The 132,366-nt window shown below is 36.4% G+C and overlaps 5 protein-coding genes across 13 annotated transcripts in view; 2 read left to right on the plus strand and 3 right to left on the minus strand.

Moving 5' to 3' along the window:
- Nucleotides 1-3,942, minus strand: part of MS3_00006816 (uncharacterized protein) — a gene marked incomplete at its 3' end in the record, with an annotated part of 10,909 nt that extends 6,967 nt beyond the window's left edge. Inside the window, exons 1-7 of one of the 3 annotated variants that reach the window (XM_035732092.2) lie at nt 3,873-3,942; nt 3,671-3,828; nt 3,597-3,637; nt 3,333-3,560; nt 3,257-3,300; nt 3,091-3,222; nt 812-957 (exon numbers count right to left, since the gene is read on the minus strand). In XM_035732092.2, the coding sequence (XP_035588559.2) occupies nt 812-957; nt 3,091-3,222; nt 3,257-3,300; nt 3,333-3,560; nt 3,597-3,637; nt 3,671-3,726 (647 nt within the window). In that variant the 5' untranslated portion in view covers nt 3,727-3,828; nt 3,873-3,942. Of the gene's footprint in view, nt 1-811; nt 958-3,090; nt 3,561-3,596; nt 3,638-3,670; nt 3,829-3,872 lie in introns of all 3 variants that reach the window. The other 2 variants (XM_051215055.1, XM_051215056.1) reach the window with 2 other exon arrangements.
- A 15,112-nt stretch (nt 3,943-19,054) lies between these two features.
- Nucleotides 19,055-51,422, plus strand: ANKEF1_1 (Ankyrin repeat and EF-hand domain-containing protein 1; the record flags this gene model as incomplete). Of its 2 annotated transcripts, none has more annotated exons than XM_051215057.1 (13): nt 19,055-19,133; nt 22,766-23,024; nt 23,058-23,208; nt 23,243-23,439; nt 25,458-25,649; nt 28,827-28,905; nt 29,588-30,250; nt 34,108-34,230; nt 37,163-37,282; nt 38,831-38,957; nt 43,280-43,506; nt 44,865-44,992; nt 50,892-51,422. In XM_051215057.1, 12 exons carry the CDS (start codon nt 22,830-22,832, stop codon nt 51,252-51,254), a joined length of 2,565 nt encoding a protein of 854 aa, XP_051068237.1. The 2 variants fall into 2 exon arrangements, with proteins under 2 accessions (XP_051068237.1, XP_012798316.2); XM_012942862.3 differs by lacking the exon at nt 19,055-19,133 and having other exon boundaries at nt 22,830-23,024; nt 50,892-51,250; nt 51,362-51,422.
- A 2,336-nt stretch (nt 51,423-53,758) lies between these two features.
- On the minus strand, nt 53,759-78,645 carry EXT2_1 (Exostosin-2; the record flags this gene model as incomplete). 4 transcript variants are annotated; one of them, XM_012942863.3, is made up of 16 exons in its annotated part: nt 78,576-78,645; nt 76,623-77,000; nt 76,413-76,586; nt 76,164-76,380; nt 76,009-76,130; nt 75,787-75,971; nt 74,408-74,483; nt 73,536-73,694; nt 70,592-71,264; nt 69,821-70,003; nt 67,032-67,406; nt 63,660-63,888; nt 60,619-60,808; nt 59,352-59,518; nt 57,102-57,215; nt 53,759-54,079 (listed from the first exon to the last, which is right to left on the minus strand). In XM_012942863.3, the coding sequence occupies exons 9-16, from the start codon at nt 71,080-71,082 to the stop codon at nt 53,759-53,761; spliced, it is 2,070 nt and encodes a 689-aa protein (XP_012798317.2). In that variant the 5' UTR covers nt 71,083-71,264; nt 73,536-73,694; nt 74,408-74,483; nt 75,787-75,971; nt 76,009-76,130; nt 76,164-76,380; nt 76,413-76,586; nt 76,623-77,000; nt 78,576-78,645. The 4 variants fall into 4 exon arrangements, with proteins under 4 accessions (XP_012798317.2, XP_051068239.1, XP_051068240.1 ...); XM_051215059.1 differs by lacking the exons at nt 53,759-54,079; nt 57,102-57,215; nt 59,352-59,518; ... (3 more) ...; nt 69,821-70,003; nt 70,592-71,264 and having other exon boundaries at nt 73,494-73,694; nt 76,164-76,375; XM_051215060.1 differs by lacking the exons at nt 53,759-54,079; nt 57,102-57,215; nt 59,352-59,518; ... (3 more) ...; nt 69,821-70,003; nt 70,592-71,264 and having other exon boundaries at nt 73,494-73,694; nt 76,009-76,380.
- Nucleotides 78,646-108,967: 30,322 nt separating this feature from the next.
- XBP1 (X-box binding protein 1) lies at nt 108,968-109,805 on the plus strand (the record flags this gene model as incomplete). Its single annotated transcript, XM_035732093.2, has 3 exons — nt 108,968-109,131; nt 109,167-109,387; nt 109,432-109,805. The coding sequence occupies 3 exons, from the start codon at nt 108,968-108,970 to the stop codon at nt 109,803-109,805; spliced, it is 759 nt and encodes a 252-aa protein (XP_035588560.1).
- Nucleotides 109,806-112,375: 2,570 nt separating this feature from the next.
- On the minus strand, nt 112,376-116,257 carry TREX1_1 (Three-prime repair exonuclease 1). 3 transcript variants are annotated; one of them, XM_051215063.1, is made up of 5 exons: nt 116,199-116,257; nt 115,923-116,157; nt 113,965-114,023; nt 113,707-113,926; nt 112,376-113,668 (listed from the first exon to the last, which is right to left on the minus strand). In XM_051215063.1, exons 3-5 carry the CDS (start codon nt 113,983-113,985, stop codon nt 113,004-113,006), a joined length of 906 nt encoding a protein of 301 aa, XP_051068243.1. In that variant the 5' UTR covers nt 113,986-114,023; nt 115,923-116,157; nt 116,199-116,257; the 3' UTR covers nt 112,376-113,003. The 3 variants fall into 3 exon arrangements, with proteins under 3 accessions (XP_051068243.1, XP_051068242.1, XP_051068241.1); XM_051215062.1 differs by having other exon boundaries at nt 113,707-113,929; XM_051215061.1 differs by having other exon boundaries at nt 113,707-116,157.
- Nucleotides 116,258-132,366: the final 16,109 nt, after the last annotated feature.

Consider the following 132,366-nt stretch of genomic DNA (forward strand, 5'->3'; position numbering starts at 1 on the left):
TTTTTATCAGAATAACATTAAGAAATTAAAACAAGATTCTTCATTGGAGTTCTATCAATTTAATTGTTTCGACATGAATATAGAAATGTCATTAAATGATGAAGTTCACTGAAATTGAAGCGTAAAGTATGATACATCTTCGACAACTATACTGTTTGCCAACTACTTCACAACTAACAACACATGGATGTTTTATGATTGCTAGCAATAACCAGATTTACTAAATTTTGACAAGGCAGCTGTTACCAAACAATTACGGTAAAGTCTGTATGATCATTACTAAAAGTGGTATTTATGGCTTAGTAGTTCAAAGATATGATCACAAATCTCTGAGTTACAGTTTTATATTCTGCTTCGCGTACCTTATTCTGGAATAAGTCAAATTGTATCACTAATCTTCCTACAATGAACACAGCTTGAAGACTGTATAACACATATACCGCACTGTTTCTGCTTACCTGGTTTCGGAATTCTGTTTAATCTCGAGAATATTTATCAAATCACCCTAAAAAGCTTTTTCAAATTGGAGATGCCCGCTCTATTAATTTTGATTACATAATATTATTATTACCTCATTACCTTATAGTCCATTGAGTGAGGTTAGGGAAATGTTTACAAAAAACTTATCTAAATTCTTGTTACTGGTCTACTCCAAAATTTCGGTCCTTTACTAACATTAGAAATAAAATTTAAAAACAAAAGATAGGAAAATAACATAATAGGTTGACTATAAAATGTATTTTTTACTTCGAGGTAAACTTATGAAAAAATTATCAACGAAAATAGGATTATTTATATGTTCACAACTAACCAAGCTATTGGTCGAGCGATTGGTTTTCGTTTTGCTGGAGTGTGCAAACTAGATTCAGTTGCCATCGTGCTGGCTTTAGCTTCATTCACAGCTCTTTTAAGCAGCAAACTTGATGGTTGAGGATACTCTTGTTTTGTTCTCACATGCTATGATGAAAAGAAACAACTCATTGCAACAAATTTTCTCTCTTCAAATAATATATATTCTTGAAAAATAAGAAAATAATCGTAATACCAATGACTAATCAATAAGAACATTTAAGTTTTGCAGCATAAACGTTCCATGCAGTATTAGGAATATTTGTACGCTACGATCCTTACACGTACGAAATGATGGTACAAGACAGAGACATTTGTTTTTCCGTTCAATTTCGAATGAAATAACTTGGCTCAACGAACCGATTGAATAATGTAGGGGAAACGACCCTCTTAACCGCATCAGTACAAAATCTGGGTAGCAGTCATAAGAAGTAAATGGCTTATCACAGTCAATACTCAAATTATATGCCCAATTGTTTTACAGAATGAAAGTCATAGGAAAGTTGGAAGTTTTTTACCAAATGTGTCCTCGAAGCAGTACTCACATATTAAGGGATTGCTGAATGAGTAATGGTAAGGATAGGCGCAGAGTAAAAGGGGAAAATGGCAAGCCAGTTAATGAGGTTGTGAATCTTCATCAACTAGAATGCTTGGGAAATGTAGTACGTATCCTCGATCAACGCCTGCCTCGACTCGCGATGTTGGTCTGAGTAATGATAAATTTAAACCCAGAAACAGCAGAGATCCCATTCCATCGTCGTCGGCAGGCAACAACAGTTGTATTTCTTTGTATTATGGTTCGTTTTAATTCGTCAGAGAGGGATGTACTTCTATACTATCGGTAGAAGGATAGTGTGCGTTTAGTAACATTCTAACGGTACACAAACACTTCACGTAGAGTGAAAACATACAAATACCTCCCTTCATTATTTATGTTCCTGATTAATTTTGCATGAGCATGTGTGATGGCGTGACAGATGAAACCGATCTATGTATAGTGAAAGCCGGAGTGGTTTATACCAGTCTCGGACATCTTTAGCATCCTCGTGATATCTGTAAAGTTTCGAATTCACAACACGGCGGCGAGAGCAGTCCTGTCCTACGTTAGTGAAATCTAGAGTCTCACATTTGAGGGTATTTATTTGAACACATAAATATTAGTACTAAGGGGTACCGAATACGTATGCGCCACATAAGTCACTAGATTTGTGTGCGGACTATGACACTACCCGGGTGCCCAGACCCCAACATGTGGTTTTCTTAGGGAGCCACACCCGGAACCTTCGACCTAGAGGTTTGATCCACAAGGCAGTAGGGCAACATCAGGAGACGCAGTCCCATGGTAGCTGGTGACCAACAATAGGTTCATACGCCATTTGCTCCTTCAGGATACTGGAGCCCATATGCATCAATGGGTTAGAATCAGGGTTTTACAAATCCCTTAGGTAGACTCTCCATATCCAGGGACTCTGTTCGACCATCATTATCTCTGAAGGATTGTTGATACTTCAGTGGCAACACTATGTTAGCAATAGTGAGGTTCGGTAGTGTATGTTCGGGTACGGTCGCGAAAACTCACTTGATATAACTATAGTGAAAGAGGTTTCGGAAGCTAGGTGATACAAATATCTCGGCTACTCCCGTATCATACTTAATTTCCTGACGCTAGAATTAAGTGGAAGTGGAGAGATAATCAAATTATGATATAGTAAGAAGGTATAAAAGTTATATATGACTGCCATGTCGGACTACACCAACTCCCTGATTAAGGTCTTAGAGTCTTCTACCGGCAGTGATGCTGTTACTACTCCTTCAACTCTGGTATCTACTTTGATGATTTGATCTTAATATACTGATGTGTAGAAGAAGTCTGAACCGGTGTACACATATACCACATCCTACGTTGAAGATTACTGACTTTTATAGTCCCTGAACAAAATGATATCATGCTTTTATAGACAGACGGATCGGTGTAGATTACGAAAATATGTATTTTCAACTACGTCCACTGCAGAATCGAATACGCATATAAGTATTTAAAGCTCTTAGCGAATACTACTAGATGTGATCACTATCGTTTTTCAAGGGTTTTCGAATAGACGAAATGTTTCGATAACTGTGATCGAATGCCCATTAACAAACAAGAAACCCCGTGCGCCTTGAGGAAAGCTGGCATCATAAATGGTATAGGCGTTTTCAACAATATCAGTTATAGCAATACTGCACAGAAACAATGATTACCTTAACACTATCTGAGTTTTTCACCTCAACAACTGATTGCAGGCTGCTAACTTTATCCGATAGTTCTGAATTATTCTCACTTTCTTGAACTAACTTTCGGGATAAGGAAGAAGTGGACATGATTTTGCGCTCCTAAACAATAAACACATACTGTTGAAATACTTACTTCTTTAATATGATAAGACCCATTATCCTCGGAAATATATACATCTACAACGTGTTTACACATTAATTCATCTCACCTGCTGCTGCCTTTACACTGCCATCTACTTCCGCGTGCGGTTCGCGGGAACTATTAGCATATCTACCATGTTTAACTGGTTCTAAAGGCGACCTCGATCTAGAACGGTTCGAGAACTTGGGAGAATCACTGCGAGATTCAGACGAACGTGATTTACGACCCTTCCGTCGCCCAGACTTTGATCGTGAAGACCGCACACTTTCATTATCTCTACGTCCACCACTAGAGTCTTAAGACATGAGATTAAAGTGACGTAAGAACCTACCACGACCTATAACTTTTAAGTTTTCAAGCGTTTGGTGGAGCCTAGAGAATAAATAAAGTCAAAATTCCCCTCACCATTCAGTAAACTTATTGGTATGTTCACCCAGGAACAACTGTAAGTCTTTAGCCATAGCGCTTTCACTTTTTTTGTTCGCAACCATAACCATAATATAATCCGGAAGTTCATCATCAATGAATGCACCAAGAGTCTTAAGTTTTTCTGTTACGCGATCCTGTAGAATGTCAAATTAATTCCTTAGACAGAAAGAAGACAAACCTTCACAGTCAGCAGGAACGACGAATCATAAACCATTGATAAGATGAAACGTAAGGATACTAAAAAGGCGCTCACTAGTTCAATTGATCAAATAACTTTGAAAAGAATTAGTCTTCAGTAATAAGGATAGTAGGTTAGTGAACCTGTATTAATCCTGACACATTGCTTTCCAGTGAAGGTCCAGCTTCTCCTTACAGCTTCCACTTAACGAGGTTTCGTGTCTAAGAGCAATGGATCTTAAGTACTTTCAAATAATGATCACGTTATGCAGAAAAATCGGAATCAAGCACCTGGACGAATTAAAGTTAATAAGTTGATAAACACAATACATGAAGTTTGCTTTCTGAATACTTCCTAATTCTTACGTTCTATTTGTTTACGGCAACAATCGGAAGACTTAAGTATTTTAAGTTGTGGTGTTTACCACAAGATTTAGAGAATGAAAACGCCGTTTGGAGTGTTTGTTGGCGTTAGTTTGAAAAGGAGTCTGCTATTGATTCTTAAGTCAGGATTCCACGAAACACATGAAGAGTCAGGATACAAAAAGCGATCAACACATCAATCTAACTAGAAACTTATGTAAACAATGCAAATTTAGAATTTTAAAAATTCGAGAAACTAATCTTTATGTCAGAACCATAAAAAAATCGACCGAGAGTAGTCATGTACCAAAGTAACGAGTTATCTAGTCTGATAAATGAATAATCTCAAGATCTGTGTATACAGGTTGTAATTCATGTGGGTTTTATTCACAATTACGCGTATATATGAAGTAGATGCCATTATTTATAGGTGCAAGCCGACGAATTAGGACTATTCATCATATCTACAGTTATTTCACAACCCTGACATTACTAGAGAGCTACTGAGTTACGTTGTGGTGTTTGTATGGATTAGAGATTCCTTTGTACTTATTGACTACCTGGTTCCGAATTCTACATACAATGCGTTTATTTGTGTTCACCTAGTTCTATTTACTGTAAATTGCACTGTTTTAGGAATTTCCGCTTCGTACAACAATCCAAATGCTGCTAATTTTCACACACATCCGTTCGAACTACGACAGGAATATGTGTCTAAAAAAGTTGAATTCCCAATACATATTATTAATACTATGCATTCATGTTTCTTTGTTTGTCAGTGAAATGAAAGTTGGTCGTGTGGAGTTACCACCTCTGAACTAACATTTATACCAGGCTTCTTCTATCATAGCTAAACCTATTTGGTTGATCGTTTTATTTTCGAAACTCCGCCTGTAGCTCTTATAGGGTTACTGCCGGTCCCAAGCCCGGATAAAGGAGGAGGGTTGGGCATGGGGTTAGCGTCCCCATCCCGTAGAAAACTAACTCGCTAAAAAAACGCTTACCAGAAACAATAATCCAAACCATTTTAACTCTGCCCTGGGAGTTAGAAGGTCTTCATTTAGAAGAATTATGACGCTTCATGGTGAAAGCCAAGTTCCTTCGGAAGCCACGAGGCCGATGCCCCTTCTAACAACCAGAGCAAAAGTTTTTATAGGTACATGGAACGTTCGAACAATGTGGGAAACCAGGAAGACCAGTCAGATGGCAACGGAAATGAGGAGATACAACTTAGCAGTACTGGGAATCAGCGAAACTCGTTGGATCCAAGCTGGACAGAAAAGGCTAGCTACGGGAGAGATGCTGCTATACTCCGGTCACGAAGAGGACAATGCTCTACACACTCAGGGAGTCGCTCTTATGCTGTCCATAGCAGCACGAAATGCACTTGTAGGATGGGAATCTGATGGATCCAGAATCATCAAAGCATCATTCAAAACAAAGAAGGAGGGGACCACAATTGACGATGTTATTATTATTATTATTCACAAACATCTTATGGGTACATAAGTGTTGTGAAGAAACCATTTCGGGTTTCTTCAAAAAATGCAATAATACACAGTTTTCAATAATGTCAGCATTATACTTGCCATTTAAAAAAAATTTAGAGCAATAATAGTAGAATATTAATAATAATAAATCGGGTCTGTGCAATTGAGAAGAATATTGAATTGAGTTTAAAGAAGGAAATGGAGAAAATAAGGGAATAGAAATAAAAGAGACGTGAAATACGCAAACAGTCTAATAGGCGTGTTTACGAACACAGAACAAGAATAAACGACCATGTGTGTATCGTTAAATTAGTAACAAAAAATAATTAAGAAAAAATAACTTATAATTGCAGTAAGATATGACGCTAGAATAAATGTTTGTGCAGTTATAGTTTAGAGTGATGCTATGAAAGTTACAATTAAATGAAAAGGACAATAAAATATCAATATGTATAAGGAAAAAATTCTGACGTAAGTTTGTGTGGGTTCTTGGAATCGCTAGAATATTCTCCTTATTGCGTAGATTGTGGGATGATATCATAAGGTATGAAGGGGTGGATACGGAGGAGTAGGAAATACCGTTAATAAGCCGGTAGATAAAGGCAAGATTTAATTTGATACGTCTGATCCAAAGAGGTTCTAAGTTGAGTTGTTGACATCTTTGGTAATAGTCTTTGTTATCAGAATACCCCAGAACAGCTTTGGTGAACTTTCTCTGAACACCTTCAATTCTAATCAGGTCATTATGTCTACAATTACTGTAAACTAAAATACCATATTCAAGAATGGGTAAGATACATTTTCTGTATAGTAACAATCTCGATTCGATATTATTGAAGTTTATCATTATCAATCCGATCAGCTTTCTAGCTTTGGATACTTGAGATATAATGTGTTCAGAAAAGTTCAGACTATTGCTATATCTTAAACCCAGGTCACGAACAGTGTTGAGAGGTTTGAGTGTATGTGTCTGTACAGTCAGATTTAAGTTAAGACAGCGACCAATGTGAATAAATCCACTTTTGTCAACATTAAGCGGCATATTCCACGAAATAGTCCATTCGTACAACTTGTTTATTTCCTCTTGGATTGCCGCTGGAATATAGCTTTCTTTCGTGGGAGAAGAGAATGAATAAACTACTTTCAGGTCATCAGCAAAAAGGAAAGGCTTACCATACTGAAAGAGGGAACACACATCATTGATAAAAAGGAGAAAGAGTAATGGACCAACCACACTTCCTTGTATAACCCCACTGGTTACATTCACAGGTTTAGAGTAGCAAGATCCAAAGCGAACGATTTGGCTACGTTCTTCTAAAAAAGATTTGAGCCAAGATAAAGGGGGATTCTGTATGCCAAATGAAGAGAGCTTTAAAAGAAGAAGTTTGTGTGAGGCACTGTCGAAAGCCTTACTAAAGTCGAAGTAAAGAATTATCACTGACTGACCAACATCTCTTTTCTGGGTAATTTGATAAAAAAACTCCAGGTGCGATGTGAAACATGAGCGTTTAGTCATAAACCCGTGTTGGGATGGGCTGATCAGACTAGCCGAAAGTAAAAATGATAGTAGCTGTTTGTGGCTGATTTTTTCCATGGTTCTTGAGAGCATGGATGTCAAATTAATTGGCCTATAGTTAACAATATCACTACGTGATCCTGTTTTGAATCAAGGGGTGATAAGGGATGTTTTCCATACAGATGGATAGGTCCCATATTCCATAGATAGATTGAAAAGTTTCAAACAAAATAGTGGAAATTCTCTACTTCCATATTTCACAAATGATGAAGGTATCCCGTCAGGTCCACCATCATAAGACTTTTTCAGGGCAGCTATGGCCTGCTTGATGTTGGAGGGTGTAAAATCAATTTTCGACAGATGTCTAGATGTCAGCATTGGAAATGTAGTGATGGGGTTTTCAGTTCCAGTTTTGTAGCACTGCGAGAAGTGCTTGCTGAATTGTTCGCATATAGTATTCGGGTCGTTAAAAATGCTTCCGTTAACTATGAAGAATTTAGTCGTACCAAGGGAATTTGATTTTACACGTGATTTAAAAAGCCTAAGTATTGATAATTCTGGGCTTTTACTACGTAAAGCTTTTTTTCTATATTCATGAAATACTTAAGTTTAGATGAAGCATTTCTGTCTATTAATTTAAGTATACTCTGAAGTGCATACACATCATTCTGCTCATAGTAGCGGTATTTTAATTTCCTCAGCTTTCTTTTAAAAGTATTTTGGCCCCTATTAGCATTATAAGCCACACGGCCAATAACTGGAGCAGTGCAGTCAAGACAATATATCAGGTTGTGGTATAGATTGGAAAGCGCAATGTCAACATTATTTGTGGTAAAATAAGTTTCCCATGGTAAACATTGAATGAAAGTTCCAGTCCGTTTCCATGTTTGTTGATCAAAATGTCTGCTTTGGTACATCAATGAAGCTTTAGAGTTCAATTGTATGGCGTTTAAAGAGTGAATAATACTCAATACAACTCTATGATCACTCATAAAAAACTCATGACTGGTATGTACTGAGACAGAGTCTATGTTGATTGTGAACAACAAATCAAGTGTATTATTCCCCCTGGTTGGTTTTCGGACCTGTTGAACCCATCCACAAATTTCTAATGTTTCAACTAGCTTGTGATATCGACCTGGTACCGGAGTCAAGCACCATGTAATTTTTGGCAGATTAAAATCACCTCCGATGATTTTAAAAGTATGCGGTTGGTGCGAAGCAACGGAAAATATGTTTGTTAGTAATTTGTCAAACTTAGTGTCCGCATGAGGTGGTCTATATATGCATCCCACCAGTAAATAATTTTGGGATCCACAGTTTACAGTAACCCAAGTGGAGTCGTCTATAGCGACAAGGGATTTATCCTCAAATTTGCACGCTTGGATGTCTGAACGGACATAGATAATTGTACCGCCTCCTATTCCATGACATCTATCGGTTCTAAAGAAAACGTAGTTATCTACATTCAAGGAATGATCGGATATAGATGAATTACACCACGTTTCCGTAATAAGTACAATGGTTGGATTTACAAGGAATAAAAGAGTTTTAAGATGAATAATTTTATTGAGCAGAGAGCGGGCATTGAACGAAAGAATAAGAAACTCAGTTATCATGGTGAAGCAGGTTAGAGTATAAATCGTAATTGGTAGTTCCATGAATACTCGTAGGATTAGCTAAGGTAAGAGTCGTGTTGCGAGGGGAAATAGATTCAACCACTTTGTCATCATGTGAAATATGTTTACCGTTGCCGGCAGGAAAGCCGGCGGAATTACAAAAAAAGTCTTCTCATTGCTATTGGATATAACATCTGATAAGGGCATACTGTACATATTGGGAGCCGGACCAAGAAGGCTATCAGGTCTATGGTTGTGACCAAGTGGCCAATTACAATTCCGATAACTATTTATACCTGACGTATGGCTAACGTGTTTAGGACGTTGATTTCCAAGGTTTCTGGTTGATTTTGGCTTCTTCATAAGTTGGAGAGGATTGTGTGCTGTTAAACATACTTGCGATGGTTTGCGAGGTTCGAATATATCAACGTTAAGTGCGTGGTCAGTTATATGAATGTTATGATTAGTTTTCCTGTTATCCGTTGCACAGTTACTGTAACTGGGTGTTGCACTAACAGGGGTTTGGATTGTGTTATCCCATTCTTCATCAGCACAACTACTTCGGGTTGAATCTAAGTCAACATTCTTAAGAGGATGGACACCACCTACATCGGGATTACTTTCTTCTGGGTTTTGAACTTTGTGAGATTCAGAAGAGTTTTTCGGTGGCAGCAAAGTTGTTAAGCTAGACGTCCTCTTAGAATCGAACTTAACTTTACAACCATTAGGATTATGATGCGTTTGAGAGTTTGACGCTGATGGTCTGTATTTATTTCTTCCTGCTTTTCGCTGGCATGGTGTTTTATCCGGAAGAGTCTAAATATCCTTGAAAATCTGTTTTTGTATCAATGAATTGGAGGAATTTAAAAATTCACTGGCGTCTACAGATGAGTTGAATTTGAACAAGATCGGTGAGTGCATACCAGGATGACTTCTTTTTAATCTTGTGCATACACATGGTACGTGTGTCATATTGCTGGCTCTAAGCAGACTAGATTTGATATTTTTAAGGGCATGTGTATCCGGTATATTAAACACAATTGCATTGCTAGATCGTCTCATTCTTTCAAATACCTCTGATGCAACACGATCTAGGAAAATATTTATGTCATTCATTTGATCTGGAGTCTCTGTGAGGTTGGGGTTGATGAGATATTTAAGCGGATTGAGAATGTTCATGTCTACTTGCAACTTTTTTATAGCATCCATATGGTTGCAGTTGCGATTATCATCACTGTTTACCATCAGAGTTTTCAACATGTCTGGAATGGAGACAACTGGTAAAAGCTTGTCTGCTTCCGGATGAACGGAGTGGCTCGTCTCGTTGAAACTGTTGGAAATCGTGTCAGTAGTGGTGTTAAATTGTGTGGTTTTCCTACGTTTGGCTGAACGCCTAGGAGCAGGGGTCTTCATTTTCTTTTGTGGCATGATAAGAAAGTGACGTATAGCAAGTGGTTTGAACAGAATGTTGGAAATAGGGGTGAAAAAATCAATTCCGGGGGCTCAAGTTAGTCTAAAAATCAAAATCTCTCTTTTAACTAAGAGTGAATGTATCGCGAGGAATGAATATTATCCAATGTTATGCACCCACCAATGATAGCAACGACGAAATTAAAGATCAGTTCTACGAGCGGCTGCAGTCAATCATTGAGAAATGCCCAAGAAAGGACCTAACTATTCTGATGGGAGATCTAAATGCCAAAGTCGGGATAGACAACACTGGATATGAAGATATCATGGGACGACATGGACTGGGAGAAAGAAACGAAAATGGAGAAAGATTTGCAAATCTATGTGCATTCAACAAATTGGTCATAGGAGGCACAATATTTCCACACAAGCGTATACACAAGGCTACATGGATCTCACCGGACCACACTACAGAAAACCAAATAGATCGTATTTGCATCAACAAAAAATTCCGAAGGACAATGGAAGATGTGAGAACCAGGAGAGGTGCTGACGTAGCTTCAGATCACCATCTAGTTGTAGCCAATTTAAAACTGAAGCTAAAAAGAACTGGACAAGTGGACAAACAGCACTACAAAGGTTCAATACAGCCTTCCTTCGAGATACTGACAAACTCAATGAATTCAAGATAGATCTCAACAACAGGTTCCAAGCCTTACAAGATCCACTGAAAGAAGAAGAAACTACTATGGAGGACAACTGGAAAGGCATCAAGGAAGCATTAACTTCAACGTGTCAAGAGGTTCTCGGTCTAAAGAAATACCATCATAAGGAATGGATCTCTACAGAAACACTGGACAAGATCAAAGAAAGGAAGAACAAGAAGGCAGTGATAAACAACAGCTGAACACGAGCAGAGAAAGTCCAAGCACAAGCTGAATACATAGAAACAAACAAACAAGTGAAGAGGAGCATTAGAGCCGACAAGAAGAAATACGTGGAAGAACTAGCAACGACGGCAGAAAAAGCTGCTAGAGAAGGAAATATGAAACAGCTCTACGATACAACGAAGAAACTAGCAGGGAAATACAGTAAACCAGAGAGGCCGGTCAAAGACAAAGAAGGCAAGCCAATCACCGAAATTCAACAACAGCGTAACCGATGGGTAGAATACTTCGAGGAACTCCTGAATAGGCCGGCTCCAATGAATCCACCGGACATCGAAGCAGCACACATAGATCTTCCTATAGATGTCAATCCACCAACTACGGAGGAAATTAGAATGGCCGTCAGACAAATCAAGAACGGGAAAGCAGCAGGACCCGACAACATACCAGCTGAAGCACTGAAATCAGACATCGAAGCAACCACAAGCATGCTTTATCTTCTATTCAAAAAGATTTGGGAGGAGGAACAAGTGCCGATGGACTGGAAAGAAGGACACCTCGTCAAGATTCCAAAGAAAGGAGATCTGAGCAAATGTGAAAACTACAGAGGCATTACACTACTGTCAATACCAGGGAAAGTTTTCAACAGAGTGTTGCTGAACCGGATGAAGGATGCAGTAGATGCCCAACTTCGAGATCAACAAGCTGGATTCCGTAAGGATCGGTCGTGCACAGACCAAATTGCAACACTACGGATCATCGTCGAACAATCAGTTGAGTGGAACTCATCACTATACATCAACTTCATTGATTATGAAAAGGCATTCGACAGTGTAGATAGGAGGACATTATGGAAACTTCTTCGACACTACGGAGTTCCTGAGAAGATTGTCAATATTATCCGGAACTCATACGACGGACTACAGTGCAAAGTAGTGCATGGAGGACAGCTGACAGATGCACTCCAAGTAAGGACTGGAGTCAGACAAGGCCGTTTACTCTCTCCCTTCCTCTTTCTTCTGGTGGTCGACTGGATTATGAAGACCTCGACATCTGAAGGAAAACACGGGATACAATGGACAGCTCAGAACCAATTAGACGATTTGGACTTCGCAGATGACCTAGCCCTCCTATCACGTACAGACGAACAGATGCAGATAAAGACAGCCAGTGTAGCAGCAGTCTCTGCATCAGTAGGCCTCAGCATACACAAAGGGAAAACTAAGGTCCTCAAATTCAAAGCGGAGAACAGCAATCCAATCACACTTGATGGCGAAACTCTGGAAGATGTAGAGTCCTTCACATACCTGGGAAGCATCATCGATGAACAAGGAGGATCCGATGCAGACGTAAAGGCGAGGATCGGCAAAGCAAGGGTCGCATTCCTACAATTAAAGAACATATGGAACTCAAAACAACTTTCAACCAATATCAAAGTGAGAATCTTCAATACGAACGTCAAGACAGTTCTACTGTATGGAGCTGAAACTTGGAGAACTACAACAACCACAATCAAGAAAGTACAAGTATTTATAAATAGCTGTCTACGCAAGATACTCAACATCCATTGGCCGGATACCATCAGCAATAGCCTTCTGTGGGAGAGAACAAACCAACTTCCAGCTGAAGAAGAAATTAGGAAAAGACTATGGAAATGGATAGGACATACATTACGCAAATCGTCGAACTGCATCACGAGGCAAGCCCCAACTTGGAATCCTGAAGGGAAGCGAAAAAGAGGAAGGCCAAAGAACACATTGCGTCGGATAATAGAAGCAGATATGAAAGCGATGAATTACAACTGGACGGAGCTAGAAAGGATTGCCCAGGACAGGGTTGGATGGAGAATGCTGGTGAGCGGCCTATGCTCCTTCACGAGGAGTAACAGGCGTAAGTAAGTAAGTAAGTATTTTATTTTCGAACACATTAGGGTATGTAGTAAAAGTAACTGGTATTTGACATTGGGTAATTTCTATCAGCCTGATGTTAGTTAGAAATATATGTCCAATCTGACACGACAGTGTAGTGGTAAGTAAACCCACAAAATAAATAGCTCTGTAAGTCTTCGACATTGGATGCTGACCACATTAGTTTTAATGGACTCACCTATCTGAAGGCGCTCGGTCATGCATCTACACCAGATCATGAGTGGGAACGCCGTGCTCAACAACCCCTGTAATCGCTAGCCAGATTAGATCAGACGATCCTATCAAATATGTCTTCGAGCCTCCTCACATCTGTCTTTTGATTTCACTTGGTGGTTACGCCTCATATTAGGTGTTAGTGGGTAAAGTGTCATCAAACTCCGAATGCTTGTGGCATCTTCAACAGTACATGCCACAGTAAACCCCCTGTGACATTTGTGACATAACAAACTTTAATGTATCATGTATCTAAATCAATACGTTTTGATTTAAATCGAGGAATGTCTTCGTTGAATATGGTATTATGTATAACTGAGAATATTGGAATTCTCGCTACTATCCCATGTTGGGTTTACTGTGGTCATGAATGCAGAATTCAGGATCTTTTATTCATTGTTCATCAAATCATCATATCTAGAACGTTATATCATCTTTCCGCTCATTTAATTGCTGAGTGTTGAATGTAAGACTATTACTTCCACTTGACACTTCATTTCAGTAGCCTGAAACTAACTGCATACGACCTCAGTCAACTTGCCTCTAAAGCACACCCTAGCTTGCTGAACAGAAAAGTGAATAGAGTAAAAGTCAGAGCTCTGAACAAAATTCTTAATACCAACTACGCTCTTACATACAACACTCATCTGATAAGTGAAAGCGAATGTGCCCAGAAAAGTCTCACACTGTTCACATTGGCCACCGAATAACAGCAAGAATAGAAATAATGGAAAAGCACTTCACTTCTGGTTATAATGTTTTGACATTCTGAATCACAGACTAAGGCAAAAGACCAGGAAACAATCACTCCAAAATATGTGAGGAGTGAGCATTTTAGCTATCAAGGAGTGTGCTACAGCAACGGAAGGGTTGATTAATAGTAGAACGTCAAGTGAAGGAGTACAGACAACGGATCTCATTGATTCTTGCGGTGAATGACGGGAATATGTGATGTAATTCCAGTCGTAAATAGTTCACACACAAGCACTAGCAGATTCAGTCAGGTCTTCTATGTAGCATACTAGCAGCATATGCGGAATTCATTATGGAGTTCTCCTGTCAGCACGTCATCTTGACGAATATTCAGATTATTGTTCATCGATTCTACTAACGACTTGCAAAAGTTATCAGTCTAGAAATGTCTCAGTGTTGACAGATTCTGAGGTATAAATTGATGTACGTAAAGGGACTTTCTTCGAGATTTTTATCGATAACTCTGTTCTCCCGAATTGAGGCGAAATAGTACTTCAAAGTATTTTGTTAATGCATATTCGTTTCTCGTGGAATAATGGGCCACAGATGTGTACATAAATTATTAATAGAGCTACAAATGTTTGGATCCAATACTTATGCAGTGAGGGACGGGAAGTGTGGAATGTATTGATTAGGATCTACGCGGCACCTCAAAGACTTAGTCTGATCAGTGGAGTTTTATATATTCAGATTTCAGATTCAGATTTGTGTAGTAAGGAGAGAAGGCTTACGGCCTATGTTATTCCTTTTCTAGTATGCTTCTGTGAGTGTCCAGTCTTCTCTTGAAAGTGTCAATTGAAGGTGCGGATACCACTGCTTCAGGCAGCAGGTTCCAAGTATTGATGACTCGGGGTGAAAACCTGTATGCCACGGGTATTTTGTTCGTTCTTGGCTTTTCTACTCGCCTGCTATGTCCTCTGAGATGTCCCGATCTAGTGGGAAGAAAGAGAGAGAATAAGTTAGGTCCGAAATCATTTCTCAGTATTCTGTACATCAAAATTAGATCTCCCCTTAGTCTGCGATAGGACAGAGTAAAGAGGCCCAGTTTTTCAAGCCTCTCTTTGTATGAAAAACCCCGGAGTTCCGGAATTGCACGGGTAGCTGCTCTCTGTACCTTTTCTTGTGTGTCCGAGTCACCTTTTAAACAGGGGCTTGCAGCCTGAACGCAGTTCTCTAGCTTAGTTCTCACTAAGGATGTGTATACTGTGGTAAACATGGTAGTATCTAACTTAGTGAATGTCCTTTTTAAAGTCCAGGGGGTTCGAAACCCCTTGGCTGCAACCTCGTGGCAATGGGCCGTCGTCTTAAGATCATTAATCACTGTCACCCCTAGATCCTTATGTGACCGGACTACTGGTAATGACACACCCCTATGTTGTACGTATTAACCTTTGAATCCCCCAAGTACATGTAGACACACTTTTCCGAGTTGATAGGCATCAGCCACTCCTTAGACCAGTTTATCATATTATTTAAGTCTGCCTGAAGATTAAATGCGTCTTTGTCTCCAGTTACTACTTGCCAAATTTTTACATCATCAGCGTATAATAACATTGGAGACTGTACTATACTTGTAAGGTCATTAACGTACATTATAAAAAGTAAAGGACTTAGGACGGAACATTGGGGTACTCCACTAAGTACTGGTCTCCAGATGGAGCACTTGATATTTATTCTTACTTTTTGTTTATGATCTACTAGAAAATTCTTAATCCATTTTAAAAGAGGTCCGGCAATACCAAGGTTTGCCAACTTCAATAGCAGTCTATTAGTTGGCACCTTGTCAAAAGCCTTACTGAAGTCTATGAAGACAACATCCACTGAGTTTCCGTTGTCTAGCGCATTAATCCAGAACTCCCTAGCTATAAGGAGGTTCGTTGTACAGGATAGACCCTTTCTAAAACCATGTTGTACCATGTTCAGCAAGTTATTGGTTTCCATAAATACCGTTATGGTCCGTTTGATTATTCTTTCCAGTATTTTAATTACAACACTGGTAAGACTTACGGGTCTGTAATTTGATGGAACTTGTCGTGGACCTGTTTTATGTATGGGAGTGACGATCGCGTCCTTCCAGTCCATAGGTAACACACCTTGGTCAAGTGACATTTTGAATATCACAGTCAGTGAGGCCGCGATATATTAGGCAATATGTCTCAAGATTTTGGGGTGTAGTTCATCTGGTCCTGTTGACTTCTCCATGTTTAGGGTGCTAAGAGCCTTAAGCACATCGTTTTGGTCGAAGTCCACGGTGAGCAGCTGGTTTGTTGACTCTGTATTTGGGTCTGGTTCTTTCTCTTGAGGAGGTTCCTGAGTGAAAACTGCCCCAAAATAGTCAGCCATAGCCTCTGCTTTTTCCTGATCTTCCTCTATCATTTCGGATTCACTTTCTACTTTAATTAAGTTGGGAATCCAATGATGCATCCTTGTTCTGTAGTTTATGTACCAGAATATTCTCTTGGGCTGCTTGAGTGCACATTGTGCCAGCTGCATTTCATATTTTCTTTGAGCTTCCCGAATTTTTGATATACGCTCGTTTCTTATCGATCTGTAGCGTTCCATCGTACCTGCTGTGCCGAGGCGGATGGCAACATCCCAGCATTTCTTCTTTTGTCTTAGTAAGCGTCGAATATCCCGCCCTATCCAGGGATGTCCTTGCTTCTTTTTCTTTGGGACGGTCCAGGGTATGTATGGTTGAGTCACCCGATTGTATAACTGCCTGAATAGAGTCCATGCCTCTTGTACTGATGCCTTTGAGTCAATTTCCCAGTTTTCAGCCGATGCTGCGGAATTAATTGCCTGCATATCTGCCTACCGTATGTTAGGACGGGCCGGCGCAACTGTTTGACAGGCAATCTCAGCCATGAATTTGAATAAGATGACTGCATGGTCACTTCTCCCAAGTGGTGGGAGAAAAGCCATTTGACCAACGTCATCACCGTGTGTGAAGACTAAATCTAAAAGAGAAGAGTTTCTTAAGTCGTATCTTGTGGGATCTCTAATGTGTTGGAATAATGCTAGTTCAATCGAGGTTTCTAACAGTTTGCAGTCGAACGACGATATCGATGACCTTACTTCTAAGTTAACCCAGTTTATATATGGTGCATTAAAGTCGCCTACTACAAGACTTTTACCGTTGTTACACCAGGACTTAAGTTTACTTAGGAGAAAATCATCTGCTACACATTCTGGACTGCGATAAACTACAACTACTTCAATATCTTGTCGTCGGCATTTCAACTTACATCTCACCAGTTCACATGTCCCTGAAACATATGCTACTGTCTCAGCTAATCTTATGATCAGGGTACTTTTCGTGTACAGGATAACCCCGCCTCCCCTTCGGTTTAATCTATCAGCCCTATTGGTTATGAAACCAGTCAAATGGATTTCACTATCTAATACTTCTGACGTTAACCAAGTTTCCGAGACAGCAATAACGTCCGGTTTTTCTTTATCCACCATTGACTTGAGCTCCGCCATTTTATTTAGAAGGCTGCGAGCATTTGTGTAGCATACCTTTAAGTCTGTGGAGAGCTTTCCCTTACCACCCAGAGTGGTTTGGGATCGTTTGGCTCCGAACTTTCACGATTTGAAAACCCTTAAGAACGGGGTTTCTTTCACCGTTTTGGCGACGCTCATTTATTTCCGCTTCTGCAGCTCGTCTCTTAATACGATCAGCTAGGCTGAGATCCTCGCGGACATATATTCCGGATCCAATCAGTTTACGTGAATTACTTAGAGTCAGGTTCCTTTCTTCCACCATGTTGAATGTAACCTTTAGGATGCGGTTTTTCTGAGGACTTTCGGAATCCACCTTTTTTCCTATTCTATAAAGCTTACAGATACTAACTCCTGAAACTGTATCTGGAAGTAGTTTACTTAATGAAGTCTTAATACGATTGAGATCGTGTTCAAATCTCGCATTTGGTTCTTAATCTGAAGATTCTCTTATCTTATGAAAAATGACTGATCTCTCAGAGAGATCTGTCTTGTCACGCGGTGAGGATTTTTCTTCTGATAACATCCCTTCCAACGCTTTGCTGACGAGCTGCGTTTTGCCCAGAGCCTTTTTCTTTCCAATTCTTTTTCTCCTTACTGAAGTCCATTTGTCACCACTCAGGACAGCCACACTTGGACTATGTGGAACGGTGACAGTTTTATCCGGATCTTCTATTTCGACTAGAGGTGTATGACTGCTGATGTCAATATCAAGCGACACTTCATTCCTCGTTATTGTCAACGGAGACTTCACGTTCCCGTCAACCTCAGCCAGGTGTTTAACGGATCCAGTAGCAGCACTCACTACACTGACACATTCTTCACCGTCAGCGCTCTTGTTATCAGTGCTTCCACCATCGTTTTTCTTGCAGGCCAAAGCCAATAGGCCCATAGCCTCCTGAATTAGTACCTTTTTATCCGTACAGCAGAACATACAAAGCCAATGCGAGTTAGGCTTCGAGCATCTTTTCTAAGCCGTAGGACTTAGTCGTGTACACATTTTGTGGTGCCACTTTTTACAATCGTCACACTGCATTCCCTCCTCAACGGGGAACAAACAATTTGGTTGCACACATTTTTGAGTCTTACCAAACATTGTAATTTGATTTAAAAGGTTTAAAAACACAAAATTATCACAATGTGAACACAAGTATTAGTCAAGGAGTAAAAAAAGGTACTCAGGACAAGATTTAGCAAAAAATTTCAAACTTTAACCAAGTACTTTTAGATAAAGTAGACCAAGGATGCTTTTTAGTGCAATAAATACCCAAGGCAAGTATAATCACAACAAGTACAAAAATCACTGCCCTTTTTGAAACGAGCGCGTATATATTCACAGCATAAAAATTATTTGGTGGAGTCCATATTTACTATAGACGTTTGTAGAAGATATATGACATTTACATCCCAATAATTATCTTAAGAATGACTTTTTGTCCACTATTTGTGAAAGTAACTAAGGTTTAAATTTTTTTAATGTTTGTTTTAATCTATCACATGGCATATGTTTTCATGATAATTAGTGGTACGATTTTAATTTTGATACTTTTTGACCTGAACCTTACTTTCCATATTCGTCTTGGTATTTAATGCGCTTTAATCATCTTTATTATTTTCGTCTATATCGTCGTACGTATGAAATCTACATCTGTACAATGATGATTGCTTAATAATAAGATAAACATTATTAGATTATATTCCTTTGGAATATAAATATTCAGTTTGAAATATATCAAAAAGCTTCTAATATTAGTTATCTACTGACTACAAATAATTTTCAATTTAATATAAGAGATGGTTTGCGTGTGAATTCTCAATCGTAATGTTATTTTAAATTTGTAGCTATTTGTTGACTGCAATGGAAAATACTTAACTATCTGATTTTATTTACAGAACTTCGACTGACTTTTTTATGCTCTTTTGATATAATTCGTCTTGTTCTAAATTTGCTGCAATGATATGTATTTCAAGCAATTTTATACTAAAAGATAACCATGAAAACAAGCGGAGAAGGATTGAAGCATATTTCTCATTATAATTGACTTGAATTATATATAACAAGTAAATAGGGAACCAATATTTGGGCATAGGTAGGTATTAAAATACAGATATGGGGGAATACATGCTCTAGGATGCGTCGGATAGTGTTAACAATTTAATGTGTGAGTGTGACCACAATGTGGTCGAAGATATTAACGAGAACCAATTTTTGGTGGTTGGAAACGTAACTATTAATAATCTATGGTTTTATTGTTTTGAAATAGATGAGCAAACAATTTCATATTTTGCAAGCTCACACTTAATCTAATATATTAGTTTTGGAGCTCATTTTTGAGCGGAATGTTCAACAACACCGCCAGGGTTGATCCTGTGGCTTGTTTTATCGTCAGCGCAAAAAAACGTAATGACTTCTAAGGCAGTAGTGTGCTAAAGTTTACTGATATGTATCATACACCTTAATACTGCTTTTTTGAATAATAAGTATAGATCTATTTTCATCAATCTAGAATAGACGGCATCTAATGAATTAGAATTCATGCTAAAAATATTTCTTCTTGTTTATTTAAAACCAACGTTTATGCAAAATTTAAGACATTATAATCAATCGAATGCATTTTATATTGGTTGCTTGGGTCCTTTTATTGATGGCTAAGGACTGCAATTTATCAGTATATACGTCTGGCGAGCCCCAAGTAGGACGAAACGCGTGTTCTGGATTTCACTGTTGGCCAAAATCCATCTCTGCCTATAGGAAGTTGTTAAGCTAAATTATTTAAAAAGTTAAAATATTGATGACTGCACTTACTATGGTTGAACAGTACAACATTGGTTTTTTAACTGCTCCAATAATTCAAAAAAATTTTCTAAATTTAAGACAAACAGTGAATAACAGAACTTAACGTTATAGTAAGTTTAAAGCATTGCACAACAGAGTTTATAAAATATGCCATAACTTTAAATAATATAAATATTATAGATCGTCAATGTACGTAATATGTGTGGATAGTCTTAATCTACTTAGAATAGACGTGAAAGGTGTGACCTACTAGGTTGCACCAAGGTTATACCTCGCAATCAATACCTTACATGGATTCCCCTTTTGTAGTATCTATGTACTGTGTCTACTTTTATGACTGCATAAAATAAACATGACGAATGCAGAACTGTATTAATAAGAGGAGACCAGAGACAGAGAGTGAAAACACTTTCACTAGGGTCAACTGATGATGTGCAAAAGATTAATTTGCGTTAGTTACCCTTGTTGTTGACGATATTTGATAAACTGTCCTACGTTCAGTTATCCATTATGTAGCCTAGAAATATTCAGTTTGTTGAGTGATTTGGTCACGGGTTGGCGACCTTTCCCTCACCCTACAACGGTTTTTACTCACTAAAACGCGTGTTTCATGGAGTAACGAAATGTCTTAAGGATTAAAAACATGTGCTTTTAATTCTGTTACGTATACTTAGAAATTAACACACATGGTAGACACTTTTGATAAACTTGAAGTATATCCGGTCAGAAAGTAAATTTGAGTTGGTAAGTTGGTTTTACGAATCTGATTAGTACTTAGTTTATACTTGACACGTGTCTGCAAAAACTTTGCAGTCTACTGGCTTGATGGATTCTCAAGAAATCCCTTGAAATATTAGTCAACAGAAAGGTTTAAAAGCTATTATATAATAATACGGTCTAGCGGTCTATGTATTTAAGTGGTGCTATCTATTTCTCAGTGGACTACAAATGGTGTGTTATTTACGATACTAATGAATTTAAAAACGGTGATTGTACGTATCTGCTATGCTTTTTATACTATTTAATAAGAGTTGTAATAATTTCATACTTTCATTTCAAAGATATGTCATGCACAGTAATTGTGTCTACGCTGGGGCTGAAAATTCATTCCTTAGACAAGTTAATAGAATTTTTAATAAGGACGCCGGATAGCAATGCATGACAATCTGGTATTAAAAGTTTACTTAAGTATCGTAACACAGATTCATATCGTAAGAACATAATATAAGTAATTATTAAATGTTTTATGCGTGGTCAAAACTCTCGGATGCGCCAAAAGCATAATTAAGTAGCCACAAATGAACCAGACCTTCAGAACAGGATTAGGCTATATATGCACATGAGGGTATTTTTAGATTTAAAATTAAGAGCGTGATAACGTGTTAACAAATTATCATTTTATTCAGACACCACAGATTCTTAACAACCTTGAATTATTTCACCTTTGACGAAATCTGATAACTAGTAAATGTTTATGCACATGACTAAAAGAGTCAAGTACAATTTAAAGTTGTTATTCTATTAGAAGTTCAGTCGGCGATGAGTAACATGTTTCTCACATCATTTTACACACCATCTTTAGCTTCGACGAAAATATATGATATGTTTTTGAAATGAAATACAGAGGCAAATTTAATGGCTGTTTGAAACTGTTTTGTCAGTTACGAGGTGTTCTTCATATTAAAAATAAGGAACATTTACGTGAAATATTTCAGAACACATGCAATCCTATAACTTTGAATATTTTGACTGCATTTATGTTAGGATACAGAACTCTTAGTATCTTGAAAAATAAAAATCAGTAATTCTAAATGCCAATGTACAAAAATCCTGTTTTTTTCGTACAAGTAGTAATTAATCTATATTTTTATAAAGCAAACGTTTGCTAAACTGATTCTCACTTTGCTTTATGAGAGTAAGTATATTGTGACATCTAAAAATCTTAGTCCAGTTAATAAAATTATTCCACAAACTTCCTATTACGTATTTTATACAAATATAGAACTTTACGCCTGTAAAATTTGTAGTTGCATTTAAGGCAACTAAAGCTCAAGTATGTGCAATCTGGAATATTGGTAAACGTAACTTTAATAATTATTTAAATATAACTCTTGGATGATAAATAAACTGTCAAATGACAAACTGACTCTGGAATAGTCATGAAAACACAGGAACTGATAAACACATCAAACAAGAAGTAAAACAAACCTTTGCATCTCTGACTACTCTCAAATTAACTTGTACGTACGGAAGGCTTAAATAACAGATAACCTTTATCTGTCTATCTTACATATTTCTCTAAGTCAGGTCATGCTCATTTGTGTACTTCAAGTTTATCATAATTGTTCCTTGTAAAATAACAGTTTATTTTTCTCATTTTGGTTTTTGACTTTTTTGATGTTTTGAATTTTTACTAGTAAATATTTTTAAATAACATTTTTGGGAGCTTCATTACAAATAATTAACTGAGCGTTACGTCATATGCCAATAGCCAATTCTCGATTAGAACGTTTACAGATAAGGAAGCTTCTTCAGTGTGTAAATAATAAAGACGTCGACCAAATAAAGAAGTTGACTGAACATGGGGTGCCGAATCTTATCAATTATAATGATCCAGATAATGGTGCAACGGCTGTAATTTCAGCCGTCAAGTCGGATGACATTTACACAATTGAAGTAATAAAGTAAACCTTGTAAATGACGTTTTAGTTTCTTCTTTTGAATGGCGCATGCATAGACATAGTAGATTTTGATGGTAAAACTGCCCTAATGACGGCAGCTGAACTTGGAAACGTGAATATCTTACAGAAATTGCTTGACAAAGGTGCCAACAGGAATGCAATTGATTTCAATGAAAGAAGTAATTTCAACTTGTTTATGGTTATTGCTTTTAGCCGCATTATTCTATTGTATTTCACCAACCGATGAGCATTTGAAATGCTTAGGCCTATTACTAGACAAAAGTATGCTCATTAATAAACAGGACCTTGATGGACAAACAGCATTGCACATTGCATGTAAAAGATCTATTGAAAATGAGAAGTTCATTCTTGAATTACTGAACCATGGCGCTAATCCAAACATTTATTCGGTATGTTATTCGTGTAACTCGCCACTTATTTATTTCCGTACAATGGACATGTTATACTGAATTGTCTCGAGTTAGTTTTTTTTATACTATTCAAGATGAAGCCCGATATTCCGGAAATGAATCCCTCTCCTCAGATTTAAATAACTATAATGGTTTCATTTCTTTGTTTTCTGCGCACGGTCACATCCAAAGGCAAAAGCTTCTGTCTAAATATTCGACTTGATCCACTTCAAAATTCTCAGTAAAACTATATGCTTATAAAATGATTAAAAAATCGTAAGCTTCATTTGATGAATTATTGTTTCAATAGACCAGAATATTCTAAGCATCAGAAGAAATCCAACACAGAGAAAATTCTGTGAAGTGATCAGAACGTCTTGAGAAAGTAGCACTGAGAAGTGCCAGAACTCACTAAAAAACGTTTTATAGAAAAAATTAAGAACGGGCTCACTGCGATAATCCTTGTGCTGCTCTTATATCTAATGCTTAAAACGGCTGAATTTTTAAATTTCTGTGTTCTTAGAGGATAACTAATGACTTAATTGATTGAAGGAAAAATCAGCAAAACATTTTATAGATTGATGAAATGCCTGTATCAATCAGAGTTTGGGTTTGTTGTGACCTATTTCCAGCTTTATTATTGAGATACGTCAAGGTAAACTGTACTTCATGTCATTATGTGATAGAATTACTCAATAGTTCATGGTTTGTACTTTCTAAGAGATCTCACATATACATAGTTCAGATCATCATAAGCTGAATTTATTGGGTGTTACTAGGCTGATTATGTAAAATTACTATCACTTTCACCAAATGGGAGCTTATTATGTGGATTAGCCAGGTTTTAGCGATAAAATATTAGTGTACATAACTGTCGCCATTGGAAAACAATTGACATTTTGAATTTTCTATTAGCTGTAATCCTTTAAAATTGGGACTTGTTTTTATACTGGTGAGGTGTTTAGCTTAAGCTAATTTTCACTACAAAAATGTGTTAAAATACAGGATTGTTAGTCTTTAGGTGTACCAGTATAGCTTTTATCCTGAATTTTAGCTTATTAATTAAACAGTTAGTCGTTTTGGTATAAGTATAAAGGTCCTGGGTTCAATTCTTGGATGCAGAGTCGTGAATACACACTGTTGTTTAGTCTGTCCTAGGATGAAACGGTCATCTAGTGCTTCCGGGTTTTCAGCGGTTATCTAACTTAGGTTGCTTTGTGATTTCAATGATATTATTATCATTACTATACCCTATAACAACTTTTCATAATTATTATTCAATTGCTGTTATGACCTTTAGGTTTTTTGTTTTCTCTCCATATCTGTTAAGTGGACAATTATCTCTCATCTTTCTTAACCGTAAATTGATTTCATCTTCACAATTTTTTTCTATATATTTAACACCTCGAATAACCTTATTATATATTCTCTTTCTATTCTTCTACAGACTCATATATTTATCAAACAGCCATAAATACGAATGTACAACTTGAGCAAATAATTTCATAGAAAGCAAAGCAAATTCTCATACCCAAATTCTCTTTATTTTTATTCAAGTTAGCTTACCTTAGTTCGTATATGCTTTATATTTCGGAATATAGCAGTAGTTTAACATAATCTTTTGCTTAACTGATGAAATGTATGTTACAAGTGATCAAATTTTCGAACTGAATCTCATGCAGAGTCATAAGTAAATAATTCTGAGAAATAAAAGATACATCCTGTGCTTCGCAGTTTTTTTTCTAAGACATTTCCTAGCCCTTGTCGATCTACGATGTAATGTTTCTTCAAGTGAAAAGAATCTTGACAAACAGTCTAATAAATCTTGTTTATATTTTTTCCTAATTTTCCAACCGAACGCATAATAACCTATTTATGTTTACTATGTAATCTCTACCATAAACTTTGTAGGAGGAAATCTTTTTAGCTTAATTGGAAGTCTATTACTTTATACTAAAAAGGGGAATCTCAATAATTCACGCCATATTATTTCTGTATTTATTTACATTATACTTTAGAAAAATGGCAAAACTTCATTTTTAGAAGCATGTGGAACAGGTAGTAGCACCTCAGTTACAGCAGCATTACGTGCGGGAGCAGATCTAAATTCTTGTGACAAAGAAAAACAAAGTAGCGCTCATGAAGCTGCTAAAAATGGTCATTTAAAGGTGTTATTTGTACTTTCTGCATTTGGATTCGACTTCAATGTTGTAAGTGAAATTCAATTACGAACTGCTGTAAAGCGAACAATTCATTAGTTTTTTTTTGAAAGTCCATAAGTCAAACAAATATCTGGTGAGTCGGACAGTGTACTATTAGTGTTATTCCCAGGATGACTTACATCTTTGAAATCGATTGATTCTCAGTTAATATCGTAAAAGAGCGATCAGTATAACGGACAAGCATGGCACGTTGAACAAGGATGTCTTAAAGAGTACACTCAATCAATTTTTTCTTCATTTAGCGGGCTTATGCTGCATAATAGAAAGTAATTTTCATGCAAGGATTTCAATTCAATATCTAACCTTCACCGTATTTGCGTTTTTTAAAATTCTGGATATCAGACTTTGTAGTGTACATGTCCATAGTAGGCAGCTGCACATACATTCATCCGACTGTTAACATCAACAGATAGTGTTGTAATGAGGCATATCGTCAGCCTTTAAATATAACTTCATTCATTTTAATTCAATCGTTTTCTCAAAAATCACATACATCAGAAAATCAAGTCACAAGTGTGAATAAGCTATTTATTTGATGACTTAATTTGTTCTGTATCTTTACTATAAAATCTGCAAGGTTAGACTGGTTAAAACTAATTATGAAGGAACATTTTCACTAAAGGTTAATCTCTTTTGAAAATTTCTTTGTTAGCCTCTATTAATTCAAAGTAACAGCCCTTCGTACTATAAATTTCATAGTTACTAATATAACTCATATCTGCTGATAACTGAACAAAGACAGACTTTTAAACATACATTTTACTAAATTGTCAAAGAAACAAATGTTTAACTGTTTTCTGTTGGTTACGGAAAACAGTTCAATTTTATGACTTCTTATATGATGAACCAGAAATGATTGAAGAGCTTTTAAAAAATCTCGTATAATTTTAAGCATATTAGAAATCAAATTCAGAATATTATGGTTTTACAATGAGTATGTTACGTTTAGACAACCATGTTTAAATCCAATGATCTATAATTCTACATAGAATTATTCAAAATCATTGATAATATTTATCTTTGAAAAGATTAAAAATCATCTGACAAACCATAGGAACATAATGATAATGGATCAATTGTTTCATCATATTGTACAGTTCATCAAGACTGTTTATCAGATCTGATTAGATCAACATAAAATATAAACAAATAAAACTGATCTCTAGTATTTACCATAATTATGCTTTATTTATTTTGTTAACATTGGTTTCTTTCGGTTGGTTTTTTTTCTTTTAAAAGACTTAAAATTTCTTACTTATGCCTATCTGTGTACTTTCCGTTTACTAATTAAGTAATCTTACTGATAAAATAATCATTCACCACATGAAATGAGATCATTTAAAGAAAAAAACATTATTCGTTTGCAGTAGTTTTACTGGTAGTTGTACCGTATATCAATCTGCCGGGGAAGTCGTACTCATTGCCTTCTCATGCCGGGGGTGTTGTTTACGAAATTCAGAGGATAAAAATCGAATGTCCGGCGCTTTAACCGGGTTGGTGGACATGGAGAGTCCATCTAGGGGAGTTGGGAAACCCTGATTCCAAACCAATGGTGCACATGGGCTCCAGTATCCTGAAGGAAAAAATGGCGTATGAACCGATCGTTGGTCACCGGCTACCATGAGACTGCATCTCCTTACGTTGCTCCACTGCCTTGCGGATCAGACTTTCAAGTCGAAGGATCCGGGTGTGGCCGCCTAAGAAAACCACCTGCTTCGGTTTGGGCACCCGGGCAGTATCACAGCCCTCATACATGTCGAATGAGATTTGTGTGGCGCATATGTATTTGGTGCTTCCTTGTACCAATATCCAAGTGTTAAAATAAATAAATAAATAAACTATGTATATAGTCAGATTAGGTAACTATATGCTGCTAAATGATGATCTCTATATTAGTTAACTGTTTAAGTTCACTACTAATCACAAATTCATTTATTCCATAGAAAATTTATACTAAAAATGTTCATATATTGTGAATTAGAACAATTTATATAAGCGAATAATATTGTTTTTAATTTTATTCTCATCATTGATTTATAAACTGCCTTGATTAGTTGTTGTATATTAGAAGATTTGATTCAAAACAATATGATTCACTTATATTTCATTGTTCTATTTCTAAGTAACTGAATTGTAACATGATCAAAAATAGTTTATCTACGAGTGATTGAGAGTTATTTTAAAAACAGCTTATACAGTAGTAGTTAATTTTACAATATTTAAACTAAAGTTATGCGTATAAACGAATAACCTAAATTATGCTCAGCATCAATCATTAAGCAAGTAAATTGGCAATCTTAGTGGACATTTTTGATGTTTGCATCAATATAGGTTGTCAGTAATGTTCGAAGCCTAATGTAGTCTACGCGGTACTCATGGTTCTCACTGAACTTCTTGGTCTATAAAGAAGAGCATATTTTATTCGATTCGTTTTCATAATAAAGAGCTTTTAATATCTCTTGAGTTTTCTTAAACTTTCTCTCAACTTCCATTAGGAATTTGATAGTTAGTTACAGTTTCATCGGTTTATCAATCTCTATCATCGACAATAGCTGAAATGACGTCATCTGTTTCTAAAACCTAATCATTATGTGGTTCGGAAATTAATTCTAATCTGCTATTGACTAGTACCTGAATAAACATAAACTACCATAATCGGACTGATTCAAAACACTGAACATCTAATTATGATAGGATTAGTCGTTTGTTTATTTGCGCACAACTGAAAACCCTGATAACTTAGTATGTTAATTGAATAGATTATGTGCATGTTAAATGAATAATATCAAGATAGATATATACCTTCTGTGTCCCAGTTTTCATGATCTTATATTTTACTAAATTTCACAGATATGGTACCATATTTATATCAAGTTATTTGTATTTTAGAAGTTGAGAATTCTCATTGTATAATAACATTAGTTTCAACAAAACATTCATTTTGAATGTTATTACATATTAAGTATGATTAATTAGCATTTTCAGTAGTACTGGTACTCCTCCTCCTCCGCCTCCTCCTTCTCCTCCTCCTCCTCCTCCTACTACTACTACTAATAATAATAATAATAATAGTAATGATAATAATAATAATAATATCAGTTTAATCATTTTTGTACAATGAGCACTGATTCAATAGTCATTTCACTTTAATATAATTTTAAATAGCTTGATAACGATGGAAATAATCCATTACATATGGCTGCTAAAGTCAATGAAATGTGTTGTAAATTTCTTGGACAAAGAGGTGAATTGACAATATTTCTGATTTTTATTTTATTTTAGTTTAATGTAATAAGTATATGATAATATTATTGCTTTAAATACCTTAAGAAAACAGCGTAGAAAACTATAGGGTCGTTTAACCAATTTACAGTTTAACGATACTATAGATTTAAAATAAAACTTAAGGACGGAACGGCCATCCAGTGCTTCCAGGTTTTTCATGGTGATCTAGCTTCAATGAACTCACGATCTCAACTATTGAAATTCCTCTAATATCCACAAAAACCCCTTCTGATATTAATAATTAATAATTAAGTTTATAGTAAAATGTTGGATTCAACGATCCACCAGTTAATCATATTTAAACTGAAACAATAATGAACATAAATGATTTTCTGAACTTAGACTACAAATAGTCTATCAAATAAATGAATAGTAATCGATGTGAAATAGAGGTGACTGAATTAACTGTTGTTCATAGCCATCTGAGTTGAAAATCTCATTAAAATGATCTAAATATTAATATAAAGAAGATAAATTCCATAAGAGAACTGGGAACTAGTAGATACATAATTTTGACTAATTAAGTGAACGAGATAATAATCAAAACGGTCTGACTTTATGGAAGAGTTGCATAATGCTTGAATACTACACATTCACTGTTTTCAGTTATTACATGACTGTTTTCAATTAATTTTTCAAAGGTTGTGATGCAAAAGTAAAAAATACAAATGGAAAATTACCTCGAAACATTGCTATTGATGAAGGTAAAAAATTGTGTGCCAAAGAACTACGTAAACTAGAACGTGTAACCAGTAAAACATTAAAAAATGCAGAATTCTGGGCCATTAGACTATACGATTGGTCAATTGTATTTGCAAATGATTTAAGAGAACGTTTCATTGAAATTAGTCAGCGATTATCAAGTGCTTTAGAAGAACAAAAAGAAGAAAATTCAAGTGTTTCAAGAGAGTTAGACAGTAGAAATGATTTTCAAGTTAGTGAACAAAGTTTAATCACAGCAGTGCATGCTTCTGATCAACAAGAATCAGATAAATTAAGCACGAAAACCAGTTCCGGTAAAAAGAGAAAACGATCGAAAAAACGTAGTACAAGCCGTTCCAGATCTAGAAAAGCATCAAACACAAGAATTCCTATGGAAGATTTCACATCAGTAATTAGTTCGTTAGATGGACCAATTAATGAGATAATTAGTAAAAAATTACTTACTTTACATGAGAAAAATGCAGATGGTTGTATTGATTGGGAAGAGTTTCTGACTGGAAAAAAATATTTGAATAAAAATTACTTAGTATCGGCCTTTGAGAAGAAGAAAGGTAAAAAGAAAAAAAGAAAAGGTGGTAAAGGTAATTTGGAATCAAAGTCGGTTTTTTTTCCTTCCTTAATATAATTCCTTTTTTTTTTCAAGTATAGCAAGCCATCAGCATCTCATTAATTGGATGCTTTTTTACTGTATCGATGTTAGATTGTAACGCCATCTTGGTTTACTATACAATAGATCGGGACTGAACCCTACTTTCCTACTTTGGTTTACGTAACAAAATAATATCACAAGTTCTCACAAAAAGATTGTTACTCAAAGTGAGATACATCTATACGTACCTGGTAAATATGTAATAAATTTTGTTTCCTGCTATTCTTTTAATGCATCCGGTTTATGTCATTTCATTCATTCTTTTCTTTATTTAAGTCATATTTCACGTATTTGCCTCGGGTTTATTTCTCAGACGTATTTTCTTTACCTCATGTCGTTTATTGTGTTGGATCACTATAATTTAAGCTGTAACGAGTTGAACCATTACAAAATGGTACCGCATTATACATTTTTTTGTAATTTATTGATGCTTGAAGTCAACCATACATGTAAACTCTGAAGACAGACTAAGATCAACCTTGTTTTCATGCATTACGTAATTTAAAACCTGAAATTCTATTATCTGCAAGAATACAATCTGGCATCAACTTTATAAGTTAATATGTTTTTCCATTATTTACAATGAAGACTGTATTGATCAGGCTCTTTTCAGGGTATGAAGTTCTTTAACGGATAACTTGAAATTATTCCATTTAATTGTTTGTCAATTCAAAATGCAGTATTAACAACATGGAAATACAAACTTATACAATTAATAATACATGAGGTTTGCTGTGATTCAGAAGCCTTTAGAACTTTGGCTTATGAATACCGAGTTCGAGTATTGTTGTAAACATTGGAATGGATCAAAAAGTTTTCGATCAAATCTATGATTAGTGGGGTCCACTTATGTTGAGAGTATGACAATTACCTACTGATGATATTAGATATATCTTACACTTAATTACGAATTATTACTCGTTATATTTAATCTCAATTAAATTAATCAATACTCTGGTTCTTTCATAAATTTCAATTGACATATAGATAATCCTCATCATTTTCTTCATTCATGTTAGGAAAGAATAAATGAGGTTTATTTCGAAAGTATAATTCTTTGTAAATAAATCTGTTTGACGGATTCTTTGATCATTACTTCCATGTCAGCTAGTTAGATTTAATGGTTTGTTTAAGTTTACTTGTGATGAGATAGATTTTAGACAAGTAAGGCCATTGTTGGTAATTAATAGTAATCTCCATAACGCCACACTAATATTTAGATTTGTTGATAAAACCAACTGATATGACTTTCGCTTAACTTTCAAATGTCTGAAGAAAAAATTTATTTGTCATATGTGATATACTTACAGTAGTCAAAATAATCCAAATGCTGAGAATATGAGACAGGTGACCTATCTCTGGAAACTAAGCATGTTACTTACTTTTAACCTGTATCATAAACACTTGACATATCATCCGAATTGATACTTATATGTTTAGTAGGCCCAATGTATTATTTATTTACGTATCTAAGTGATATTAAAAAGATTATTTCAATCATAATGTAGCGAACAAGAACACCCGTAGGGTCAATCAAAAGCGTTTTAGTAAAACATTATAGAATTTCTTGGTAAAATCTGAGATCCATACAGTAAATACTTCATTTACAAAACATCCATCAATTGTTTCAGGTTTCATTATCCCTTCGTTTCTATACCATTCTCTTTCTTTTCTTGTTCTCTTCTCTTTGATTTTCTCAACTTTCTACCACTAGGCATTCCACTTTCAAATGGTGATGCATACTACTTATATCTGTCGACATCAATAGCACGCACTACAATAAAACTTTAACAGCTTTCTCTTAAAACTTTACTAACTTCATTGTCAAATACAATTCAATATTGCCATGAAGATTGTAGGTTTGATAAATAATTTAGACATTTTTAAGTCCACTCATGCACTATTCATTTTTAGTTTGCACTGAATTTGAATTTTCTATTGTACAAACTTCATAATTTTGCACTATTTCATTCCCAGAGTCTATTGGTCATTTTTAGAGCACTAATTACCTTAGATATTCAAAATATACAATTCAAGTATATATATTATTGGAAGTAATTGATAAATGGCAAACACTTAGCACTTAAACGTAACTATAATACGTTAACGCATTCTCAGTAATGATCAATATTGTTCACTGAATAAAAGCAAACATCAGTATAGGGATTTGTGGAGATCGTTGTATTTTAACATTTGAATGCACACTGTTAAAGAGTCCCATACTAGAACGAGACAACCATCCAGTTTTTCCAGGTTTTCAATGATTGTCTAGCTTAGATCGACTCATGAATTTAACTGTTAAAAAGTCAAATACATTTAGTGCGATAATACTGAGTTAGGTATTTAATATCAATTCAAACAATCATTTGAAATAGACTACAAAATAAGATGTGAAAAATCATAGTACCTGTTATAATTTTGTCGAATATTATCGCTTTCCGGTAAATTCAAAACTTATAATTTCTCCAAGAGCTAATTAAAGAAGGAATTTTGAGTTGAAATTCAGTAATCAGTACTCTTAAGCGTTATATATTTGTTTTCATTTTAGATGAATAGTATAAAGTATGTGTATTGGGTTATGTTCCCGAACCATATCAACACAGTCAGATAAAATTATCAAGATGGTTAGCAAATTAGTTGTAGTAATAGTAGCCGTGTGTTATGAGCTACTTATGGCAAGAGATATAAAAAGAACGATGAAGTTCGTAAGAGACAATTCAAACAAGATTTCGAAAGGGTTTATCCAGTGTTTATTTGTTTTTCATATTTTAAAATCCAGTGTTTATTACAATAAATTGGTTTAACCTACCTAATTTTCCGTTCGGTACGGTAGTAGTAGTCGTTGTAGCTTCAGTAGTATTAAGAAGAATTACTCTCAAAGTAGATGATTCAAGAAGAATAAATGAATTATCCCAACGAAGGGTTCAAAATAATTTTAAAACCAATGATTTAGGAAAATGCAAATAATGAGTACACCCCTGGTATTGTGATTAATTCTACTTTAACTAATATCATACTACATTTTGAACTACTTAATTCATTCACTTCATGAAGATGTAATAAGTCACTGCAAAGAAGGAACATCAGATTTTATTTTCTGTCTAAAATCTTATTGTTTTACTGTTTTCAGTTAATTTATTTTGATTTCTCTGTCTTCGGTGTTATGACTCTAATTACTTATAGTTAAAATAAATATAATTTAGTACGGTCAAGTAGGAACCAGTTTAGAAAATTTATCCACATTGTGTTCTTTGAAGAAAAGCCATTGTGTAGACCTGAATTATGGACTTTTTTTCCTAAACAGATTGATTAAGTAATAAGACTTCTTAGCGATGCTTCAGAAGTAATTCTTGTTGAAACCATGATCTGATCAATAAAATTCAACAATCTCTACAATCCTAAATTGAGAAGTAATTTAGTTTTCTTTTCGTTCAACTTATGGTCAATGACAGAGAGAGTTATTAGAAAATATAAGTATTACTTGTGGTTTAAATATTATATATCAATAGTTGAGATCATGAGTCAATTGAAGCTAGACCACCATTAGACCATTAGACTGATAGGCCCTGGGTTCGAATCCCGCAAGGCGGGGTCGTGGATGCGCGCTGCTTAGGAGTCCTACAATAGGACGAAACGGCCGTCCAGTGCTTCCAGGTTTTCCATGGTGGTCTGGCTTCAATTGACTCATGATCTCAACTATTGAAATTATACATCAGTTAAAATTTCTGATGTAAGTTAATAATTTTGCCAAATATATTGTTTTGCTTTTTAATTAACGGTTTCTCTTAGGTAGTAAACGCAGAAAAATACCTATGAATATTTGTACACTACCATCAGAGGCTATTTATCGTCGTGCAGATGGAGGTCCCTCTATAATGTACATTCCTAAGGAGATTCATCCCATTGATTTAAGTAAGATTTTAATACCATAAATTTTATTTTTATACACTGTACATTAATTCAGCTGCAATAGTGACTACTCAAATGTTTTACAGCCAAGTTTGTATTTTATTTAATTGCATAAAACATAATCTCTTTCAATTACACTTAGATAAAGAACAGGTGACTTGATAATAAGATTGTTATAACTTGTGACCGCCAATTAGGGAGCAGTGAATTGTCGATTGGACCAAGGACGCGTAAAACACGTGCGAACAGCCTAGAGTCCTTATTGATCTCGCTTCCTGTATAACCCAGCCAGTTAAATCCAGAACATCAATCTCAGCCTCTGCAATATGAATCATTTATTTCAAACATACTGAGTTTGTATACCAGCCAGACAGACCACAACGTACCATAAAATAGGAAACAACATTTGTGCAAGAATTAGCCAAATGTGGCTGTGAATGAGGGAGGTAATAATTAATATACTGGGTATAATTCAAGAATGGTAAATCGTGGAATAATAGTTCATAGGACAAAATGAAGCTCATAATAAGAGGGACATGAATATGTACAGTTTAGTTAATTAACAATTATACGATAAAAATATATGTATAGTATTGGTCCACAAATGGATCTCAAGAGTTACCAATCATTATCGTTGTCGAGTCTAACAAAAATATCTATTTTTTCAATCGTGTTCAATGTCTGAAAATTTTCGAAGCCTTCATCAACCAAACTGTTAAATATTTCAGTTATTCACGTTGAAGTAACGCTTTTTAGACTCATAGTAACAAAATTACAATGTCGATAGGTTTCGCTAATATCTTCATTCATTAAATCTTATTTTACAATAACAATAGCAAAATTTATTGTTTGGAAAAGACATTTTCAGATGGTTAGATAGCTGCTCTTCATGGATGATCATATGACAATGTAATAAATAGACTATTTTTTTAAAAGCAACTTAACTTATTTCGATCCAAGGTAAATGTGTCAGAAAATGCTTCAGCTTGAAATTTCCAAGACTATATAATGCATTATTTTTGTGAAAGGTTCATTTTCCAAATTCTTCATTTCATCAAATTTTCGGGACAACTTACTTACTTACGCCTGCTACTCCTAATGAAGCATAGGCCGCCGACCAGCATTCTCCAACCCACTCTGTCCTGGGCCTTCTTTTCTAATTCCATCCAATTCTTGTTCATTTTTCTCATGTCTATCTCCATTTCCCGACGTAATGTGTTCTTTGGTCTTCCACTCCTCTTTTGACATTCAGGGTTCCATGTGAGGGCTTGTCTTGTGACGCAGTTGGGTGCTTTCCTCAATGTGTGTCCTATCCACTTCGAGCGCTTCTTCCTAATTACTTCCTCCACTGGGATCTGGTTTGTTCTTTCCCACGGTTGGTTGCTGCTAATAGTGTCCGGCCAACGGATCTGGAGTATTTTGTGTAGACAACTGTTAATAAACACCTGTATCTTCTGGATGATGGCTTTCGTAGTTCTCCAGGTTTCCGCTCCATACAGTAGAACTGTCTTGACATTTGTATTGAAAATTCTGACCTTGGTGTTGGTTGACAGTTGTTTTGAGTTCCAGATGTTCTTCAGTTGTAAATATGCTGCTCTTGCCTTACCGATCCGCGCTTTCACATCCGCATCAGATCCACCGTGTTCATCAATGATGCTGCCCAAATATGTAAAGGTTTTTACATCTTCCAAATCTTCTCCGTCAATTGTGATTGGATTGGTGCATACTGTGTTGTATCGGAGGATCATGCTTTTCCCTTTGTGTATATTGAGACCTACTGCTGCTGAGGCTGCTGCTACACTGGTCGTTTTCTCCTGCATTTGTTGTTGCGATTGCGATGGGAGGGCCAGGTCATCTGCGAAGTCTAGATCGTCCAGCTGCATCCTAGATGTCCATTGTATCCCACGTTTCCCTTCAGATGTTGACGTCTTCATGATCCAGTCGATCACCAGGAGAAAGAGAGAAGGGGTGAGAGTAAGCAACCTTGCCTGACACCGGTCTTTACCTCGAACGAGTCTGTCAATTGTCCTCCATGCACAATTTTCGGGACAAAATCACTGTTTAATGCTGATAAAAACGATGAAACTCAATCATGTTTAAAACGTTCTCCTTTGTTAGTTAATATGACAAAATTTAATAATAGCTGAAGCCAGTTTCCATCATGAACTGACGTCGTATTAGAAAAAAGTTTTAAAAAAACAGGCAATAATGAGCAGCTGTTTCACCCTATATGAGGACTCTGCAATGAAGGGTTCGAATGATTTAGTACGGAATCAAAAGTAGGATGCTCAGTTCTTATCGTGAAAACAATATGTGGTAGATCACTGAGATGGGTTACAACATTCATAAGATCGAACTTCATATTCACTAAATTTATATTCCTTTACTGCGCAATATTTAATTTAATTTAATCTAATATTAAAAATGGTTAACATATTAAAATAAGATTCTACAACGCTTATCCCATTATCCAGAATTATTTAATGTTTTTTTACAAGATAAAATATTGCTATATGAACAAAGTAGCTTCTAGTAGTTATATTTATATGTTAAGTACTCAGTCAGTCAGCTACAACGTAGGACCAGGCACATATATGCATCGGTCCAAGTTGCCATACCTCATTAGTGCAGCAAGATGAACACCGGATTCATAAAAGTAGTTAATTCAGTGATGGTAATATATAAAAGAAAGATTGCACATAAAGACATAGTACAGGAAGAAAGAATTAGTTCGTAGAAAAAAAGATATGGAGCGATTTTAATCTCATAGTTTAAGGGAAGACACCTACACCATTGTGATCGATTCTGAGCCATGTCACTCAGAGTACTGATTTTTATTCGTACCTAATAACCCATTTATATATATCGGAACAAATGATGCTTTTTTTCATGTGTTACATTTCCCGAGAAGTAATTTGTCCCTGTTACTATTTAGATCGTTTCGATGCAGACCATCCACCTATGCATCCTTTGCAAGATGATTCTGTTTGGTATATAGATACTCCAAGACGTCAGTATATAAGTTTTCATTCTGCAGCTTTACATAATGACATGGGTAAGGTGTTTGTTTAATTCTCTATTATTTCTATTCTTTATATGGATTAGTTATTTTTCTTTTCTGATGACCACTTTTTTATTTTCAAAACCTAATTTGTTACTTGTGTAATAACTTAACAGATTATGACATTCGTCGCTTTATGCTCTTATCTAAGATGAAAAATCAGCTGAATAGTAGATAGATGGGGAATGAGATCAATGTGTATGACTAATTTCTTACATCAACATTTTATGCGTTGAGATTTGAACAAACTTTAAATACTTACCATTATTAAGATTAACTCTTCAAAACTTCACAAAATTGTTAATTAAAACACGTTTTAAACTCACTAACTTACTAAACATAGTCAATTCATCACCAAAATACGATAAAATACCAAATCGTGTACACATTTATTTATGGCAAAATAGATATATTGTCTGGAATTTCGAGAATCCCTGCTACTTACACTTGAAAAGTAGTTTAGAATGATTAGAAACATCTATAGATTAAAGCATCTAACTTCGGTTATGTTATAACTTGTGAACGCAATGATACCGCCAATCAGAGAGCCGCTAATTATCGATCGAACCAGTGACGCATAAAACACGTGCGAGCAGCCTAGAGTCCTTATGATCCCGCTTCCTGTCTAGCCCAGCCAGTTAAGTCCAGAACATTAATCTCAGCCACTGCAATATGAATCATTTATTTCAAGCATACTGGGTTGATATATCAACCAGACAGACCACAACGTACCATAAAATAGGAAACAACATTTGTGCAAGAATTAGCCAAATGTGGCTGTGAATGAGGGAGATAGTATTGAATAGACACTCCATAACTCAAGAATGGTAAATCGTATTATAATAGTTCATAGGTCAAAATAAAGCTCATAATAAGAGGGACATGAATGTAAGCAGATTAGTTACATAACAATCACACAATAAAAATATGCGTATCGTTTTGGTCCATAAATGAATCCCAAACAACTACCATTCATTATTCTTATCGGGATATAACAGGTTATCGTATAAATTAAAAATAATTTCAAATATATTATTGTGAACGACGAGACTATAGTTTATGGACGAACCAACCAGGTAAAAGATGACAGGTCTGAGATTTTGGCACGAAATTCATCCATCCATTTGGCACAATACCGTTTTGGCATTATAGCTGATGCCAGTTCGTGACGAAAATCCTAAATCTAATTAATTCCTAACCTTAACCATAAACTGTATATCATAATTCTAATTCCTCACACAGGTTTATAATCTTCATTTAGTCCTAGTTAGTAGGTGGACACTCGCAATATCACTTTGGCTTCGCTCAAAGGTCGTCCATAAATTATAGTCTCACCAATTCGATTACCATTCAAGTTTCACTATTTTTAAATGACCAATTACATATTTAAACCTTAAGGTTGATTATACCGAAGAGGTGAAATTTTATTTAATAAGTAGTTTTATTTTCCAACTTTATGGCAGAATAATATAATCACCGCCATCATTGTAATTTTCATTATTATAAAATGATTATTTGTTTTCATTGTTATTTTCATTATAGATTCAATTCGTTTAGCTTTATCTGAAGGATATAACATTGATACAAGAGATAAATTTTATAAAACGCCTTTAATGATAGCAGCACATCATGGTAATTTAGACACAGCTATTGAACTTATCAAATTAGGGTAAGTTAATTATTTTCATAAGTTAATTGTTACCTATGAATTCTTAATATTGATGTAATCTAAAAGTGATATAATTCTGAAATCAATTAACAGTTGCTAGCCACTATCCATCTTTGCTTATAATGCTTGTGAATTAAGGCAATATCGAGGCAATACGCATAGTATGCACATATGACAATATGAGACTGATCAATTGCAGTCCTAATCATCAATGGAAAGATTCAAGTAAACAATACCAAGTGAAGTTCATTACATTGTTATGTTTATTCAATTACCAAATAAATGACATCAATAAGCTAATACTAATAAGTCAAACAAATGATTTGATTTACTTCACTAAGGTTATCATAATTGATATTCAAAAAAGCACTAGCAACAATTGACAATTGGAAGTTTCATACTTAGAATCTTTCAATGAATTACCTTTAATCATAGTTACTAAATAATATATAGTGTACAATATAATAAATATAATATGTTTATCAAGAAAAACACTATCTGTCAGCACAATTAGACATTATTAAGATTTAATATACAAAGAAATTATAGAATATAAAAATCAGTAAATATATCAATATGCTCGGAGGCACTGGATGGCCTAGTATAGGACTGTACAACAGTGGACATACACAAATTTGCATCCGTGAATCGAACCTAGGACTTCCTATCTCTAGCGTAAATTACAAATCTCCAAATCACTGCGCAACTCCGCCTGTAGCTCTTATAGGGTTACTGCCGGTCCCGAGCCCGGGTAAAGGAGGAGGGTTGGGCATGGGGTTAGCGTCCCCATCCCGTAGAAAACTAACTCGCTAAAAAAACGCTTACCAGAAAAAATAATCCAAACCATTTTAACTCTGCCCTGGGAGTTAGAAGGTCTTCATTTAGAAGAATTATGACGCTTCATGGTGAAAGCCGAGTTCCTTCGGAAGCCACGAGGCCGATGCCCTTTCTAACAACCAGAGCAAAAATTTTTATAGGTACATGGAACGTTCGAACAATGTGGGAAACCGGGAAGACCAGTCAGATGGCAACGGAAATGAGGAGATACAACTTAGCAGTACTGGGAATCAGCGAAACTCGTTGGATCCAAGCTGGACAGAAAAGGCTAGCTACGGGAGAGATGCTGCTATACTCCGGTCACGAAGAGGACAATGCTCTACACACTCAGGGAGTCGCTCTTATGCTGTCCAAAGTAGCACGAAATGCACTTGTAGGATGGGAATCTGACGGATCCAGAATCATCAAAGCATCATTCAAAACAAAGAAGGAGGGGATCTTAATGAATATTATCCAATGTTATGCACCCACCAATGATATCAACGACGAAATTAAAGATCAGTTCTACGAGCGGCTGCAGTCAATCATTGAGAAATGCCCAAGAAAGGACCTAACTATTCTGATGGGAGATCTAAATGCCAAAGTCGGGATAGACAACACTGGATATGAAGATATCATGGGACGACATGGACTGGGAGAAAGAAACGAAAATGGAGAAAGATTTGCAAATCTATGTGCATTCAACAAATTGGTCATAGGAGGCACAATATTTCCACACAAGCGTATACACAAGGCTACATGGATCTCACCGGACCACACTACAGAAAACCAAATAGATCGTATTTGCATCAACAAAAAATTCCGAAGGACAATGGAAGATGTGAGAACCAGGAGAGGTGCTGACGTAGCTTCAGATCACCATCTAGTTGTAGCCAATTTAAAACTGAAGCTAAAAAGAACTGGACAAGTGGACAAACAGCACTACAAAGGTTCAATACAGCCTTCCTTCGAGATACTGACAAACTCAATGAATTCAAGATAGCTCTCAACAACAGGTTCCAAGCCTTACAAGATCTACTGAAAGAAGAAGAAACTACTATGGAGGACAACTGGAAAGGCATCAAGGAAGCATTAACTTCAACGTGTCAAGAGGTTCTCGGTCTAAAGAAATACCATCATAAGGAATGGATCTCTACAGAAACACTGGACAAGATCAAAGAAAGGAAGAACAAGAAGGAAGCAATAAACAACAGCTGAACACGAGCAGAGAAAGTCCAAGCACAAGCTGAATACATAGAAACAAACAAACAAGTGAAGAGGAGCATTAGAGCCGACAAGAAGAAATACGTGGAAGAACTAGCAACGACGGCTGAAAAAGCTGCTAGAGAAGGAAATATGAAACAGCTTCACAATACAACGAAGAAACTAGCAGGGAAATACAGTAAACCAGAGAGGCCGGTCAAAGACAAAGAAGGCAAGCCAATCACCGAAATTCAACAACAGCGTAACCGATGGGTAGAATACTTCGAGGAACTCCTGAATAGGCCGGCTCCAATGAATCCACCGGACATCGAAGCAGCACACATAGATCTTCCTATAGATGTCAATCCACCAACTACGGAGGAAATTAGAATGGCCGTCAGACAAATCAAGAACGGGAAAGCAGCAGGACCCGACAACATACCAGCTGAAGCACTGAAATCAGACATCGAAGCAACCACAAGCATGCTTTATCTTCTATTCAAAAAGATTTGGGAGGAGGAACAAGTGCCGATGGACTGGAAAGAAGGACACCTCGTCAAGATTCCAAAGAAAGGAGATCTGAGCAAATGTGAAAACTACAGAGGCATTACACTACTGTCAATACCAGGGAAAGTTTTCAACAGAGTGTTGCTGAACCGGATGAAGGATGCAGTAGATGCCCAACTTCGAGATCAACAAGCTGGATTCCGTAAGGATCGGTCGTGCACAGACCAAATTGCAACACTACGGATCATCGTCGAACAATCAGTTGAGTGGAACTCATCACTATACATCAACTTCATTGATTATGAAAAGGCATTCGACAGTGTAGATAGGAGGACATTATGGAAACTTCTTCGACACTACGGAGTTCCTGAGAAGATTGTCAATATTATCCGGAACTCATACGACGGACTACAGTGCAAAGTAGTGCATGGAGGACAGCTGACAGATGCACTCCAAGTAAGGACTGGAGTCAGACAAGGCCGTTTACTCTCTCCCTTCCTCTTTCTTCTGGTGGTCGACTGGATTATGAAGACCTCGACATCTGAAGGAAAACACGGGATACAATGGACAGCTCAGAACCAATTAGACGATTTGGACTTCGCAGATGACCTAGCCCTCCTATCACGTACAGACGAACAGATGCAGATAAAGACAGCCAGTGTAGCAGCAGTCTCTGCATCAGTAGGCCTCAGCATACACAAAGGGAAAACTAAGGTCCTCAAATTCAAAGCGGAGAACAGCAATCCAATCACACTTGATGGCGAAACTCTGGAAGATGTAGAGTCCTTCACATACCTGGGAAGCATCATCGATGAACAAGGAGGATCCGATGCAGACGTAAAGGCGAGGATCGGCAAAGCAAGGGTCGCATTCCTACAATTAAAGAACATATGGAACTCAAAACAACTTTCAACCAATATCAAAGTGAGAATCTTCAATACGAACGTCAAGACAGTTCTACTGTATGGAGCTGAAACTTGGAGAACTACAACAACCACAATCAAGAAAGTACAAGTATTTATAAATAGCTGTCTACGCAAGATACTCAACATCCATTGGCCGGATACCATCAGCAATAGCCTTCTGTGGGAGAGAACAAACCAACTTCCAGCTGAAGAAGAAATTAGGAAAAGACTATGGAAATGGATAGGACATACATTACGCAAATCGTCGAACTGCATCACGAGGCAAGCCCCAACTTGGAATCCTGAAGGGAAGCGAAAAAGAGGAAGGCCAAAGAACACATTGCGTCGGATAGTAGAAGCAGATATGAAAGCGATGAATTACAACTGGACGGAGCTAGAAAGGATTGCCCAGGACAGGGTTGGATGGAGAATGCTGGTGAGCGGCCTATGCTCCTTCACGAGGAGTAACAGGCGTAAGTAAGTAAGTAAGTAAATCACTGCGCCAGTATTTGATGGCGAACATACTCAACTCCGATCACACCAGACATGCTTGAACTCTACTGGTCACGGCTTCCCTCTAGGACTTCAGGAGTCGCATCCTGAAGCTGTTCACAAGGAGTACATAATTATTATAACTACAAAAAGTTTTGTGAAAATTCCAGGTTTTCAATGGTGGTATAGTTAAAATTAGTTTATGATTTAGCTATCATTTATTGGCTTATCACTGGTACTTCATTTAACTGAAATAATAATAGTACTGGTTATTCTAGACTACTTTGAAACTGACAAAAATCTAGTTGTAAGTATAAACAAAATTAAACGTTGCCCTTAATGTTGAAACCAGTATCTTCGTTTTTCCGTAAATACTATAATTTCATGAATCTGTTGTAGAGCAAATGTTAATGCACGTGATAATTTCCGTTGGACACCATTACATCATGCAGCTCACTCAGGAATGATTGATATGGTTGAATTATTATTAAATAATGGTGCATTAATTGAAGCAAAAGCATTAAATGGTGCAACACCATTATTTCGTGCTATTGAATGTTCAAGACTTAATGTAGTCGATTACTTCTTATCAAAAGGATCCAAATTATTTGTAGAAACACGTAAAGGTGAGACAAACTGTTAACGGGATTTATTTTTATTTTAATTAGTAAATTGTTTTATTAACTGATGAGAAACAACTTTAATTGTAAGCTTTAGACTGGATTCAGATTAGGATAGTTAACATGCAGATTGTAAGTGTATTTTTCGATCTTAATTTCGTTAAACACTTCTGAAGCGATCATAAGATTTGCGGAGAGCCTTAATACAATAATTGCAATGTATATAACTAATGAGCCAGCGATTAAATGAAGTGTAAAACACCAAACCTAAGATAAGGTTTTACAGTAGGAGAACTTTCAAATACTTTTGGATGTATGTAGAATATACAAAAGGTAGCAAACGGGATACATTCGTGCGCATACTAATGATTAATTAAGATTTGGTACTTATTTGCCATGTCATCTAGTGACATGCTAGGATCTTAATACAAACGACTCAATAGCCGTGTCCTATTATCTGTAATTTTTTATCACTGTAAGCTAAAAGTGAAAATTAAAGCTTTGAAATGGTCTGCTGTCAGCGACATTAATCGGAATCGTTCACATTCATGGTTGACAATATGAACATGAACTAGGAAATCATCAGTTTCGTACATTACTGGTTTCAAAAATCTGTATCGATGATTTAATAATGAGTTGTCAATAAACTTTTGGCTTAATGACTGTATGGTATAATTGAAAGAGCGGTCGTATGAATTTCGAGATAGTGTTAAGTTACAGTACTTGTTCAACTCAACTGGACCCAATTTTCGAAGTGTGTGTCGAACTTTCCATGCATCATTATGCTCGGCAAAATCACATTTGAAGAGATCCTCATACCAACTGAATTATGTGTCAAATGTAACATTTGACTCCGAGTCATAGCTGAATTAAGCAATGCTGTTTGCAACACCTTTGACAGAAGGTGCATTACTGAGAGCAGATGTAATAGATGATTTTGTTGCTATGCGGTTCACGTTTATCACCAATAAATCAAAAAGCATTTATTTTATCGATAGTATATCAATAGGAAATTATTATAATATTTGGAGATAAGTATTTGTCATTAACAGATAAAATAATGTAATATATCTGGATGTCATAAAAACAGTATTTTATGTATTATATCTTATAGATATTTCTGAAATGAGTTTAATAATAAATTGTGCGTTACTGTTGCGACAGTAAACACGATTACGTTTTCAAATTTTATTAAATTGATTTTGTGCTTCACAAGTATATAGATACATGTATCATACTATTATGGAAGTTAGATTGTATCTGATTTAAGTGGATGACTTCATAATCGAGGACATGATCTCTCCAAGTAGGTAAGAAATATATGGGAAGAAAATGACTGTATGATAATTTGTATTTTATTACAGGAGAAAACCCATATGTAGTGGCATTGAATTGGTCTGATCCAAGAGTAATAGAACATGTACATGATAAGTGGGAATTAGCACAAGAGGCAGCTGATAAACAGAAGAAACAAGGCAGTGCAAAACGCAAAGTAAGTTTATTTGAATATTATTAATAATGGTAATATAATACTTCGTGAACACCTAATTGAGTCACTGTAAAAAAAATCCATGGAGTTGTTGTTACGTACCAATCTAATCTATCACTAAAATTTGAAACAGAAGACCCTGACCCACAAATTTCTGTCATATTTCTCTTATACACGATTGTCGTACTGTTATTGTCTTTGCAGGATTACTTTAATTCTATGATAACATTTTATAAGCAGAAAATTTGATCGTTTTTAAAAGCTGCTTTTGATGACCCGGATTGATTTCAATTAATGTAGTAAGAACCCTAAAAAATAAAAAAGTGTATCTGTTGGAGATGTTAGTGTTTATCATGATTCAATAGCACAATGAACTAGACTTCAGTGTTTAAGGCAGTGAGTTCAACCCTCAATGTAGCATCAACACCGAAATAAAGTAAATCTACTTGATAATTCCCAGAATGAATTTAACGTGATTCCTGGATTCCTTTTCCATATATTGTCCAGAAGTATAATGTTGCATATACTACTTTCTTGGATAGTTTATCAGTATTTTAATCATTATATATGATACTCTTCTCTACCTCTTCGCAACAATGGTGTTTCAGTTTTAATTGGTGTATTCTACATTCATGAGTTTTGACAAGTCAATAAAATAAGTCCCAAGATTACAATTAAGACTTGATAACGTCATACAGTCCTGTGGTTTTTCAACCAATAAAAGGAATAAGTAACTAGACGATATGTTAAAGTTGAATGAAATAGTTGTTGTCAATGTCTAAAGTTTAATTTGTGGGTCTGTTGAAAAGTCAACGATAAGCATAAACCGTAATTGTTAATCTTGATGCTCATTGACGTACAAGCTACGGAATTGAAAGAAAAAAACGATAGCTATATATATCATTAAACCACAAATTTATTTATTACCTTGTTTTAAAAATTTACCAATTTTCTATTAAATACTCTTGGTATCGTAAAACAAATATGTTAAGTAGGAAAAACCAGACATTCATTTTTACTCAAATTACTTTCTGTTATATGGATACGTTCATCTGTTAACTTGCTGTAAAAAGTAAATATTCTACTATTTAATAATTGAATTTATGAGTCAATTGAAGCTAGACCACCATGGAAGACCTGAAAGCACTGGACGGCCGTTTCATCCTAGGATAGAACTCCTCAGTAGTGCTCATCCACGATCCCACCCCCCATGAGATTCGAACCCAGGACCTATCAGTCTTGCGCGCGAAGGCTTAACCTTTAGACCATTGAGTTGGCATCCAATGATGTTAATGTCTGACTTCAACCAATCCATGGATTCTACTATTTCAATACAAACTACCTTACGTATAATTGTATTTCTAATAAAATACTCTATGAATACTAATTAGTGGATATACTAAACAATAATACAATTTGTTTGAGTAATGTCTAGTTTCAAGACTAAATTTTTTGATTGAAACAGTTGAATGTGAATCGATACCAAATGCAAAGGATAGTGTTAAGTAGAATAGGTTTAATTCATTTAATGAATTAAAATTCTTATATAAAGAATATTTTATAACTTGTTGCCATGTATCCTATTAACACAGAAATAACATGATTGCATGTTATAAACAATTGAATTATATCAACTTTGTAGGTTTATTCATTCAGAAACCAATTTTTAAGACAACTTACCATATATAGTCTAATGATTGTTTATTATAACAGATTAGTGTATTTCTGCTTCCTTCCAATTCTTAGTATTTGTTTGAGTACATTATTTTTTTTAAAAAAATAATCCAATCCAATAATATTTGTAATAGGCTTTCTTTTTAATAGTAATAATAATAATAATAACGGTCGTCCAGTGCTTCTAGGTTTTCCATGGTGATCAAGCTTCAATTGATTAATGTATTCAATTATTAAAATGACCAAAATCTTCACAAAATCCCCTTCTGATAGTAATAATATTAACTTATCATTCATTTTTCAAGGAGACATTGATTTTATTGTTATTTTAAGTATATTTGAAATACTTTTATTTCCCTATCTCTTGTTTACAATATAAAAACAGAGATAATAAATAAAATGGTAAGAATTTGAGTTTCCTTGTGTTGTTTTTCTTACATTTCATAATCACTATGGTTAGTAAAAGTGTTTGAATTAATTTGATTTTTTTTGTAGCCCATGATTTATTAATTGGTGATTTTCAACATTCGGTTAATTTAAAATGTTTTCTTTCCTTTTTTTTCTCTTTAACAAGAAACAATAACTACTCAAATCCAATTGGTGTTGTTTTACCTGCGTCTTCTCATTGTTATTTAGGACTGTAATTGATCAGTCTCTTGTTAGCATATGTGTATCCTGTGTGGATTGCTTTGATATAGCCTTAAGTCACAAGCTTTTTAAGCAAAGATGGATAGTGGCTAGCAGTAGAGTCCAGGACGCACGTATCGTCTTATTTAGGACTCGTCAGCTGGATGTACCTACATCTTAGATTTGATGTTCACTCTGGGATGCAGGTACATCCAGATGAAGAGTCCTAATTAGGACGAAACGCTCGTCTTGGATCCCATTGCTAGCCACTATCTATCTTTACTTAAAATAACTGTTCAAGTTTCGATAGAGCGATGAGAAGCCGGAGTTGATTTTAAATATATGATATACTTTCTTTATACATATAAAGGTCAATTAAATAAAAGTTCAAGTAGACAAGGAGAAAAATGTTTCTAACATCGTGTAGAAAGAATATGATATTGTCGCATTACCCTAGGCCAGGGTAAATTCAAGGTTATGACTAATTGTTTTTGTGCACATAAGGCGAGTTTCAATTTACGAATAGCCAAGACTTCCATAAACCTGAGAATTCGTACTTAACTATTTCCATACAACGCTTTGAAAGCCGTATTGGTGTCAGTCCTATGCCCCGTTTCAATTATGTGTTTTGCTATCGATGAACATGTTTTTCTACTTCCCACATTGATCGGATCATTTGACATTAACTGGTTTTGAGGTCATCTAGGCACATGTTTCATGGCCCTTGGTTGCATTGCTTGATTACTCCTCCCTATGTATGTGGGTCCGCACAAACATGTAAATTGGTAAATGCAATCGGATATGATGTAATCACTTGTAAATTGTCTACGTCTATTTGTAATCATGGGCTTACACTTTTCAATCGCAACCAGCTTAATAGGTTTTCTCGATATCTGCTTTCGATCTTTGTATTAAAACCATACTGTTAGATTCATCACTATATAGCAGATAGATATAAACTTTTTTCTACGGGACCGAATCAACAAGAAGTCTTAATGTTAACTGACTTTCGCGCCTATTTATAACCTTTAGTGAATGACCATCTTGTGTTAGTGTGTCAGTTAGCCCTGGCAACTATATGTGACCAGATTGTTCGAAATGTATAGCGCAAATACATCTTATATATTTCAGATCAACTCCGTCTTCTCATTGCCCTATCGAAATTTATAAAAGGGACTAATCGCTTTAAACTGTTAAGTATTAGAACTTAGTCGATAGGTTGAAATCAAGTTTCGGATAATTCATTCACACATAAACAAATCTGTTAGCAGTTAAAGATAAATTCATAAATCACATTAAACTATGATTTATCTATTATAGACTAATTTATTTTTGATAAACATAGTTGGTGGTACTGTGTACTTTATAAGTACTTCTGATTATCAGTTCAAACTTTCTTTTAGGTAATAACTTTCAAACAATTCGTATAGCAAAGGCTACAACAAACTTAAGTATTCATACTAAACCCATTGTAGATTGAATTAAAAAGTTGATTATGTACTTATATGGTGATACAAAACAAAAACAGATTCGAATGACTAAATAGAACAGATAACAAACATCTATTTCCCCCTACTTCTAAAAGTACAGTCGAAATGGCTAGTACGACTGATCTCAATTCACACTTTGCATTATTGTATAGAGGTCTACAGTGAAAATATAAACTTGCTGAAAATGTAGTCGGACGAATATAATATTCACTTTACGAAAATACTTGTTCAAATGAAAATTCCGTACAAATATGTCACACATTATTGTTCCAGTTTAGATTGGATAGTAAAATCCCATTCTGTGAATCAAATTTTCTATGATAATTTAAATGCTTATCGTCATTGAGTGAGTTGGAAAAAGCATATACAGTGTACCTGGAACGTCTATTGGTTCACATAGTACGCGAGAATTCTGTTGTACTCACGATTCTTTACGCATCAGTTCATAAGCTAAAGTTATCAAATATCCCCTAGTTAACGAAATTGTCGTCCAGTGCTTCCAGTTGTCAGTGGTGGTTTAGCTTAGATTGACTCATGAATTCAACTTTGAAAATACTACAATCTCCACAAACCCCCATTTTGATAATAATCATGTGGTTACTAGTGACTAGCTTCAAGATGAATTTCATGGAGTTCTAGTGAGAACTCGTGACCAGTGGAGTCCGATCCGTGTCGGGTGTGAGACAGTTATCCAAATCAGACAATGGATGAAGGGGTCGCGCAGGATCATGGATCTATTGGAGTTAGACATTAGCACAGTTGCATGCCGGCTCAGTGGTCTAGAGATTAGGCGTTCGCGCACGAAATCGAAGGTTCTGAGTTCGAGTCCTGCGTACAGGATCGTGGATGCGCGCTTCTGATTAGTCTTGTACTGGGACCAAACGACTGTTTAGTGCTTTCAGATTTTCAATGGTGATCTAGCCTAGATTGACTCATGAATTCAACTTTGTAAAAAACTGTCTAAATTAAGTGTTTCAACCTAAATCGTACATATTGTTCAGAATGAGAATTCCGTGTTTCAAATAGCTATTAATCAAACAATGTATCAGTATTTATTAAATTTATAAAACTATAATTTCACGTCATAACGCTTAGTTTTCGTATGAGCAGTTGCACAGTCGAATTTCTTAAATATATCTAGTTCGTTTTAAAGCATTTCTGTCCGCATAAAATTTACTTACGGTCAGTTTAATAATACAAATATAGTTTCTATGTACATTGAATTATATAACGTGAATGCGTTTACAATAAGTGTGACAGTATTTAAATTAAAAATTGTTTATTTGTTTAAATTCACTGAAGAATTGAAGTCGTAAGGACTGAAATTAGTGATTTTTATCTGTGTATCGTGTAGAACTACTATTGTTCATGTACCCATTTATATTGCCGGCAGTAGACAGTTGATTACTATTCATTCGAATTATCGTTTCTTTTTCGACATACGAAACAACTTTATCAATCTGATAAAGAAATTGACCTTCTATGTAGCACCACATAAGTGAACCTGCTATATTTTGTCTCTTTCGACAATGAAGGTCACGATTCATTCATAACGATTAATCAGTATTTCGAGACCTTATAAGAATACTTTTTCACATGTTATTTACATACAGTTCTAGCAGTAACTGATTAAATTCCATCAAGAAAATTTTATCAGCTATCATACTAGTGAATTGCAACAGTGATCAACAAAAACTTATCCACAGTTAAATCATTAATATAGATGATTGAAGCTGAACTGCGTCAAATTACCTATCATTCAAAATTAACTACATAACTCTTGAGTCTCTGACATAAGTTTATCAAACTTTGTAAATGTATCTTACAGATAGGTGTCAACGAGAATGGAAAATTAGCTGCCAGTCTCCTAGAAACAATACAGAATAAATATTATATGTAATTTAGCTAAATAACTTGACCACATACGATTGATGCTAACAAATTTCAATTGTATCTAAAGACTAGAATGTAGAAAACTGACTATCTTCTTCTAGAAATATATTTCTTTTTACTGAATGATACTTACATAGTCTATTATCATCTACCAATTGTTGTAAACATATTACTCATCTCTGATATATTTTAACTTTTATCCCATAATCTTTTTCAAGAGACCAACTACAGCTGGATCGACTAGTTCAAGTAAACGTTCAGTTTCTCCTACTAGAAAATTCACTCCACCAAATAATTTACCTGGTTTATATCCAAATTTAATGCAGAAACATTTTGATTTATCTTATTTAATTAAACATACATATTCTTTAGAGAAAACTATAAATAGACAAGATATTCGTATATGCCCTCGTTATCCATGGCTACCTAAACTAAATCGTGAGGAAAGATTAGCTAAGTTAGCTGAAGCACGTGAACGATATGGATGGGATTATGGTTTGCCTAATGTACCATCGCACTTATTTGATAAACATTTAATGAATCGGTTTCAAGAGATTGAAGTGAACAGTGGAGAACAGTAGGAAACATGATGCCATTTTTTGCCAATGATTATTATCATGAAAAGCATACAATAATAATAAAATAAATTAATCAAATTTGATAATGAAATAAATTAGTATTTTTCTAGTAGACTTATTTTACTGAATTTATACTATTTGAATGAAGTAGAAGGTAATCGAATTATTTAGATGCTTTCGTAGTTAAATATGAAGAGAAATATTTAGACATTAGAGAAAATCAACTGGGTTTACGGCTAAGTTGGTTAATAATAAATATACTTTAGTTGTAACAATTAAAAAAAATAGAACTTTTTAAGCTACAACCTTCTTGTTACTCATTAGATCGAAGTGAAACACTTTCAGTCATCGATATCAATTATTACTAGAGAGATTTAAACAACTGAATGACAGAGAATGATATCTGAAATAAGTAAATAAACACATCTTATTACGGAAATCATAGTTTCTTGACTAGTAAGTAATCGGACAAGTGGAATCGATAGTGAAAATGATCGGATGTTCGTTGTACGTCACATTAATATAAACTAGTAGAATAACTGACACAACGGGGTGCACTTAATAAGATACACATTCACAGGTTTGTTCAGAATGAACCCTGGTAGTTGCCAATGGATTATTTAAGTAAACAGAAATAACCAAACATACACATGAATTGATTGTATTGAATATGAATAAAATGGATAAACATGTATGGAGAATTTATCAACAAGCACATCACATCACAGACAGGTACAAAAAATACCTAGAAAAGTGAATCATAACAACTAGATCAATGAATATAGATTTAGGTAACAAATGATAAGAGCCTGTCTACATCCTGTTTCAAATAGTGGCTATCCTTAACTTGTCGAATAAATGAACACAGTAAAGATTAAGAGATAGATTACTCATGATTTGGTAAAATCTATTGAAAACATCATTCATTCTAGTCTGCTATTACTTACTAAAAATATAAACGATCAATAAATGGTCTTTTTGAAGTTGCACATACGATAGATACACCGATCTCCTAATCTTAAACACTTTTGTTAAGAGCAATTTATTGTTCTACATATCCATATTGCTGAGATTTCATGTTCACTACAATTATATTAATATCAGGTGGCTGGTGAGAATGATGCGCAGTTACCATTTTACAATAAAACTCACAGAAGTAATGTAACTATTAACAAAGTTAAGATTCTGCTAGTGATACTACAGTGGAGACGATAGTTTCTTCTTTCTAGTTAATAAGTATAACGTTTCAACAAATTTTATTTGATGCATTCTGCTTCAAAAAATCATTCCTAATTGTCAATCCAATGGATTTTTCGAGGCAATGAGGTTGAAATGAATTCAATATCCATATGATTGAGACTTCTAAACTGGCGACATTTTTCTAGTCAGTTTTAAATGACCAATACTTTTATTAGCATTCAAAATACTTATGTAAGAATTAGAAGACAGTTGAATTTATCCCCATCCCTCACCTCATCACTTCCCATCACACTGAACTATAAAGAATGATTATTAATTTAGTGAAAGCATAATTCTTTCCATAAATTTCGAACGAATCTAAAATTGTGATACACAAATGATTAGATGAGAATTTACTTGCTTGATTGTATAAAAGCGAAACAAATTGATGAATACAATATTGTTGATCCATTACATCAGTTACTATAAATCAAAATTTAGAGTAGGTATAAATTTCCACTTCATTTAACGATATCATGTAAGATTTAAAACTACTTTAGTGAATTCTACATTTTAAATTACATCAGAAACAGTAGTGTTAAAACACTAATTACTACCAATGATTGTATCTTAACAATTGAACAATCCATGGCTCTATCATTTTTGATCAAGGTAGCTTGGTAGTATTGTAGTAAACAAGAACACGAGTAAGGACAATCGAATGTCTACGACACGAAATTACAGAACATTTCACTAAAATCTGAGAACCACATATAGTAACTAGTTAATTTGCAAAATATCAATCCATCATCGCAAACTTAACTGTTCCTTTTGCAAATATCAGTCAATTGTTTCAGATTACATTGTTCATGCCTTTTCATACCAATTGCGTTCCGTTCCCGTTCTTTCCTTATCGATCTTCTATTGAAATACATTCTATGCCTGACACCGTTATATACTACTTATATGGATATAAGTAACCCACACCAAAATATCATTTAATTCACATAATACCGAGAAGACTAGAAACAAAGCTTAGCATATTATCCAGTTGTACCCAACTATTAGGTTACACAATATTGAACAGATTTAAATGTTATACACCTCATCATGATAATAAAATGTTTCATATAATAGGGTCAATTTTTTTTCACTTTTCGTTTAAATAACAAAGAAATCCACAATAATCTGAAGACTTTTATTTTGAATTTGAGAAAAACAGAAGCGGATGACATATAAGTAAATGTTCATATACATAACATATGAGCTGTAATACTACTGTTACTATTATTATTAGTAGTAGCAGTATTAATAACATTTAATACATTTTATAAGGCACCAGCTGTTATATGAGAAATTTTCATTGGATAATAACTTGTTCTGTCAAATTGTTGTACAAAAGATTTCAATCGACTTACATGAAATGAACAATGTTTCGGTGTAATATTACATTCATTTGATAAATTATACAGATTAGATGAATAATTGTTTGTAGATGAACGGTTACTGCCACTGGTGCTCAACACCGACTGACCATTAGATGTTTGTATAATGAACCAATAAAAGAAGATATCTTCACATGTATCTAAATCATCTATAAATGCTTTGACAGAACTTGCTAAAAGATCTGTATACAGATGTAAATAATGCTGCGTGTCCGGATAAGATGAAAAGGGAAAACAAGCATATTGTTAGTTTATCGATAATCACTAAAATTATTAGTTTACACAGCTATAAATTACACATAAAATGACAAATACCAAAAGCTTATAACTAAAAAATAGACAATATTGTAGTTCAATGCATTATATTTATTTATTTAAACACATAAACACTGGTAAAAGGAGGTACCAAATATGTATGCGCCACACAAATCATTCGAACTGTATAAGGGTTGAAATACTGCCTGGGCACCTAAACCGAAGCAGATGGTTTTCTTAGAGGGCCACTCCCCAAGCATTTGACCTAGAGGTTTAATCCACAGGGCAGTGGAGCAACTTCAAGAGTTACAGTTCAATGATAACCGGTAACCAACAATTGGTTCATACGTCATTTGTTTTCTCGGGATCCTGGAGCCCATGTGCACCATTGGTTTGAAATCAGTTTAAGTGCCGGACATTCGCTTTCCCTCACCTACGTAAACAACAATCCGCCGCGAGAAGGCAGTGAGTAGGACTTCTCTGGAAGTGGCTGTATACGCGCGGCCATGTGAGAGCATTTCGAGGGGGAAAGCTGACTCTCCCCACCCTTGACCGTACCAGGGAATTAACGTCAAACGCTTTACTGAAAAGGGAGGTAAACAGTAGTAGCATGCTGAGAAACAAATTAATTCCGGTGTCACGATGCTTGAACGCGAATCTAAACTAGCGAACTCGTGATCGCTAGAGCGGACTGTTATTAAAAAGGTGGTCACTGCACAAGTTATTGGCTTTTATATGCATTTCAAAACAATAATAATCGATCATATCTTTTTTTAAAATGATCAATATTATTGGGTGACAGATATGAAAAGTGAAAAGTGAAATGGTGCGTAAAATTCTTCAATGTCGCGGCAGATGGGAATAATAAGCTTAAACCACAGACGTTTTAATGTTACTCATAACTATGAATTAGACTTAATAGGAGATTTATACATAATATTTAGTGTTGTGAAGGGGTACTGAAAGTGGAATTATAACGCTGGCTGTGAGACAATATGACCTAGGGATACTAAATTATACAATCATTGGATAATTAGACTGCTTGATTAGGTCACGAACAAAATATAGAGCATAGTACAGGGCAGGTTAAATTTTATTTAACCCAATTACAAGTAGCCTACAAACTGTGAAGACCACAAAAGAAATCGATTATGGCAACTAATTCACTTATTAAATACTTAGTAAGCTGAGCGCATCAAGTAACAAAGACAGAAGTTAATGGATGTTGAATACCTACATTAGAAATGTGTGTAAAAATAAGAGATCTAAAGTAAATTACAATGTTACTACATTTGAATGATATAAGGTTAAAATTGAATCATGAAAGTAATGACTGAAAATAATGGAACAATATTAACAGCACATGCAATAAACTCATCATGAAAAAATGTTTTGGTCTAGTATGTTATCGCTAATCTTACTGAGTTTCTTCTGAATCGTCTTTACGACTTCAGATTAGTCAACAAATTAACAGGCTACTGATTACATTTACATTTGGAAGTCCGTAAAAATATTGAAATCATGTTCATGTGTCCTTGCTGACATATATTTATTATATTTCTGTATAGCAGCTTGTAGTGGAATTCAAAACATATGTTTTGTTCATCCTAGAACTCATTACCTCTGTGGTTGTCCCCCAGTGTTTACAGTGAGTCTCGAATTCCACGCGAAAATCAACGCTGCAAACACTAAGTCACAGTATGCACCCTTTGTTAAATTTGTATGACAATTATTATTATTTATAATGATTAATGTTCTCTCGTGGATAAGGTATTGACTTTTGAAACGATAGGTACTCGATCCGAGTTTCAAAGTTAACATTGGGAGACATACATAAATCTATCTAACGCCAAATGAAGCGCACCGTATTTCTTCAATTTATCTTCTACAAACTTTTCAAAAAGTAACAAGCTTACAACTGCAGACGATATAGATCGATTCAGTCAAGGAGCCTATATATCAACAGAGACATCGAATTTAGTTCTGAATATCAAAAACAGGAAAACAAAAAATCATCACGAACAACATTAATAAGAAATTAATACATGTACATCATCAGTATGATGATGTACATGACATGAATTTTTAAAACTGTTTCTACATTCTGATCCGATTTCGCAAACGTAGTATCAATAATACGAACATTTATCAGAGCATAAGTATTATGACACATGAAAATTGATGTAGTGTTTTATTATGAATAGACTAATATTTAGACGATAAATGTCTTGAAGAGTGATACCTGGTACAGTGAGGTCAGTGAGATAGTAATGCTGTTATAAATTCAATAGCCTATGGTTGCGTCGGATACGAAAAATGATGTCGTTGTAAACTAAAGTGTATTATAGTAAATACAATGACATATATTTATAAGAACTTTCGTTTGAATTTGAACGAACAGTTCCACAGTATTCGAGAGCTAAGTTAATGTAAGACATTAGGGAGAAAGAATATATTTGTAAAACCTCAGAGATCAAATTTGAAGTAAATCCAACGTTTCACTCGGCAATCTAGTCTAAGCTTTTCCAAGGAAATATAACCAAACATCAACACTACCTAATATAAACAGTTAACCGTATACTAAAAGGGTCATACGATTATGTTAACAATTTTTAAAGTGTTCGCTTTAGTGTGTATCAGACATGTGGTGTGGAACGAAAAGTGTGTTAAGATAACAGATTGTATGTATACGTAAGTGGATCTGAGATGTGAGAAGAAATTTCATTGATTATTTATCTCCTCTGATCGGTGAATCTTTAAAAGAAAACATACAATTTTTATGTATGATATAAATTAAATACGTCACATCATGAATAAAATGAAGCAGTCAATAAATGTTTGTGTTATTTTTTGCTGTTCCAGTTAATTGTTCAACATACTTCAAATTCAATCGCTAAGATTTTACAAATATATTCTTCCTACTTAATTACATATATTATTAACATTACTGTAATTCTTTAAAATCACTTACTTTATGGAAAAACACTGATGAAAAACTAGCAGAAAAGGATTGATTATTATCAAATAAATTCCAGATGGATTGATCGGATAAGCTTATTAATCGTTCAGGATTTTGGCACCATAACTACAAAGTAATAATAATTATCACAATAATACTTATATGATCAGTATTGAACATTTTTATTAAAGAGTAAAGTTTCTTTCTTTAAAAAAAGTATCTAGATGAGATTAACCAGTCAGTCAGTCAGTTACAACTTAGGACCAGGCACATACATGAATCGGTTCAAGTGGCCACACCTCATAGCACAGCAAGATGAACACCGGATGCATAAAAGTAGTTAATTCAGAGGTGGTAATATATAAAAGAAAGATTGCATATAAGGATATAGTACAGGAAGAAAGAATTAGTTCGTAGAAAGAAAGATATAAATCGATTTTAATCTCTTAGTTTAAGGGAAGACAGATAGTGTATACACCGACGCCATTGTGATCGGTTCTGAGCCACGTCACCAAGAGTCTCCAACCATTGGTTACGATAGTCACGCGGACCCCAACCAAGTAGTCTGCATCTACCAACATGGCTCAGAGTAAAAGTTAGTGACTTCAAGCACTGATGCCACGTTTTAGTTTGGCCGCCCCTAATTCTCTTCCAACCATCTCCAACATCGGTTAGCATTGCACGTCGTGGTAATCGGTGTTCAGGCATACGTAACACGTGGCCCAACCATCTCAGTCGATGAGGATTAACAACCTCATCAACTGATTTACCATCATTCCCTAATACCCTGAGTCTAACCTCACTATTACTTACCCGATGATCCCAGCAGACGCCAGCAATATTTCTAAGGCATCTGTGGTCAAATATTAGTAGCTTACGAGTATCTTCTACTCTTAATGGCCATGTTTCGCTGCCGTAAATTAAAACAGAACGGACTGCCGCGCAGTATAGTCGTCCTTTTATTGATAGACGGATATCTCGCCTTCGCCATAGGTGACGTAAGTTGGCAAAAGCCAAGCGAGCTTTTCGAATCCGTGCTGAGATTTCGTCAGAGACCAACCCATAAGGGCTGATCAGACTTCCAGGATAAGTGAAGTTGTCAACGCGTTCGACTACTTCACTCCGTATCCTTAGTTCAGGTGTTGACACAGGCCAGTCCTGAAGCAACAATTTGCATTTAGAGGGAGAGAAGCGCATTCCAAACATTTTGGCATTGTTGCTTAGTGCTACCATAAGACTGCATTTTATCAGCGTCTTCACCAAACAGGACTATATCATCTGCGTATGAGAATAACCTTAAATGGATGGTTAAAACTTTGATTTATAAAAATCTCAGTTGTAAAAATCAGTCTTTCGTAATAAGAGAAGAGCCTAGGAGCGAATGTTCTTTGACTTAATATGACAAGATGACAATAACAAGATGAATATAATTGGGATGATTTAAAGATTCAATTTTAAAACAAATGTTGATTTTTAGATCCATGTTACGAATTTCTTAGTGAGAAATTAGCATATAAGTAGAGTTATTAAAATCAGAAATCGGATTGAATTGCATTGAATGATAGACTAGCTATTATGAACTGAATAAATTTTGACACAATAACTGAATGATAAACTTGTTAATAGAAAGATTTGAATGTTTTAAGCTCGGTTTAAATCGAGTTCATGGCTGTTGGTTAATGAGTTCGAAAGTACAGTATAAAGGCTGTTTAATGATCCCTAATTTTTGATAGTTTCTACACAATGTCAGTATATTATGAACACTATACTGAAAGATTCCTTTTTATTATATTACCAAAGTATTCGTACCTACAGAAGTTCATGGTATATTACCTTTGAAACATGCTTTTATCGTTCTTTTTTGTCAAAAATTCCATTTAGTTGTATTCGAGTTTTCAGTATTCCATGAATTGCTTTATAAATGTCTTGATAAAAGACTTCTTATTAACATCGATTTAGGATTAAATAATTTTTAATTTTTTTTACCTGTGTTTTCTAATCACTGTTACAATTGTCATAATCAAAGTTGAGTTTGACACAAATGCTCCAATGGTAAGTTTCCGTAACGCATTAACGCAGTTAGATGAAATTAACAAGGGGAATACAAAAGGAGTCAAAATAATAGAAGTAGAAAGTTTAAGAATTAAAGAATATGGTTCAAAAAGAAGGAAGAAAAAAGATTATATAGAAAAATATTGAAACATTGCTCCAAATAATCTATTTCAAGATTGATGAGTGAATTTTTTTAAATAAGCCAATTACCTCAAATGCACGTTCGATTAACTCAACCGACGGTAAGCATGTATCTTCTTCAATAGAAAAAACAGCTTCAGTTATTATTTGTCGATAAGGAAAAAATCGACCATTCACTGAACCATAAGCTGAACGAACTACATTTAAAGGAACTATTAAAGATGGCCATAATGTAGCTGAAATTGCAACAAGAAAAAAATCCCCAATAAGTTTGGAACATAAGCAACACAATCCAAAGAAATTCAATTTTATCCGGATTCAGATATATATTTTACAGGTTGTCTGTACGGAAATAACTTCCCATTTTTAATCAAGATTACTAGATGCCACAAACTACTTTTCCTTTTTATAGTCTCAGTTAATCCACATAACAAATATCGCTGCAACTCATTGAAAGAGATCAACGAAAACTTATTACAACAAACAATACTGGTCTATCCCAACTAAAGGAGCACGAATTATTAGGAGTTCGATCACGTTACACACTATACTTCATGGAAATTCTGATGTCTAGAATGGATATATATACGTCGGTAGATTACAAAAACTGTTCTTTCTGTGACATCCAATTTTCTTATGCGATCCTCGATCAAATTATTAGATAGAGTGGAATAATACAAAGACGCTTCATTTTTATTAGATCACTGACCTTCAAATGTACCCGATGACATGTTTCAAACAATTAAAAATAGCCCTGAGTAGTGACCGCAATTGTTCATATTCCTATTGGTCCGGAACGCAGCTTCGCTATATCCGCCAGAATTCGAAACACAATAAACAAACAGTACCCCTACTATTGTACATTGAACACTTAGATGACTATGTACATTTATTACCTGACCACAACACACAATAAATAAGAAGTCTTAGTTTATACACAACTAAGTCATGAGTGAAAAAGAATGGAGTAAGAGAGGGATATTTAATTAGCGATAATTTAGGAATAGTTAAACGTATATAGATCATATACTGAACGGAAGCTTATAAACAGGACAACTTAAAAAGACTATAAATGAATTAATTACTAATTGTATAGTAAAAATGGAGATAATAACTCATCATACAATAATTTTAAAAGTTCCAACATCCCCCCACCTTAATGTCCACTTAGTTCTAACAGTTCTGAATCCAGTAAGGGGACATCCTGATGATCAATGTGTCACACTTATTTACAAATGTTGTTCCGTTAAATATTTCAGAATGAGCATAAAATATATATAGTACTACAGTTGTCAAAACACTAAACGGAGAATATATGTAATTAATCAAAACTTACAATCAGGAACTGGATATATTTTATTTGTCCATACAACAACAATCCGTCTCAAGGATTTTACAGACTGAATCGATTTTAACAAAATACAAAGTATTGTGAAATGATTATGAGCTCGAATGAGAGCAGTAAATCCAGTACGTGTAAAAGCTTTAGCAGGGTAAAATAATACTGGAGATATAGGTAGTCCAACCTGAAATGGGAAGATTGGGAAAAACATTTGATATACAGGAATAAATAACATCCACAATTAAAATAACCTACAAACTATACAGTCTCTATAGAATCCCTTAAACAAATAATTGTGTACCTACAAGAAACCGAATTCGACACGGATTTCCTGAGATTTTCATAAGAGGTTGTGAACCATCGACTCAACGAAGACAAAAGTTAGATAGCAGCTCAAAGACGATATAGAATGACAATAACTCTAAATCTTAAGTCGATTGACGTTGGAAAATGCTGAACACTCGATTTTAGTGGCGGAAACGAGTTATGATTATGGTAACACCTGAAAGTTACGGATTCAATCCCGTGTAAGGTGGTGGATGCTAACAGTTAAGCAAAGTGGAAAGAGACAGTTTAACGCCTTCTGGTTTGTAATGTTCTATCTACCGTTAGCTTGCGATTAAAGATTAAAATTGAATAAGTCAGTAATTAAGTACACGTTCATGTATTCAGCAACTTTGAATTGCACTATTTCGAGTAAACACAAATGGCATTACCTAATTAGTCAAACTTAACCAGATGGAGCGGTATTCGAGCTCAGTAATTGAGAACCAAGTGTCATTTAACTATCAATGTACTGCTTGGGAACCAGTATTAAATTTGCCGAGGACATAGTATATTTACTAGTAATGGAGGTTAGTTAGAGATAATTTTTCCCTTCAAAATAAAAACGAATGAAAACTCACTAACATTTGTTCATTATAAGCATATGTAAAGCGCTATCGAACTAGAACGAAGCATGTTACAATATGGTGCTAGCTGAAAATAATAACAAATCTTAGAACACAGAAATGGTAAGTCTACTGTTGAATACTGTCTAATTACATACCAATTTTGAAAGGAGGAGTTATACTTATAATTGGTCTTTGTGACTTACTGAAGAACGAACGTAGTAATAAAAATTATTAAACATATAATCACACAATTTGGTCACTAGGATAAACTACCAAGTCACCTATAAAGATATGTTTACCATTTTTTTTTAAAAATGGGATTATTTTGTGCGAAAATAAAATCTTAACAACAAAGAATATCCAGTTCAGAGAATTTTGCACTAACAAGATCCTCCAATCCAAAAACTTGCTTGCTCGTTGATAATGTTTAATTATAAACTACAACATTCTGTAACTAGCCAATAAAACACAGTGTCAAAATAAACTGAGGCTGCACGAATACTACACATATCTGAACAACATCGTTGATATTGGCCAACAAATTTTTTCAACATATAAATTACCTTTAGTCCTCAAATTTTTAATATTAATTTCTATTTACTGAATTAATACACCAAGTGGGACAGAATGTCATAAAGAAACTATTGATAAATGTTAATGAAAAGATGTCTAACATTACTTTAACAAGATCTGATGTGAAATATTTATGCAACAAATTGAAAGCAAATAAGAAAAAAAAATATTTAATGACATAGTTGAATGGTAATTACGATAACTGAGAATACTTATAGCTCTGATGGATGTAAGTAATGGCGGTGTGGATCTGTTGCCCGGAGAAAGACTTCTCGACCTTGAGTATGCGGATGATACTGTTTTACTGTGCGATAACGGCCAAGCCATGCAATCCGCACTTGATCAGTTGGCAATTAGTGTCCGTAGGTACGGTATGTGCTGCGCATCTTCTAAGTGCAAAGTACTTTTACAAGGCTGGTAGGACCCTGATCCTGTACTCACCCTGGATGGTGAACAGATAGAAGTAGTCGATAAGTTCGTGTATCTAGGTAGCTGCATAAGTGCTGGTGATGGCGTGAGTGATGAGATCAATGCAAGTATGGTGAAAGCCAGAGCGGCTTATGCCAATCTGGGTCATCTTTGGCGCCTTCGTGATGTCAGTCTGACTGTAAAAGGTCGGGTCTACAACGCGTCGGTGAGAGCAGTTCTGCTCTATGCTCGTAAAACATGGCCTCATCGAGTTGAGGATGTTAGACGACTCTCTGTGTCTGGTCATCGTTGTCTCCGAAGGATTGCTGACATCCAGTGACAACACTATGTTAGTAATGCAGAGGTTCGGCATCGTGTGTTCGGCCACACAGATGATAATCCAATTGGTGTCACCATCTTGAAACACCGACTTCGGTGGCTTGGACATGTTCTACGAATGTCGTCCCAGAGAATTCCACGTCGTGCATTATTTACCGATGCTGGGACTGGTTGGAAAATGCGGAGAGGTAGTCAGTGTATGACATGGTGTCGTGGTATGAAAAAAAGCTGCAAAGGGCTGGCCCGTGTTGGTCCTTCACGACTCCCTGGTTGGGGTCCTAGAGATGGTGCAACACAGTGGCTAGAGACGTTATCAGATATGGCTCAGAATGGAAGCCAGTGGCGATCCTGCTATAACCTTCTTTTACTTTCTTCATAAAAAAACGGTTGTATCTTCCTTAACTGAAAGATTTCTTCTGATTGTACCTTTCCGTTTCCCCCATTATTACTATTATTATTGCACTACCTTACACTAGTCTGTTCTTCATTGTTCTCTTTTTTTTCTCTTCGAATTCTCATTGTTTTGTGTGGCGCATATATATTTGGTGCCCTCTTGTACCAATATTTATGTGTTCAAATAAATAAATAAATAAATAAATTATAGCTTAGAATATGAGTAATGACAATTGTCTGATACTTTTAGTGTATTGTACTACTCTGATAAATGATATCGTTGAAAGGAAACTTTTTTTTTTGTTGCTGAACTGACTTTATTTTACCTAATCATATAAAATGTTCCTTTTGTTGCTTTAAAATTAGCAAAGAAAACTAGTAAATTAGGGAAAAAAATTAATGTTAATATTAAAATAAATGAATAATCACCTTAGAATAATTAGGATAATTCCATTCAGCATAAGACCGTGAATATTGAGGAAATACACGATCATTTAATATGTCCAAAGTGGTCAATATAATTTTCTCTATTGATGAAAAATAACGTTGATAAATAAACATTATCTGTTTTCGAAGGAGAGATTTTTCTTTTGATGAATATGTTGATAAGATGGATGGAATCTTTTGAAATTTAACTTGTGGAATATGAATAGCAATTCTAATTTATTTATGGTAGAGAAATAAAGATTTTAAAAGACTATTTCAAGTATAACAATTATGCATTTTTTAAAAAAAAACTGGATTTATCCTAAAACATTTAGAATGATAGTTTCGACCAATTAAAATGATCACAAATGAAATGTTCTGCCCAGGTTTATATTCCAATAATAATGGGGAAGGTTTGTGGTTGAAGATTTTAGTTAAGTTCCATTCCAACTAATTAGTGTTCATGTAAATGAAGAGAAGTAGGATGGTTACTTTGACTGATGTAGTGATTTTACAGCTAAAACAGTTTATCAAGTAGATGATGTTTGACATATTATATATTATCAATGGGTTATTCAGCTTACACAACATTCATTCAAGTGCTTTTGTTGGTTTGTACGTCACATTCACTTGCAATCGTCTAAATAACTTGATGGGATTCTCTATTAAGTCATTTATACGTGATAAAATAGTCGATTTTTCGGCTTCCTTAATAGCTTTCTTGCTTAGTGGTAAAATTAATAAGCACTTTTTAAAAATGAATTTGCGTGGGTAAAGGTTTTTCTGAATAAAGGAATAGAACTATTTTATTAGTAGTGAAATCTCTTCACCCCTCCATATAGCACCAATGTCAACTATCGTCCAATGACATTAAAAACGAAGTTACTGTTAATTAGTGCTTGAACAGAAATAAAAATGACAATAATTTGTGGGAATATTTACCAGTTTACTTTATTTCGAGCAACATTAATCTAATCACTATGAGTTAATTTGTTTCGAACATGGTTACCTACACTGAAAATGTGTTTCAAATTGTCTTGTTACTAGTAGCGTTTTCATCGCCTGAGACTTTGAAAAATCACTGTCAGAAGATTTCAAAGAGCACCTGCCTGGCAATTAGAGGTTTTTAATCCTTACTCCCATAGGAATTTGAACTTCTATATAACATTTATGTTGGCAAAATGGTTGTAGAGTTGCAACGAGTAACCGAAATCCTATTTAAAAGAAGAGGTAAGGCAATAGCTGCTTCAATAACAGAAGTTTATACGAATTTGCATCACTTTAATCTTCATGTAGAGCGAATCTAATTAGTAGCATCATTAAGAGGGTATATTACTGAATGGATTGTCTTCAATTTGAAATTAAATAGTTGAGAATGAGACTAGAGACTATATTGGTTTTGTTTTGTTTGATATTTGAGAAAAAGGTGGACAGATAAAGAGAAATTTTTAACCTAAACTAATATACCTAACAGATTTTGAAATTTTTTATCAAAGATTGAATGCCTCATTTCACAGATACGTATGAGATCAGTTAATATTGAAGTAATAAAAATGACCAAATGAATTACGGTTATCTGTCTAACTTCTCGAAAACACACTAATACAAATTTCGTAAAATCGATGCTTAACAAATTGTCAAGTACCCAAATTCTTTGCATAGAGACAATGAAACTTATAATATTTCATAGAATAATGTATTCAATCAAAAAGACTAATTCTATTTTACAAATTAATGTATCATATTTTGGTTTAACTTTTTACAAGTATCGGAATTAAACTTAGATAACACATTTAAGATAATAATCGTTGAACTTTTCTCTAAATTATTCACTCTTATTTAAGTCTATATGCATTGTGATATTTTATAGCAACTCAAATTAACTTGTTGACCCCAACAAATTAGAAAACCTAAATAAAAAAGACTAAATATCAAAGAAACATTATTTTTCTTAATTTCATTCATTCTGTTATGTTCCGATAAGCATAATAAATCGTAACTTTTGGGATCCATTTATGGACCAATACTATACGTATATTCTTATCGTGTAATTGTTATGTAACTAATCTGCTTATATTCATGTCCCTCTTATTATGAGCTTTATTTTGTCCTATGAACTATGATTCTACGATTTACCATTCTTGAATTATTCCCTGTCTATTCATTACTACCTACAAAACTCGCAGCCACTTTTGGCTATGTCTTGTAAAAATGTTGCTTTATATTTTATGGTACGATGTGGTCTGTCAGGTTGGTATATAGACTCAGTATGCTTGAAATAAATGATTCATATTGCAGAGGCTGAGATTGGAGTTCTGGACTTAACTGGCTGGGCTAGGCAGGAAGCAGGACCAATAAGGACCCTAGACTGCTCGTACGGGTTTTACGCGTCCGATAGATAATTCACTGCCTTCTAATTGACGGTATCTTTGCATTATACATTAACAGGGCACACAGGCCAACAGTTATAACACATCCACTCATAAAGCGTTACAAAAAATATGGTAATTTGAAATCTAATATTAAGAAAACTAACTAATGAAGAATTCAAAAATTTCAGTGTTACATTGATGAGATAAATTATGTCGATTGAAAAATCTTATAGACCTAGTTAGATAAAACCATGCAAATAATAGATAATGACATTCATAACTTAATTTAGATGAACATAGTCTGTTTCAATATCAGAGCATAAAAACTTAAATAGATATGGAATAGTAGTTCCAGCTAGAGTATTCAGAGATACCTAATAAGATAATAAATTACTGTTAAGTTGTCTCTCGGGTTACATATACAAAGCATGGTACTCCAGAGGGAGGTGAGTAAATAGGACTTCTACTTATTTGATAGCCCCATAATATATTATTAGTTTGTGTCAAAGTTTAGTTTGATAGAGACAAAAAGTGGTGAATCTCGCAATAAGAAATCATACAAATTTTTTTGAATTCACAATAAGCGTAATATCAGAAGGGGTTATGTGGAGATTTTAGAAATTTCACTGATTGAAATCATGAGCCAATTGAAGCTAGACCACCACGGAAAACCTAGAAGCACTGGACGGACATTTCGTCCTAGTATGGGACTCCTCAGTAGTGCGCATCCACGATCCCGCACCCCGCGAGATAAGCGTAATAACCAGGCATTTATTGACGAGAAGTTAGAGGTTAGAACATAGTTACAAGAGTAACCTGATAATCTACTAATAAGGTATTCAACTTGAGCATAAGGAACATTCATTATCGATAAATAACACCATTTAACTCCCAACTAATAATTAACAATACAATATTTAAAACATTAAAAATTTGAGGTGCCCTTTGGCACATGATTCAGGTTTCAAGTTAGGAATTAAGTTTTAAAAATTAATCAACTTACTTATACCAATCAAGAACTTCTGAGAAAGGTAAAACAATATCATCATTGACAATCACCGGGATACAACCACAAGCTAGACTATCATACAAATTAAAACGGTTTAAATTGTCCGCATCAATGATCAAACAAAATTCACTAGAACACAATGATTCCGAATAGTCTATCCATTTTTCCACACCTTGACGATATGGTGATTCAGATACTAGCACAAAACGTTGATTATAGGTTGTATTAGATTGGTTTGATGAAGAGTCTAGAACAAGTATGGGGCGCACTAAATTTGAATTTGACGTGCGAGAATCTAATAGGAGGTATTGCACTTGGTAGATCAAATTTTGATCAGTTGATTGGAAAACAATTAAAAAAATAGTACGTCTGACCGGGGTTTTTAATAAGAAAAATAAGAGACAATGGAAAGCAATTATTACAGCTGATGTATTCAGAGATACTTAAAAATTAACGGACGACAATTTAATTTTAAACTTAGTGTTAAATAAACAATCCTCTAAATAAGTAATCCGTAATCTGTTGCCGTTATAAGGGATACGTAATTTTTCTTGAGATGACCAAAGTAATCAGTTGTGTAGTTTGCTATTGAAAAATGAAAACACTTCACATTTTATTTACCGACACAATTTAACTTTTAACAGCCAGATAACACTGACTGATACTTTAGAATCAGTGAAAAATAAACATCTCGATATTTTTCCAAGTTAAACGACGTGTGTTGTGTCAAGGGAGTAGATGAGGTAAACTAGTTCAACTACAAACTTTTGACTAACAAACTCAAGAGAATAAACTTTTCGTCCCAGTTCCTAACTGTAGCCGATCAGCTTCATAGAGCTTTGTTTAGCAAAAATAATTAATCACAAATGTTGACAGTTTATTATGGCTCGAATCTAGCTACACAAATCAAAATATCAACGTATTGGTGAGTACGAGAGTTGATACAATGAGTGAACTGAATTTAAATGAACTTAAGCTTGTACTAAGCTCCTACGACTCTTGATCTAGCCCCCTAACTACTCAAAACACAAAAAGAAACAGAAGATTTGTTCCCCTCTCCGACCGACGATGATAAGCAGAAAATTCATGAGTATTTATGTATTTTTTGGCGTATTATTGAGAAATAGTTATTCAGGATGTGAACTTTATGGCACTTAATTTAAAAGTACGCGCGTGGTCTAGCAAAGAACTCTTCCTTAGTTGATTTTGGTAGTTTTTGGAGACATAGCATTGTTCAACATAGTCAAACAAAACATCAAAGTTGTTACATGAAGAACAGTTACTCGTCAAATATGCGGTTTGCCTTAACTTATTAGAATTACCATCCGATAAAATTATAAGCTGAGTAAGATGATGCACAGGTAGGTGTTATCGGTTTTCAACCACACTTTCTGTGTAAAAGCTAACAATACTATCCAGTTGCCGAAGAAACATAATTCAAAACTGTAACCCAGTGACTGAAGGCCAAGTGTATTAACCGCTAAGTTACCGCTTATTAGTATATAAAATGAAACACAATATGGGATACATTCGCTGAAAACGATTTATTCTAAGTAGTAAGTTGACTAATGTATAAGTGTGAACACAATACATAAAAGGTAAATATTTCTAACAAATTCTTAGGTGAATTCACATAACTCAGAGAAGTTCATGAGAAATACTATGAAGAATAAAATAACAAATACATTGAAGAGCTTTAGGTAGTGTTGAGTTCTCAGAGCTAGATGGCTTAATTGCTGAGCTTTCATTGTCCTGCTGGACAACCTCTTCAGCGCCTACTTCGTGTACAACTTTAACAGCAAATTTAATAGTTAGTAAACAACGTAACTGTAAGCATAGAGAATTTCACTTAATAGAATAACTGGTTAGTAGTGATATACATTGGCAAAAAATATTAGAGAATCTATAGTGATTTTTCAGAGGAACACGATTTAGCTTGACGATTCTAACACGAAACAATGTAGCACTTAGAAATAAACAGAGAGTGCAGGTATTTTATTCTGTTTCGCAAGTCGTTAACTGCAAAACATCACTAATATCTAATGGGACTGAATTATATTAGCAAGATGTTAATGTAAGTGAATAGATGTGTGGATTTCTGAGAAATGTCGAATCATAACAACACAGTCAAACGGAGCAATTTTTCAATTTCTTAATTATGATTAAACGATCGATATACATTGAATTCTATGAAAACAACAGTGAAATATTAGAACTACAATGAAATCACGAGCCGATCAATGTTAGACCACCCTTGAAAACCTGGAAGCACTGGATATCCGTTTCATCCTAGTATGGAACTCTCCAGTAGCGAGCATACACGAGTCCGCGATCTTCGGTCTCGCGTACGAACACTTAACCTATAGACCAGTGAGTCACCATCCAACGGTGCTAATGTTTATTGAATACACGATATTGATCTACCATCTTTAAATGTCTTCGGTGAATAAGTGCCTCACACTTGACGCAGTTGAGGAGCCGTGAACAGTGATCAAGAGATTAAGCGTCCGCGTGCGAGTTCGAGGATCCTAGGTTCGATTCGCGAATGTGAGGTTGTGGATACACACTGCTTAGAAGTTCCATGTTAGGATGAAACAGTCGTCCAGTGAATCCGGAAATACAAATGGTGGTCTAAAATCGATTGGTTCGTGATTTTTATAGAATTCAACAATCTCCGCAACACTATGTTGATAAGTCACACTATACTTTAGATCTTTTAAAAAAAAACACTACATATTCAGGCTACATAAAGAAAAAATTCATTCATTCCATATTATTATTACCTCTCATGAATACGTTGATTCACTACAGCAGTCAATGGATTAAATGCCGGTAGAACTATATCAAATTTCGATCTGAACGTTAAACTTGTATGACTAGCACTGGCAACAACAGCTGAAGCTGTATATTTTAATTTTTCATTTGAAAGAAAATTAATAATTAAATGATTTTTCCCTTCGTTCCAGCTTGAGTAAATGAAACAAACAAAATAAAGACACAAAAATGATTATGATAATTTCTATGAATATTTGTTAACATTTCAACGAAAATTCTGACAAAAATTCTGTGCTGATAATATGGAAGGCGTTATATTTGATAGAGTTTCAATGATTGCAGTGTTTCATTCAGAGCTTCTTTAGAGAAATAAACAAAATTCACTTTGTTATGATCCAAATCTATTTATTTAAATCAAAATATTTAACGCAATAGTAAAACGAGCGAGTTGATACAATGACTAAACTCAATGCACATACACTTTGATTACTTTACTCAAAAAGCTCAAACCAGCAGTTGACATGTTAAACACTGAAACTATATGGATTTCAATCTCTTTAATTATCTCAAATATTTTTTACATATAATGATAATTTCAATAGTTGAAATCATGAGTCAATTGAAGCTAGACCACTATGGAAAACCTGGAAGCACTGGACGGCCGTTTTCCATGGTGGTCCAGCTTCAATTGACTCATGATTTCAACTATTGAAATGACTAAAATCTCCACAAAACCCCTTCTGATATAATGATAAACCGAAAAGAAAAAGAAGACAAACCTTGGCAAATGATGTAAATAACGCATAGATAAATCGATCATTTGATTATCATCTGGATAAGCATATAATAAATCTAATCCTGGGATAATAATACATGCTTCTTCAATTTGATTCACATAATATTTACTAGATATAATGGTATTATATAAGGAAATAAATTGTTGACTAAAACTTGTAAACATTAAACTATCATTTAAAGGATAAATATAAATTCTAATATTATGTAATGATTTGTCAATAATTTCACGAACACAATTACTAATATTGAAACATGTAGAATATGTACAATGTTTATTCATATACAAAGGTAATTGATAATATGATTGTTGAAATTTTCTTGTATATTCTTCATTTGAAATAATCATTATATCATACAATGAATTAAAATTGTTATTATAATAATAATAATAATAAACTATCATTGAGAAAATGATAAAACATATAAGAAAATATTTAAAACAATAAGAACCATTAACATTTGTTAGCATCATTAGGGAATTTGTTAAACTTAATAACAAAATACTACCACGACCATACACCCAACAACAACAACAGAGAATATACGCTTTAATCACAATTAGAATGAATAAAGATCAACAAGATAATCCAGTTGGTCATTTTTTTCCTAAATTTAAAGTACAAGGATCTCATGGAAGATGTAGGATGACGGAACCTAAAAAACAAATAAAAGAAATAAAAAGTACAATTAACCTAACTAAAAATACAAGTAGATTTGGGATTAATGAAAAATAAATATTTGAACTAAGATCAAAGCTTAGCAATTAGTGCGAGGGGAGGTAAAACGTTCAACTTTTAGCCTTTAAGTGATAGATTCAAACTCTATCCCAACTTAGTTCTGTTTGAGCAGCTCATTAGTACTGTTAACTTATAAAAATAGTGTGACTCAACAAATATATACACAAGCCTACACTTAATAAACAAGCTACTGCTAGGAAAAATCCAGGTCATCTAATTTTTGTGAATAAATGTTCGTTCATTTTTGTGACAACAATAGATATCACAAGTTTCCTAATTTGTGTTGCTGTACGATCTTGACTAGTTTCCGACTCATTATTACTACTTTAAGTTAGCTAATTTGTTTATTCCAAAGTTCTATTTAGTTGTTGCATATATAGTCATCTTTGTTAAACATCAGGTTTTCATTTATACTGCTGTCTTCTTTATGGGTTCCATCAATGGGATTATCGTTAGAGTTTTGTGAGTCAGTTGCTACCTTATCAAGTTCTTCACAGATTCCGTTCGTATAAGAATAACCTCGATTGTCCATTAATGGCGATTACCGTAGACTGAATTGAACAAATCTCAAAATAAAACAGGTACGTCAAGCGAACCTATAACCTATGGACGATCTTTGAGCGAGGCTTAGGTGGCCTTAAGAATATCCATCTACTTACTAGGGTTAAATGAAGGTTGTACATTAATGTGAGCGATTAGAAATTAGGGTTATGAATTAGAGTTACAGTTCTCTTCACGAACTCACTTCAGCTACAATGCCAAAATGCTGTTTATCCATATGGATAAATGAATCGCTCGTCGAAATTCAAGGTTTGCTATTTTAAATCTTATTGGCTCGCCCATAAATTATAGTCTCGCCTGTACACCATTACTATTATTTATGTCATCAGGACGTTCAAGCAATGGATTCATGAATGGGAGCCTCTTGTTTCTCAAACTAATTGAACTAGTACCTAAAACTACTTTAAGGTAAAGTGTAAACCAATACTCGACGGTATAATATTTAAAAGGGAAAGAGCGATATGACTGCATCTACATGCACTGTATGATAATATCATAGTTAATTCGAACTACAGAAGGGTAAGAATTTTAATAACAGCGGATTGAAAGGAAATCAAAAACGTTTTAAAACTAACACCGCGAAAGCTTAACAGCCGAAAAATAAAATATTTGTGTATGAAATAGAAGTACATGGGATGATGATAGAATACCTACGTACATCTTATATGAAATATTACTGTTCCAAACCAATAACTTTCCCTTGATTGCTTTCTAAAAATCGTACATAATGAAATAAACGGAGAACTACGTATACAAAGCTTTCTTATGGGATTTCACTTCAGAATGTTGTAAAATGTGTAACATAATGTTCTATAACTAATAACGCAGCGCACCAGATAAATGAAGTAGTCTACATAATCAAATTTAACCCTCACTACTGCTGGGACTAATACAAATGGCTAACGGAACTACTTAAAGAGATGCTACTAGGCTAACTAAGCTTATAAGACTCAGCAAAACTAGATAAAAATTAGCGGACCAAGTATACAAACAATCATTCGGTAATGCGAATATTTGTGTAATGCTACGCGTAACAACAAGAAAATGATAGTCAAGCTATACTTAAAATTGGGTAAAGTCTGATAGAAATTTTCTTCTTGAAGATAACTCTTCTTATTACCCAAAAGCAACATTTTAAGAACAATTCCATATAAAAAAACTCATGCCTTTGTTTATACAGTAACTAATCAAAGCATATTATGACTTAACAGGGTCACTTAAAAGTAAATTTATAATAAATTATCATGCATTATTCCATTTTGGGTGAAATACCCGCCATTCTTATATATTAGTTTAGTTATGATTATACATTGTCGTAAAAGTTCACTAAGGAACATTTTAATGCCAATCTAATGCTAATACACCAACTAAGAAACAAAACAAAGATCTAACCATTCTTGTACATATATAGTTGTAAGTCAATCCTTATTCGAGTATCAATTACAAAGAAAGAACACAGAAGCAAAATAACGACAACAAATCCTTATCAAACACAAGCTAGCCTAATGAGTGTATGTGCAAATGTCGGTCAACATACATGACCAATGAAATCAAACATAATATTTCCATTTAAAAAAATTAATGATTTCAAAGTAGAAAATATTTTATTGAATAAATATTAATTTACAGATTACAAATTATCAGATGTATTGTAAGAGAGCTTTTTGCGTTTGGATTGATGAACGCATTGATTGATAGATACACAATGTTTACATTGATCGCAATGAAATTTCTTTGCAGGTCTACAACGATTACATTTATCACAGTGTACATAGGTTGGTCCATGCTAGATTAGGATATTGAAATGGAAAATATTTATATAAATACTATATTTTTATTTTGAAGTTGATAGGAATTACTTACTAAATATTTTAAAAACATTGGCCACCTATCCGTAAAATAATTAATTCTGCTATAGAGACTAAACGACTGAGAACTAAGGCAAGATTATGGTATACTAATGCACTATCAATATTTTTCAGTGGAAAATGAAGAGAGTATTATTTGGGAATTAGATAAATAATCTATTCACCTGGTACTTGGGTACGAGCCAAACTCAAGGTGTAGTAGCTAGTGATACTACCCAAACTGAAGTGGGAGGAGTGGAGTTCATACTTGGAAATTAGTGGATGAAACTTAAACGCTTAGCCATTGAGTCACTGCCCCACTATTTGAAAATATCAGATAACCTTTTACATAGAATCCTGATACATTAACATTACAAATCAGCAAAATTTTATGGTAGTGATACTTTAGTGAGCAAAATTGTGATTACAAGTAATTGTATGAAAGAAGTAAAAGTTATGGACACTGTTCGAAGAACAGTATGGAAAAATATGAACAGATATTTCTCCGTGTGAAACCATTTGGGGTCTGTTAACTTTAAGGAAGAAGTGGAAAAAGATGTGTATACTTATTCAGATGCTTAAATATTACCAGGTCATTAAACAGTTATTTATGTTATAGTAATATTGGACAGTGTTCTTGGATAAAACTCACTTTAGTTGTGCAACGATCACATTTAGGACAGTGTAGATTTGTTATGTGCGAATAACGTTGACAAATTTCACAAAACCTAAATGTCAAGAATAAATCATTGTACTTGAAACCATAATATGAGTTTATAACAAAGAAAAATTTAGTGTTAAGGAGTATTGTATAATCGTTTTTTTCTGGTTTGACAATTGATAGTGTTATCTACCGATTAATTCTCAACCATAAACTCATGAAGACACAGGAAACCAAAGCTAATGGATTATTCTTTGAATCGCTGAGGATTTTTTAGTTAAACTTCGGGAATGGACTTGCATTTTTGATCATTTCTCCACTGATACAAATATATTCACATTTAACCCTAATTGGGTGGTCGTTTTTGTTTGTAATAATGAACAGAAATCCTCCGATGACAACCATACAGAAACCAGATATATATATATATAGTCTGAGACTAAATAAACATGGAACGACTAACTGCATTTCGGGAGGAGAGAATCTCGGGAAATAAGACATATTAAGACTGGTTATGAGTATTCTACACTTGTTGGTTATGAGTATTTTAATTAAACTTTCACTTTACATCACGTTTCGTAACGTACATATGATTGTTTTCGTCAAGTTGTACTTGCAATACTTACCTCAAAGGCATCTACAGTAGTATGCTACTGGGAGATGTATCAAAAAACTTCGTTAAGTTACTGAGGATTTGAACAAAAACAGATTTCATTTTGAGCATTCAAGTATTGTAGCCATAGGATAGAATATTGTGGCTCAGAGTCGGATACACAGACCTATACTCTGGTAGCCACGCCAGATACTACAACGGGGAATCACTTGGTATGATGCTCATCAAAATTGCTCACTCTCCTCATTTTTAAAATAAGCTATAACAAGTAAAAAATCACATGATCTCTCGAGATTTCACCGTTTATCTGGATGTCTTCAGGTTAACCTGTAGTGCTTAGATGACGTAACTTGTAGCTGAAGTAATAAGAATATAACTCAATTACAAGATGAAGTTTAATGTTCTCGGTTTGAGTTACACCTTACATGTGTGAGGGCTAGTGATACTACAGGGATCTCTAGATGAAAGGTAATGATGAAATTAATACAGTGTGACACAGAAACAATAACTGTTTATGTTTATTCTATTGGTTTATTTTCTACAACTTAATGGTTTGCTCGGTTCTACCTTATATCTATCTGTACCTGTATTTACACTTGGTACGCAAATTTTGCATATTTTTTCTACAGCGAAGCGACTTCAACTGAAACATTTACGTACCAAGTCGCGTCCTTACGATAATCCAGTCTGCACTTTTGACAATCAACAACACAAAAAATGTCATTCAGTCTATATACATTAAGTAACTAGGAAATACCTGAAACATTTCTCTATTGATTTAGGTGGATGGACCAAAGAAGGAAGTAAACTTGTAAACAAGCGAACAATTGAGTCGCGCCTCTGTCCTCTATTTGAATGATCACCAATTTTGTTAGTTAAATCCCTGTGGTTTCGATTATCAGTGATATCACAATCCAGTCTTGAGTGGTTTTCATAAGTGATCTTTAGCGGTAATAGTATTAGCAACACTGTTGATTACTTTATAATCCAGCAAGTTTAAAAATGGGGCAATCTTTTGCAGCTTTTTCTCGAAGAAAAACGGGAGGACTAGCAGATATGGAATATCATTTTGATTTAAACTCTTGCAATTATTTTTAGTAACTAAAAGTGTGTAATTATCGTATATTGCAGTACTTTGGAAGCTTGAAATATACTGTATTATTGAATTGATCTGCTTCACAATTAATGACAATGGTGCAGAGAATGGAGGATCACAAAATATGGAGCATTTATCATCAGGCTTTATATTATTTTTGATGAAATGATGAAAATTTTCTTCTTCCGTTCGACTGAAGAAAAATCCGTTTACCATATTATATCGTGAGTAACGATGTGGATGATAGAAACTAGACTGTAGAAATCAAAAAATAAATGTGCATTTACCAGCCGAATGTCCATATCTAATAAATATGAGTCCAATAATTGTCCTCTATGTATATGTTGAAGTTGGATGAAGTCATGTAGACGTGGTGAACCAATACAGATGACATAGTCTACTGAAAGTTTTTGAATGATGGAGTACAGTCGATTCAAAGTGTCTAAAGAAAAAAAATATTGCTATAGGACTTGTGGGTAAGTAAATACAAGACGTACTGCATGAGCCTTAGAATTTTCCAGCGGTTTTAGCAGGTATGATGGCATTCCCAATAGATTATCTGATAAGTTTTTCCTATACTCGTGCACTTCATGCTTTTGTCCACTCAGTGACAATGAAAACAAACAATCACAAGTGTAACAATAGGCTCTATCTGACTGACTTATCCCAAGAATATCTTCCGATGACCAGTTTCTTAAAGTGTTACTCTGGTACAAGTCCTGTTTCTCACATTCACCTTTATCACGAAATGCCGAACAAGCATAATGAAACGAACGGGAGGTCTGATCAACTATTTTTAACATAGGACCATGTGAACATGTAGGCCCGTCAGTTGGCAGTTCGATTATCTGAGACTTTTTTGGAAATGGAGGTTCCTATAATAGAGAAATAAGCATTGTCATTATGACAAAAATAGAACGAAGTTTGTCAGCTTGAAGCAACACATCCGTTTGTTCAGTGTTACTCTTTAAAGAATTACACAGAAACAGAACTAATAAAAATAGTGAAATAAACTGACAATGGGACCAGTCAATTAGTATGACGTTATTGATTGTTATCTAGCGAGTGCATTATTCAGTTATACTAAATATATCAGGACGCCACTCAGTTCCCGGTTATCAAAACCAAAACTAAGCAGCCTAATTTAGATTTAGCAAGGTACATATCAACATTTGGACGTTTTGTGAAACAATATCACTTCTTATTTTAGCCACTCTGACCCCAATTTAAAGCCAGAGTTCACTTAGATCAGAGATTTACATCGAGATAGCAGCTGAAACGATGATATCATCTGTCTGTATTTGGGAAAAGGTGAGAGTATATGTAAGCATTGGCATTTTACTTTAACTAAGAAGCCTTAATAAACACATGTTTAATAAAATCAGCATTAACTACATTATTTTAGATCATGGTTGAAGACAATCTTTTGGGTTAATTGCAATACTAACACTTAACTGTCACCCAAACGTAAATACGACTGAGAACTTCATGTAAAACTTGTTAACAGCTTATTCACCTCATATAAATCAACCGTTTGAATCGTATCGAATGGGTAGAAAACTTGGTTGTCCTGGGTAAAATAAAGACAGACGCCTTAAGTGTACTGCAGTATACCTAGGACGTAAGCGAGTTTGTCTAGTGAAGTAATTGTTTTGGTATACAATCCTGCCGAATTTCGAGCGAACTTAACAATTCGACGTGTTAATATTGATACAGAATAGACAACTTAAATTTAATTTTGAGGAGGGTTAGGGTATAACTTCGACATATTTCGCCTAAATAGGGAAATTTAGAGGGGAAATCCGCATTGGCTGCCCCAGATTGCCGACCTCCCGAATTTCAGGGGATTTTAACGATGGGGAAATCATAGAAAAACCGCAACAGAAAATCTTGAAGAAGTAAGAATAAATCCCAAAATTTTTCCCCGGTCTAGAGTTGTACACAAAACGCGCAAGCTATTTTGAGGAAATCGCCGAAACGCTCGAGCGCATTTCTGGTCTTACGCCACATTTCTTGAGACTGGTGAATAATATGAACTTTTATATGACTTTAGTGAAAAGCCGAGACCAGGCAATTTAGCTGATGAAAAACTTTTTGCGTTAATTAAGGCTACAATTTGATTATGGTCACCTATAACCACAGACTTTTTCAAAGGAATTTCCATAGTGTACTCCTAAAATCTCGCCTTATTTTATTTGCCTCTTGATTTTGGGGGAATCTTCGGACTTTCTCCAAAGTCAAATAATGATTCGTAACCTTTCTTAAAATTTGGTGTTTTCCCAAGACCTGGGAAAATTTTTGGTTTTGTACCATTTCACCGAAATATGGAGCTTGGGTACTCAGTATGGCAAATGAATTGCATAACCAGAGGATAGCACTGATTAATACCCCTTGCCAAGAACAAACTGGTGTAAGTTTAAGTGTTGTGAAACAGATACTCGCAAACGCACATTGCTTTTCATATTGTCCCTTTAGAAGACAAAGGTAACGCAAACACTTAAATGCAGGACGTCTAATCATATTGTTCAAGAATTTATGAACGGGTCCAACGGGTTTCCGTGTCTAGTAGTACTGAGTAACTAACCCCTTCAGGGAACGCCTAAATTTACGGGAGAGGCAGAATTGAAAGAAATATTGGTAAGTTAAAAAATAGTGCTAATGAGTTGTGTTGTAGGACCTCGTTAATGTCATAGCTGATTGAAGAAAACTAACGACTGAATGCCATAAGACTGAAGTATGTGGTACTCAGTCGTTCCTCAAAACGTTCTATTCTACGTGTGCCTAAATAAAATATTTATGCGGCAAGACTCTAGATTTTCTCCAAGTTTGCCACTCAAGCATTACAGCACAGCCATCAGATTAAGGACAAGAAGGTTGTGTAATAACAGTATAGTGTTATTTAACCTTAGATTAGGAATGTTTACCACTCTCATCTATTCTTTTGAACTCTAGTAAGTCAGTATCTACAAGTGTGCTATTAAAGGATACTTTTGAAGTCACACAATGCATTTCTGCCCACTGTAATTTGCAGAACTTATTTATATTTAAAGGCACGGTCTGTTGGCAATATGGTTTACTTAGTCACAAATGTCCGAGATTAAGTCCTCTGAAAAACAAGTTCAAAAGTTTGGTGAAACAAACTCATCTTAGACGGCGAAAGTGATGGTAATCAATAAATTTATCATTCAGTCAAATACTTTGTTCTTCAAGCAATAAATCCTAAAGTCAGCCGAAACAGAAATCTGAAACGAAGAAATTCGAAGACACGTTGGGAGGGTGACCGCTACGCCGAGAAATACATAATATAAGGCGACCAGTTGTTGGGAGAGATGCATAGTTCGATGTACGCGGATGCTCGGCCGAGCGCTTTTAGCTAAGGCGTGTCCTGTAAAACTAATGAGATTATGGAGATAGGCCTGACAAGCTTATTTTGTAAATAGTTTTCAATGTTATTTGTATTTATTTTGTCAACCTTCCACTGTATGTATATTTAACATTAAATGACTGCAACTGTTGTTTTAGTAAATGACCTTGAACACACTTTCCATTATGATACTGACATTGCATGACATACTCTTGCTGGCTAACAACTACACTACTGCTCACACATTCCTCGTTCTATCTTCGTTTGTGATTGAGTTAACTGAAGTCTAAATCAAATACTATCATTATTTATAGACTGTAATTGAAATATATCACATTCTACGTTGGATTATATCACTGGAGATTTCGTCAACCCGATCAGAATCATCAAGCATTTATAATTGTGGATTTACAATACCGGACCCAATCAGAACACGCAACATTTGGTCAATTTAAGTAACGTCACAAATTTGTATTGTATTTGTAACAATTAACTGGTATTTATTAATATTACTATTGATCTTTAGTAACTTTGTTGACACTTTTCGCGTTCATATCTGTCTGGTCCACCACAATTATTTGGTGAGCCTTTAGTTTATCATAGACGTATACTATTTATATCTTTTTTACTTGGTACACTAGTTCATTTTGTTTTTCACACCATGCACTCTCCTAGTAAACTTATTGATATAGATAGCCCACTGTAGAATCCAAACTACGGTCTGGATATTGAAGAATAGCCGACCAGAGACTTTAGACACGCGCCCTTTCCCGTCGAACTCAAAACAAGTAATCGGGTAAATAGCGGTTCTATAATTCATCATAAATTTAAATGTAAATCGTTACCTAAACAAATATTACCACCCGGCTATTCAACCAATGATTGTTCAATCAATCAAATCAGTCACAACAAATGAACGTTATTCTATCCTGACTGGATAGATCACACACAGCAGGAGGAACAAATCAATATGGCTACCGCCAAGAACAAGTGTCAAGTAAAACAACGCAGATGCAGTTCAAGAAGAAACACAAACTTAGTGAATGCATAATAAAAACAAAAACTATAATAAAAAATACAAGTATTAACAATTCAAATGTAACCAAAACACAACAGTGTACAACTAAGGGGATCAATAGGAACAAAGTACAAGTATATACATGGAGGGATTTTCACCAACACAAAACATTCAAAATGGATCTTACACCGGCCCCCAAAATCCCTCCATACCACACAAGCTACCTTGATGCCTACGGTCATGGTTCATTATATAACATATTACACTATAGGAACGAGTAGGACTTACAGCAGTACGCCTACTCGACCTAACTACATTAATAATACGAGGAACTAATTCGAGCCTTCAAGGAGGCATAATCTACGTATATCTCTCCTGACTAATCCACCGTTCGTACGAACAACCACTGTTCTAACTCTTCCGTCGTCATCTATTTCACAATCTTCAACTACGCCTAAGGGCCATTTTCCACGAGTCGATATGTCCGAAGCTACGATCACTACATCCCCTTTCTGAAAATTGCGGTGTTCAACTAACCACTTTTGACGTTTTTGTAGGGACGGTAAATACTCTCTTAACCACCTTTTCCAAAACACATTAGCAAGGTGATTAACCTGTTTCCAACGTTTGTCATATTTATCTCTGATGCCACCTTCTTCGACTATTCCGTCACCTTCTTCGACTATTCCGTCACATTCTCTCAATAATAACAAACTATTTGGCGACAAGGCTAGTTTATCGTTAGCATCTTGAACGATCGGAGTTAAGGGTCGATCGTTCAATATCCTTTCAATCTCAATCAAATAAGTGTTTAAAGTCTCATCGGTTAGAGTCTGCTCTCTAGTTATCAACAATAACAGTCGGCGTATGGACCTAATCATCCTTTCCCAAACTCCACCCCTGTGGCTGGATGAGGGAGGGTTAAAATGCCACCGAATCTGCCTAGCTGACAGTTCTTTGTCTATTTTCTGTTGATTCAACTGTTGCACAAATCTCCTTAATTCAAAGACCGCGCTCACGAAATTTGACCCATTGTCACTGTAAATTTGGGCAGGTTTCCCTCTTCTTCCAGTAAAACGTAACAAAGCCATTATAAACGAATCAGTATTCAAACTATGTGTCATTTCAATATGTACTGCTTGGATTTGCAAGCAAGTAAATACACATCCATATCTTTTTTCTAATGATCTTCCTCTTTTGACAAAAAGGGGTCCAAAGTAGTCTACTCCCACGGCTGAGAAGCTATACCATCCTTGTTTCACTCTACAAGCTGGAAGTGGTGCCATCAATTGTTGCCCTGTAACCATCGTATACCGCCGGCATGTCACACACTTTCCTATCACTCTCTTAACCGTGCTGGTTCCTTTTATTATCCAATACCTTTTTCGAATCGTGGCTAGTACTTGTGACGTTCCTGTGTGCCCTTGTTTCTTATGATAATGTCTAATTATCATTTCTGTCACTAAGTGTCGACTGGGCAATATTATTGGATGTTTAAAGGCATTTGAGAAATCTGAGTAGCTTAGTCGACCTCCAACGCAGAGTAACCCATCAAGCATTATCGGTGATAAGCCCTTCAGATCATTGTGACTAACTACTTTACCATTGTTTTTAAATCCACTAAATATTTCTCCATACACTTCTTTCTGAACCATCAATAAAATTTTACGCTTGGCGATGTCAAGTTCTTTGACCTTTAAACAGCCTAGATGAACGGATCCTTCATGACTCGGCGAACGAAGCACCATCAGAAATTCTATGAACCTTCTAAGCCAGGCTACGGCCCTGACTAATTTCAACCACTCGGAGTAATAAGAGAGAATAGGTGACATGTTGTGCTTTATACTACTCAAGTTAACCACAGCAGTTTTTCTAAACTCAATATCGTCAGGAGTAGGTTCCGGACAGTCAGTGATTGTTGTACAGAATTCGCCATGCAGTAAGGTAGGACATTTGAACCAAGATTCCAGATCAGTCATTTTTTGTATACCTCTTGATGTCCAATCAGCTGGATTCTGTGACGACTTTACATAATTCCATTGTTCAACCTTCGTATACTGGTGCACCACAGCGAGGCGGTTGGCTATATAGGTGCTATATCGGTTCTCAATATTCTTAATGTAGTATAACACTATCATGGAATCTGTATGGAAGTTTAGTTTGCAGAAAAAATTAGGCAGACTTCTCCGTAATACTTCACTAAGCCTCACACTTAACACCGCTGCCGCCATCTCAAGTCTCGGTATAGTGACTTGTCTGATAGGTGCTACCCTAGACCTGCTGTACAACAAAATACAATATGGTGGCTCCTTCAAATAGCTGACTCGTGCGTACGCAACTGCTCCATAACCAACCTCTGAAGCATCACTGAACAAGTGCAATTCTACTTTTGCGTCGGGTTCGTCGATTCTCCTCTTGATACCTCGAGCTACCGTGACGTGACCTATCTGACGCATAAAACTTACCCAGCCTAGCCACGCGGACACGTATGGCTCGTTGAGAGGCTGATCCCAGCCTATTTGGGACCTACATAATTTTTGCAAGAGAAGTTTGGCAGTAAGGCAGACTGGAGCAATTAGACCCAGAGGATCGAACAGAGAAGAAACTATGGATAGAATACCTCTCCTAGTCAGAGGCCTTTCCGGTGCATCAAAGTAAAACTTAAATACATCTTGTTTGAAATCCCATTCTACACCTAGGGTTCCACGAGTAGTGTCGTAATCCGTTGACATTTCTATCAAGGACTGTTCTTTACATACATCAGGCAAGATGGTCCTTACCTCCTCCGAGTTGGTAACCCATTTCTTTAGTTTGAAACCTCCTCTACATAATAATTCACTTATCTGCTTAACGAAACTCTTTGCTTGATCACAAGTGGAAAAAGATACCAAGCAATCATCAACATAGAAATTATTCTTAACAGCATCTACGACATGACCATCATAACCGTCAGAGAATATTTGGGCCGTCTTATTCAAGCTAAAGTTCGCGCAAAACGGCGATGATATGGCGCCAAATGGATGAGATGTCATTTGAAACTCGGATGGTTCTTTCGACATGTCTCCCTCCTGCCACCACAGAAATCTTAAAGCTCCTCGATCAGACTCAGGGACCTTCACTTGCATGAACATTTCTTCAACATCCGCAGAGATTGCGACTGCTTCTTTGCGAAAACGCAATAATATACACACTAACTCAGCAGTTGTGTCGGGTCCTTGATAAATCATATCATTTAGAGAAACGCCTGCAAACTTGGCGGCACAGTCAAGGACCACTCTCAGTTTTTCTGGCTTTTTCGGGTTTATAACTGCATGGTGAGGCAAGTACCATCGGGGGCGATAACTAGGTTGCAATTGTATTTCAGGGATCTTCTCCGCATAGCCCTTAATAAGATTACTTTCAATACCTTTTGTATACTTGATGTACAGAATGTCATCTTTCAACAATCTACGCTTCAAACTCTGTAGTCTACTGTTTGCCACTTCATAATTCCCCCCTTTCATATTTGGGTTCACTTTCCATGGTATAGGAACTACAAAATAACCATTTTCGAAGCGTGTGCCCCCTTCCACAATCCTTATAGCCGCCTTATCTTCTAATGATACTGATTTATCATTTGAATAAACATCAGAAAACTTTACATCATAAAGTTTACGTATTTCGTTCTCCAAGGTCTGTATGTTACTGGTATGACTGACCACTCTTTTCCTATATTCCGGATACGACGCACGTCCGAAGACCGTCCAACCCAGCAACGTCTTCACAGCGTACGGGCTATTTCTTCTACCCAAACGCTGGTCTAACACCCAGTGTGCTTCTGGTACGTCACAACCAATCAACAGCAGAACTTCTTCAGAGTCTAAGTTATCTATTAGTACATCCCTTAAATGCGGCCACTTAACTAGGCTGTTCACTGCCGGCTTTGTTGGCTTATGACCTGGTATACCTGCCACAATCAGAGCTCCTTCGATCGTAACATGTTCTGAACGATCTAGAGAATATACCTCAAAAGGGGTCTTTGTGACCGTAATTGTCCTATTACCACCCACAGTCTCTACTACCACTGACGCTCGGTCTTCCCTCAGCCCGAGATACCTAAAACAGCTCGATTTTATCAACGTTACATCAGACCCGTTATCCAACAAAGCATAACCTACCATTTCGGCATTTCCCAACATCAACCGTACAGGAATCATTCCTAAGCACACTTGGCTACTTAGGGATTTAGTAAATCCACAACAATTCGGGATATCAGGTTTATCATTTTCGCTGTGCAGCAAGGAATGGTGTTTCTTCTCACAACCATTAACGTTACAACGTTTTGCCAGCTTACATTCATTAACTTTATGCCCTTGCCTAAGGCAGACAAAACAGATGCCATTAACGTTTGCTTGAGACCATCTCTCTTGAACGGTAAGCGCTAAAAATTTTGGACATTTATAAATATCATGGTCCTGGGAACACACCCTGCATTTAGCTCTCGAGTTACTCTCCTGCTCTAATTGCAAGTGACAATTTGTCTTTAAGTTGTGTCCCTTTCCCGGACGATTCACTAACCGGCCAAACCTACTATTAGCTACTCTCGCGCGGGATGCTATAAATTGGGTAAGCTCGTCAAAAGTCTGTTCTTTATTATCTACCGTCAATTGATCCACCTGATCCGCCCACTGGGCTTGCATAGGTCGAGGCAAAAGTTTCACTATTCTTTCCAAAGTAACTAAGGAATTTAGATCAGAGGTATAATTCATCTGTTCTAAGACCATAGCACAGTTTTCCATTTTAATGGCCAAGTTTGATAGTTGCTCCCCGTCAGTATAATCAAAATTAACAGCATTAAATAAGTCTTCTAATGTTTCTCGAGCGATTACATGAGACTGTCCGAACAAACGCTTTATAATTTCCCTTGCTCTCTTATAACCAGAGGATGCTTCCATCATGACACAACCTTCAATAGCTGTCTTCGCCTTGCCCTTACAATAGTGCATGAGATAGAGCAAACGTTGGCTATCTTCGGTGACTCTTGATGCTACATACGTCTCAAATTGCCTTATAAACTTCCAGTATCCTCCTGTCTCTCCATCGAAATAACTCAGTTCAACTTTTGGTAGTTCTGGGCCAACAACAGGCGCTATAGGCAACATGCTCTTTCCTGGTAATTCAAGCCTTTGCTTCTCCCTTAAACTAAGATTTTTTACGTCATCTGTCATCGAATTAAGACTAGAATCACTACCATGATAATCAACCCTATTTGAGTCTGAACCATGACCCTTAAGGACGTCAAAAGGCACTTGCTTGACAATAGGGGATTCTTTATTAACATCGACGAACTTTGAGCTTGATTTCCTTCGACGATTAGCTGGCATTATAAGCGAAACGATCAATTATTTCCTAAAAATCCGCGAACGATTGCCAAACGACCTCGGCCAATTAATCATTGTTTAGAACTGTAGAATCCAAACTACGGTTTGGATGTTGAAGAATAGCCGACCAGAGACTTTAGACACGCGCCCTTTCCCGTCGAACTCAAAACAAGTAATCGGGTAAATAGCGGTTCTATAATTCATCATAAATTTAAATGTAAATCGTTACCTAAACAAATATGACCACCCGGCTATTCAACCAATGATTGTTCAATCAATCAAATCAGTCACAACAAATGAACGTTATTCTATCCTGACTGGATAGATCACACACAGCAGGAGGAACAAATCAATATGGCTACCGCCAAGAACAAGTGTCAAGTAAAACAACGCAGATGCAGTTCAAGAAGAAACACAAACTTAGTGAATGCATAATAAAAACAAAAACTATAATAAAAAATACAAGTATTAACAATTCAAATGTAACCAAAACACAACAGTGTACAACTAAGGGGATCAATAGGAACAAAGTACAAGTATATACATGGAGGGATTTTCACCAACACAAAACATTCAAAATGGATCTTACACCCACCAACGAACCCCCTTCATTCATCACAGCCAGAAGATAATGTTTTAGACTCAATCAATGCTATTTCTGAATTAAGATTACCAACATACGGTGTCAACAACCCTAGAATTTGGTTTGCATATGTTGAGGCACTATTTTTGGCGAGGTGTATACGTTCGCAAGCGACCAAATATGCCCACGTCGTCGGTGCACTACCTATAGAAGTAGCAACAAAAGTCGGTGACCTGATCGACAACGTACCAGAAACTGACCCTTATGACAAGATAAAAGCTGCAGTAATCCAACGCACATCGCTCTCAGACGAAAAACGTTTACAACAACTGCTTACCTCATGCGAACTTGGGGATAAGAGACCTTCACAATTGCTCCGACGCATGAGACAGGTAGCCGGCCCATACAAACTAGACGAGGCACTACTTGAGCAAATGTGGTTACAAAGGTTACCACATAATGTTTGACAAATTCTCGGTATTTCAAGAACCTCTGTCACCCTTGACGTTTTAGCTGATATGGCTGATAAGATGATGAAAATATATCCCGATAGTCGCGGAATTAACGCGGTACAATCCTTCAGTAGAGAAGATATGAGTGACGCCCTCAACATTCGGCAACGGATAACACACTTAACGCGGCAGTTAGCATCACTTCGGGCGACTATTGCAACGATTCATCCTCGATCTGCTAGATTTACGTCCAAAAGAAGGTCAGTATCCAGACAACGCCTTAGGTCACCCAAACGGGCAGCTGGCGTTTGTTGGTATCACTCGATTATGGAGAGAAAGCACGTCGTTGCACAAAACCGTGCAACTTTACGACAAACAAGCCAGACCATCAGGGAAACGAGCCGGCCAGACAGTAATGGCGGCGTCTGTTACTGGCCAACACGTTAGCCGCTTTTTTCACATCAGGGATTGTATTTCTGGCTCGGATTTTTTAGTCGATACAGGAGCCGAAATCAGCATTATCCCACTTTATCTCTCCCGAAGACAACAAACAACAAGCACCGAGCTGTCTCTCATAGCGGCTAACGAATCAATCATCAAAACGTACGGAGAGCAATCACTCATAGTAGACCTCTGACTCCGCAGGAGATTTACATGGGTTTTCATAGTTGCCCAAGTCAAACGACCCATCCTCGGAGCCGATTTCCTCAGTGCGTACAATTTGTTAGTAGATATGACCAAGAAGAGATTAATCGACGCAAATACACGTTTACAGGTAGATGGTACGCCTTCCAACGACTATGGAATCCATGGTGTACAAATAATGAAGCCTGCGAACAACGTTTTCAACGACATATTGACAAAATACGAATGCATCACGAAAATGAACTATCAAAAAGAATGCGATCCACAACATGTGCAACATCACATCACTACCACCGGACCACCCATTAGCGCCAGAGCGAGGAGACTACCACCAACAAAGTTGCAGACAGATAAGAGAGAATTTGCAACTTGGTATCATCAGACCATCTAATAGTCCTTGAGCCTCGCCGTTACACATGGTACCAAAGAAAGACCAAGATTGGCGTCCGTGTCGCGACTACCGCCGTCTGAATAACCAAACCATCCCTGATAAGTACCCTATCCTACATAAACATGACTTCTCGTTAAATTTACATGGTAAATGCATTTTCTCGAAACTCGACCTCGTGCGCGTGTACCATCAAATTCCGATGGCACCAGAAGACATCGAGAAAACAGCCATCATCACACCCCTTGGTCTGTTTGAGTTTCTAAGAATGCCATTCGGATTGAAAAGTGCCTCCCAGACATTCCGACGATTTATGGATGATGTTACAAGAGGTTTAGACTTCGTATTCGCCTACAAAGACGACGTTTTGATCGCAAGCTCATCAATAGAAGAGCACACGCAGCATGTTCAGATCCTCTTTGGTCGTTTCAAGAAACATGGCGTTGTTATCAATCCTTCTAAATGTATATTCGCCGTCCCAGCCTTTGAGATTTTAGGACATTACATCGACTCTCAAGGCATCAAACCACTCCCAACAAAAGTTGAAGCTATTACCAATTACCCTGAACCAACCTCTATAAAGTCATTACGCCGTTTTCTCGGGACGTGCAGTTTCTACCGCCGATTCCTACCACGATGTGTGGATGTGTTACAGCCGTTAACTGATTTACTGAAAAGTGACAAAAAAGGTACGAGGAAGGAAAAGAACCAAACATTCAAGCTACCTCCTGACTCCAAAATTGCATTTGAGAAAGCAAAGTCCTTGATAGTCAACGCTACCATGTTACAACACCACAATACCGACCCCACCACTCATTTGATCCTATGTATGGATGCCTCACAGAAAGCTGTCGGGGCTGTATTGCAACAACAGGTAAATAACATGACTACTCCCGTGGCGTTTTATTCCAAGAGACTGTCACTAGCCGAGGAACGCTACAGTACTTTTGGGCGGGAGTTACTTGCTATCTACTTGGACGTTAAACACTTTAACTTCTTATTACAAGGACGAACTTTCACCATCATGACCTATCACAAACCTCTATGTTACTCATTCAACACTTCGTACGACCGACACTCACCTCGCGAAGCACGACAACTGGATTACATCTCCCAGTTTACGACAGATATTCAATTTGTCAAAGGACACACCAACGTCGTAGCGGATGCATTGTCACGAAAGGACGTAAATACTATGGTACGTAAACAAGACATCGATCTAGAAACAATCGCAAAACTACAAGTAGACGATGCATATTTGAAGGCCTGCAAAGAGAAGTCTGACTTGAATCTTAAAACTGTACCCATTCCTTTCTCAGATGCATCTATTATTTGCTACACTTCGACGGGTAATAATCACCCCTTTGTGCCACAACCCTGTCGACGAAAAATATTTCAACAGTTACATGGACCGTCGCATCCAGGCATCAGAGATACCACGAAGCTTATCACAGAACGCTTTGTTTGGCCAAAAATCAATTCGGATGTTAAACGTTGGACACGTGGCTGCTTACATTGCCAACGCGGCAAAATCCAAAAACACACTATCAGCCCGATCGGGCAATTCCCTATTCCCGACAAACGTTTTCAACATATTCATTTGGACTTAGTTGGGCCCCTGCCTCCGTCCAATTCCTTCACCCACATGCTCACCGCAGTAGGCAGGTTTACTAGATGGGCCATAGCCTGCCCCATAAAAGATACTTCGGCAGAAACAGTCGCTTCAGTCTTCCTCGACCGATGGATATCTAACTATGGAGTACCATCAATAATCACAACAGATCGTGGTCCCCAATTTCAATCTTCCCTTTTTCAGGAGTTCACTAAACTTCTAGGGGTCAACCACATTAAAACCACAGCTTACCACCCAGCAGCTAATGGCATGGTTGAAAGATTCCATCGCCAATTAAAAAGCTCACTGATGGCGCAAGCTGACTCATCAAAGTGGAGCGATGCCTTACCGCTTGTACTCCTTGGTATTCGTTCAACCATAAAGGAAGACATTGGATGTACAGCCACCGAGTTGGTCTATGGTACAACTCTAACGTTGCCTGGTCAACTAGTCAACTATGAACCTACAACTCCAAGGGATTCTATTCAATTCTCAAGTCGCCCATTACAAACGATGCAGAATATTAAAGCAATATCCCCTCGCGAACACAACTATCGAGTCCAACTTGATAAAAACCTTGAAACGTGCAAATTTGTCTTCGTCCGAGTAGATGCGGTTAAAAAACCATTAAAACAACCATACGAAGGCCCATATAAAGTAATTAAACGCACACAAAAATACTTCATCATCGACAGAGATGGCAACAAGCAGACCATTTCTATAGACAGAATAAAACCTGCTTTCTATGAAGCTACCCAAGTCAAAGAAGCCAAAGCCGTTGACAAACAACCCCTCCCACCAGTGACTGAAAAACCAGTGGAGGATAAAAAACTTAATACTAAGCCTTCTTGTTTAACACGCCCCGGTAGACTTATAAACAAACACAAGCGTTATGTCCATTTCGTCGATTAAAACAAAAAAAAAAACAAACACCTACCGATGTCCCACATTACTAATTTCACCCCCCCCCAAAAAATAATTATTTTTTTCTCTTTTCACAGTGTACATAATCACATTTTTCCACAATTATTCGTCTTGTCACATTTATTTTTTTATAAAAAATTTTTTGTTACTATAATAAACGGGTAAACTCTATTTAATTACTCATTTATTGTACACAAAAATAAACAGTTCAATTTTTTGGGTCATTAGCAGTTTTGCACATTATTATTATCATTGTTAGCCAAACAAGACATTAGATGACAGTGTTTTCATTTTTTGTGTGCGTTTATTATGCTATGCTACATCTCTGCTACATGTCATACTCATCTCCACATTTGTGTTAGTTATAACTGTAAATATTATTTTTGTATACATGTATATACCATAGCCTTACATTTTTTTATCATAACCAATAATACCTCCGGACACTCTGAGGGGGAGCTATGTGGAGATAGGCCTGACAAGCTTATTTTGTAAATAGTTAAATGACTGCAACTGTTGTTTTAGTAAATGACCTTGAACACACTTTCCATTATGATACTGACATTGCATGACATACTCTTGCTGGCTAACAACTACACTACTGCTCACACATTCCTCGTTCTATCTTCGTTTGTGATTGAGTTAACTGAAGTCTAAATCAAATACTATCATTATTTATAGACTGTAATTGAAATATATCACATTCTACGTTGGATTATATCACTGGAGATTTCGTCAACCCGATCAGAATCATCAAGCATTTATAATTGTGGATTTACAATACCGGACCCAATCAGAACACGCAACATTTGGTCAATTTAAGTAACGTCACAAATTTGTATTGTATTTGTAACAATTAACTGGTATTTATTAATATTACTATTGATCTTTAGTAACTTTGTTGACACTTTTCGCGTTCATATCTGTCTGGTCCACCACAAGATCAGCGTCAATGTAGAAGACTTGCAAAACTAAGAATTTCGAGGATTAGTTAGCTGCTTCCAATTTCAGTCTGCTGGCACTATTTTCTGCGGGGTCTTTTATTTAAACTTCACAAACTAAAGTGAAGCCGAGGATAGGACTATCCCCTAATTAAGGATAATAGAGAACTAGAAGTGGTGAAACATGAGTTGTTCGTTAAGAAATACACATTCAGAGCTTGATGGCGTCTGATCATTTTGCCGTCAAGTTTCCGATTCCAGATATTCATTTAACCCTAGTTCTACTGAGTAAAAATACTATACTTACATGTATTTACACTCGCAAGCCTATAAATACTGAGTTCTCTTAAATTAAAAAAGAACTTCCTAGTCCAAGAATGCGATTTAACCCATCCTCCAAAGTCCTATTGTTTCAGCATCGAGCTTTCTGTAGTTTAACCAGGGGAAGTTAAATAAACAGTCAAGTAAGGAGTTCTGATATTAATTACTTTCTTCACTTTTGTTTTAAACATACCATTTTTCCGGAAGATTTTGCTTGTTTTTTCACAATCATTATTTATTTGAAAATCAATTAAACATAATATCTGTCAAGATTTTATATCACAACAAATTCTTTACTTGGTGGAACCCGAACAGCTATTTTAAAGTCAGGTGGTATCAAAGTTACACTCGAGGCAACCAGCAAAAATTTGGTAGATAGTTGGTTCATCTTATACTTCATGTAAAATTGTGTGCATTTTACAAGGTCAAATAGATAGGAAAGAGAGTGAAATCGTAGTCAGGAACAACAAGAAGCTACGAAGTCACAAAGTGCTAGCCTGCTCACGTGTTCATTTTATATTTACAATAATGTTGTAACAAGTTCCTGGATAGAAATAAACTTATGTCCGTCATCCCTAATGGAGGAGCATAATACGCCCACCAACATTCTCCACCCAACCCTGTCCTGGGTAATCCTTTCTAGTTCTTTCCATTTGCTATTCATTCTTTTGATATCTGCTACCAAATTTCGGTGCATTGTGTTCACTGACTTTCTTTTCCGTTTCCCTTCAGGATCCCAAGTTGGCGCTTGCAGCGCAATGAAGCTTGGTGATTTCCATAATGTACGTCCTATCCCCCTTCATAGCTTTTTCACAGTTTCCTCTTCAGGTGTAAGCTGGTTTTCTCTCTCCCATGGTAGGTTGTTGCCGATGGTATGGGGTCAAAGGACATTGAGTATCTAGCGTAGACAATTATTTATAAATACTTATACTTTTGATAATGATTGTAGTAGTTCCCCAAGTTTCAGCTCTGTACAATAGGACCATCTTGACGTTTGTATTTAAGATTCTGACTTTGATGTTGGCTGACAATTGTCTTGAGTTCCATACGTTCTTCGGCTGTAGTAATGTTTCCCTTCACTTGCCAACACTTGTCGTTAGGTCTGCATCTCATTTTCATTGCTTATCAATGATGGTGTCCAGGCACGTGGAAGTTTTCGCCTCCCCCAGGGCTTCTCCATCAAGTGTGATTGGATTTGTTCTCGCTGTTTTATGCGTTAGGATCTTGAATTTTTCCCTGTATATGTTGAGGCCTACTAATGTAGATGCTGCCGCCACACTGTTTGACTAGACCTGCATTTGTTGATGTGCATCGGATAAAAGGGCATGGTCACCTGTGAAGTCTAAATCGTTTGGCTGCATGCAAGCCATCCATTGTATTCCGTGCTTTTCTTCAGATGTGGAGGTCTTCATAATTCATTCAACCACCAGAAGAAAGAGAAAATGAGAGAGTAAGCAGCCTTGTCTGACTCCGGTCCCCACTTGGGATGCATTTGTCATCTGTCCTTCGTCCACTACTTTTCAGTATGGTCCGTTGTATGAACTCCAGATGTTGGCGATTTTCTTAGGTACCCCGTAGTGTCGAAAGAGTTTCCATAATGTTCTCATATCCACATTGTAAAAATGCTTTCTCGTAGTCAAGGAAGTTAATGCGTGGTGACGAGTTCCATTCAACCGATTGTTCAATGATGATCCACAGTGTCACAATATGGTCTCTGAATAAACTGGACCTTTCGGGGTCCATTCTGCTGATCTCCAGGCTGAACGTCTACTGAATCTTTCATCTGGCTCAATAATGTTCTGTGGAAAACTTGTCCTGGTGCCGATAGTAGTGTGAAACCTCTGTAGTTTTCACACATGTTAACATCTATTTTTTGCATCCTGATGAGATATCCCTCTTTCTAGTCTGTCGGCACGTGTTCTTTCTCCTAAATCTTCTTGAATAGAACGTGGAGCATGTTAGCGATTACTTCTATACGTGACCTTAGTGCTTCGGTTGGTATGTTGTTATGTTCTGTCGCTTTCCCACTCATTATTTGTCCGATGTCCATCCTGATTTCTTCAATCGTTGAAGGCGTGACATCTGTAGAAATGTCTGGGTGTGCTGCTACGATGTCCAGTGGGTTCGGTGGGGCGGATCTGTTCAGGAGTACTTTGCTGTTCGTGAATCCCAAAGAACTTTTGTCCTTCAATAGTCGCTTAGGTTTACCATATAACCGCGCTAATTAATTTGTTGCATCATACAAAACTCCCATGTTGCATCCCACTGAGGCATTTTCCTCTATAATTGTTAGACCTGTGAAATACGTCCCGTCTGCTCTAACGCTCGTTTTCACCCTAACATTTTCATCGATGTATTCGGTCTATCCCATGACTCACAATGCTCTTGTTCCGCAGTTGTTACTTTCTATTTTGTTTTTCATTTTCTAAACCCTGCCTGGGTTTCCGATAGGGATCCGTTCCTTATGATGACACCCCTTGAGGTAAGATGGTGTTAGTGCTTCTTTGATCACCAAGTTTTATCTCGGTCACAATCAGGTGGTGATCTGAAGCTGTGTCAGCTCCTCTATTGGTTCTCTCGTTCTCCATTGACCTGAATGTTTTAGAGATGCTAGTATGATCGATCTAATTTTCCTTAGTGTGATTCGATGATGCCCATATAGCTATATGTTTGCATTTTGGCGGAATATAGTGTCACCTATAGCCATTTTGTTAAAGTTACGTCAATTCGCAAATCTCTCAGCATTCTCCTTCCTTCCTTTTAGCCCATGTCGTTTCATGATATTTTCATACCCGGTGTTGTAATTCCAAATTCAGCGTTTAGGTCTTTCGTCATGATGGTCAGATCATTCCCTGGACACATCACTGTGATCGGCTGCAGCCTCTCGTAGAAATAATGTTTACCGTCACCATTGCTATTATTGGCAGGTGCACAACATTAGACAACATTCATTGTAATGCTTTGATGATTTTGAATCCATGGAATCCACATCCTGTAGGTCTCGTAGTTTCCGAAGATTTTCAACATTCCCCGTGAAGCGTCGCAATCCTTCTGTATAAAGATCCTTGAACTCTCAGTCAAGAATTTAAATGGTTCTAATCGTATTCCCTGATGAGCGTTTTTTGTCAAGATTGTCTTCTATAGGGTGAGGTCTCTGACCCCAAGCTCAACCTTCTTTTCTTGTGCGTGCTCAGAACTGGCAGCAACCCCAGAAGGACTACGAGTGGAGTTGTAGTCATTGGTCAACAAACATTTCGGTAACATTTAAGTTAGGGGTAGCAGCTCACATGCTTATTTACATTTGCTTCCGCTTTCTTCAAGAAGATAATATCTAGATATATCACAAACGATGAAAAATGCTGAATCTACCCCCGGCACAAAACAATTCTGACCGTAGCCAATTCCACGGGCATCAACGAAATTGTTACTTATAATCTATGCGCCGACCTGTTTCTTCATGATGCCTCTCAGTTTCTAACTCTCTCATTCTATGCTTACTCTCTCTAATAAAATTATTCATACTAAAATTCTTTTACCCCTTGTAAATTCAAGCATTTTATCCACGACAAAGAAGTGGTGCAAAATACCCATTTCTGATCGCTTCTTGAACGCAGATAACTACATTTTATTTTGATTCAATGGATACTATGGGATAGGAGGTGGTACAACTATCATTGTCCCTTAGAACATTCAGGCGTGTAAATTTGGGAATGAACGTATTGATGCAATAGATGACTCTACCTGATTTACCGTAAATTGTGGATCGCAAACTTATCAACTGGTATAATGTATATATAGACCACCCCATGCATATTACTCTGACGAATCGTCAACAAATATATTCTTCATTGAATCGCACTGACTGTATGCGTTTGAAATCATCGAGGGTGATTTTTCTGCCGTAAGCTATGTAAAATCTCAAACTTACTTAGGCTTTTCATATCCTGCTTGAAAAGAGAGAGGCCAGAAGGTAGATATGCCAGGAGACATTGTAGAATTATGTTCTAATTCGATATTTGTACTGCTCTACTAATAGACCTAATTTTAAGATTGTAGATTTATCATGTTGTATTTACCTAATCTATAAGATTTTATATGGACGTCACATCATTGTCTACACTAACTCATCGTATTATAACAATCATCAATGTATGATAAAGAACGCATTTAAGCTGGTGATAAAACAATATATTTAGTATCAATAAAATTATTTTACGTAAGTATGACCACGCCTGCAAGGCCGAGTCATGCCATCCTATCAATTCAATTAACTTAATTCATTCTTTCCGCTCTCTCCATCGTTCGTTTTTTCTCCGCGTTAAATGTTGAATATCTATTCTTCCAATTGTCTCGTGTTCGGCTTTGAAGATTTTGTGGTTGGGGCCTAATGCCACTACGACATAACGAAGACGGCAGATTATTTCGTTTGTTCCAGACTGCAAAGTGAGGTAAGATATTGGTACCTGATATTTACTTGGTTGCTTTAAAATCTCGTTAGTTGGTCGTTAGGTAATGTAATAATTATTGTTCTTGTTCATAAACAGCTTATTCGTATATAAGTGTTCTGAAGAAACCACTTCGAGTTTATTCAGAAATGCAATTATGCACGAGTTACAAAAATGTTTACATAATATTTATATATCTAAACAAGTTCCGTAGAACGCGCAAAACCATTGAGTTGACTTTAGAAGGAAAACGAAAAAATGAAAGAAATAAGCGTGAAATATTCAAATAATTCAATGAGTGTGTCTATGTGACAGGATAAGAATAAACTGTTATATATGTGCTACAATAGGAATCAGAAAGTAAATGAATAGGCAAGGAGACAAGTCATTAATGGGGTAAAATTTTATGGCGGAATACGATTTTGTGCAGAATGATGCCATGGTAGTTCTGATCAATTTCAAAGAATAACTGTCAAATACCAGCTTCAATGGTTTATGTATACGTGGTGAAGACAAAATGAATTCGGAAACTAGTTTATTCAAGCATAACATAAGATAATTTGACCTTAATCACAAACTTTGGATGTTAGAAAGTAAAATTTGTGTGGGAGGAAATGGTTAGTGGCAAGATATGAGATGCGTCAGGAGATCAATCTTGATAATAATAATAATGATAATAATAATAATAATGAAACATATAAACACAAGCGGACTTCTGATATTTGAATGTAAAGAGAGAAAACGAAATAAAGCGAACGAACAGGCGATTGAAATTTCAAAGGTTCTACTTTGCATTACATTCAAATAGGTAGATATTGGACCTTATTTGGATATATCATTGGTAATCACACTGAAATAACAAAGAGACGAGTGGGTTAAACATTCAGGAGACGTGAACAAAGAATGCGAGAGGTTCAGATTGTCTTCCATAACAGAAGGCCAGATTAAGTGTGTCGTGTTTATCTGAGGCCTGCATCCACCTTAGGATGATGGTATCCGAACAAGGATGCCAAGCAAACGTGAACATTGATCTGTAATTAACCTACTGAAAGTGTCTGGCGGATGCCAAATGTCAATGGACTATAAACATGATTCCCATATGGTAGAGAATAGTAGCCGGATTTAACACGTAAATGCAGTCGAGCAAAAAGTTTCTCAAGGCTTCAACACGCTAAATTATCTCAATGACGACGATGAACCATCATCTTCATGTTGGTCGGAAAGAATGAGGAGAACGAAAATGAGATATTTAATTACAATTATAAGCATGTTCGTGAAACAGAATAAGAACAAACGATAATGTGCTTTCGAACTTATACCGTAATCTGACGTATTGCATTGATTGCATTACTCCAGTTGACGACCATGTCATTTATAATATTTATAGAGGTCAAAATACTTTAAAAACGTTTCAGGGAAGGTTGAAATAATTAAAGTGCTGTTACCACAAGCACCGTGGAGTATATTAGCTTCAGAGCATACTTAACTTGGCTGGCAGAAATGGTTCATCTTACCGAAAGTATCTTGTGACTAGGTAGTAAAAACCTAGACTTATCGACCCCTGCGCTTTTCATATCCTGCTTGAAATTGAATTCTTTAGATAGATTCAGATTCTTCACAGTTGACGACATCATTGTAGAGGACCCTGACACTGGTTGTGGACGGTTCAGCTGATAACGTTACAACACAAAACCCGGAACCATTATCAATGCGCTTCAAATTTTGTCATCTAATAATTTATGATGGATGGATCAGGCAGCATTCCTGCACAATTCATGGTATGCGGTGGTCAGGAATTTCCATTATTCTGTTTAAAACTGTTCAAGCTATCCATGAACTATTCGGCCCACCCATCTGTATGGAAAGCGTCACTTATGGCGTAGGCGAGATATCCGTCTATCAACTAAAGGACGTGTTTACTGCGCAGCAGTTCGTTCCGTCCTTCTTTATGGCAGTGAAACATGACCGGTAAGAGTGGAGGATATTCGTAGGTTACTAGTATTCGATCATAGGTGTCTTCGAAACATTGCTCGTATATCATGGGACCATCGAGTAAGTAACACAGTTGTTAGGAAACGGGTACTAGGTAAGGATGGCAAATCAATTGATGAAGTAGTGAAACTTCATCAGTTGAGATGGCTGGGACACGTGTTACGTATGCCCAACGACCGACTGCCTCGACGTGCTATGTTCAGTGGTATAGGAGTAGGTTGGAAGAAAGCTAAGGGCGGCCAAACCAAAACATGGCACAAGTCCATGAAGTCAGTGACAAGTGGACTGAGTCATGTTGGTGGGTGTAGACTACCTGGTTGGGGACCGCGAGATGATAACAACCGATGGTTAGAGACCCTGAATGACATGGCTCAAAATCGCTTGCAATGGCGCAGGAGCATCTACTCTTTGTGTTCTCCCAAATTCTCATCTTCTGAATTCTTCATGTCCCTCTTTTTTCTCTTTCCAAATTTATTTCACTGGATTGTACTATTTAAATAACATCTCCAAACACTAATCTTCCCGATTACTGCTTATACTCTTATTACCTCTACCACTACAGGATTTGAATCGACAACTGCATCTCTGTGCTAATGTGGTGTGGCAACTCGAACTGATGTACGTACGTACGAAGTTCTACGTTGTTACTGACTGACTGACTGACATTGCTCAGCACCATTAAATTTAAAACGGTATCATGTAGCAATATTGCTGACTATATGTCCATTAACTTGACATCTGTGCTATCAAGAATCAAAGGAATAATCATATACAAACAGCTATTATCATTTTTACTATGGGTAAACATCATTAGCCCATCTCATATCTAACTCTACAAAAGCAAAAATGAAAACCCTCAACACTGTTCGTGACTTAGGTTTGAGGTATTGCACATAGCATCACAGGTATCCAAAATAAGGAGCTCAATAGATCCACGATGACAAATTTTGATAACATAGAATCGAGATTAGTATTATTACATAAAAAGGTACTACGCCCATCCTTCATTATGGTATTTTATTTTACTTTAATTGCAGGCGTGATGATCTGGTGAAAACTAAAGATGTGCAAAAGGCGATATACTAAAGCAGTTTTTGGGTGTTCCGACAACAAGGGTTATCACCAAAGATGTCAAAAACTCAAGTTAGAACCTCTCTGAACCAAACCTTGCGTGATGATTAGAAGTAGTCGAATTCTTATACTAACTGGGAATCCCCGGGATAGCGCAATTTCAACCAAACAGAACCAGGTGAACACAAACTAACGCATTGTATTCATAACTCGAAATCAGGCATGTATCGAGTATAAAAGGATCCTCAGTTCATATAAACACCATACCTTGTTCTTGTCTATCGTCTTAGAGATGGTATTTCTTACTCTTCGCCATCTACTCCTCACTCTAGAATATCATCCCACAACCTGCTCAATGAAGAAAATATTTTACCGACTCTGAGGACCCACAAAAACATACACTACGTCACCATGTGGAACGGACTTCCAGCAAATCTCTGTTAAAGCAAAACTATAACCCGGTTAAAAAATCTCCTTGATGACTTTCCTAAAGTGGTTTATGTCACGTATCAAATATCAGTGTGATTACCAATAACTGACAAGAACAAGGTCCTATATCTATTTAATTGTTTGTCAAACATGCAGGACTTTTGAAAACACATTTGTTTGTTCAGTGCTTTTTCACGCAGGCCTCCAAAGTCCGCTTACGTTCATATTTATTATTATTGTCATTATTGTTGCCATCGTTATTAATGTAACTGGTATCTTGAGGTATTAGGTATCCTTTTCTTCATGTTTCCTCTCTCTTTGTCTTCCACATAAACTTTATTTTTAACCGATCAAGGTTTGTAATTAAAAATATAATACGTGTGATATAGATTGTCTTCCTACGCTCACCACTCAGACTCATATTTCCAGTCTTATGCTGGATTAGCTATTCTACTAGGACAACTTATAACATGCTTACTCGGACTTTTAAACCAGAATCGTGTGGCTGGCGTCGGATTGACAAAAAAGAAAGAAAAAAATCTAGACAATAAAATATATAGTTATTAGTATTTTTGATGGAGTTTCGTTCTCTGAGCTGGATGGTTTGGTTGTAGAGCTTTCGGCGCTCTTCTGAACGACATCATCAGCACAAACTTCAGATAGAAGTGAAGTGTTCGAATTTTTCCATATGCGTTTCACAGCTTGTTCTGTACACCTCGATGTTGATTGGTTCTTATTGACCTTAGATTTGTCATTGTTTGCCAAACCATTCAGCCCAGAGAACAAAACTCCATCAAAATCATCCACCTGAGCTACAAATCTTCTCCACCGTCTTAGTTATTAGTATTCTTAACACTTTACCCGCTATATACATATTTCCTACTAATGAACAGCTTTCTTTGTACCAACCTTGACTTCCCTTCCTTCATGTGAGCTTGCTCGAACTTGTTAAACATCTCAACTCATTATTACTACGTTCTCTTACATGAACGCTCTTACTTCATTTCGTTCTAACAAGAGATAATATGAATTTAATCTAATTTATTACACCTCTGTCTGTTCTACTACAAAATGTTAAGCAACGTTTGGCGTTCATATCCAAGTGCCTTGCTGCTCTTCTGTTTCTCTTTTTTCTTTCTTCAAAATCTTACTCTGAGAGCACAGCTATGGTACGTCTGACGTCTGGAACAAACTAGACGTACGCATCACCTCAAGGTCATGGTTCACAGCAAGCGCTCTACGAGTCTACTTTATAACAACTATGAACTTACTAAGTTGAGAAGCATACCGTGAGTCAACAAATGTAATTTGTAAATCATTCCTGTAAAAATGGCGTGTACCTGCTCAAGCAGAAATATATTATCATCTCACTTAATTTAGCTTTGTGAGGCTCAATTTATATTCACTACATATATGCAATTCATACAAATCGATATTGGATGATTATTCTTTGCAGCTAATACGACTTTCGTTGAATCACTCTAAACTATTACCATACAAACTCATATTCTACCATCAAATTTAACTGCATTAACAAATCGCTAATTTTTTTGACATATCTTGCTGTGCACACATTATCGTTTGTTCTTATTCTGTTTCACGAACATGCTTATAATTGTAATTAAATATCTCATTTTCGTTCTCCTCATTCTTTCCGACCAACATGAAGATGATGGTTCATCGTCGTCATTGAGATAATTTAGCGTGTTGAAGCCTTGAGAAACTTTTTGCTCGACTGCATTTACGTGTTAAATCCGGCTACTATTCTCTACCATATGGGAATCATGTTTATAGTCCATTGACATTTGGCATCCGCCAGACACTTTCAGTAGGTTAATTACAGATCAATGTTCACGTTTGCTTGGCATCCTTGTTCGGATACCATCATCCTAAGGTGGATGCAGGCCTCAGATAAACACGACACACTTAATCTGGCCTTCTGTTATGGAAGACAATCTGAACCTCTCGCATTCTTTGTTCACGTCTCCTGAATGTTTAACCCACTCGTCTCTTTGTTATTTCAGTGTGATTACCAATGATATATCCAAATAAGGTCCAATATCTACCTATTTGAATGTAATGCAAAGTAGAACCTTTGAAATTTCAATCGCCTGTTCGTTCGCTTTATTTCGTTTTCTCTCTTTACATTCAAATATCAGAAGTCCGCTTGTGTTTATATGTTTCATTATTATTATTATTATCATTATTATTATTATCAAGATTGATCTCCTGACGCATCTCATATCTTGCCACTAACCATTTCCTCCCACACAAATTTTACTTTCTAACATCCAAAGTTTGTGATTAAGGTCAAATTATCTTATGTTATGCTTGAATAAACTAGTTTCCGAATTCATTTTGTCTTCACCACGTATACATAAACCATTGAAGCTGGTATTTGACAGTTATTCTTTGAAATTGATCAGAACTACCATGGCATCATTCTGCACAAAATCGTATTCCGCCATAAAATTTTACCCCATTAATGACTTGTCTCCTTGCCTATTCATTTACTTTCTGATTCCTATTGTAGCACATATATAACAGTTTATTCTTATCCTGTCACATAGACACACTCATTGAATTATTTGAATATTTCACGCTTATTTCTTTCATTTTTTCGTTTTCCTTCTAAAGTCAACTCAATGGTTTTGCGCGTTCTACGGAACTTGTTTAGATATATAAATATTATGTAAACATTTTTGTAACTCGTGCATAATTGCATTTCTGAATAAACTCGAAGTGGTTTCTTCAGAACACTTATATACGAATAAGCTGTTTATGAACAAGAACAATAATTATTACATTACCTAACGACCAACTAACGAGATTTTAAAGCAACCAAGTAAATATCAGGTACCAATATCTTACCTCACTTTGCAGTCTGGAACAAACGAAATAATCTGCCGTCTTCGTTATGTCGTAGTGGCATTAGGCCCCAACCACAAAATCTTCAAAGCCGAACACGAGACAATTGGAAGAATAGATATTCAACATTTAACGCGGAGAAAAAACGAACGATGGAGAGAGCGGAAAGAATGAATTAAGTTAATTGAATTGATAGGATGGCATGACTCGGCCTTGCAGGCGTGGTCATACTTACGTAAAATAATTTTATTGATACTAAATATATTGTTTTATCACCAGCTTAAATGCGTTCTTTATCATACATTGATGATTGTTATAATACGATGAGTTAGTGTAGACAATGATGTGACGTCCATATAAAATCTTATAGATTAGGTAAATACAACATGATAAATCTACAATCTTAAAATTAGGTCTATTAGTAGAGCAGTACAAATATCGAATTAGAACATAATTCTACAATGTCTCCTGGCATATCTACCTTCTGGCCTCTCTCTTTTCAAGCAGGATATGAAAAGCCTAAGTAAGTTTGAGATTTTACATAGCTTACGGCAGAAAAATCACCCTCGATGATTTCAGACGCATACAGTCAGTGCGATTCAATGAAGAATATATTTGTTGACGATTCGTCAGAGTAATATGCATGGGGTGGTCTATATATACATTATACCAGTTGATAAGTTTGCGATCCACAATTTACGGTAAATCAGGTAGAGTCATCTATTGCATCAATACGTTCATTCCCAAATTTACACGCCTGAATGTTCTAAGGGACAATGATAGTTGTACCACCTCCTATCCCATAGTATCCATTGAATCAAAATAAAATGTAGTTATCTGCGTTCAAGAAGCGATCAGAAATGGGTATTTTGCACCACTTCTTTGTCGTGGATAAAATGCTTGAATTTACAAGGGGTAAAAGAATTTTAATATGAATAATTTTATTAGAGAGAGTAAGCATAGAATGAGAGAGTTAGAAACTGAGAGGCATCATGAAGAAACAGGTCGGCGCATAGATTATAAGTAACAATTTCGTTGATGCCCGTGGAATTGGCTACGGTCAGAATTGTTTTGTGCCGGGGGTAGATTCAGCATTTTTCATCGTTTGTGATATATCTAGATATTATCTTCTTGAAGAAAGCGGAAGCAAATGTAAATAAGCATGTGAGCTGCTACCCTAACTTAAATGTTACCGAAATGTTTGTTGACCAATGACTACAACTCCACTCGTAGTCCTTCTGGGGTTGCTGCCAGTTCTGAGCACGCACAAGAAAAGAAGGTTGAGCTTGGGGTCAGAGACCTCACCCTATAGAAGACAATCTTGACAAAAAACGCTCATCAGGGAATACGATTAGAACCATTTAAATTCTTGACTGAGAGTTCAAGGATCTTTATACAGAAGGATTGCGACGCTTCACGGGGAATGTTGAAAATCTTCGGAAACTACGAGACCTACAGGATGTGGATTCCATGGATTCAAAATCATCAAAGCATTACAATGAATGTTGTCTAATGTTGTGCACCTGCCAATAATAGCAATGGTGACGGTAAACATTATTTCTACGAGAGGCTGCAGCCGATCACAGTGATGTGTCCAGGGAATGATCTGACCATCATGACGAAAGACCTAAACGCTGAATTTGGAATTACAACACCGGGTATGAAAATATCATGAAACGACATGGGCTAAAAGGAAGGAAGGAGAATGCTGAGAGATTTGCGAATTGACGTAACTTTAACAAAATGGCTATAGGTGACACTATATTCCGCCAAAATGCAAACATATAGCTATATGGGCATCATCGAATCACACTAAGGAAAATTAGATCGATCATACTAGCATCTCTAAAACATTCAGGTCAATGGAGAACGAGAGAACCAATAGAGGAGCTGACACAGCTTCAGATCACCACCTGATTGTGACCGAGATAAAACTTGGTGATCAAAGAAGCACTAACACCATCTTACCTCAAGGGGTGTCATCATAAGGAACGGATCCCTATCGGAAACCCGGGCAGGGTTTAGAAAATGAAAAACAAAATAGAAAGTAACAACTGCGGAACAAGAGCATTGTGAGTCATGGGATAGACCGAATACATCGTAGAAAATATGAGGGTGAAGAGGAGCGAGATTTTATGCTACTGACCAATAATAGCGCGCCACGAGCTAATTCAAAATTGCCCCATCGTGCTGTATTTAGGTGGGACTCTTCCGCTACTTTTGGCCTTCTGAATGCTCCGTTGTAGCTCTCCCAATGCCGACTCAACAAGTTTGTCGCCAGTATTTTCATGCAGGTCCCTAGATGTATTAACGATAATATAGGCGAAAGAAATTGGTAAGTCATCGTAAGATATTATCCTTAGTCCTTAAGAATGGGTTTAGTTTCCTCCTAAAGGACTCCTAGGACGTCGCTTCGGCTACCTCATGCGGCAGCGAATTCCAGATTCTGATAACTTTTAAGGAGTTGAATTTGTGTCTACAATCCATTCTTCTGTGTTGTTCCTCTAGATTCTGGGTGTTACCCCTTAGATTTGTTTTGGAGCTAAACTTAAGTAGCTGTTTAACAGGATGTCCAGAAGTGGTATAGATACTGTAAGCCATGAGAAGGTCACCTCCAAGACTCCTACACTCTAATGAATAAGGATCTATTGATTGTGGGCGCTCTTTATAAGGCTTGAACTTGAGTCCCCGAACTGATTTCATAGCTCGCTGCTGTATCGCTCCATAGTGTCCTTAATCTTTCGAATTGAGGGAAGAAATATGTTTCTATACTCTAAATGGGGACTAATGAAACTGTTAAAGATTAGGTGGAGAGTTCTACCGTCAAACTGGACAAAATGCTCTTCAGTGTTACCAGTGCAAGGTTGCTCGAGAGGCATTTTTGTCAAAGTTTCAGATCATCAGCAAAATGTAATAAGTCAGACGATACCTGTTGTAGGAGATTGTTTATATAAATTAAGGAAAGGAGAGGTCCTAGTACTGAACCCTGGGGGACCCCACTAGGACATTGCAAAGACTGAGATAAAATGAAGTTAACCCCGACCTTAAAATGTCGATTTTTCAAACATAAAGTGAGTCTGTCAATTAAAGGCGATTTGATACGCAATATTTTGAGCTTATTGATAAGACATATATGGTTGACCCTATCAACACAGCATGCACCAATGCAGTCATAATTGCTGGAGAAGATTTGGAAGATGTAAAAACCTTTACATATTTGAGCAGCATCATTGATGAACATGGTGGTTCTGATTCAGACGTGAAAGCGCGGATCGGTAAAGCACGAGCAGCATATTTACAATTGAAGAACATCTGGAACTTAAAACAACTTTCAACCAACACCAAGGTCAGAATTTTCAATACAAATGTCAATACAGTTCTTCTGTATGAGGCGGAAACCTGGAGAACTACTAAAGCCATCATCCAGAAGATACAGGTGTTTATCAACAGTTATCTACGCAAAACACTTCCGATCCGTTGGCCGGAAACTATTAGCAGCAACCAACTGCGGGAAAGAACAAACCAGATCCCAGCGGATGAAGAAATTAGGACGAAGCGCTGGAAGTGGATGGGACACACATTGAGGAAAGCACCCAACTACATCACAAGACAAGCCCTCACGTGGAATCCTGAATGTCAAAAGAGGAGTGGAAGACCAAAGAACACATTACTTGGGAAATGAAAATAGACGTGAGAAAAATGAACAAGGATTGGATGGAATTAGAGAAGAAGGCCCAGGACAGAATGGGTTGGAGAATGCTGGTCGGCGGCCTATGCTCCATTAGGAGCAACAGGCGTAAGTTAGTAAGTAAGTACCATCATAAGCTTCTGAGAAGTTAAGGTAAATGACGTCAAAATTCCTCTTGCGATCAAGGATGGCTGTTCATCTGTCCACTGCCGTCAGCAGTTTGGTTACACAAGAATGACCCTCACTTACACCATGCTGTTAGGGTGAGAAGAAGCTTATGGAAAATAAATAGTCGTGTACACCATTGCATATCAGGGACTCCATAATTCTGAATGTATAGAGAGAAGGGTCACAGGTCGGTAGCTTGAAGTTTTGCTGTTTCGACCTCTTTTGAAAGTTGATGTGATGTGAGCCAGCTTCCAAATTTCCGGTAGTTTGTCTCGGCTTAGCGTGTGTGAGAAAGTTATGCTATGCGGTGTTGCCATGATTGAAGCTGCTTCCCTCAGTATAGCAGAATCAACCATATCTGATTCAGGAGAATTGTCCTTTTTAAGTGCTGCAGTTTCCGGCACACCAAGTCAGGGCTCAGGTTCACTTCGAAAAGTCCTGTGGAGTTGCAGATGAAGCTTTCATCAATAAAGTTAATGTGGGTTGGTTGAAATGTCTGAGAGTATTGTTCAGCCAAAAGGTTAGTGGTGTTACTGTTGTGATCTGTCGGACCATTTGGACCTAGTAGTTGGAAAACTCCAGTTTTGGCTTGACGAGGAATAAGTTCTTCAGATTGGAGATAAATTTATCGATATGCTTTATCTGGTACTGAAGCCTGTCTTTTCGTGTTGCCTCTGCGCATGTATTCCTTATATGTTTGTATCGCTTGTACGCGCCGTTGTTATCAGTTCGTTTGTATACAACATAACAGTGTTTTTTGCGGCTTAGCGAACGAAGGGTGCAGTTCTTGATGAACGTGGGTTGTTTGTAGACTTCGGGGACCGTTTGAAGAACGGACGGCTTTGCGGCACACAAGAGCGTGTGCAGTAAGAAATCCCAATGAGCATCCACATCAAGTTGAGGGTGAATTTCTCACCTGTTGTAGACTGTCATGTAAAGTTGACACATTAAACCTTTTGAAACCCCAGCACCTGTTGTTGACTGGATGTCTTACCTCAGTTTTGCTGATAAAAGTAAGGCATGACGGCGTGATCGCTTCTCCCCAGGAGAGCCAGAATTAAGGGGTTGTTAACTAGGAATTCTTTGTTTGGAAATACCCAGTGTATGCGCGACGGCGTCTGACTGTTTCTTCGACGAGTTGCCGACTTCACGTTTTCGAGTAATCCCGGAACCTCAATGAGGTTGAAGGACCGAGCTTCAATTGAGTTTATACCTCCAATATACATATGTTCCTCGAAATTGGTTTCAGGAAGATTGAAGTCCCCAAGAATCAGGATATGAGTGGATCCGAGATGCATAGAGCAGAAAAATCATTCCAGCATACAATTGTCTTACCCCATGTCAGTAGTAGGCTTTCTGTAGATGACCCCAACTAGATACCTCGAGGTGGCAGACAATCTTACTGAGCACCACAGGGATTCATCAGGATTGTTTATCAATGACAGAAAAACAGAAACTGGGGGCAGAGTGGTCTTATACCTACGATCCTGCCTGGAGGCATATAAAGTGCATAACCAAGAGTCTATGAAAGACATCACGGGTATTGCAAGCTCCTGGTTCATAAACTGAGATTTCCAAGTTTCAGATATCCCTATAAGATGAGCATTATTAGCATTGCTACGACCACGTAGCTCATCCATTATATGACTTTATGACTGTCTTTTTTCAAGTTTGCTGACAACTTATTCCACAGACCTGTCAATAGGACAATGACATTACTTAGAAAATCTTCAGCACCCGTGTTGCACATGACACATACCTACTTATGATCCGACTCACTGAGTCTGTTGTAAGCAGTTGCTGTGAGACCGGTACACGCCTCATGTAACCAATTGTCCCACTGCATGCTAGATGTAACAGCAAAACGGCATAAAGGTCGTTCGCATGAAGTTTTCATGACTATATTGACGTAAACCGTTTTCTAGATGCTAGAAAAAGCCTAAGACCGCGAAGAAAATCAGTACACTAAAAACGGGCGAAAATGGATAAAAACGGGTTACGATAAACTGAAACTAGCCTTTACGTGAAAAACAGAAAAAAAAGCGAATAGTCAGCTGAGGCGAAACCACAATTAACTGTTAAGTTGGGTATAACTCAAAAAACGTAACATGCTGAGCGTATAGCTCAGAATAGATTCTCTTGACCAGAAATGGTACATTTGTTTCGTAGGAACACAACAAAAGTTTGAGAACGAAAATCACGTTAGAACTAAATTCCCGTTCGAAAAGTGCGATGTTAAATAACACTGCTGTTATTGTACAACCTCTTTGACCTTAACGCGATGGCCAGGCTGTACTGTTTGAGTGGCAAACTTGGAGAAAATCTAGAGTCTTGCCGCGTAAATATTTTATTTAGGCACATGTAGAATAGAACTTTCTGAGAAATGACCGAGTACCACATATTTCAGTCTTATGGCATTCAGTCGTTAGTTTCTTCAATCAGCTATGACATTAACGAGGTTCTGCGAACAGCTAATTAACACTCTATTTTAACTTCAACGACTTGACCACTGGACCCATTGAAACACACCATGTTTTTTTGGCGGGAAGTTTAGTGGTTCCTCCTTTCTAGTGATGTGGAGTCCTGTCGTTGTCGCCGTTGGAGGTTTGCCCTCTCCTAGTGATAGGGTAGCACTGGTCCGAAAATCATTGCCTTACCCAGAACCCTCCACCATTTTGTCTCATAGGAAGCGAGCCAGGTTAGATAACCTTACCGAGGAGGAGAAAATCATCCGAAGGTACGGTTATTTTCTTATTTAATTTATTGTTGCAGAAAAATACTTAACCGGGAGGCAGCACAGAAGGCGCGTGACCGCAGGAAAGATCTGATGGAAAATATGGAAGAAAATCTAGCTCATCTACGTTGGGAAAATGAGTACCTAAAATCTTCAAACCGAATGCTCCGCCTCAAGTTTATTGAACAAGAGCAAAAGTTTCAAGCACTCCAAGAAAAACTAAGTGGTATTATCAGACATATGGGGAAGTTTTCGGGAAGTCAGATTGAGCCACCAGAGTCAGCTGAACTCCTCCCTCTGCAGAAGGGAGTGGCTCTCTGTCTGTCCGTTCTACTCTTCCTCCACTTTCACAATGTCCTGAAGAATACGTCCAAAACTCCAATCCCGAGGATGTGCCTGAAGATATATCATCAACTTTATTCGATGCTCAAACCGTCGAAGTCTCATCTCAAAATATGTCTGAAACCAAACAGTCTGGAGACAGCAATTGCTCTGACGACCTGAATCCATATTCTCTTTGCTTGTACGATAGTATATTGAACAGTCTACAAGATGACAACATAGAAGACATCCCTGGATTGAGAGATGCTTACAATTCGGAAGAAAGCTTGGATGAACTACTGGATGTTTTAAAATGTGACGCGTGTGATGATTTATCCACAGAAATTCTCTTTTAACATTTTCCAGACCCCGTGATCCTGTCACTAAGGTCCTTAACCATAGTGGCGTTGTACATATGACTTTGTCAGCTTACTTAATTATTCCACTGTTTTCATTCTAAATCTGGCGTTTTTGGCATTTACCCGGGAAAGTAGTGAGATACTGTCAACTGGACAGATGTCCATCGCTCTGTATTCATTAGTGTGGTATGCGTCTTACGTACTTGGCGACGCATATTTTAGTTTCGTCCACAGATCGCAATGCCTTTCATATCTAAGTTTCGTAATGGTAGGGTAAGAAACTGAACACATAGATTTCCCTAATGTCATGCTTGGACAATTATAATTCGATAACAAGAAGTCAGTTACTTATTCTCAGGAGGGTATTATCCATAGGGTCATAACTGGAGGGTTTCCAGACCGAGTTGGGGACCGACGTGCTGGTTTTTATCAATAGTTTGCCTGGGTTATTGCTTTTCGAGCCGATTCGATTTTTACGGAATGTACTGTGTCACTGGGATTTGTGAGATCCCAACTATGGACGCGTGGCCGTTTACTAGTAATGTCTTTGGTGCCGTCGCTGACATTTCATAATGTTGACTTCAGGTGCCGGTGGGGTCACGTTTGGTGGACTTTTCCGAACTTGTATGGAGAAGTCAGGGTAGTGGTGTGCTTGAGGTGTGGAACGCAAGTTGTCTGTCTCGGGGGACTGACCACGTCGCCTGCTGTTTTCCGACCTGACGGTTGCAACCCAATGGGCAAGATGAGAAGTGATGGCCGAGCGTGTTGTGCTTGGTCCAGTTTTTTGTGGAAATGATGGCCGTAGCACGGTTCGTTCCAAAGGAGGTCCGCTATGTCTCATACTATCCGAGTAGTAAACCTCGAAGTCAACGACTTGTATACTTTAAGAGGGAAAAAATCGGGTCTCCTTAGTTCTAACTCGATCTCGATAGATGACACTAATATAAAACGTAGTGAAAAATGATCGTTTTTTCTACGGAAGACGAGTGTCGCGTATAGACTCCCGCATAGCATATCTTGGGAACATGGGCAGTTTCGATAGTTCACAGTACGGAGTAGAGGCATAGCTATATCTGTAAGCCGCACAACAGTCAGCCGGATATCATGGATGTTGTTTGCAAACGTGAAATCCTTAGAACCGCGAGGATCTGCCTTCGTTTGTTCGTCAGATTCTTACATAACAGTTACTTTCATCTTGCGGTTGTGATGAGTGGTGGCGAGACTGAGGTGCTTAAGGTTGAGAATAAGGTTCTAATTAATTGGACAAGTTCGATGAATAGGAAGGGAGTAGTTTGTTTGCTTAACTGTCCTATGTTATGCATAACTGCTTGGGACTACGGATAGTTTAGATCCCTAATGTTGTAACAGGATATCGGGACAGGTCTCCCTTTGTCTAACATGTTCATTGTTTAGAAAATATTGCGGGTGGTCCAACACATGTTTAATAGTCTGTGATCGTACACTTTATGTAGACGTATGAAATGTAAGTTAACGAATAGAAAATCGAAGTGAAAACGGCAATACGAACAATTGTATAAGAATAGTCGTACGAAAAAGGATGAATAAGAGATGTGGAGCAGTGGGGAGCTCATAATTTGCAATTTTTAACCGTAAATCATGATATACGTTATGCTTCAGTAGATAGCTCTGACTGAATTGGCTTAGTAGACTTGTCTACCTTTCAGTGTCCAAACATTTCCCTAGTATATTATGGTAGGAATTAAAAAACTAGGGTCTAATGCTTTTTAAATTTATCTTCAGTTATTTCGTGTCATATTATCACTATGGTATCTATTTCCAATCTCCGCTTAATTAATTTCTCTACATACTAGGCTATTGAGTTATAAATCTCAATCTAAGTCCCTAATGAATTATAAACCATTATTTAGATAAAGCTTCTGTGTAGTAGTAAGCGCACATAATCATATGAGATTAGAATAGTGGCAATATACGGGCCTTGAGTTAACTGATTGGTATGTATCGAATTAGCCATCTCTGTTGAAAGTTTAAATATACAGGATGGAGTTACGAGCGTTCATCACCAGTTGATTTAGCGTTCGAGTGAGTCAGTTTGGTAATTCCCAACAAAATCTTGGATGAGTAACAGGGTTAGTTGGTTTATTCGACTTATGGCTACACTCACCCTTTTCACTAAGAGCCTTTGGAAATCTGATTTGTTTGGGTACTTGTCTGTGACGGAAGTGGACTAGCAGGAGAAAGATCAGCTTACGGTAATCTGTTATTCAAACGGTAATCAGACTGTGGGACATTCATTTTACAATGACAGCATTACACTTAAGATAAGACAAATTAACAAATGAGAGCTTCATGTAACATGAATGAAGTAGCAAGCAGTAGAGCCAATACAACAGGACCCATATTCTCGTATCACTACATTACGATGGTTGACCTCATCCAAACATATTGTGTCGAAGAGTAGCGACCTAAATACGCATGTTTTTGCTGTTTTAACGAGTTAGTCTTGGACCTAAGGAATGCTTTACTTTCTCTTTACTAATAAATCCTATCGTGAGGTAATAAAAAAAGTAAATAAACAAATTAGTGTTGTTAAGATCAATAAGAGTAAAAAAAGAATTAATAGTGTTTTACATTCTACTAATAATTACAAGATTGATTAACCTGTTGATTATTTTACCACTACTATTTTTATACTTGCTTAAGACCGAAAAATAGTGTTTGAACTACACTATAGACAAAAGGATTTAATAATTTACAAGCAATAAATTTACACTTACACACACATACATATATATTAAAATCACATTATGTACTCAACAAAATATAATAGAAGTAGGCGTTAATCTACAATTGACATAACGGTAAAATTTCTGTAAATCATTTAGTTACTTCATGATTATAGGAATACAAATGACGTGGAAAGAAATAACTTTTATCAGAAAGAACATGGAGAGATAAAGATCTAATTTTTTGACATGATATATTTATTTAAGCAGATTAAAAAAGGTTAAAAACAGTACGAGCATGAAAATCAAGAAGTTAAATAATATAAAACGTTTTAAGTAGATAACTGTGCGCATTTAATAAAAAATAAATGAAAGTTTGTCGACGAGTCAGTCAAATTAGATAAAAACATAGCCAAAAATAAGTCAGAAAAACATCGACAAGTTATTTCAAAAATAATTTTGACAAAAATATCTTTACAAGGCTTTCGTACTATTCCAACTGCAAGTTATCCAACTGAGAAGTGGTATCACTAAGGGATACATTTGAATATACTTTCGTTCTTTGGTAAGGGAACAGAGAACAAGTTCGACTAGTGCCGGATGTCTGTAAGCTGTACATGGGTGTTATTGAATTAAAATTTATATAATGAGATTGTAACCAATCGATAGCAGGTGATCCTAAATATTGGATTAGTCGAAGCATCGCTCTGCAATCACCTTCTGCACTGTGAGCATGTTTATGCTTTTCACCAAATACACGTTCATGTATATCACCTAAGTGAAAGGAATGTTTGTTTGTAGTAGTAGGTAACTTTATTGGACTAGAATGAGATATAGGAACAGGAGTGGATGACTGGTCATCAGTTGAAATAAAACCCGAATCATCTGGATTTACTCCAGCCAACTGGGAGGCGAACTCGCGAAATAAAGGTAATGTGTCTGTACATATAATTGGTGCATTTGTAGAGTCATTCAGATTGTAATTTTTTCCTTTGACACTCATTATCTGAGCTCTCAACAATGGAAAGTCAAAACGCAGTCCATTATGGGCGATAAAACATACAGGTGAATCCAATCGATTAAGAAACAACTGGATAAGATCCACTGCACTAGCATCAAAATCCCTCTGATGGAACAAATTATCAGAATTTAAACCTTTCGTGTTTAAGAGAATTAGAGATACATATACTTACCGGAGATTTTAGATGCTATCGATGAAATAGTTCTAGTAGGATTGAAGCATAGTGTGAGTTTATTTTCTACTCTAGGTTCATCAGTGGCATTCTCCAAACTGAATCGACTACAAGCCAACATACATAGTTCTGTAATTTCTGGATTAAAGTTTGCAGATGGTAATCCCGTGGTTTCAACATCAAATAAAACTAGAGTTGACAAGAATAGTGGTCGTGAAGACTTCTAGAAAGTAGGCAAGACAAAAACAGAAAACTTACGCCTAGTGCTGAAAATTTCATTTTATATTACACGCACGGTTAGTAGACACGACCCTACACTAGAAAAAAAACCAAAAATCAATGAATAACTGCTTCACATAGTTGTAATCATTAGAGGCACGCAAATATAACAAGGTGAGGCTTTTAAAAGAAATGTTTTAGCCAAATTACAATCAAAATGATGGTCATTTGAGACAATAATACGGATAGTAAGAAAATACGAGCGGTGATTAGTGTCTTCTTAGCTATAGGAGAATCCCATCAAGAGCTTCAGTCAGAGGTCACGTTAATTTTTCGATTTTTGAGTATTTTTAGGACAAACTAACTAGTTTAATGATAAAATAATAGTTACAAGTGGTGGGGACTTGAATCAATAAGAATTTGTGCTAAATCCCGTTATTTATGGATGGTCATTGCCTGGATTCTAGATAGTAAGGTGCTTAGCCTGCTATCCAACACCAGAAAGTCAAGTGCCTTAGACACGAAACTACTAGTCAGTAGTCCTGCTTGAAACTAAAATTAACGTAACTGAGTGATCAAGTGTGGACAACTGTTCTCATCTTCAAAATCCACTTATTGTGTGAGAGTTATTGGGCCAATAGTTTACAACTCCCAGGAAACCTTTACATGGAAGTGCATCTTGTTCTGTTCCGGAGAACTAGTCATTCTAATGGTTTTTTAATTAACATTGCAGTAGTGAGGCTCTAATAACGGAAGCTGGTGTGATATTGAATAAGTTAGCGGTCAGAAATAAATAACTTGTACTAGTAAGAGATATCCAAATAGACAAAATGAAAAGCTCTAGCTATGTGGATAGTGACCAATTAGAAACCTTTTCCTGTGTCCCAGTACAGTTAGGAGTTTGGTTTGATGTTGAATGCCCTAATACAACTTGTTGATATTTTGATTCGAGCAAGTCCTACATACTGAAGGGGTACAAATGTTCCCACTAAACAGAATAAAAAATGTTCGATGATTTCAAGAAAATAATAGGTATGATGGTACACCTAAGGAGGGGAAGGTTAAGGAACCAAAATTTTAGATCAGTGGTGTATATGATGTGTTGTGAATTACCCAATGAACAGAGGAAAAGACATGCATGACGAAAAGTTTGAACACGAAGCACCACTTGTTAGAAAAAAAAGAATACTATAAGTTTTAGTACAAGATCAGCGTCAAATGTACTGAAATTCATCAGTGTTTGGGATAACCTTAGCTACTACGACAAATTGCAGTTAATATAAATGTAAGGTCAATGGTACGTCGTGTGTCAACTAAAATAACGAGATAATGAAGAGTCAAGGGTCGCAAACAGTTTTCAATATTAACCTACACTCTTTATGTCGTGCGCCACAACCGGGGTGCGTTAGGAATAAAAAAAGAGTGGATATGCAGTTAATACATGAACGCTAAGCTAAGAAACTACCTCAACAAGCCGTGTTATATTAAATCAATTCGAAACAAAAAAACTACTAATAATAGTAAGTAGAGGACTTTTTGAGATTATCCAATGACATGACAACCCAATCTCCTAACTTTGGGGAAGTCCCCAAAGTCAAATGACTTTCACCAGGGTTTAAGGGAAAACCCCAGATCTAAGGAAATTTCGGGGTTTTGGTGCCATTTCCTCCAAATGGGTCAAATCTTCCTAAAAATTGGGAATAATATTGAGAATTTGAACTTGCTATAATGGATACAAGTGACAAGTCACAGGATATCTGAATAAAAAGCTAGGTATTTAAAATTAAAGCAATCCAGATATTTTTGCTGGACATCTTAGCAGGTGCTAAGATGTCAATAAACAGTACTGTTTATGGAAGACTATGCTTCAAAAAGATAGAAAATTAGGCTCAAACTAAGGTGCTATGCACGTTACAAACACTCGGTAATATTACTAAATGATTCCTGAAAAAAACATATTTAAAAAGTGCCAGCCAGATTCTGCACCTCTAAACTACCTATGAAATCTACTACCATGTGTAACTTGCTTTGAACAGCGCCAATTGTGTAGGTCGCAAGCGTAGTCGGTTTCAACAATAATAAATTTCAGACAAACATGTTCACTGTCAGGTTATTCTAAATACTGAGTTGTGGAAAGTGACACTGCAAAAAGACTATTTTGATCCTATTTGGTTGATAAAATAGGCGATTCGGAAAACAAAGTAGTTCGGGTGGCCAAATTTTGTCATGACTCTAGAAGAAGGGTAAGGTTTCCAGAAAATTTAAACGACTACTTGGCGTAAGGCAATGTATAACGTTTCGAATCACGTCCATGTTTTTATATTGCTGCGTAAATAAAAAAACAGAAAGTTTGTTTGCATGTATATAATTTCTACTCTTAAAAATCCAGTAAAGAATGTTTGTGCAAAACTTTGTTGCTGTCGCATAGTATCTATACGCATTTTTATCGGATTTCTGCACTTTTCACATTCACATGCACGTATGAGTGTATTTCAACATACACCTTTTGTCAAGACGGTTGGAAAAATGATAAACTGACTAAAATGACAATGAATCGAAACATCCACTGTAAATTTTTTGATCTGTTATATCGTGTTAAATGGTCCCTTATATCAGGTAAAGACGGCAAGATCCTGGTAAATATAGGAAACTATAAGAATAGTGTTTATCAATGGCAAGCTAGTTAGACTTAAACCCATGGATGGTTACGTCTTGGAGTATTTACTACCCCATGAGGAGGGAATGAGCTGTAGCAGTAAATAAATCCCCAAAATAAATAGTTCCGTAATTTTTCGATGTTCTCTAGTTTTACTGAACACACCGTTGCTGAAGGCGCTTGGTCACTCATACGCACCAGTTCACGAGTTGGTACGCCATGCTTCTCAGTCCAACTACAACTTGTGGATATATGCATGACAAGACTAAATTGCAAACAGTTTTTGATGTTATTTGTATTTATTGTTGGTTTTTCATAGCCTGTACATTGACCATTAAATTAAGTGTATGACCTTGAACACACCTCCGTCGTGTTACACTCGTAGCATGACGCATGTTGTTACCTACTAACAAATACACTGCTATACACATACCTCTTATTCTTCATTGCTCGTAATTGTGTTAAATGGACTTTAAATCAACTACCGTCAATATTTATAGACTACAACCAAATTATACCATATTTGATGCTTGATTATCTGACCGGACGGACATCAATCCTACTGGAATCTTCAGTTATCTATAACTGTGGTGTGGTGGACCAGACAAATATGAACGCAAAAAGTATAAACAAAGTTACTAAAGATAAATAGTAATATTAATATATGCAGTTAATTGTTACAAATACAATAAAAATTAGGGACGTTACTTAAATTGACCCAACGTTGCGTGTTCTGATTAGGTCCGGTAAGGTTAATCCACAATTATGAATGCTTGATGATTCTGAGCAAGTTGGTGAACTCTATAGTGATAGAATCCCACGTAGGATGTGATATATTCCAATTACAGTCTATAAATAATGATAATATTTGATTTAGACTTCAGTTAACTCAATCGCAAATGAAAATAGAACGAGGGATGCGTGAATAGTAATGTATTTGTTAGTCGGCAAGAATATGTCACGCTATGTAGTAGCTCAACGGAAAGTGTGTTCAAGGTCAATGACTAAAACAACACGTACAGTCATTTAATGATGAATGTACATACAGTGAAAAATTGACAAACAAATACAAATAACATTAAAAACTATTTACAAAATAAGGTTGTTAGAGTTATCTCCACAGTGGTTTTCGTACTAAATTCAAACGGAACACGCACAAACCTGCTGGATTAAGTAACGTCACTAATTTTTGTTGTATTTATAATATACAACTGATAAATAATAACATTACAGTTTGTACTTAATAACTCTGTTACCATTTTTGAGCTTATAGTGTGGCGTCGAGTCGCGGTTGACTATGATCACCACTACAGGAAGACTACGTGCCGAATATCAAAAAGCAGGTGATGTCTGTGCTCGAGATGTATTTGTTGGCTATCTCGTGGTATCGAAAGAATACCGAGATCGTGCCAGGTTACAAGTGTGGTTACTGAGCGTAAACGAATTCGTGCAATCTACGGAATAATATATGCGTTTTGGTACAGTTAAACAAACAAGTACGGTAAAACAACACGTGGTAAATTGGTTATAATAATAACTTTCCGTTACACCAATCGCGTTCTCTTGGTAAACGTACGTCACTACAAGTTCATATATTATTTGGTCCACCACAACTAGCCAGAATAGGTCGAAGGCTTCTTGACATTTTGGTAACCCGCCAAATATATCTTTAAACCCATTCATTTATGACTTATGATTGACTGACTTGGTATTCTTTAGTCGAAAAGGTTTAGGATGAACGAACATTGTAAAAAAGTCAAAATGTTTTAGCAAATGCATGATAAACCTTCAATAGCTGTCGCGCGGCTGAGTGAAGTAATTTTCAGACTTTGACTTAAGCCGACTACTAGGTCATTACATATCTGGACAGCAGAAAGCTCAGTTTTATTCACCTTATATGTGTCACAATTGATTGATCACTGGGTGGTGATCAATCTCATGCTTGTCTAGTCCTTATTAGTGCAGATCGAATGCTATCGATCACGTTGCAATGTGGCCACCAGTCTAGGTGACTCGACACTGCGGGCACTATGTATTGAGATTAGATGGTGGTTGGAGGTAGTCAACAGGAAACCCTGGACCCTGCAACATGATCGATAGCATTCGATCTGCACTAATAAGGACTAGACAAGCATGAGATTGATCACCACCCAGTGATCAATCAATTGTGATTACATCTCAGTCCTACAGGAGGTTAGTCACGGCTCGGATAGCTCAGTGGTAACGTCTCTGACTGTGAAGCTGGGTGACACGAGATCGATTCCTCCAGGGAACACCAGTTCCCTCAAGATTACAGGTACACCTTGCTGACGAGTGCCAAGTAGCACGAAACCCGGGTCCAGGGTTTCCTGTTGACTACCTCCAACCACCATCTAACCTTATATGTGTCCTAGCCTTGGTGAACAGTGTGCACCGTAATGCTATTGAAGCATTTTTATGCAACTACCAACTTCTGGATAATTCAGATAATTTCCTCAGATGTTTTTAGAACTATTGACTACCTTTTACATTTCATCGTACTCTATATCTTGACGTCATCTGGATATAAAAAGATCTATGATGATAGTAGACTAGGAAGGAAATACCTAAAACAAACCAATATACTAAACAACGAAAAGAATCGTTAATGAACAAGAGTTCGATTCCTAAGAATGGATAAAAATATTCCCAACAAGATGGGGTCAGATACCTTTCTGTAAAGATTACGTAAACCATCTCAAGCAGACAGTCAGAAGTTAACAGTCATACACAAACCACATTTTGACACTGATTTTAGTCAAAAACGACTTTATTGACAGTAGTCCGGCGACACACAACAGTAAAATTAAGTGACAATCGGTAAGTCTTTAACCAAGGTCACATACGTATTTCGACACTAATAAACGCTCACGCGAAGATGGTTAGTAGCCCACTGACCTTCTGCATAACATTTCATGAGGTCCACGACAAAATGCTGTAAACGATGACTCGTAGTTCTCATGCAAAATAAGTGTAGTCCTGCCAGTTAGATCATTAATAAAATAGACTGGATTGGAGTAAATTAGCGTACAAAGTCTGTGACTATACTGTCATGCTTTCCGGAACCATGTCATTGACAGACCAATCCATGTAATTTATAACCAACCTCGACGAGCTTCAAAAGAACACAGCGTATTTTGATCAATCTTCTGAGGCATGGAGAGCTCAGTTGATAGTCAACTAGGCTAAGGTTTCGTGATCTTTCACTGACTTTACACCACGGTTTGACGGATTCCCAAGTTTTAGTAATCACGTACGGTACACTATGAATGATGCATAACTTCTACAAGGAGCTGATTGTACAATGTAAGGAGCAACCGTGACCTATATCCTGCAAGTGGAACCGAACAATTTTTCCAGTTAAGGAGGGAAGCTCACCATATGAAGTCACTCAACATAATGCCATCAGATAATTTCGGCCTTTCCAAATGTTTTTCTTTAGGTTATTATCCAAAGTGATTACTGATATCAGGGACCTAATGTAAGAGTGCGGTTCGCCCAAAATAGCAGCCTAATGTGCACACTGTTCACCACAACTCAACTCACATAGTAGGGACACCCCACTACATTTCAGGCGATTACGTCAGCACAATCTACAAAAAAATTACATGAGCATTAGTCTGTGTTGTATTTTTGAAGGTATTTCTCACTGGTATTCCGTAACACACAAAGCATATGGTCTCTTGAAATCCCTTCTCTTATATAGCCCGGTTTTCGAATTATTCACGTTACCCCCAGTACTTACTTGAGACCTCAGGTGAAGAAACAAACTCCCATCATGTCTCTCCAGGTCAAGAAGGATGGCAAGTAGTCTGGATATGTCCATCGAGGTGTGACTCAAATGGAAAAGTGGATAAAAGTTAAACCACACTCTGATCTACTCGAGTGTTTAAATTTACAACTTGTACACCATTAAGGAGTTATAATGTGCATCATTGCAGTGCATCTTATTTCCCATTATCTTTTTCACGGTTATAATTTGGTAATCCAGTTCAGTACTGAAATGTACTTAGGAAAACATCTGTTCAGTACAGAACGCGAAAGAGACTGCAACGCTTTACTCAGTCAAAGCGTGTTAGTTTTGGAGACCATTAACGGACGTAGCAATAACGACATGCTGTGGTGTGATGATTATAAGTATTAGGACTTGTCAGACGATTAAGGCCAAAAAAACTAAGTGAGCGCAAACGAACGTACTGTATTTGGAATTCGAAATCAGTCAGTCAATAAGTATAAAGGAATCATAAGTTTATACAAATATCACATGTGGCCGAGCCTAATTAATAAAACTTAATACTTACTTCATCAGTAAAAGTAATGGCGGTGGTTACTATACATGTTACTTCTCGATCACCCCTGTTATGATATAATTAGCATGAATCTACTAAATTTGGACGGGAGTGATATGAAAAGCTAGTGCAATCGTAAATCGTGCCCGCACCATAACAAATTCAGGGTCATCTCCCAAGGTTGCCACACCTTACTGTTTCATGACACACTCAGAGAACAAACAGAATCTCACTACATAGCAAATACAGTTCGATTCTAAAAATGACTGATTTTCGCATTATAAACTTTGGTTACTTAAAATGATTAAATCGCGTTATACTTGAAGTTAGCTATTTATCAACCATCGTTTTTGGTAGGAAATAAACCCCTAGAATAAATAGTTCTGTAAGTCTTAGACATCAACGCTGATCTCGCTTGTTTTACTGGACATACCCTAACTGAAGGCGCTCAGTCGCGAATCTTCACCAGATCATAATTGAGTTCGTCGTGCTACGCACTTATCGCAACGTTTGGCTTATCAACACATCTATAACTTCCCAAATATATCTTCGAACTCCTTAGTTCCCGACTTCTTATTTGATTGGGTTGGTGTTTCTCGATCATAAAAGTACTGCGTACAAATCACTGTTAAACTCTGGCTATCCATGGCATATTTGACCATATCAATAAAGTTCAGATCTACTTGTAGTAACATAGATCGTGGTGATGAAGATGAACAGATTCACGGTGTGTTTTGAGAAGATCAAGGCGCGAATTAATCAGATTCTAATGTATTTATTGTATGTTACCAGTGGTTTGTATTATGAGAGAGTACTATGTCCATTCTATTCAGTTTCATGTCCATTTGAATGATGAATCAGTTATTGCGTTTACCGTTTTCAAGTCAAATACAATTGGTTCAGCCATAGCTAATTTTGTACGATAAGGTACTAGCAACAAACGACATTTATCTCCTCAGACCATCCATTCAATAGTTACGCATCATTTTCACATTCTGCATGTAAAGGTTTGTTTAATTATTAGGAGTAGATTATATGTAATACGTAGCACAACTAAGACGTAACTGGTTTGATGAGTTTGTAGCGTGGTGTCGAGTCGATATTGACTATGGACACCGCTACAGAGAAACATGTGCCAAATAACTCCATAAAATCCCCCGGAAGCCAAATATCAGAAGGCAGTTAATGGACCAAGTCGAGATATATTTGCTGGCGATCTCGTGGTATCGAAAGAATACCGAGATCGTGCCAGAATACAAGCTTGGTTACAGAACGTAACCGAATTCACGCGAGGTCACAATCGAAGTGTGTAAGAATAATGGATGTTTTTAGTACAGTTAAACAAAGAGCGCATTAAACAGTCACTGGTACAATTGGTTATAATAATAATTGTTTCCAGTAAACCAATCGTGTTCTCGTGATAAGAGTGAGTCACTACAAGTTTAAATTATATTACCGGCTGCTCAAAAATGGTAGCTAAGTGACGCGGGACGCTTAGTATACATTTAACAGCAAACAGTTAAAATCTATGGAAAATATACCTTTGGCTCTAATAATTAATGAACCAGTTTAAATAACTGTTTTTTTCCAAAACGCCAGTATAGGAGACTAAAGGTGTTCTTTGACATGACTGGAATTTGGTAGTTTTTGGTCAAGAATTGAAGTATACTTCCAGAACTGCAAATATTCTTTGTTGTACCAAAATTAAGTATTACTATCACTTTTTTCCTTGGTTGTACTTGGTAGCAGATTAGATAATTAGGAGTATTTGAATAATAGTGCAAACTAGGAATCCTAGAATAACGCAATTTAATCAAGAAGTACTAGAAAAGCACGAACGAATGTACTGTATTTGGAATTAGAAACCAAGCATTTAACAAGTACAAGGGAATCGTTATTTCATACAAGCACCACACACATTCACATGCAGTAATTATGTGCATTAACATAACACACATACCAGCGGCTCATACGTTATGTATATATTAACGTGCACAGTATTTTTTTGTAAAGTAGGAAAACGTTGTTTTTACATTTTATTTTTGTGCTTCTTCCGGACATTCCAGGCGTTAGCAAAGCTGAAACGGTCATTATGAACTTATTTTGCAGATGACTTTTTATTAATTGTCAAATTTTTCATAATTTCCTAATTATTATCATTGTTCAAAATGGTTCAAAATGGTTCAAATGGTTGTGGACGGAATAGAAGAAGCTTTCGCTTAACAGGCTTCCGTGTCTAGTAGCAGGGGATCACCAAATCCTCCAGGCAGGAACCTAGGTATGTTAACAATAAAAAGGAAAAGAAATCGGTAAATCATAATGTGATGCTGTCCTTGGTCCTTAAGAATAGGTCAAGTTGCCTCTTGAAGGACTCCTGAGAAGTCGCTTGGACTAGCTCGGCCGGCAGCGAATTCCAGCTTTTGACAACTCTTAAGGAGTAGAAGTTGTGTCTACATTCCGTCTTGCTATGTTGTGTTTCCAGTTTCTGGGTGTTACCCCTTAGGTTATTATTCGAACTAAGCTTAAGTAGGTGTTTAAGAGGATGTCCAGAAGTGTTAAGAATACTGTAAGCCATTAGTAAATCACCTCTAAGACGCCTATATTCTAGTGGGTAAAGGTCTAGTGAACGGAGGCGTTCTTCGTAAGGTTTAGATTTGAGTCCTCGAACTGATTTCGTGGCTCGCCGTTGGATACGCTCCAAAGTGACCTTGTCCTTCTGGAGTGAGGGAGGGAGTACTATGTTTCCGTACTCTAAATGGGGACGGATAAAACTATTGAAGATTGTGTGGAAAGTTCTTCCGTCAAACTGGCCAAAAATGCGCCTCAACGTTACCAGTGCAAGGTTTGCTCGGAAGGCATTTTTGTCACAGTTAGCGTAAGACTTTAAGTCATGGGGTACCAGGACTCCTAAATCTTTTTCGACTTGGGATACTACTAGAGAGGAGTTTCCTAAGTTGTAACTGTAGTTTGCTACATGTCGCAGATGGACTACTTTACACTTTGAAGTGTTAAAGGTAAGTCCGTTATCGTCTGCCCAACTTTGAATTCGCGTCAGATCATCCTGAAGTGCCTGTGTATCGTCTTGGTTGCGTATCTCTCTCCAAAGTTTCACGTCGTCGGCAAAAAGTAATAAATCTGACGTCACCTGTTGAGGAAGATCATTTATGTAGATCAAGAAGAGAAGAGGCCCTAGTACTGAGCCCTGGGGGACCCCACTAGGACATTCCATAGCCTGAGATAAAGTGAAATTAACCCTAACCTTAAAGTGTCGATTTTTTAGGTATGAAGTAAGCCAATCGATTAGAGGTGGTTTGATACCTAGTCGTTTGAGCTTGTTGATAAGACATAAGTGGTTAACCTTATCAAAAGCTTTTGAGAAATCAAGGTAAATGACGTCAACCTTTCCCTTGCAATCGAGGATGCTTGTCCATTTATCCACCGCAGTCAGAAGGTTGGTTATACAGGAGTAACCCTTCCTGAAACCATGCTGTTGGGGTGAGAAGAAATTTAAGGACAGTAGATAGTCGTTTAAACCGTCGCATATCAGGGACTCCATGAGTTTTGAAGGTAATGACAGAAGAGCCACCGGCCGATAACTTGAAGGTTCATTGCGTCGACCTCCTTTGAAAATTGGTGTGGTGTGAGCCAACTTCCAACTTTCCGGTAATTTGCCTCGGCTTAGCGAGTGTGAAAACATCACGCTAAGCGGCGTTGCCAGGATTGAGGCTGCCTCCCTCAGTATGGCAGGATGAACCATATCCGGGCCAGGAGAAGTGTCAAGTCTTAAGTGCTGCAATTTCCGGAACACCAAGTCAGCGCTTAGGTCTACTTCGGAAAGTCCTGTGGAATTGCAGATGAAACTGTCGTCAGTAAAGTTGATGTCAGCCGGTTGAAATGTTTGAGAGTAATGTGCCGCCAGAAGGTCAGCGGCGTCGCCATCGTTGTTGGTCGGGCCGTTAAGACCTAGCAGTTGAGAAACTCCTGTTTTGGCTTGACGAAGAGAGGCTGCATAACGGAATAGGCTTCTAGGGTTAGAGGCGAATTTGTCCATAAGCTTTGTTTGGTACTGAAGCCTGTCTTCTCTTATAGCCTTCGTGCATGTGTTCCTGATATGTTTGTATTGCCTATACGCTCCATCGTTATTAGTTCGTTTGTATTCCGCCCAACAGTGCCGTTTGCGGCTTAGGAGGCGAAGCGTACGGTTCTTGATTACTGTAGGTGGCTTGAAGCTCTTGGGAACCGTTTGAGGAACTGAATGGTCTGTAGCACATAAGAGCGTGTGCAGTAAAAAGTCCCAATGACCATCCACATCGATTTGAGGGTGAACATCCCAAACGACCTGTTGTAGATAGTCATGTAGAGCTGGCACGTTCAGCCGTTTAAAATTCCAACGCAGATTATTGTTGGGATACCTTAGCTTAGTTTTGATGACAAAACTGAAGGCTATGACGGCATGATCGCTTTTTCCCAGAGGAGCCAGGATTGAGAGGTTGTCGACTAGGAATTCTTCGTTAGTGAATACACAGTCTAAGCGCGATGGTGTCTGACTGTTTCTCCAACGAGTTGCCGACCTCACATTTTCATATAAGCCCAAGTTATCGATGAGGTTGTAGAACCGAGCTTCAATTGAGTTGTCGCCTCCAGTGTACGTGTGTTCCGCGAAGTTGACTCTAGGGAGATTAAAGTCCCCTAGAATCAGTATGTGTGTGAAACCGAGACGGATAGAGCGGGATAGTCCTTCCAGCATACGACTATCGTACTCGGTGTCGGCAGTTGGCTTCCTGTAAATGACTCCGACTAGACACCTGGAAGTACTAGACAGTCTTACAGAGCACCATATGGATTCCTCAAGATTGTTAAACTCGAGGTTGTGAACCTGGTGCACCTCCAAGCAAGAGCTTATGTATATGGCTACTCCGCCCCCAATTCCTGTTTTTCTGTCGTTGCGGAACAAAGTCATCCCAGTCAATGCTAACTCTTGGTCCGAGAACTGAGAAGATATCCAGGTTTCAGATATTCCTATCAGATGGGCCTTATTAGCGCTGCTAAGTTCACGTAGTTCATCCAGTTTGTTTGGTAAACTCGCGGCGTTCATATATAAGCAGTTTATGCTTTCAATTTGGAACGCGTGAGCTTCGTCCTGTTTTTCTGTATGAACCTTGTGTGAATGGACAGGTAGCCCACCTATGTGAGGTTTGCCGAGGTGGTAGGCCCTGTCCTTTACACTTTTTTTATCGTTTAGACAGTCCACAAGTGGAATGGTCAGCTCCAACTTGCCTTTGTTCTTGGTCCTAACTTCGTATGGCCTATCCGGGTGCATGTGGATTCCAGGTGGCAATCGACGTCTATTAGCACGAAATGCTTCCAGAACTGCAGCCGCCATGTGGGAAGATGAGAAGGTTATCTTCATTAGACGGGGTCTAAGATCACCGTCCTTCTTGGCTAGTCTCGTCACATGCTGAGTCAGTATGTGTTTGAGCCTCAAGGACTGTTTGATGAATTTCCATTCCCTGATGTCAGAATTTGGTTGGGTAGGGTCAGCATTTTCCGGTATACCTTGGACAATTATGTTTCTTCCACGGAAAAACTTCTCGCGAGATTCTTTAGGGACGTTTCGTATGATACTGCGCTCAGAGTACGGTATGTCGGGCAGTATTCTTACGTTACCATCTGATTTCAGCAAGTGGCTTGCTAGCAAGACGTCCTCTACGTCGGTAGCATCCTTAAGTGTTACTCGGAGAAGCCTCGAGTGATTTAGATGCTTAGAATCCTTTCCTCGAGTGAGCCGGGTGACCGTCAAAGGCTCTATTCTAGGAAGTTCAAGCTTCTTGTTCAATTCACCCCAGAGCATCCTGTCGTTTTTGTCCTGCAGACTGAGAGGAAGATCAGGGTTGTCAACGAGGTTCATGATAATGAGAGAATCGTCACGAACTGTTGTTAATTTACCAGGTTACACGATGGGTTCAGGTTTAGTAACTTGTTGTTTGGAGGTCAGTGTGCGTTTTTGAATCATGGGCTCTTTATTGGCCGGACGAACAGTCTTGGGGGTAGACTGTGCGACTAAATCATCAGTTATTTTCCGTGCACCAACACTTGGGTTGCTCGGCTTGGGCAGTGATGCCTGGTTCTTTTGGGCTCTCTTAACGTGGGTCGAATCACCTGCAGGGTTTTTGGCAACCACTGTTGTGTTTGGGGACCCTGAGCTGGGAGACCCGAGTTTGCCTAGGGAGTTCAGTACCGTCGACGTAATGATGGTACTGAGCCTCAACACGTCGTCGTTAGTGTTGATGGATGCGCCGTCGATGGAATACCTATCGACATCCCTGTTTTTGAGTCCGTTGCACGCTCTTGTTTGTATATCAGTTTTTTTGCTATCGTTTTCCAAGTTAACTGACAACTTGTTCCGAAGACCTGTCAGTAGGACAATGATGTTACTCAGCAAGACTACGGAGTCTGTGTTGCACGTGACACACACCCACTTTTGCTCTGACTTGCTGAGTCTGTTGTAAGCAGTTGCTGTCAGATCTGTGCATGCTTCGTGGAACCAACCTTTGCAGTTGTCGCACTGCATGCCAGTTGTGACAGCAAAACGGCATCCCGGACGTTTGCATGAGTTTTTCATGACGGTGTTGAAGCAAATTATGTTATAGATGCTTGCAAGAGCCTAAGACCTTTAAAAAAAACACTAAAAAGCACACCGAAAACGGACAAAAATGGACAAAACGAGTGATATAAAACTGAAACTAGTCTATACGTGAAAAACAAAAAAAAACCGAATAGTAAGCTGAGGCAAAACCACAGGTAACTATTAAATATAGTGAAACTCAAAAAAAAGTAATCTACCGAACGTATAGCTCAGGGTAGATTCTTTAGAACTGAAATGGTACTTTTGTTGCGTAAGAACACAGCAAAAGTTTGATAAATGCAAATCACGTTAGGACTAAACTTCCCGTTATTGAATGAAAACTATCGTTTAAGTCAACCTCGAATTTCTTTGCACTCTTATGGTGTTACAGTGGTTCGCGTTCCTTAAATACACCTTCCACATATACAGTATCTCTTTCTCGATTAATTAATTCCCAAACCAATAAATCTGTATTACATTTGTAACATAAATTTAAGGATTATGCCCCTCAACATTAATGTTGTAACGTGTGTGAGACTGCAGGTTATGCTAGGCAGCGTTTATATCGATCGCTTCTGTGACAGTGGACACGTAAACACGGACGGACGACCTAGTGCCCTGACTGGTCCCGCTTCGCAGTCTGTCCCAGCCAGTTGAGTCAAGAACGCAAGTCACGGCCTCTGAGTTATGAATCATTATATTTCAAACATACTTTGTTTATATACCAATCAAGCATATCACATCGTACCATAAAATAAGAAACAACATTTACAAAATATTTAACAAGTGAAATAAACATCGACCAATAAGAAATGTACATTTAAGGTCCAAGGACACCATAGACTTAACACGATAATTATTGGTATATTTTTCCGACTACCCTAACAATTAACTAATCTAGTATACTAAATTTTTTTGGTTTATATCGTATATATTTAGTTATATATTCTGTTATGAATTTGCTCTGCATGTTATTAACTCACTTTTATATCTTTTTTTGAATAAGTATTAAAATATTTGTAATTTTGATCTATCACAAATATCAACATGGGAGTAACATTTGTGAGACTTCATTTTACAAAATTAAGGGTGTATTTTAGTTTTCCGCTCCAAACTACCCTCTATGATTGACAAAGTGCTTTTTTAACGTGAATTTGAAATTGTTTTGAATATCTCTAGAAGTCTTTAGATTTTACAATGTTCAGCTATCTTATCCGTCTATGTCTTACTAAAGTCACCTGATTAGACGATTATCGCAAATTCAGTTCATCCGGGACCACTTTCTTTGAGCTAACAATTTATCGCGAATCACAAGAGACGATACATTTTTGTTGCCATCGTCAATACACGAGGTGTATGACCGTCCTGGTCTTGTATTGTCCTGTAGTCACAAGGAGCCCTACTGAGAATCATGACACAACTGAAAAGAGTTGTTTGCATCATGGCGTCATTCTCATAGAAATCCTTAAGCAAAGCATGCATTTCTAAGAGATTTACACATGCTGCACTAAGGAACCTGGCAACTGATTTCAGGTATTTCTTGACAGGAATATACGTTCCTAAAGATCGGTTGCTAGGCTCTACATTAAATTATGTAAGTAAAAAATGAACATCATTTCGGTTAGAATCATCCCCGTTGTATAGGTTCAGGTACAATTAAACGTTTCACACACTCAAGTTTACCATCTGATTATATGAATAGATCTGAATTTTCACCAAACTTTGACTTAAAATGCCCTTGAATTTATTTGGAAATGAGTGGTAAATCATCTCATTACAAGTTCACAAATATACGCTAATCATAACTATAGTAATAGTGAGAGTTTAGTTACATTAATCAAGTTAAACATTTCGAAATTACAGTGTAATGTTACGCATAAAACTGATTACCAAAAATAGAGATGTAGAGAGAGTTTACGTTTAACTGATAGTATGACGAACTTCGGACAATCTGTCAGTCACTTTATCACATTATTCTAAACAGTTAATAACATAAAAACATTGGAATATATATATATATATATATCATTTTGAAGCTTTTTAATCAAAGATTTGTACTTATTCCATGAATGTCAGAAAACAATTAACTAGCCATTTATATTTCTTATCATTATGCTACTTGTTATTATTCCGTTATACGTGTTTAGATTAGTAAACACCATTAAGTAAAATGAATATAAGTTATTACACTTCAGTTGAAAAATACGAAATAGTTTTTAAAATTGGATCTCTGTTACTATAAATTCACATGATGTTTTGTATTTTATTTATCTAAAGTTAATAATAATAACACTAGTAATAATACCATTTAATGGTAACACATCGAATTATTCACTTAAACTTCATAATGAGAATGAATTTACAGAAAATTGTAAATTGTTGTAGAGTTGGACATATAATCTAAGGCTAAAATAAAAGAATCGACTGGGAGCAAAAATTCAGTTTTGTAGGTACTGTACGTCAAGAACTGACTTCAGTTAGAGAAACATGGAAATTCACAGAGCATTAAACAGCTGTGATGTGTTAGATTAAAATCTCCTTGCCAAATGTATTTCCGACTCTTCCATAGGATAGAACCTAGATCTTTATGTTCTCGGTGTAGGTGTAATATATTTTAGTGGAGAAATCGGACTGCGATGAGAAATTATCCTCTATGAATTTATATCACTGGATGACCAAAATACCGTTGCTGTACTAATTGTCAGACCCGGTTGAACTCCAGTGGTTACAACTTCTTACTAGAACTTCAGGAAATACCTCTTGAAGCCAGTCACTAGTGAGCAGATGATGATTATTATCACAAAGGGTTTTATGGAGATTGTAGTAATTTAATAGTTGGGTTCATGAGTCGATTAGTGGTCTAGCTTTAATCGACTCATGAACTCAACTATTGAATGAATATATGTTGGTGACCAGATCAGAATTCGAGAATAACAGTTAGTTTGTGATTATCGAACGCAAAGGTTTTAAAAAGTTCGTATTTGCTGGTCAGGGATAAAATAAACAGTCCCTTAGAGAATATGGTTTACTTGAAATGATGCATCAACGTTCCCTGAATTCATAGGCTGATTTTATTTTGGATAATGGTTACAAGTTATGTCGAGAAAATGTTTGAAATTTTCCAGCTAAAAGTGTTAACTTTTACGGTCGCTCAAAAAGTACTCACTGATTTAAACTATAGAATTTCTTCACTAAGCTGTCGAATTCCATTTATAGTCAACATTATAAAACCACCCAACTAATAAATACAGAGAACTTTGAAATATTTATTCAAGTGATTTTTGAGCAAATGGAAACTGGTTAACCTATTTCTGAATATCAGAAATTGGATTTCTACAAATGCTTACAATTAATAATAAATAACATATTTATCAAACAAATTGGTGTCTTGTGTGACTCGGAAACCAGGTGGATATCTGATTTAGTTCTTAATGGTTTGGATTATCCAATCGTTGATATATTCATTAAATTTGGTCTTTCTTGGTTCTAATATGTGAGTCCTGTGCGGATTTCCTTGATATAATAATTATGACACAAGTTTATGTAGAATAGATGGAATGTACGTATCATCAGGACCTAGGATGTACATTTCCTCCTATTTTTAACTCGTCAACTGAGTGCATCTGGTTTTCAAATTCGATATTAATCTAAAGAATCCAACCCAGAACCGTCCACTTCAAACGCCAACACGTTATTCGTTTAGTAACCGAGTATAGGTGACCACCCCACTTATGAACGCGTATGAACTCTAACTCAATTTTTAATGATTTAGATTGCACCGTTGTTGATATCTGCACAGTTCCAGATTGGAGTCCTGGAGTGAACATCAACTCTAGGATACAGTTACATCCAACTAATGACTCCCAAATGGAACGAAATAGTTTTATGAGTACTGAATAACTTAACTTTTATTTAAGAAATCAAATGTATACACATAGATAATATTTCAATATTTTGTTTTTCTATCAAATATTTTCTTTGATAAATTGTGCATCAATTTATTTTCTAGTGTATTAAACTAATAACAAAAATGTATGTATCCTATATACAAATTGAAGTAACTAACTCAGTGGATTGTTGATTTATATCTGGTAATGCTGATAATATTGATATCCTAGAGATTGTCATTCATAGTGTTCAGTTATATCTTACAGCGTTCGTCATAGTCGGAACTAAGAACAACATTCATAAGCGATGATGTCAGTGATCTCAATTAGATTCATTTCGAGTTTAACTCTAAAATACAGACACATTTATGCACTTGTATGTAAAACAGTCATCCGAATTATCCAACTTATTATAGTAAGCAGTAAGTGAATATTGGTAATATAATTAAAGACATAGTAGTAATCATGAAAACAGCATGAGAGAGTGGAAAAAACATTTTATTTTTAGATGTTACGGGTTTGGGGATCATTATGTGTTATTCGTAAGTTAAAATATAAATATACTTAGACAAATGATTTTTTTAATTTTTAACACTGTTCACATAACGCCATCACTATTATTTTTTATATACTTTATCAGAAGATTGTAGATGATTGCATTTGACCATGCTTGACAATGCATTTGCTAGATTAAATGTCAGGTAACATATTACACATTATTAGTACAAGGAGCCTACGACAGCATTTGTTTATGACGTAGTCTTGTGCCCTATTAATATGTAACGTAATGATACCGCCAATTGGAAAACAGTGTATTATCGACCGGACGAATGACGCGTAAACCAGTACAAGCAGTCTAGAGTCTTTATTGATCCTTCTTCCTTCCTAACCCTGTCTGTAAGTCCAGAACACCAATCTCAGCCTCCACTATATGAATCATGTATTTCAAACATACTGAACTAAACA

Source organism: Schistosoma haematobium, chromosome 2 (genome assembly GCF_000699445.3).
Source record: "Schistosoma haematobium chromosome 2, whole genome shotgun sequence".
Classification (NCBI taxonomy): Eukaryota; Metazoa; Platyhelminthes; class Trematoda; order Strigeidida; family Schistosomatidae; genus Schistosoma; species Schistosoma haematobium.

Excerpts from the sequence above, each read along its gene's own strand:
- TREX1_1 (XM_051215062.1), bottom strand. The coding sequence starts at position 113,985 with ATGAAATTTTCAGCACTAGGC. Across the intron at positions 113,930-113,964 it reads TGAAATTTTCAGCACTAGGC|AAGTCTTCACGACCACTATT; the intron begins GTAAGTTTTCTG and ends CCTACTTTCTAG. Across the intron at positions 113,669-113,706 it reads GATAGCATCTAAAATCTCCG|GTTTAAATTCTGATAATTTG; the intron begins GTAAGTATATGT and ends TAAACACGAAAG.